The sequence below is a fragment of the Stylophora pistillata genome, chromosome 2, assembly GCF_964205215.1.
Source record: "Stylophora pistillata chromosome 2, jaStyPist1.2, whole genome shotgun sequence".
NCBI lineage: Eukaryota > Metazoa > Cnidaria > Anthozoa > Scleractinia > Pocilloporidae > Stylophora > Stylophora pistillata.
In genome coordinates, this window is record NC_142520.1 from 11,788,137 (window position 1) to 11,911,999 (window position 123,863).

At 38.9% G+C, this 123,863-nt stretch overlaps 3 protein-coding genes, 1 long non-coding RNA gene and 2 pseudogenes across 9 annotated transcripts; 3 read left to right on the top strand and 3 right to left on the bottom strand.

Moving 5' to 3' along the window:
- Positions 1 to 10,897: 10,897 nt before the first annotated feature.
- Positions 10,898 to 14,019, bottom strand: LOC148737140 (uncharacterized). The gene is made up of 2 exons (XM_088747293.1): positions 13,384 to 14,019; positions 10,898 to 12,847 (listed from the first exon to the last, which is right to left on the bottom strand). The coding sequence occupies exons 1-2, from the start codon at positions 13,708 to 13,710 to the stop codon at positions 12,839 to 12,841; spliced, it is 336 nt and encodes a 111-aa protein (XP_088603419.1). The 5' UTR covers positions 13,711 to 14,019; the 3' UTR covers positions 10,898 to 12,838.
- A 1,898-nt stretch (positions 14,020 to 15,917) lies between these two features.
- Positions 15,918 to 20,337, top strand: LOC148737141 (uncharacterized). Of its 4 annotated transcripts, none has more exons than XR_015996131.1 (4): positions 15,918 to 16,482; positions 16,650 to 16,938; positions 17,443 to 17,617; positions 18,030 to 20,337. It is a non-coding gene; the product is annotated as an uncharacterized LOC148737141 (long non-coding RNA). The 4 variants fall into 4 exon arrangements; XR_015996130.1 differs by having other exon boundaries at positions 15,920 to 16,434; XR_015996133.1 differs by having other exon boundaries at positions 15,924 to 16,482; positions 16,650 to 16,701.
- Positions 20,338 to 25,369: 5,032 nt separating this feature from the next.
- On the top strand, positions 25,370 to 37,378 carry LOC148737142 (uncharacterized; annotated as a pseudogene). The gene is made up of 9 exons (XR_015996124.1): positions 25,370 to 25,918; positions 26,493 to 27,105; positions 27,219 to 27,309; positions 28,083 to 28,188; positions 28,923 to 29,117; positions 30,120 to 30,435; positions 36,009 to 36,094; positions 36,573 to 36,710; positions 37,283 to 37,378. The product of XR_015996124.1 is annotated as an uncharacterized LOC148737142 (transcript).
- Positions 37,379 to 38,732: 1,354 nt separating this feature from the next.
- On the top strand, positions 38,733 to 42,776 carry LOC148737143 (replication factor C subunit 1-like). 2 transcript variants are annotated; one of them, XM_088747289.1, is made up of 5 exons: positions 38,733 to 38,871; positions 40,621 to 40,766; positions 41,242 to 41,323; positions 41,938 to 42,081; positions 42,334 to 42,776. In XM_088747289.1, exons 2-5 carry the CDS (start codon positions 40,624 to 40,626, stop codon positions 42,643 to 42,645), a joined length of 681 nt encoding a protein of 226 aa, XP_088603415.1. In that variant the 5' UTR covers positions 38,733 to 38,871; positions 40,621 to 40,623; the 3' UTR covers positions 42,646 to 42,776. The 2 variants fall into 2 exon arrangements, with proteins under 2 accessions (XP_088603415.1, XP_088603416.1); XM_088747290.1 differs by lacking the exon at positions 38,733 to 38,871 and having other exon boundaries at positions 40,607 to 40,766.
- Positions 42,777 to 43,697: 921 nt separating this feature from the next.
- Positions 43,698 to 51,790, bottom strand: LOC148737144 (uncharacterized). The gene is made up of 11 exons (XM_088749269.1): positions 51,544 to 51,790; positions 50,898 to 51,034; positions 50,107 to 50,599; positions 49,947 to 49,994; positions 49,351 to 49,530; positions 48,412 to 48,676; positions 46,760 to 46,935; positions 46,215 to 46,344; positions 45,387 to 45,558; positions 44,726 to 44,873; positions 43,698 to 44,181 (listed from the first exon to the last, which is right to left on the bottom strand). The coding sequence occupies exons 1-11, from the start codon at positions 51,788 to 51,790 to the stop codon at positions 44,162 to 44,164; spliced, it is 2,016 nt and encodes a 671-aa protein (XP_088605395.1). The 3' UTR covers positions 43,698 to 44,161.
- Positions 51,791 to 56,321: 4,531 nt separating this feature from the next.
- LOC148737145 (uncharacterized) lies at positions 56,322 to 106,348 on the bottom strand (annotated as a pseudogene).
- Between the last annotated feature and the right edge of the window lie 17,515 nt (positions 106,349 to 123,863).

Genomic DNA, 123,863 nt, shown 5'->3' on the forward strand with positions numbered 1-123,863 from the left:
AAACTAATCGAAAATCATAAATACTCAATGTTTTTCCATCGACATTACTGTGAAATGTTATGAGTTGGGTTTTTTCTCTATGAAAAACATAAGAGTCTCTGCAAAAAAAATTAACTTGATGAGATTCTTGCAATTCTTGTGATGGAATCGCGTGGACTTACGTGAAATACTGACGTAAAATTCCTGCCACAGAGAGTGTTTTAGTAGCAAGAGAGAAACTGTTTTGTTGAAATTAATTGTAACCTGGTGTCGACGACATTTTTTTTTTCTTTCTTCAGAAGATCTCTATTTAAATTCCGCACATCTTGTGTTCTTGGCTTTCTAGATCTGGTTAGTTATTTTCAAAGGAGAAATTGTATGCTGAGTTAGTTAGGCAATTCTTTGTTTCTAAACGCTGCAGGAGTTTTTTTTAGTTTCCTTACCCACGCTAAGTAGTAATAGCATTTCAATAAAGTGCGTCTAAGTTTTCGCAATAACATCCTGGAGACAAAATACTGAGACACACGTCTCTACAATACAATTGATGAAGTTTTTGTTTGCTATATTCAATTTTTCGCTGTGGACTAAATCCATTTTTAATATTTTCAAATTTTTCAATTTTCAGATTGTTTAAAACAGCTTCCTGGAGTTTTAACAAGCAGAGATATTGCTTAGGTGTAGGGTAACGGAAATAAAGAATTCTCAAACCCGCTTAATGCTGACTTCGTTCTCTTACAAGTTGAAGGCTCAACTGTGTTAATGAAGGTGTTTCCATATAAAGTTTATGCGGTAACGGAAATAAAGAATTTGCATACCCGCTTGATGATGACTTCGTTCTCTTGAAGGTTGAAGACTCAGCGTAAATAAAGATGTTTCTATGTAAAAACTATAATAATCGAGACTTTTTTCCTTAAGTTCCGTATTTTTAGAGATACATTTGTTTCTTCCGTTATAAAATAATTTGAATGAATACTCGGTTATTTTAATACATGGAGACAGAACTAAAGTCAAACAGTCTTGAATCACCTGTAGTTAAACGCTACGACGATATGAAGTGCTTCTCAGAGTTTTCAGACTCACTGCGTTTGCTATAGCTAACGTAATGAGTATTTTTACTAGTGTACTGGCTTTAGAGACTAAACTAAATTCCCCCCTTTGGTTTTTTTCTCCTTAAGTTACAAAGGTCTGAGTGTCTCTTATTCATTGCCATCCGAATTGTTAATCATCCCGATTAATCTTCTTGTTCCTGTTTTGTTCTTCTTGTCATGTAAAAAAAAAACTTGCGCGTTTTTATGAACCACAATTCTGCCGGGTTTCACTGAACATTTCACGTTCAGAATTTGTGTTAAGACAAAAGCTTCATGCAATAGTGTTTCTCTGGAAACTCAGTTTGCTAGGTAACAACAAACAGCAAAAATATTTCTTTCCCTACCGAACAATAGCTTTTATTACGTATTTATGATTTTTTAATGATGAAATTGATCTGAATAAATTTTATAAAAATTTAAAACTTAGAAAACGTTGCCGAAAAGTTAAAACCAAAATACCCCGAATGAAGTTCCCGTACACGATCGATTTTGTTGCAATTCGTTTAGAAAGTTTCTACATTTGTTAGTGCTTTGTAAAATCGTAGTTTCCTTCTTCATCATTTTCAATTAGTTATCATTATTGATAAAATAGCAAATTTCTTTGCACTCAAGTTTCGGACCCTTGCTTTTCTTGAACTCTAGACTTTTATTACTTTAGGAGTTGCCATAGTCTACATTTTCATCCGATCCACACAAAAGAATGTCAAAGTTAACTTACCATGGTTTGCAACTGTTAAGGTGTAGAACCAGCCTCCAAACAAAAAAAGAAGAAATATGAAAGAGAGCCTCAGGCGGGCCATCTTCATGTAATATGTCAAAAAAGGAAGTTTGTAACCCACTATCACGGCAGTTTACTTTTTAAAAATATTTTTAGTAAAGTGAGACAAAAGCAGGAACCGTCAATTTCCCATCTCTAGCGCTTTTAGGTTCTTGTAGAGCCAAAACTGCGAAGTTTTACAGTTAATGTCATTCATTATTAATCAAAATTGGGCAAGACAATAAGTTTCTTAACTGTTCCTCTGCACTATTTTATTCAAACATCACTTGTGCATAAAAAATGCTAATCACCAGGCCTCTTGTTTTGTGGAATTTTAAAAGAAAAATTTCTTTGAAACATTAATCAAAACGAATCGAACGAACGATGAAAAAGAAAACCAAAATAAAAGAGGAGAAGATAAATCTAGAGATACTAATTGTTATGATGATTTTTAGTAGTATCACTCATTGACTTCCGTTGGGATACGTAAATTCCTAACTCTGCGAGCCAATTTTGACAGACCTAAGTCTTTTGTATTCTTGACTATGTTGGAATCAAAACAATTCCACAGTTTCATTAACTCCTTGAATAAAAAGAAATCAAATAACCACTGGGTTTGGTGTTTTCCATTCAATTGGGTAAGTAAGAGTGAAGACTGTCAATCAAAATGATTATACAGTCAATAAAGGAGTCCTGACACGTCACACAACGTGAACCGATTTGCCAAAAGTTTTCTTCTTGCAACTTTTCCCATATATGTTTTTAACACCAAAAAAAAGAAATTGAAAGGAATGAAAAATGCTATAAATTTGAGCGTGCGAAAGTAAGTCTGTTTACATGACAGGTGTGAATATTAAACATTTTAATCAACAAATAGACAAGCCTCCTTTGTGCTCTGTTCTATTTCAAGGCACAGCGGAAGCAGATAGAGCACGAAAGAAGTGTGGGGGGAAACACGAGATGTAGTCTAGCGTTTCTATCCACTTCGTGAGTGGTCTAGCCGCTTTCCGAGTGCCTAACAATAGAACAGAGTACAGTCATGGCTCTTCTATTTGTTTTATAATGAAGAATCCGTTAACTTCCCCACGCATTACTTTCAATTTTCAAAACAAGCTTTATTTCCATTCCGGACAACAGTGTCGTCAACATGTTGTATACTCTCATAAAGCAGGCTACAATAAGCCATTCAGAATCACTACTAGAATGGTTCAAGTAATCTGATTGGTTAAACAAGACTAAAGCTGTCAAAAACGTCAAGCCATCAAAGTTCATTCATCATCGAAGTTCGTTCACGATCTACAATAGTTCACAAAAAAAAAAGGAAATAGTTCGGCGGGCTGAATTTAACACTATTGCATGAAGTTCTAACTTGTCTTACACAAATTCTGAAAGTGAAATGTTCCGTGAAACTCGCTTGCACTATTGTCATTATTGTAAGAGATAGACAACTTTTTTGAGAGACATGTTTCGGCATGCTTATGCCATCTTCAATCAATGAGTAACTGAACGTGAGTAATTATATAGCATACAAGAAGATGAATAAAATATTTACAGTATGATGTAATATAAAAGCGGGTACTAGTTACAAGGTGACAACAAACCTCATAGGTGTGAACTAAAACGCTAGAAAAGCGTTATAATGCTGTAATTGTTTGTTAAGTTTAGGTGTGGTCTTATTTATATAAAAAGCTTCTTTGAGTTTTAAATCAATTGAGTTGTTAGCAGAATCCAGAATACTAACGCATGAAAGGGAGTATTTGTTCTTACGAGAAGGAGATGTGTTGAAATGCTTAAAAATGTCGGGAACCGTGAACAATGCCTTATTTCGTTTAGTTGTTATTGTTCTTTGTTGGGTATGATCGGAGATGAGTTCACTCAATTTCCCAGAATGTACTTTGTACTCTTAGGTATCACGTAGCTACTTAGTTAAATATAGCGATCCTACATGCGTTCGTGTCGGTTGATGCTGTAGGTAAGCCTGGAGTTTAAACGGAGTGATTCTTAGAATAAAGGAGCTGAATAATTAGGAAACGTGTTGGTTAGTTTTCGACAAACTGGAGACCCAGAAGGGGCGGCTGAACGAGTATGCAAAAGGAAGAGGCAGAGTAAAACGCGAAAACTAAAACGTTAAGGTTTAGAGTCAAGAAGACAGGCGAAATCCTCCAAAAGGATGATCGAGCGGCGTTGGAGAGACAGAACTTCTCTTGAGAGTGTGGTGACCGCAGTTACGACGACCCTGAAAGAGTCTATAGAGGAAAAAAAGTTTGCTGAAGGTGAAGACGAACAAGCCGTTCAAGAGGGGGCGGAAGCATTTGAAGAATCGGTTGACGAGGCGAATAAATGCATGCGATAGTTGGCAAGCAAAATAGAGCTAATCCATCGGAAATATAAACATGAAGCCGCCGTCTTTGAGCACAGGCAAGCCATTCGTACATTTCATCGACCGCAATTGAGTTAATAAAGGTACGCCCTGAGTCTACGGGGTTACGACAAGTCGCGATGCTGACAGGAATCACAACAAGAGCCATGCAAGTATTTGATGTGGTCATAAGTTCCGTCGCCGGTGATTTTGAGCTCGACGTGGACATTAGGAAAGTAAACAAGAGAGAGTTATTCGTCCTGGAGAATCCTAGCTCCAAGCACTTAATTGAAGCAAATCCACACCTCAAGGGAGTACGAATGGATGATGAAGACACGAAGCAAACGTTACCCGTTCACATCATATTGGAAGCCAATGACTTTGTCAAAATACACACTGGGGAGCGGCTGCGAGTAGGACGCCGGGGAGATCCTGTTGCTGAGTCCACCAGATTTGGATGGACAATTATGTCGCCTGGGGTTGATAGTGGTCTATCGCCTCCGCTGTTGGTTGTAAACTCTAATGCTGACTATGAGAAGTTGTGCGCTCTTGACGTATTAGGACTGGCGAACTCTGCAACCGGAGATCAGAGTGCTGTTTATGATGAGTTCAAGGAACAGTTAGTTCGTTCTCTGGAAGGATGGTACGAAACTGGGCTACCTTGGAAGGGAAACTACCCTCCTTTACCAAATAACCGGGAAGGAAGTTTGCGCAGATTAAACACTCTTGCACGGAAGCTGAGGAAGACTGACCTGCTAGATGAGTACGACGCTGTGATCAGAGAACAGCTGAAATAAGGCATAGTGGAGCGAGCACCAGTTGAAGTTACTGGAAGAGAGTTATTTCTATCTCATCGTGCAGTTGTGAGAAGAAATGCTGAGACAACGAAACTGCGAGTGGTGCACGACGCTTCTGCGCGTGCAGAAGAGAAAGCCCCGTCGTTGAACGATTGCCTCCATGCTGGACCTCGATTACAAAACAAGCTGTGGAGTGTCATTGTTTGAAAACGATTCCATCCTAAGGTAGTGGCTGTCGACGTTCGTCGTCGTGCATTCCTGCAAGTGCGAATCCGAGAAACCGAGAGATACCCTACGATTTCACTGAATCGCGGACTGGACAGCCAAGCAAGTTGAAACGCTGGGTTTCACTAGAGTGGTATTTGGTCTCGCCCCTTCGCCATTCCTTCTCAATGGAGTGATCCAGCAACATCTGGCGAATTAGTTGTCCACATATCCTGGTGCTGTGAAAGAGATCCTTAAGAGCCTCTACGTGGACGACCGGTTCTGTGGAGGGCCTACAATCGAAAAGGCGAAACAGCTAAAACGAGAAGTCACCGAGATCTTCGCTGATGCCAAGTTTGAACTGCACAAGTGGTATTCGAACAGAAAAGAGCTTGAGACAACCTGTGAAGACTACGAGCCATCATTCACCAAGGAGCAGTTTGAGAACATACCGGCAAAGGGAGAATGTAAACTCCTAGGCGTTGGTTGAGACAAGGTCGAATATACTCTGTATGTGTGTTTTCGGCCACACCAGCCAAGTAAACGAGGTGTGGTATCCTGACCAACTTGGCTAAAGTGTACGACCCACTTGGAGTGGTGTCACCTGTCATGCTTGAGGGGAAACTTCTGTTTAGAGAGTCCTGTATCGAGAAGAACGCTTGGGACGCCCCCTTGTCAGAGGAGACCATGAAGAAATGGAAAAAGAGGGAGAGAGGTCTACTTGAGGCAGTATCGGTGAGACGCAGTATTCCTCTCTACCAAAAAGAAATTGACGAGATTTAACTTCATGCATTTGGTGATGCCAGCGGTCGTGGGGTGTGTCCAGCAGTTTCTGCCTTGGTCAAGCAAGCTTCAGGTACATCACAAGGGCTAGTTACTGCAAAGTCCCGTCTAGTGAAACAAGGTCTTACGATTCCTAGGTTGGAGCTCTTGTCAGGTCACATGATCGTAAATCTAATCACCAATGTACGCCAAGCGCTAGAGGGACTAACTTGCGACTAAAGACCGTTGCTGGTTGGACAGTTCTGTTGCCCTACACTGCATTGCCGATAAAGGGGAGTACCGTCAGTTTGTGCAGAATCGTGTTAGTAGAATCCAGTCTCATCCAAACGTGCTGTGGCGTCATGTTCCGTCAACTGAAAACCCCGCCGATCTAGGAAGCCTTGGTGGTAGTGTGGTAGGCGCAGACCTGTGGTGGGATGGACCTGCTTGGCTCTCAGAACCTGCTAAGTGGCCAGACGACAACATACCAGAACCAGGCCGTGAAAGTATGGCAGAACGAAAGCTCCAGCAAGAAGTGTTCGCGGTTGGATTCGAGACCCGTGATACCTTGGATTTGGTCCTATGGAAGTTCGAACTGCGTAAGGCCATGAGGATTGGTGCTTGGCTCATGCGATTCCTGCATAATTCACGTAGCTTCTCCAGCAAGACGAAGGGACCACTGACTACAGCTGAGGTTGAGAAATGTCAGATGTTTCTAGTCAAGAGAGCACAGCTACAGGGGATGATACACGCCAAATTTGACCAAGACCAAGAACAACTGAGCCTGCAGCCTAGTGAAGGTATGTTGGAATGTCGAGGACGGATCCAGGGTGAGTACTCAATACACCTGCCTGACTCAGCTCTACTAGTAGCGAAGATAGTGCAACGGGCTCACGTCACTACACTCCATGGGGGAGTTGGTCTAACCATGGCGAGGGTGAGAGAGAAGTTCTGGATACCACGTCTTCGGAAATTGACGAAGAGAATAGTGAAAAAATGCAACGGGAGCAAACGCTTTCAAGCCGTGGCCTTTGCAAAATTTACCACCAGCACCCTTGCCAATAGAAAGAACGGAAGGTAACACGCCTTTCAACGTGATAGTTGTGGACTTTTCCGGGCCTGTGAAATACCGTGACAAGCGCAAGGAAGAGAAAAAGGCCTATGTGGTGTTGTACTCCTGCAGTCTAACACGAGGAGTGTTTCTGGATGTGCTGCCCAGTTTGGAGACTACAGAGGTAATCAAGAGCCTGAAACGGTTAATTGCCAGAAGAGGACGACCATCCAAGATCTATTCGGACAACGGCCAGACGTTTGTCGCTGCAGCCAAGTGGCTAAAGAAAGTATAGAAAGATGAAAGATTCCACTCGTATCTAAGTGATCAGTCCATCATTTAGCATTTCAACCTCAGCCGAGCACCCTGGTGGGGCGGGAAATTCGAGTGACTGATCGGGTTAATGAGTCAGCGTTCTATAAGACAGTTGGTCAAGGACAACTCAGCTGGGAGGAGTTAGGCGAAGTAATCCTGGACGTCGCAGTGACTCTTAATAATCGTCCGCTGTGCTACCAAGAGGAAGATGTCCAACTTATTACATTGACACTAAACACGTTACTCTTCCTCAATGCCTATATCCTGCCTGAATTACAGCCACACCAGCTGGATGACAAAGATTTACTTAAGCGTGCCAAGTTCTTGTTGAGAACTAAAGATGCAATGTGGCTTTGGTGGACGGCCGAATACTTGCGGTCGTTACGTGAGCGCCATCGCCTTAAACACGGTGACAAGAAGTGTACCCTTGTTATTGGAGATGTAGTCGTCATCCAGTACGCTCGGTAAATAAGATATATATATACTGTATATCTTCCATCGTTCATTGCGAGTTAATACTGTTCGCCACTCTTCTTTCTCCGGTCAGAATCGAAATGTTGGAGTGTACTTCCTGTGACGTTACTTCTGCCGTAAAAGGGAGTAATTATTTCATTTGTACTTTTTTTCTTTTCTTGTTTAATGATATATCAATATGTGGTTAATGATTGCAGATCGATTAGATACTTGATTAATTCCGATTAGTACTTCGGACTCGTAGTGGGCTAGGCCGTTTAGCTAGGTCTATGCATACTACTAGTATACGAATGTCGAAAGGACTGACTGCTTCTGGACAATGATGGTATAAATGAAATAGCAAAGGTTAAGCGCGGTGATATATTTTTATAAGTATAATAAAGGTGTTTTTCGTCTTGTCACGAGCGCTGGACAACGAAAACATTCAATTCTGAGTCCCTAGGAAGATCTTTTGGATTCCGCGTTCCAATGCTCCCTCACTGAGCCATAGGGGCAATGGTGGGCTAGCCATTTCGAAGTGATACGAGCCCTGCATACTGCTACGAGCAGCAATGTCATAGCGTCATGTTTCTAAGTAGAATAGGAAAGATGGCTAATATTTTAGCTCAATAAGGAAGTGAGAAAGATGTTGTTGTGTATGAAGACGTTTTGTACAATTTTTCTTTGCTCCACGCGAGGGACTAGACGAAATACATCTTTCTTTATGTCTTCACGGAGCTCAAAACTCATCATATTTCTTATTCCATAATCATTTATTGACAAGTTTTACTTTTCCTAGACAAAAGATGTTTAATGGAAAGGGCTGGACCATAAGGTTTTAAGTCCATCTCCTACCAAGGGCAAGGGCAAGGTAAGGGGGATAACTCGCGAGAATACTTTTTCAAGACAGACTTAATATAAATGATGATAGTGATTTGAAAAGAACTCAGTTAAACGTAGTGAAAGCTAACCATACCCTGACGATTCCATGACGCAATTAGGGTGCAATTCAAATGCAATCCTGCTGAACTGACTGAAAGAGGAATCACGGTGAGAACATAGAATGCAATCTGCCGTCAACACAAAGCTATGTGCATAATACGTAATATGTGATATGTGATAAACCTAATTATATAGTCTTTTGAATAGCTCACCACCCCGTTTGTTGTTCTCTTTATCCTTGATGGTCAGATGCTGTAATGATCCAGAGGGAAACTTTACCCTCTCATGAAATGGTATGAACGGAATCTCTGTGGCAAGTATGGTCGAATCACTGTCCCTGGCTGATATCCACTCCTCCTCTGTTATTCCGTATATGAGTCTATTCTGCAGAGGACGAACCTAATTCTTGAGATCCAGCGGACTCTAGACATAAGCTTGCCTATTAGTCCCAACTCCATAAACCGTAATTGTACTTTAGTCATAGCCCAGAATGCTTAGCATTTTTGCACCAAGACCTTTTAAGAACAAAAAGCAGACCAACTAAGGGTTTGGTTCGAGGTGTTTGAGGGGAAATATTGAGGGAAATAAGTTGGGAGGAAGAATGAGAAGTTTTGGATTTTTTTGTAGCTTTTTGAATAATCATTTTTCTCCACCCATGTTAAAACTGATTTCTATGAATTCCTAACTATTATGAAAATTGGAATATTCGCACCTAAAACATTGTTATTTTAATGGCTATTTTTTTCTATTTGTTCTTTTCAGTGAATGGTTTCTTTGGGGCAAACTTTGGCATAAGACCTGTCCTCCTCCTCCCCCCACTCCCTTCCACATCATTCTAAACTCCAAAGTGGAACATCTTTTCGCTTTTAGCTTTTGTTTTTACCATAATTAGAAGTAATGTCGCAATCTGATTGGCTACGCCTCGTGAGTCCGCAACATTTTGACCTCTGTGACAACGAATAGCATTGTTGATAGGAGTACAGACCACGCTGAGTCACTGTGGATTTGTGAATTTGTTTTTGTTTGTCTTTTTGTTTGAATTTTGTGACAATGTTTTGGAATATTTACCTCCCTAGTAATTCATCGATGATAGTTTTTCTTCTTGTCTCCTTTTATACCTCGTCTCTCCTTCCCCTCTCCCGCATCCTCCCCTCGCTCATCGCGTTTCTGGTTTCTGCCACTCACTGGAGTGGCAGAAACCAGTAAGTCTACTGAGGTCCCCTAGTAGGCAAAATGCGAAAACGGCCAATAGTGGAAAAAATGCTAAAGCGGTTCCTAGTAGGCAAAATGCGAAAACGGCCAATAGTGGAAAAAATGCTAAAGCGGTTCCTAGTGGGCAAAATGCGAAAACGGCCAATAGTGGAAAAAATGCTAAAGCGGTTCCTAGTGGGCAAAATGCCAAAACGGCCAATAGTGGAAAAAATGCTAAAGCGGTTCCTAGTAGGCAAAATGCCAAAATGGTCAATAGTGGAAAAAATGCTAAAGCGGTTCCTAGTGGGCAAAATGCCAAAACGGCCAATAGTGGAAAAAATGCTAAAGCGGTTCCTAGTAGGCAAAATGCGAAAACGGCCAATAGTGGAAAAAATGCTAAAGCGGTTCCTAGTGGGCAAAATGCCAAAACGGCCACTAGTGGACAAAACGCTAAACGGCCACTAGTGGACAAAATTCTAATAACGGCCACTAGTGAACAAAATGCCAAGATGACCAACTAGTGGAAAAAATACCAAAACGACCAGTACTAGACAAAATGCTAAAACAGCCACTACTGGCGAAAATGCCAAAAGGCCCACTAGTGGACAAAATACCAAAACGGCCATTAGTGGACAACATGCCAAAACGGTCACTAGTGGAGAAAATGCCAAAACGGTCACTAGTGTACAAAGTACCAAAACGGCCAGTAGTGGACAAAATCCCACAACGCCCACTCGAGGCCAAAATGCAAAAAAGCCACTAGTAGACAAAATGTCAAAATGGCCACTTGTGCACAAACTACCAAAACGGCCACAAGTAGACAAAATGCCAAAGCGGCCCCTAGTCTACAAAGTACCCAAACGGCCAGTAGTGGACAAAATGCCAAAACAGCCACTTGTGGCCAAAATGCCAAAACGGCCACTGGTGGACAAAATGCCAAAATAGCAAGTAGGGGACAAAATGCCAAAACGGCCACTAGTGGACAAAACGCCAGAAACACGTAATTTTTTAAGTACAGATTTTCTGAAGTAAGAAATTTGGAAAAAAATCAAACTTTGCCATGGTATAGTTACTGAGGTTAAAGCAAAGAATCGCCAACATCACCGAGCGGCTGTCTATGAACTAAGACTTACGGCTCAATCAAAAATTTCAGTGACTCAATCGGCCATCACAATTTATATTTGTTTCAGTTAATTTCAAAACATTTTAATCGGTTTCTTTCAACTTATTACTAAACAGTAAAAAATGAGCATGTTGGCGTCTACTTTTCCAGTTATCAGTGGTGAACGGTACCCTAATATTATGATAACTCGCCCAAACAGCAGCACATATATCCCTCGAATGGTTAAGTAAACCATTTAAAAGTCGATTTATTTTTCAGAGAAGAAAACTTGTCAGACGGTATTTATGATTTCAATACAACTGTGCCACACAAAAAGGCAATGGAAATTTCCATGTAATACTCATTCACGTATACGTAACATTATCAATCATTGTTAAACAAAATTGAACGGGTACATGGAAATTTCCATGTAATACCCATTTACGCGTAAAAAAATAATTTCAAACACCTTTGGCCATTAAACGGGTCCATGGAATTTTCCATGTACATGTAATACTTACTCGCGTATACAAAACAGTATCAAACATTCTTAATCAAAACAGGTACATAGAAATTTCCATGTAATACTCATTTACGTATACAAACAGTATCAATCATTCAGAACCAATTTAAACAGGTACAAGGAAATTTTCATGTAATACTTATACGATTTCATTGTGTCGGATAGTGCCTCACCAAAATGATCTATGGAAATTTCCATGAAATATTTATCCTCGTATACAAACAGTATCAAACAGTCCTGACCAAAGCGGTACCGCTACGTGGAAATATCCATGTAATACCCTTTCACACGCAAAAAATAATAATAATTTCAAACTTTCTTGGCCCAAAATGGGTGTATGGAGTTTTATAGTGACAAGTTTATAGTGTCCAAAATTCCTTTTCAAAACAACTTTATGGAAATTTTCATGTAATACTCATTCGAATATTCAAAATAGTATCTGTTTCATGTTTTGCTAAACAAATTTTCCACTCGTCGTTATCTTTGGACCCTGATCCCGGCTTGCATGCTGGACGGCTCAGCATGACAGCTTCTTTCCTAAAACCAGAAACAGGCTTCTCGTCCTTATATACGGATAATAAGTTCACGTTCCTCTGAACCGACATTTTGAGGCAGAAACTCACTGAAACACATAAATATAAGGATAAACAAGTTATTACTTTTTGCAGGTATTGGCATTGTTTACAGATGTTTTGACTGCAGGTTACTGCCAGTCAGCAATTTTGTCTCACTTCTTTTAGCAATTTAGTAACTGTATTATGGCATAGAAAATAAAGGAGTCAATGCCTGTAAAATGTGCAGCTTAAGTACATTTTATTTGTATAATTGTGTCTTACCTAGAGTATACGAGTCTCCAAACAATAATACAATCCCTCTTAGAGGCACGAAAAGCTTTATGATGTGCTGCATGAGGTCCACCTCATTCTCAGCCACAAACCAATTTGTGGCACTTTTCGATATGTGCCAACTATAATGACACTGGCTCTTACGTTTACGTTTGTCGACGTAAACGTCGTAATCGACAAGGTCTCAGCATCAAAAGAAAATGGTTCACTTGGTTGTACGGAAATAGTGTTTGACTCATTCTCACCTCACCGTTTTTTTGGCTTGATTTTCCTCGCAGCCACTGGTAGAGGAACTATTTGCAGGTCGTTTGTCAGAACTTGACGTGGGGAACAATTCTACTTCTAGTAATTTTCTGACTTGTTTTCCAAATCTTGAAATGTCAGAAATTTCTCGGTACAACAGTTTATTGAGGTCGTTGGTGGGATTTAAGAACAACTTGAAACGTCCAGGAGAAGACTTTTTCCGAGGTTTATTTTACCTAAGAAACAATGAATGCCGTTTGAAATATCATAAAACCATTTTACCGTATCTTTTACGAATTACATTGGTGTGAAAAGTAAATTCGATTGAAAATGCGGCATCGCCGGCTCCGTCCAAACACGTTTAGCGGAAACGGAGACCAGCAGCGGAACTTTCTTGCGGCATTTTTGAAAAGTGTTACAGATTGATTGCTATTGTGCTCGCATTGCGAAATGCTTTAAATTTGTGTGGGAAATTTCATGTAAAAGGTAGTAAAAATTGAGAGTGAATGGTTAGAGTAAGCTAAACGCCGAAAGGAGGGAAATCCATTGCCATAGACAGGCCAAGTTTACTCAGTGCGGACCTTTTTGGAAGCCAAATCAAATGCAGCTAATCTAAGACACAAGAACATTTTTTCCTCCAAACTTATTTTTCTATTGCACGATAGAAAATGATCCTTATCTCGTACAAACTCAAAATGATCTTTCTTAGAGCAAATTCTCTTTTCTTCTGACTGAAGCTTAAATTTTTCAGAATTCTCGAAACGAAACGTACCTTGAGTTTCCTTCGATCTTCACTCGCAGGCTTCATGTGAACAACAGACCCAGGATCAGTGCCATCCCGCGCTAGAATGGATGATTTATTGTAATGATGCAGTGTGCCGGCGCACCTCTCCGTTTTCTGTTTTCGCGAACTACCACTTTCTGTCGGAATAGTGCCGCTTTTCCCTTTTTCCTTCTTTCGAGTAAGGTAGCGAGGACCCTCTACCACGTGTTGTTCCCTCATCTTTTCACTAAATGAGTTTTTTGAGCCTGGCTTGTCAAATAGCTGACCTGCATGAACCCTGAAGAATGTGCGACCACCATTTTGAATTGAGATCATTTAAGCCGTATCGTTTGTTTATTGGTTAATATGCACACCCCATAAGAAATTCTTTTGTATGCCCGATGACGTAGGAGTTTTCAAATTTCCGACAGCCGCATCACGCTGTTGAGGAAACTGTTAGTTTTTTCAAACTGAAATAGGAATACATGAACGGCTATGGATATTATGGATTACTCTAGTTCGGTTGCAGAAGAGCCACTGTCACTCTCGATTCCTTCAAGTCTCGCCGAGGAGCCTTTGGTAGAGACATCAGTTACTGAAGAAAGCTTTGAGAGCCGAGCTACGAGAACAGAAGAGTCAGCCGTGGAGGTATTTCAACCTCTCTTAGCAAGCACGCCTGCTAAACGGAAAAGGGAAGCCTCGATCGAGTACCGAATCGTTAGACTCTTCAAGAGCTGAAACACCACTCTCGCCTGAGCACAGAGCTTCCAAAGAGTAAGAAGTAGAAACTTCTAGCGCTGCAGGTTGTGAGGACGATCACAATGTAGTCATTTCTGAAAATGAAAGCTTCAGCGGTAACAAGGCGCAAAGCGGCAACCTTGAAGGTAAATTTCTAATCAGCTCTTCCCTAACTTCAAAAACAGAACGTTTTTCTTTCTGTTTGAGGATAATAATTCTCAATTCAGAAACACTGCAGTTGATATAGGGGGAAAAGTAGAGGAATTCTTTGATGTTCTCAAAGTAACAGATCTCGTTATGAATAGTCGGAAAACTGTTTGCCAGCTTATACCGTCCGTACAATTCAATACCTATTCACGCAGCCAAAGAGCAATTAAGAGCTCCTCCAAGTGTTTTTCCTCCAGTGTTTAAAATGATGCTAAAATCGTGGACATGGCTGAAAAAAAAAAAAGGATATCAGTGTATTCCAAAAGTTAATTTTTCCGACTTATCCAAAGTAAAAAACGAGATAGGAACGAACTGACCTCAAAAACCCAACGCCGGAAACGCGCAAAAATGAGAGAACTAAAACTTCATTTCATCAAAGTTGAAGATCAGTCCAGGAGGTTTTGCCCCGTTTTGAAAGAATTTGACAAGTTTCCGACTTTAGACGTAGAGGAAGACCGGGAATTCAATCGGGCTTTGGGCGGCGCGTCCAAAGCAAGTAAAAAAGGCTTATTGTGAACATTGTGAAGAACACGTATTAGTGAGCTGGATTTGCACTGCAAAGTGGAGCGTCATAAATCCATAATACAGCAACTAGGATAGTGGAACAATCTTGACGCCCTAATCTATAAGCTACCGTCTCTTGGGAAATTAGAGGATCAATAAAAAAGGCAGTTTTCATTTCGATGTATTTTGATAAATTTTTTGATGTAAACAAGAATTGTAACAGAAGGGCCGAGTTTACGTAATTTTTGTCATTAAGTCATTTATTTTAAGCCTGTATTATGTACGCGCAAGGTCGAAGGAATGCCTGACCTTATAATGTTAGATATTTGAAGTTTTGATTTGAAAATATCTGACAAAGACACATTGTCTGCAATTTAGAAAGTTTCATCATACTCTTTAGTTGTCATCTTAGCCAAATTAAAAAAGGATAAGTTGATATTTCTAACCTAGTAAACAAAGAGAGACGTATCTGTCGTAGGAAAAGTTTACAAAGTGAAAAGACCTGGAGGTTGCGATGGCGAGAAGTGTCATGCTGCTTCTTTGAAAGAAGGAAAGGCTCTAAAATCCAAAGCGATAATTGTGGTAATTGGATAGGAAGTATCACGAACGCCTGCAGTGACATATCGTAACGCATTCCGTAGGCCTAGTTTATACGTCGCGTTACGGTCGAATTTAATTCAGACGAATTCGTCGTTCCGTCGACGTAAATCGTGGCTTGGTTTTATGCGTCGAAATCAGTTTGAACCGAATTTATTTCTCTTCCCAAATGCAGTGCCTCTGGTCAGAGGTGTCATTTTGGAAAAATTGAAATACACCAAGAAAATGCATGCATTTCATTATACGCGAATCTCTGTGCGACGTTAAAACTGAAGACGCGTTATCGATATTTTATCCGTCTTACCAAGACGGATAAAACGTCAAGGACGAATTTAATTTACCAGACGAATTTAATTTACCAGACGAATTTAATTCGTTTTAGACGTCGCGCTCTCGTCGAATTTAATTGCTTGTGCGACCTTGAATTAAATTCGTCTGAATTAAATTCGACTGTAGCGCAACGTATAAACTATTAATGTCGTTTATTAGAGAGACTGAGTTCGAAATAGCCATTACAGAGTGGACGTAAACACCAAAACAGCCAACAGCGTAACGACTTAAAAAAAAAAAAAAACAATCAATCGATATTATTTTGTTGCTGGCTATGCCATATAGAGCAGAAGTGGGGAAGAGTAAACGTTTTGGTCGGTTTTTTGTAGAGAGAGGAAAAAAGGCTGCTTGGGTGATTTGTTTCCGCCGTTCGCTGTTTTGTTGTTTACGAGTTACAGTCCTTTACCTCAAGATGAAGGCACGAAGGCGATTATTTAGCCTGGTTCTCTGACGATACAAGGCGCCCTCGTGATTTTGACGGATATTTGAGAAACTGGATTCAGACCGTCTGAGATTTAGGCTAATATCGACTCAAAGTTACGAAATATTCATCACTTCTGTGGGTTTCTGTATATTTAAGGCAACAAAATCTGGATGTGCTGAGAAATGCTTAGAAGCCGTGGATCTCGCAGAGATGTGCATGATACGTAGGAATCTTCAGGGCAATAACTCGCTGCAAACAAGGTAAATCGCACTTGATTGGCTATGGATGCACGCCAAACTAAATGAAAGGTATAGTACATCTTATGTTGTCCTTTAGTTGCACCAACAAGTTTCTTCTCGTATATAGTCTAAATCATAAATCAGAGTAAATTAAATAAAACGAATCTATAACCGTTCCTTTTATAACGTGATTCATGAACAAAAAATTTCTTCAAATCTAACTTTTGTCTTTATAGGTAAAACTAAATTTGGACACACTCATGAAGCTGCTGACCAGATGTTTAACAAGTAAGAATCAGAGTTTCATTTTCATTGAATTCAGTTGAGAGGAAAACTCTCTTTGAGAATAGTTACATTGCAGAACCATCTTATACCTGCTGCCGATTTTAGTCAAAGTTTCACTGCTGGGATGCTTAATTGGCAGCTTCAAAATACTAAATGTTGTTGTTAATTGATAGTCATATTAAATTGTGTCTTACCGGCTTTCTGAATTTTTGGTAAAGAAGGACACAAGAACCTCTATAGGTACTGTTAGGAGGAATGCAATCAGTAAACTTCTACCTTGGAAAATGAGTAGTAGTAGTAGTAGTAGTAGTAGTAGTAGTAGTAGTAGTAGTAGTAGTAGTAGTAGTAGTAGCAGCAGCCTCAGTAGCTGCAGTAGTAGCAGCAGCAGTAGTAATAGTGGTAGTAGTAGTAAAACTTTATTGAAATTGTCATTGCATGAAGAGCCATCCTAAGCTAGGGAAAAATCCCTTACTAATTTGGGGACACTAAAAAAGAAAAAAGACTAGGAGCTATTTACAGTAGTATATATATTAATTAGTTAACTAAGAGAAAATCTATAGTTAACTAATTACGGATTAGTAATAAAAAATATATATAAAATTCAAGAGGAGCAGAGTAGATTTGTAAAACTATTGCGACGGTCATGTAGTTATATTTTAAGCCTTCAATTGATTGATGTTTATCCTCTCCTGACAATATGGATGGATACAATATCTTAAAATGTTTTCTCTTGTTAATTGATAGAGCTTGTGACCTCCTTTGAGAGTTGTTACACCCCAACTCCAAAGGCTGCCGAGGTTGAGCATGTTTTTTCTGTGAAGGAGGGGATGTCACCCATTTCACTGGGGGAGTGGCAAAAAGGAAAACTGGAAACCGGTAAACCCTCATCCACTGAGAACAGTGGTTAACTGTAGTGAAAGTAAGTGGAAATATCTGCTGTACAATGGAGAATAAATAGAAACAAAAAATCTCAACAATACTTTCCATTAACAATTATACTCTGTTCATACACTGAAGATATCTCTTTTGCTCAGATGGAGTGTGATGATCTTACATTTTAATTCTTAGCATTATACAAGACCAATAATGATAATAATAATTGTAAATAACAATAATATTAGTAACAATGACAAGTACTATTAGAAAAATCACAAACTGATCTCTGTTACAGCTTGATGGTATACAGCTGTAAGTTACTTAAATTAGAAGCTTATTTATTGTTGAGGTCATTTCATTCTCTACTGTCTGGTTCATGTCTTTCAAATATTAAATTTCTGGAATAAGTGTTTTTGCTACAGTTTTTTAAGCTTGCTTTTCTTTATTTATGTCAGGCTGATGCAGAAATAAATGTTGATGTCCCCCCAGATTATACAGAGAAGCTTGAGCATCAACGGTTCAGGTCAGAATTTGGAAAGTAGATCGTCAAAATATAAGATTTTCAGTTATAATCGATTCACACTTGTGAATGAAAATTTCCATAGATCTTCCAGCAGAATGGTAAAATATAAGATTTTCAGTTATAATCAATTCACACTTGTGCATGGAAATTTCCATAGATCTTCCATTGACATGGCAAGATTTAAGATGTTAAGCTATGATCAATTCACACAATGTGCATGGAAATTTCCATGGATATTCCAGCAACATGGCTCAAACGAAAGAATTTTTGAGTCATGATCGATCCAAACAATGTGCATGGAAATTTCCATAGATCTTCTGTATGATAAAATGACGTATCTTAGATATTCAGTTGCAATCGACTCACACGTGCATGAAAATTTTCATAGACCTTCTACTAACATGGTAAAATGTAAGATGTTCAGCTCTAATCGATCTAGGCATGTGCATGGAACTTTCCATAGACCTTCCATTAACATGATCTAATGTAAGATATTCAGCTATAAATAGATCTACACATGTGCATGGAAATTTACATAGACCTTCCATTAAGATGGTACAATGTGAGATGTTCAAATCTAATCGATCTAGACATGTGCATGGAAATTTCCATAGACCTTCCATTAACATGGTATAATGTAAGATATTCAGCTGTAATTGATCTACACGTGTGCATGGAAATTTCCATAAAACCTTCCATTAACATGGTATAATGTAAGATATTCAGCTGTAATCGATCGAGACATGTGCATGGAAATTTTCATAGACCTTCCATTAAGATGGTATAATATGTAAGGATGTTCAGCTCTCATCAATCTAGACATGTGCATGGAAATTTCCATAGACCTTCCATTAACACAGAAAAATTTAAGATGTACGGTTATAATTGATCCTGACATGGTGGAAATTTCCGTAGACCTTCCATTAACATGCTATAATGTAAGATGTTCAGCTCTAATCGATCTACACATGTGCATGGAAATTCCCATAGACCTTCCATTAACACAGCAAAATTTAAGATGTACGGTTATAATTGATCCTGACATGGTGGAAATTTCCATAGACCTTAATTCCATTAACATGGTATAATGTAAGATGTTCAGCTCCAATCGATCTACACCTGTGCATGGAAATTTCCATAGACCTTCCATTAAGATGGTACAATGTGAGATGTTCAGCTCTAATCGATCTAGACATGTGCATGGAAATTTCCATAGACCTTGCATTAACATGGTAAGATGTAAGATATTTATCTGTAATCGATCTAGACATGTGCATGGAAATTTCCATAGACCTTGCATTAACATGGTATGATGTAAGATATTTATCTGTAATCGATCTAGACATGTGCATGAAAATTTCCATAGACCTTCTACTAACATGGTAAAATGTAACATGTTCAGCTCTAATCGATCTTGACATGTACATGGAAATTTCCATAGACCTTCCGTTAAGATGGTATAATGTAAGATGATCAGCTCTAATCGATCTAGACATGTGCATGGAAATTTCCATAGACCTTCCATTAACATGGTATAATGTAAGATATTCAGCTGTAATCTATCAAGACATGTGCATGGAAATTTTCATAGACCTTCCATTAAGATGGTATAATGTAAGGATGTTCAGCTCTAATCAATCTACACATGTGCATGGAAATTTCCATAGACCTTCCATTAACAAGCAAAATTAAAGATGTACGGTTATAATTGATCCTGACGTGGTGGAAATTTCCATAGACCTTCTATTAACATGGTATAATGTAAGATGTTCAGCTCTAGTCGATCTACACATGTGCATGGAAATTTCCTTAGACCTTCCATAACACAGCAAAATTTAAGATGTACGGTTATAATTGATCCTGACATGTATATGGAAATTTCCATAGATCTTCTATGGACATGGTAAAATGTAAATGTTCAGTAACATTCTAATCGATCCAGAAATGTCCATGGAAATTTCCAAAGATTTGCTTAAGTGACATGGTATAATGTAACATGATTTTTTTTAATCCTTTTGGATTATCATCTCTATGGTAATGTCTGCATATACATTTGTAAAAAAGATTCTCAGAAAAATCGCTGTCAGATACGCCATATCCTATTTTGAATATTTAAAGCACGGATGTATAAATTTCAGTAAATAGTTCTCAAAAGAAATTCTGTCTTTGTTGTAAAAGTTGTTGTAATCAATTCAACTGTGGAGTGGCTTTTATAGACTATTAAACTTTTTTTTCTTCAATGTAGTTGAGTGTCCTGGTTAGAATGATACATTGTAGAGCACATGTTACCCGACATATACTGAAATGGCAAGAAAGCATCTCTTTCATTGTGGTTTTTACCAAATTTTCTTTACTTCAGAAAATCTGCACTTAAAAAACTATGTGTTCAGAACGGCCACTAGTGGACAAAATGCCAAAAACGGCCACTAGTGGCCAAAATGCCAAACGGCAACTTGTGCACAAAATACCAAAACCGCCAAGGGTGGACAAAATGCCAAAACGGCTATTAGTGATCAAAATCACTAACTATCTGAATTATTATACATCGTAGTCACCATCTGTCTTCTCATTGGTTAAACACTTACAGTTAATTCTGGGAAACAGCGCAACCTAAAGATTATTCACTAATCTGTACGTACAGATTAGTGAATAATCTGCAGTTTAAGCGCAATGCATGATTTCCAGTGAAGCAATGTCAAGTTCACGGACAGCGAAGTAAGAATGGCTTCTCGATTCGCTTCATCGACCCAGCGAGAAATTGAGAGATTACTTGAAGATAAAGATTCGTAAAATGCTAAAAGATCGACAAAAGTGGCGAAGGAACTTTTCTACGAATCATCGCCCTTAAAGAGAAAAATATTCAGGAGCCACGCTACAAAAAGGAAAGAAAATTTGACACAAAGAAAATTTGTTCACCACACAGTTGTACATTTTTAAGTGTTCGAAAATAAACTGTGTTCGCTGCGATAATGCGTTTAACGTTATTTTCATTAAAGCAATGTATAATAAAACAATTATTAGATTCGGTTTTTGTGATATCCGGAATAATCAAGGTCTCGGTTAGTGTTATCAGCCTCAGCCTTGGGCATCGGCTGATAACACTTACCTCGACCTTGATTATTCTGGACATCACAAAAACCTCATCCAATAATTGTTTATAATCCGAAATCGGAATAATCGAGGTCTGGTTAATCGAGACTCGACAGTATTATCTGGTGTCTCCAACATAACGAAAAATATTTACAATTAACCTACCAAGATGGCTTTTTGTTGTGGCATTATCAATTATACATCCATACAGGTCAAACTTCATATTTTTCTGATTTATCCAAGCATTTGGGTTTATCCAGACAAAGCGAGTTGTGATCGGTGGATCGATGGGAAGGATATAAATCTTGTCATAGTCGTAATGTACTGGAAATGTCTGATGATTAAAATAAATTCAATTTGATATTTTCTTATCACCACCATCGTAAATATACGTATAGGTAAAGAACGAAACGGCTCAACTGAATGGGTAGCAGTCGACTGGGTAGAAAACGCTCGGGGGTTCTAAACGACTGGTAACCAGTCAAAATGAAGCACACATATAATTGATGCTTTCCAAATTAATTCCTTTGTAAGGATGTATATAGTTTCCAACGAATTTCGTCATTGCTAGTCTAGAAACGAAGATATATAGCTCTTTCCGGTTCAGATCCCTTTACAGCCAGCTTTTGAAGCAGAAAAAATATTAAAAGTTATATTTAATCGTACTCGATGAATAATGATACATTAAAACAAGGGCACTATTCGAATTTCTTTCGCTTAGGTGTAGGATTTCACATGATTTAAATTTTACGCTTATATCATTCATCGATTGGATGGTTTGTCGAGTGTTTTATATATAAAGGCTGATAGTTTCGAAAGAAACTGTTTGGGGCTGCGTCGGTGGGAGTAACGAAATAATTTGGATATATCAACAAAGTTGAAGTGGTAAATTGGCCACCGTAACGATTACAAAAGCTGACGTTTCGAGCGTTAGCCCTTCGTTTTATATATAGACTGAGAAGGACGTTGCAGAAATGAAAAGATTAAAAAAAATTAAAGAGATAAGGAAAGAAAAATTATAAACCTGTAGATTTCTTTTCTTTCTATGCAACATGCAACCTTCAACAAACACGAAGTGTTTGTTCTGAATAAATACGATTTGTCATCCAAATGAAAAAAAGAACAGGCCCGGTTGTCTCAGAAAGGTAGAAACATGCAACCTTCAACAAACACGAAGTGTTTGTTCTGAATAAATACGATGTGTCATCCAAATGACAAAAAAGAACAGGCCCGGTTGTCTCAGAAAGGTAGATAACGTGGATAAATCTCCATCCGGTCGATAGCGTGGTACTTTCCTGTCAACCGTTATCCTCTGCATAGCGATTTATCCTTTGGAGTGAGTTATACGCCCTTTGAACATCTGGACCCCGGACTTTAATCGCCTCTCCCCCTCTGTAGTTTGTTGTATTAAAAATGTCTCCATGGCTAAAACTGTCTGTGCTTTTGGATTAAGAATGAAGTCCATGACCTCACTCACCATTTCAAAGCAAACTTTCTTCACAATTCCACTGCAATATTGGGAGCCTAACGATGCCTGAATAGCGCTTTATACTATTACTAAAAATAGATTTTGTTATGGGATAACCTATGAGACCCCCCGCACAGACTCAGACAAACATTGCGACCAGCTTAAGGAAATGTATGAACGAGAGCTGTAAAGTTAAAACAAAACAACGGAAAATTTCGTCAAAAAATGACTTGGCGTTCTGAAAGGAAGGGGCATGGTTGGTACCAAACACTGTTGTTGGGGTGAGTGTAAGACAGACTCAAGATATGCAGATAAATGGCCAAAATCACTCAAAGAGTGAAAGGAATTAGGGAAGAAAGTATTCATTCCTTTCCCAAAACCTTCGCGAGACATGGCAAAGTAGAAGCGTTGGCTGGTGGGTTGTTCGCATGAGTTTTTTACGGAGAAAAACATAACAAGAAACACTTAAGTTATAGTTGTGCTCTTCACTGGCCCGGCGGAAAAGTTCCAACAGCCGAATTTCCCGATCCACTAAAGGCAAATCTAAGACCAGCGCAAGTAAGTTCAGCACATGCTCCTTAGAGGAAAGCACCGAAAGAAAGAGAAAATTCAGCGTCAAAGAAACAGAAATTATTCGATGACAACTTCCTGAACATTAACTACATAAACTACATGAACTGGCATTTAATAGAAACACAATCAGTATTGAGCGAAATATACAAAAATCCGCCGCTTGTATCTTACAAAAGAGGGCGATCGCTCAAAAACATGCTCGTGAGGGCCAAACTTTGAATAGGCTATTCTAAACACGCGCTGGGGAGTCGTGTAGGCCTGTCAACCCCCTTTTTACATTGTTTACATCAGAATTTTCTTGAAAAACTTTGGCAGCAAACCATTTTCCATGATCGATTGCCGGATCAAGGGTGTGATAATTCCCGCATCTCACACAGTCTGTACAAGATCTCCTCGTTTACCGCTTAATTTTAAGCCCCTACATTTTAACCACCATTTTAGCTGGTCTAAAGTGTATTCTTCCGGTTCTCTTTCAAATTTGGAGCCAGGAACGCCGTCCTCTTCGGTCAGAACTGTAAGGGAATAAGCGAACTACTCGCCATTTCCCTTGTAGCTCTCAAAGAAGTGGAGTTTGTTTGTCTGAGTCACGCGGGGGGTCTAAAATTTCATGACGTCATTAGTATGAAGCGCAATTGTTAGAGTCAAATTTAGGCCTCACGGAACAGCGTACGCACGTGAGTTAAGGAAATTTCAGACATGCGCAGATGACGTCCCTTGTTGTTTTTACTTCTCCCCTGTACGCTTTTAAAACTTTACCGTTGAATATCTTATCAAAACACAAAGTCTCTGGTAGTTTAATACTTAAACTGCGAAGACTGCAACGGAGTTAAGGATTCCACCGTTTTATTTTTTTTCTTTTCATCGACTTAGTGGTAGAAATGCTATTTTTTCGTACTGTTTTGTCATTCATTGCGCGTGGTGTTTATTTATTATTTGGAATTTCGAAACGGTCAAGTTGAAGAATTGGCATCGTAGTTTCAAGGCAAATTGAGGTTTGGAGTCCACTGTTGTTCGTATTAAAGTTATTTTCATGTTTTTAACGCGCGCTCGAGATGTAATGGAGGATTGAAATATATCGACTGAGTAAAGCAAGCACTCGATGCTCGAGGTAAGATTATAAACTAGGTTATCTTGACCCTATCTTGGGGGTGTTGGTGGTAATGGGGTCGATTAGCTTACATTAATTATATCGCCCACCCAAGATCGAGAGTGAACTCCGCTTTATTCGTCAACAGGAACCAAGAGCAGTTAATTACCAATCACTTCTTGAGTTCTCGGTGGTACTATTGATGATGTTTCACTGATATCGATTGTTAAATCAATGCTTATTTCTTTTGGGCGCTTTGAATGTGGAGGATCGACCAATACACTGATTCTTTTTCGACCACACTGCATATTCATATTTGTGTTGGTCCAGATTTAGAGGCTCTGACAAGTTGCCTGTATGTGAAAAAAAATTCCATCGGTGTAGATATTTAATAGGGGCGAAGAAAAACGTTAAAAGAGGAGAGAGGATTCATTACGGGTCAGATTTGTACTACTTATCTTTTACACGGAATAAGGAAAAACAGGATAATGCACTTGGCACATTTTTAACAGTTTCAGTGTTTAAATCTAATTTATTACTGTTATGCATTGTACACTAACTGTATGTAACAACATTGGCTGCATCACTTAGCTTTGCCCTTCATGTACAAAATGATTCACTTAATGTACAAGAACACCTATACACAAGTCATGTACTTGTCACATTAAAAGTTACCTACTGCTAATGATATGTTTAATTATACATGTGCAACATTAAAATGATATAATCTACATGTAGTTAAATATTACATTTATTATGGTCTTAAACTGCTGTAGTGAAGTGACAGTATTTCAATGTTTGTTTAATATTCTACTAAGCTACAGTCATGCATAACAATTTAAAATCAGATATATTACAGCTTCATTTACCTACTGTTCATTTTGAATGTAATGTTCAATTCATTTAATTCAAGATCCAATACAACATGATTAAATACATGCATGTCTCAGCTTTGGCTCCATGCACTGTACTTATACCCTGCAAAACCAGTTACAATGTTGCAAAGCTAACATACTACGTACACTAAAAGTGATATTGAGCTCTGTTCATTTAGCTAAAGTGGCATATACAACATGCTTTTATCAGGTGAGTTCTAACACGTTGCATTGAAACATTTATTAATTTTTAGATGTGTCTCTTTGTGTAAAAATGCATTCATGTTGAGGTACATTTACTTCATGCAGTGTGGGTCAGTGAAATCAGTTCTTATGTACAAATCTAAAATGTTTAAAAATTACTGAGCCACCCCCATGACTACTTTATTCTTCATGTGTAGGCAATGGCGTAATATACACCGTCATGTTGGACCTGGAAAGACAAGTAGTTGGAGGTGGGAAGACATTAAATTTTGGAAGGTTTTGTAAACACAACTGGCATTCTCTTGGTAGATCATAAATTGGTAACTCCTCCCCATAGTTCCACACCTTTAGCGCTGCTAGCTGCATGAGTCTTGGAACTTGTCCATCAGGTGTACTGGTAACTCCCTCAATTACTGTTGGGCTGAATGACCTTTGTCCCTCCAGTGCAGATGTTCCCTTGGCAGAAGCTTTCCAGTGAAGTTTAAGTTTGTGACCATCAACTTTTAGTGACTGAATCATATCCGGTGAGTCATTGTTTACTTTCTTTTCTATCCAAGCTTTAGGGTAAACATCCTTTGCTGTAAGTGGCCCATGTGTGCTGTTTTCTCTAATCTTGTTTAAGTTCTTTCTTGCCTCTTGCAAGTCGAGGTCTGTGGTGAGCATTTGGGCATAATTATTCTTTCATTCTTTCTTCATGAACTTCACGTGCGGCTTCTGTGGTCCTGGTCTTGGTTTTTCCACTGTGCAGAATGTTCTCAACAAATGTGATTGAAGCCTGTTTTGATAACTCTGACATGTTATCACTAAGTTACAGTTGCGAAAGGTTGAACTGTCTTTCTGCAAGAACATTGTTAACTGGAAAACTGAAAATGTGCTTGGCGTAGAACTCAAACAGGTTTGGAGTGGCTTCTTTACTTATGAGTGAGCTCTGTTGTGGTAAAGCCATTTCTTTGATCTCACATAGCAACTGGGGTTCCTTTAATTTCCAATGAGTGGCCCATTTAATTAATCCAACTCTGTCCTTAAGAGACCAATGTGAGAATGTTCTGTCCATGAACATAAAGGGAATGTTCACTGACTTTTCTTTTTGATCTTCAGATCTGACTGGAATTCCAAGAAGCTTTAAAACTGAATGCCAGAAATGACCTTGGTATCTCTGATCAGCTCCCATTCCAAACAACTTAGTAAAAGTTAACCACTCTGCTCCATGATCTTTCATTACTTTAAGTGCTTCTTGTAACATTGGCCTCTGCACTTGTTTGCGAAAATGGTCAATAGCTGCTGGGTCTCTCAATGACATCTTTACCTGTTGTGATGTTACAGGAAAATGTTCAGATGGAGACTTCAACATTTCACTAATTAAAGTTTCATGGTGCTTCAAAACAGTTGCTGGCCATAACCAGGCAAGGTAACCACTGGAAAAACCAAGTTCTGTATCACTAGCTTGGGATGTGTTCAGAGAAGGAATGATGAACTTGTCAAGGAATTCAAACAAAAACTTGATTTCAACTTGAATCATAGGACTTGAGCTCATCTTAATGACATCTTGCCAAATAGTGTGGTGGCTATGTGATTTTGGCAATCTTTGAAGGAGATGCTCAGCAAGCTGTAGACAAGCTTTTCCATACTTAAGATACCACTGGAGTATCATGAATCGTGATTTTGATTTTTATTGTTTTGGGAATGGCAAGAAAGCCTTTCTGCGCCGAAGGTAGATCTCTACATTTAGGATTGAGCACACTTACCATTACACCTTTCTGCCTTTAATTAGATTTGAATAATTATTACAACACTTGGGTTATATTTTTATGTGGTATCCTACAGATGAGGAAGAAGTTGTGCCTAAGAAATTAAAACCCTCTGCCAAACAGACAGAAACAAAAGCAACTAAAGAGGTCCAGCAAGTTAAAGAGAGGTAACATTCAGTACTCTTTTTCATTAAATTTGATATATTTTGGTACCAAACCCTTGTGTTCATTTAGAACATTGGATATTAGTCTAGCTAGCAGAGCTCGACACTAACAGTAGCCCACTAGCCACAGACTATAGTAGAAATTCAGTTTTGGCCAGTTGGTTTCAATTTCCACTAGCCAGTTTGGCTGGTAAATAAACTGAAATTGTCATCAAAATCTAAGATGTCACTAGCCACTTGGCTTAAGTAAGTTGAAAATTTAGTTATGAGCCCTGGCTAGGGATTTCTCTGGATTCTTTACAGAATTCTCTAGCTAAATTTTAATTGTACAAGTTTTTTTTTTCTTTTTTCACTCTATGTCATCAGAGGTAGAGAATGTTAGACTTGCCTTTGGACACTGCTTTCGTGCTAACAGATTTCACCCTTTGATCCTTCGGAGTGACCAGTATTTAATTTTTCGTTACAACAATAATTATTATCACCCCTGAATCACACAGTGAGGTCCTGAGAATGAAGGAAGCTCTTGATTGTTAAATAAATTCTCCTTTCCAGCATCATAGGAAATGTATAGAGAATGGTATGGAGAATATGCATACTGATGTTAGGGTGAAAAAAAAAAACAACAACAACAACAGCAACATGAGGGAGACAGAGTAAAACAGTCACCAAGAGAGAATTTTAACACAACATTCTTGACATTATTGAAATACTACTTCATGGATTTTTCTAGTTATCAAATAATCATTTTTTTTTTGTTAATATTATTTCTGTTTCAGTCCAGTCAAACCTAAAGAGAAAAAAGTAACCTATGCTCTTGATTCCTTTGGTTCAACTCCAGTGGAAAGGGAATCCAGGAAAACATTTGCTAATAAAAGAAAACAGGTCAGTGACTAACTGCACTTCTGTGTCATTCCTTTCTTCTGGGGAGGGGGGGGGGGGGTAGCAAGGATTGGTGTGAGGAGCTGATCCTGGTTCACCCACAAATTTTGAGAAAAAAATCAGGCATCATGTGTAGTTTAAACATTATTTCACGCATCACAAAAAGGAACAAGGAAAACATTCAACCTCACCATACCATGTCTTTCTGTAGAATTCAGGTATCATGTATGAATTGGACATGCTCTCATAGTTGTATGTCAGCTTGGACTATAGTTAACATGTTCAGTGTGCCATCTTGCAAAACCAATGGGTAATGACCAATGCCTGAGTCACATATCGTATAATCATATTGATTTTAAGAGTTTACTCTGGGGGGTGAGGAGAGGAGATGTTGGAGAAAAGTTGTAGCCAAAAACACAACACCAGAGCCCTTATAATTACATGTACATGAGATTACACCCTCCTCTACTTTCAAGATCTGAAATTAAATTCTCGGTACTGCCTTTCACATATGTCATATGATTTGTACTCTGAGAATATGGCATTTAATCAATCAATATTTTTCTTGTTTGATGAGTTTCTTCTCATCACATAATTGCGGCTTGACGTGGAGTTGTTATTGTTATGAGAAATTAGAGGATGATTCTTAAGGGTGTTGAGCTCAGTCTAGAACCCAGTCTGCTTCATCCCTTAGTTCCATGCCGAACCATCTAGAAAATGTTTTAATACTCCTGCAGAGATCTGACGAGTCTGAGGAAAGTGAAGATATGCTGAAAAATAGAAAAGAAGAATCTAAAAACGGGAGAGATAAAGGAGGAAGAGAAAATGGGAATGTGAATGGTCAGACAACAGAGCAACCATCAAAGAAAAGAAAGGAAGACTTCTCAGGGGCAAAGCTTGATGTGAAAAAGCCCTCCCCTGAGAAGAAAAAGGTTTGTAAACTTTTTGATGATCACACTCGTTTAAAAGTTGAAAAATTAACCATTTTTATTAAACCTACTATCCTGAAGGTTACTCAAATTGTTTGCATCTGTGAAGCTGTTCTACTTTGACAATAGATGGTTTTTTTCTCAGATACAGAATACATGTACTTCACTGTCAACAATCCTATTGAGAACAGCTCTTGCCCTGCCAGGACAAATTGTTTGCATCTGTGAAGCTGTTCTACTTTGACAATAGATGGTTTTTTCTTAGATACAGAATACATGTACTTCACTGTCAACAATCCTATTGAGAACAGCTCTTGCCCTGCCAGGACAATGCTCAGCTGTTGAAATGTATGACGTACATGTATGATATACTGTAAATCCTCTATTAAGGGCCCCCCCCCCCACTAATAAGGCTCCCCTCTATAGAAGAAGAAATTCATTAAGCCCCCCTGCCCCCCCCTTCCCCTGAAAAAAACAAAAATTCAAAGTCACACTCCTTGTTAGTAAATACAATCAGTTTATTCAAGGACTGCAATTTTAATTTGTCATGTCCTATATTGTATCCTGGTAGTGAACTTCAGGCTAAATTAATAAGCCCCCACCTCTAATAACCCACTCCCCCCAAAGTATCTGAATTAAATAAGCCCCCCTCCCCCCCCCCCCAGGGGGCTTTTTAGAGGACTTATAGAACATGTATAATAGGCAGACCTGTATGATTCACATGTGTGATATTCATCTATGATATGCATGTAGCCTTCTAAACCTTGAAGAGTGACTAGCAGCTAATTCCCCTTAAGAGTAATACAGCTGAGTCATTCATTAGGATCACAAGAATAAAGGAAATGATCACCAACCTCAAAAGCTTTGATTGTTAAACAAATTCTCCCAGTCGGCACTGAAGAAAAATGTATAGAGAAGAGTATGGAGAATTTGACTGCTGATTTTAGGGTGTAAAGGGTTACCCTTTGTCCAGTTCCAAATTTTATCTAAGTATGGACTTTTCAGGAATTACCAAAGACAATTAACTCCTGCTAGCAAACTGGCCTCCAAAGCTGCTGCATCTGCATCACCAGCAAAACCAACAACCACAATTCCGGAAACTCCAGTTAGAGACTCAAAACCAAGTCCAAGGAAAACTGTTACTCCCACAAAGAATGAAAAAGATGACAGTAAGAAAACTCCAACCAAGGGAACGCCAAAGGTGTTAAGAGCAGAGGAGGCAGATGAAGTTCCTCCTTCTTTGGAAAAGAAAAAATCTGGCTACCGTAGTTTTATGGCAAGAGATGGTCCAAGGGCCCTTGGATCAAAGGAAATTCCTCAGGTGGGTTAGAAAGTCCATGATCTAATTGTTAATTCTCCTTTCTAGCTGTCACTCATTTTACTTTAACTCAGTGATAAGAATTTTGGTGTTACACTGTCATGTAGATCAAGATGACAACTTCTACTTGATTATTGAGTATTCTTATAACCAGTTTGCTGGATAATGTATGTATATTCAAGGGAGAGGTTACCTGTTAATCACATCTGGTAGTTGAACAACCATTTCTCAAAGCTCCTAATGCAGGGCTCGACACTAACTTTTCAACTTACTAGCCAAGTGGCTAGTGACATCTTAGATGTTTTTAGATATTACGACAATTTCAGTTTGTTGACTAGCCAAACTGGCTAGTGAAAATTGAAAACCACTAGCCAAAACTGAATTTCTACTAGTCTGTGGCTAGTGGGCTACCATTAGTGTCGAGCCCTGCTAATGGTTTGTTTTCCATCGTTTTGTATTCCAGTAAGAGATGTACAACAAAGGAAAAAGAAGATTATTTTAATTAAAGCTGGTTTAGAAAATCTGCCAATAAATGTCACAGAAAAATGTTTTAAACTCGTAGTTTTATTTAGGAAAAAAATTAAATGTATTTTATTCTTTTACTCTCAGTTTTTCTTTTCAAATGTTGGATCAATGTCAGTGTCTGAGAAATCATGCACTCGTTAGGGGTGGGGTACATGTAGGTGTGCTGTTACTCAGATACCAAATGTTTATGGTGCTTCCCAACAGATGGTACTATTTTTTTTTTGTCCCTTCTAACTTTTCAATTTGAAAGGTATTAAGAGGCCTTCAAGGAAAGAATTATTCATTTTGCTTTGTACATCTCCTTGAGTCATGCATACTCTTGTTGATTTCCGAATCAACTTAACGGCCTGCTCCCAGTTGGCTTGTTAGCTCAATTGGTAGAGCGCTGCACTAGTATCGCAGAGGTCAGTGGTTCGAATCCCTTACAGGCCTGATTTTTTTCAGGTCTGATTTTCGCTATTGCATAAATAGCGCTCTCTACTGCGAGGATCGTGCATCATACGTATCTTGTTGATTTAATGTTTAGGGAGAAGAAAACTGTTTGGAAGGACTGACATTTGTTATTACTGGAGTCTTAGAAAGTATTGAGAGAGATGAAGCAATTGATCTGATTCAGAGATATGGTGGGAAAGTTACCCAATCAGTGAGCAAGAAAACAAGCTATGTCGTTGTGGGACGGGATGCAGGAGAAAGTAAACTTTCTAAGGTAATGGACAGTTCAAAACAAAGAAACAAAATAATAGAGCTTTAGAAACAAAATTGAAATGTAAAGGACGTCATTTGTTATGGCGGTGGACATCTAAAGGTTGTGTGTTGAAGTTGAGTGCTACATGCAGAAAGGATTGATCAGTAGTTTGAAAAGTGTTGGTTTTACAGAAACTTATGTAGGAATTCACCATTGGGTAGCGGGTAAAATCCTCTTTTTTTATCCCAGCACTTTTACTTTCAATAATTTTTTTTCCTTAAGTCGTTGCCCTTCAATTGAACATTATATTTTGAGTTTATGTAAAATTCTGGGCCACCACCACATGAAAATTGGTGATTATAGTTTACAAGCAGATATTCAGGAATATTAAAACAGTCTTATAAGTGAAGTAGCTTGAGGAATTACTGGTAGCTTGTGACTTTGGTCTCTGGTACCTCACTCCTAGGCTAAGCAATGTGGAACATCACAAATAGATGAAGATGGTCTGTTTGAGGTTGTCAGAACAAAACCAGGTAATGTGACCTACTACGAACCACCTAGTGTGGAGAAGAAGTCTAAGAAGAAGGAGAAAGCTGAACCAATGGAGGCACTCAGCCAAGGAAAAGATCACTCTGAAGGTGATTTGTCACAACTGAGTGAAAGATCTGTGTCATCTCCAGCGACACAAACACCATCATCATCACCTGCACTGAAAGGTGGGTGCTGCAAATTCTTTCAACAATTAGAACAGGAGCATAATTTCAATGGAAATTTCCTCACCAGTAAATATCCTATTGTATGGTGTAGTTACACTTAGCAAATACTTTCTAGGCTCTTTCTTTTGCGTGTTCAGGTGTAAGTTACACTAATGACATAAGTATGTGCTGTACCAAAACAGTGGCACATAAGCCATAGGCTAGTCTACGATGACTGATACATAAATATGCTAATCATTCATTTATTCATCCTCCTGTTTATCTTTTCATTTATGTATCAGTTTGCTCATTTTTCCATCCTACCATCTATGGGTCTGTGTTTGTCTGTCTGTCTCTCTTTCTATCTGTCTGTCTTTCTATCTGTCTGTCTCTATATCTGTCTATCTCTCTATCGCTCCAACGGAGGGCTAACGCTCAAAACGTCAGCCTTTGTAATCGTTACAGTGGCCAATTTACCATTTCAACTTTGTTGATATATTCAAATCATTTCGTTACCCCCACTGATGCATCCCCAAACAGTTTCTTTAGAAACTATCAGCCTTTATTCATTTGTCTATCCGTATGTCTGTCTATCTGTCTGTCTGTCTTTCTATCTGTCTGTCTGTCTGTCTGTTTTTCTATCTGTCTGTCTCTCTGTCTGTCTATCTGTCTGTCTGTTTGTCTGTCTCTGTCTTTCTGTCTGTCTGTCTGTCTATCTGTATATCTGTCTGTCTGTTTATCTGTCTCTGTCTTTCTATCTGTCTGTCTGTCTGTATAGCTGTCTGTCTGTTTGTCTGTGTCTGTCTGTCCATCTGTCTGTCTGTTTTTCTGTCTATGTGTTGTTTCTGTCTGTCTATCTGTCTGTCTCTTTATCTGTCTCTGTCTTTCTATCTGTCTGTCTGTCTGTCTGTATAGCTGTCTGTTTGTCTGTGTCCGTCTGTCTATCTGTCTGTCTGTCTGTTTGTCTGTCTATGTGTTTCTGTCTGTCTATCTGTCTGTCTGTCTCTCTGTCTGTCTATCTGTCTGTCTGTCTGTTTGTCTGTCTCTGTCTGTGTCTGTCTGTCTGTTCTTGTGTGTGCTTGTTCATCCTTCTAATCATTGCTTATCAGTCTGTCCACTAGCCAGCATCCCCATTCATCTACTTACAGCAGCGCCAACCAATCAGTTTGACCAACTGTTTGTCAGGTCACTCACCCATTTTCTTATTAGTTCACCCACCCACCCACCCACTTTACCTATCAGTTCACTTCTTAGTCCAGCTGTCTGTCCATATAATTATCTGTCCTTCCATCTTTGCACACCTTTTTAAACAAAGTTTAGTTTGTTTTCCTGTTTGTTTGTTTGTTTTGAAATTTTTGATAGTAAAGGTCATTTGTTTCCTTTTATTGTTTGTTTACTTGTCTGTTTGCTTTTATCCAGGAGAACCAAGTTTGCTGTGGGTGGACAAGTATCGGCCTCGTGCTGTAAAGCAGATTATAGGTCAGCAGGGTGATAAGAGCAACATGAGAAAGCTGATGAACTGGCTGAGAGACTGGGAAAAGAACAGAAAGAAACCAGCCTCTAAATGTGAGTGTGCATTTAATTCTAGGTGTTCTTTGTACAACATCCTGTGTCATGTAACTTGTTCAACGAAGGATCAAAAGGTTGTACTCCAAGCCCAACCCACGTGATTGTGATGTATTCTTGGGTAAGGTGCTTCACTCTCAAAATGCCTCTCTTTCGCAAAGAATGGAAGTGGTTCAGGCAAAAACTCAGAAGAAGCAGATGAAATGTTAGGGATGGCAGGGCTTGACACTAACTTCTTTTCAACTTACTAGCCAAGTGGCCAGTGACATCTTAGATGTTTTTAGATGTTACGACAATTTCAGTTTGTTTACTTGCCAAACTGGCTAATGGAAATTGAAAACCACTAGCCAAAACTGAATTTCTACTATTGTCTGTGGCTAGTGGGCTACCTTTGGTGTCGAGCCCTGGAAGGTAACTTGATGCGGAAAGAGCAACCTTGTCTAGAGGGAAGTATAGATATACTGTAACATACCTGATGCTACTTGAACTTGGATAAGCTTCAAACAGATTGGCTTTCTGTCTCTTTACCCTTCAACTCCCATCAGTGATCAAGACTGAATTTCTCCTTACAATTTTTTTTTTTTTTTTGGCTTAACCCTTTAAGGAATAAACTTTTTAAGAGTATCAAGATTTTCCCTTGCTCACAAAGAACACGCGATTGCTTTTTGTTTTTTTGTTTGTTTTTTTCTAAGTTTCGTCTTTCCGCTCACCTTATGCGATCGATAAGATGCTGAGATCAGGCCTTAGAACTAAAAAGTGTTTCATAAACGAGAAGTTATGATATTAGAAACAGAAGCAATAGTGGAATACTAAATCCCTTGTTCAATGATGTTGCTTATCACTCGCAAAATAGGCCCGCATAATTTATGTTAAACATTCTAATAAGGGGCATTTGCTCAAATTACAAGCACACATAATAGTAAATGGATAACAGTTTTAATTCAGTTCCTTTTTTTCTTCTACAGCTTCGTTTTTCAAGAAAGATCAAGATGGATCGTCCTTTAAGGCAGCTCTTCTGTCTGGTTCTCCAGGAGTTGGTAAAACAACAACAGCAACACTGGTTTGTGAGGAGCTTGGTTTTACTTACATTGAAATGAATGCCAGTGACACACGGAACAAAAAGACTTTGGAGGAACATATATCTCAGTCATTAAGCAATAAAACCATGGATGGTTTCCTAACAGGTAGCAAAATTTCTGTAAGATTTGGAATGACGAAGGGCGAACGCTCGAAACGTCAGCTTTTAAACTCTCTACGGTGGCCAATTTACATTATTAACTAAGTTGATAAAACCAAATTACCTTTTCTTACTGAACTGACTTCACTGCATCATTTTCTTAATTTCACCTTTTTGCTGCACTGTACATGAATGAGTTATTACGGTAACCTAAAATGTATCATTCTAATAAACATGCAAACTATCTTTATTTTAGCATGCTTTGTATATGCGTGTCAATTGTTTTGTTCTCAACTGTACACTGCACTATTGTACAGTTCCTCTCAAAAGTAAGTTGACAGTCTCGACTAGAAACTCGATCTTCGATACTCGAAACTATCGAGAGTCCAGGTTCGAGAGATCGAGTGTCGAGTATCGGGTATCGAGAGTCCAGGTTCGAGATATCGAGTGTCGAGTATCGGGTATCGAGAATCCAGGTTCGAGATATCGAGTGTCGAGTATCGGGTATCGAGAATCCAGGTTCGAGATATCGAGTGTCGAGTATCGGGTATGGAGAGTCCAGGTTCGAGATATCGAGTGTCGAGTATCGGGTATCGAGAGTCCAGGTTCGAGATATCGAGTGTCGAGTATCGGGTATCGAGAGTCCAGGTTCGAGATATCGAGTGTCGAGTATCGGGTATCGAGAGTCCAGGTTCGAGATATCGAGTGTCGAGTATCGGGTATGGAGAGTCCAGGTTCGAGATATCGAGTGTTGAGTATCGGGTATGGAGAGTCCAGGTTCGAGATATCGAGTGTCGAGAGTCGAAGGTCACGAATCGAGGGTCGATCCGCAGTGTCAATAAAGCTATTTTATTATTGCACGCAGAGCAATAGTGAAGGACGAAGTGCTTAACATGCGGCTTCTTTTTTTTTTTTTTTGTTGCGTCAGGTCACAAAGCAGACCCCAGTAAACATGTTCTCCTTATGGATGAAGTTGATGGAATGGCTGGCAACGAGGATAGGGGAGGCATGCAGGTATGGGGGGAAAATATCATGATTTTTACCTGTTTTGTTTGTTTCTGTGTTTGTGCTTTTTCCTTGTTTTTGGTTTTTGTTTGTGTGTTTGTGCTTTTTCCTTGTATTTGGTTTTTGTTTGTGTGTTTGTTTTCAGATTTGTTGTTATTTGATTTTTTTTTTGTATGTTTCTCTTTGCCTTATGTTGTTGCTATTTTGCTGTTGCTGTATTATTTTTGTCCGAATTACCTTTGGCCTCATTTTCAAAACGAGGCCTGGTACTCAACTATTCATGCGGAAGTGAGTTTAATATTCATGCAAATGAAAACTTACAGGGAAAGGATGAGTACCAGGACCGCTTTGAAAAAGAGGCCAAGGGTATTTCGGAAATGGGCTATTGAAGTCATTGTTTCAAACTTTGATTTGTCTTCTTGTTCTTCACTTTGGAAAAAAGCAACCTTTGCCAAAAAAATTACTGTTAATTCCATTTATTGAACAGGAACTCATATCGCTGATAAAGAACTCAAAGATACCCGTCATCTGCATGTGTAATGAAAGGAACAGTTCAAAAATACGCAGCTTGGCAAATTACTGTTTTGATTTGAGATTTCAGAGACCTCGGGTTGAACAGATCAAGGTAATACCAAGCGTGCCGTTTTTTTTTGTCTGTTTGGTTGGTTGTTTGGTTTACGCCTGCATGCAGAATACATATTATTATATCTTCTTTCCCAGTAAAGAATTTGAAGTTAGGAATAAACAGTACTGCTCTCGTGTATTACAACACCCCCACGCGCGTGTGTAATTCGTGGGAATTACACGTGCTTCCAGTGCGTGTAGTTACGTGCGTGTAGTGGTTTACACGCCTGTATTTTGATTCGTCTTTTGTCGTTGACTGCGCGGAAATGCGTGTACTCTCACACGAATGCGATCGCTGTGGGAGTTTGTATTTAGACTTAACGATTTCAAATACATGTCTCAAAGCCTTCGTCAAAGCGAAATATGAAGCTATAATGAAACTCTGACGAAAGGCTAACGCTCTAAACGTGAGCACCAGAAGGTCTCTTCGGTGGACAATTTGCAATGTCAACTCTGTTGATAAACTAAACTACAAAGTCTCCTACTGCGGGATACATGTTCGTTTTGAAAGTGTCGGCCTTCAAGTCTGATCTTACATATAAATGGAGAATCAAAGATGTGTTTGTTTTTCAGGGAGCCATGATGAGCATAGCATTTAAGGAAGGACTCAAGATACCACCCCAGGCCATGGAGCAAATTATCGTGGGCGCAAACCAGGATGTTCGACAGGTAAATTGACAAAATTAACTCCACTGACATATGGATAGAGCTGCTTTTTTGCATTCAACTACCAAGCACAATTTAGCGAGACTCTCTCCCACTCGAGTACCGATCAAAAGTAAGTTGATACTGTGTTTCAAAGTAGTATATTTTTATGCTACATAGCGACATAGCCTAAACAAAGAACAATGGAACTTCCATTGTAGAGCTTTTGATATGGAAGCGGGTGAGAAAATAGCATATTGAAGAAGAAAGGTGTGTGTTGAAAACCTGAAGTTCTAGGCAAACAAGAGGGGGGGAGGGATTGTTTAAAAGAGGGAGATTTCTATAGTGGTTAGTATGGGGGTTCCAAAGTGTTCACCGTTGCTCAAGACTTAAAATAGTGATCTCGTGATTGTTTGCTCGCGTTTTTTGTTTTTTGTTTTTTGTTGTTGTTTTTGTTGTTGCTGTGGATGTTTTGGTGTTGTTTTGTTTTGGTTTTGTTTTTTCCTTCTGGTTTGTTTGTATGTTTGTATGTTTGCCTTTGTGCTGAGCTAAACTTTCTTCAAATGCGAGAAAATGAAAAAAAAATACTAAAGAAGTAATAACAGGGAGGGAAAAGTTAACGAATTAGGGGAGTTCAGGATATACAGGATCCAATTAGATTGAAAATGGTTTTTGCCGCAGGTTCTTCATAACTTATCAATGTGGACAGCTAAAGAAAAGTCGCTTAACTATGACCAGGCAAAGGAAGAGGCTGCCAAAGCGCAAAAAGACATCAAAATGGTAAGAAGTTTATCATCGAATGGTGATAAATTATTTATTGTATTTGTTTAAGATAACATTCTGTCCATGTCTAAACCGTTGCGACTCGTCTACGGTCGTTGACGAATCGTTACACCGGAAGTCGAGCGGCATAAGTAATATGTGAAAATGAGTACCATGGTTCGACGGAAGTTGAACCGTGTGTTAACGGAAGTCGAGGGGCGTGAGTAATGAGTGAAAATGAGTGTCATATATGAGAAAATGATAACATGAACCTTTCACGTTCTTAAGGCGTGAAACGACTGAAAGTCCATCGTTAGAAAATTATAAAAAATGCAGGGGTAGAAAATGTTGACGAATCGACACGATTCGCACGGGTCTACTCGATAAGTTGAGTCGATTCGTCTCACCGGAAGTCGATTCGCAGAAGACAATTCACGACTCAAGCCTCACGACTTACCCTGCAGATTTAGTCGCCGTTACTTTTTACCGGTGACCATTGCGGCCCAAACGGTAGCAGCTTGTTGGATTACAGGTTGGTTTAAAGTCATATATAACAGTTGCATGGTTTAGAAAAAAAGTGACAGGAGGCCTTTTGATCGTCAGGGTGCATTTGATGCCGTGAGGAGACTTCTCTCTGGAGCTGAAAGTTCGAAGATGAACTTGATTGAAAAATCGGACATGTTCTTTTGTGATTACTCCATGATGCCTCTCTTTATGCAAGAAAATTACCTCATGGTTGAACCAGGCCAGGGCCGGTGAGTTGAGATCTCAGTACTTTTGTTATTCGCTTCAAGTTATTAGAGCAAGTTTCAATTCACTTCCGAAAGTAATTCGGGATTTTTATGGTATTGCTCCACTCCGCTTTGTGATTGAATTAAGGAGGCGGCGTGGCCGAGTGGTTAGGGTATTTTGGACTTGTAATCCGGCGGCCTGGGTTCGAGTCCTCCACCCTCTACCCGCTGGATTTGTTCTCGGTTGCCCCGAGTTTAACTCCTCGGCTGCGCTCTGTAAATAGCCTACTGGTTTGCCTCCTTCCAGTGGGGATTCACACTCCTTCCAGTGGGGACACACACACACACACACACACACACACACACACACACACACACACACACACACACACACACACACACACACACACACACACACACACACACACACACACACACACACACACACACACACACACACACACACACACACACACACACACACACACACACACACACACACACACACACACACACACACACACACACACACACACACACACACACACACACACACACACACACACACACACACACACACACACACACACACACACACACACACACACACACACACACACACACACACACACACACACACACACACACACACACACACACACACACACACACACACACACACACACACACACACACACACACACACACACACACACACACACACACACACACACACACACACACACACACACACACACACACACACACACACACACACACACACACACACACACACACACACACACACACACACACACACACACACACACACACACACACACACACACACACACACACACACACACACACACACACACACACACACACACACACACACACACACACACACACACACACACACACACACACACACACACACACACACACACACACACACACACACACACACACACACACACACACACACACACACACACACACACACACACACACACACACACACACACACACACACACACACACACACACACACACACACACACACACACACACACACACACACACACACACACACACACACACACACACACACACACACACACACACACACACACACACACACACACACACACACACACACACACACACACACACACACACACACACACACACACACACACACACACACACACACACACACACACACACACACACACACACACACACACACACACACACACACACACACACACACACACACACACACACACACACACACACACACACACACACACACACACACACACACACACACACACACACACACACACACACACACACACACACACACACACACACACACACACTAGGCATAAATTCGCAACATACCGAGAAGTATAAATTCCTTGGTTCGTGTTGCCCGCTTAACCCTTTTTTCCCCTAACATTAGTAGGATATGTTCCCATACAAGGTGCTAAGGAGAATTGGTCCAGCAATCTAGAACGTTTTTAATTGGTGATCATTTCCTTTATTCTCCTGACCTTAATGTGTGATTCAGGGGCGATATTGTAATGAGAAATTAGATGTAAGTCGCTCTTAAGAGGTTAAATGGTTAAGGCAGAGAGGAATAGCGCGAACCTCTCTGTCATGCTTATACTCGCTCAATAAATGCCCATAAGAATTAAAAGTAGCAGCCAAGTAACATTCCAGTTTGACCTTAGTGTTGATTTAGCGCTGCTGGATTTTTTTCAGGCCATGTTTTCGTGTGTGATCCCGTCAACCTTTATAAGCGGGGGAATGGGTCAGAGGATCGAGTTTCCTCAGTGGCTGGGTAAAAATTCCAAATATGGCAGGCTAGACCGCATGCTTCAAGAATTGAAGGGTCACATGCGATTGAGGTAAGGGTATTTGTGGAATGTGACCAGTGTAATAAAGATCATTTCCATCGGGGTTATCGTAGTAAACTGTCAGAATAAAATAGAGTAATCAAAGGTAGCCAATGAGACGCGGAAGTAGAAACTGGAAAATTTCCTGAAGTGCGAAAAAACGCAAATAATTAAGACGCGTTTTACGTGTATTCGGTACAAAAGATTTTGGCTTTTATTGTTGTTGTCGTTGTTTTTTGTTTGTGTTGTGTGTTTGCTTTTTTAGCAGTCTGCATTAAGCATCAAAGCAAAACCAAAGCCTTTCTCACTCTTAAATTCGTATTATCATTGTTATCGTTATCAGTATCATTATTCGTTGTCATTATTATTATTAGTAGTAGTAATACGTATTGTTATTGTTATTATTACATTTGATTTTATTTATTTATTCATTTTTTTTTTCTTTTTTGTATTTTTTCGTATTTTAATGTTTATTGATATTTTTTAGCACATCCGGAAGCAAGTTGTCAATGAACATGGACTACATTCCTTATCTCAGAAAAGTCCTCACCAGTCCGCTTATGACTCAGGTATGTTCGACGGAAACTCGTTTCTGGTGTGAGCTTGCTCACTTGAAAATCAATCAATCAATCAATTTATCAAACAATCAACTAACAGGCCATTTGACAGTTGTGTACTTAGTTGCCAAGCCTTTGATTTGGAGTGAGGCCGAAGATGACCTTGTTTTGATAGAGATCAGTATCTGGCTAGCAAGATAACAAAATAATTTACATTAGAAAATCACCAACGTTTTTATTATAACCAGGTCAGCTTTGGCCTCAATCCTGTTCAAAGGCTTGGCAGCCAAGCCTTTACCTGTAAAATGGACTATTCATTAATGGATTGACCAAGCAATTAGTCTATGATTTATTGTAACACGTTCTTGGAACTGTCATCTCATTACTGTTTACTAACCATTTACATCCTAATCTATATGTATATATATATAAAATATATATATATATATATATAAAAAAAAAATATATATATATATATATATATATTTTTTTTTTTTTTTTTTTTTTTCCATACTCTCCGCATTTTCTTTGGCACTAAGAAGGAGAAGTCGTTTGACAATCGTGGAGTCTTAGTTTGGTGATCATTTCTTTCATTCTCATGGTCTTGATCCCGTTTCTACACTTAGGAATCAGACCAGATTAATTCTGGTGTGTCCAGTGTCATTCAAATCATGGAAAACTATGATTTAACCAAAGAAGACTGGGATTCTATCATTGAGGTTGGTCAATTTGAAGGACAGAGAGATCCAGTCGCGTCGATTCCTTCAAAGGTTTGTACATTCCTGTTGGCCACAAAGACATGAAAATGCGTGGTTTTTAGATTTCAGTGGTGGAGTCGTCCGTGATGTATTTGGTGCATTGACGAGTAATTGCCTTTTTTCTCTGGGTTTCCTGTGATAAATCCCAAGTTTAAAATTGCCCTGTACCTTGCTCGCAAGCTACATTACTTTATGTTCTTTATGAGTAACTTGGGAAACTGTCATTTATAATCGCTTTGAAATTTTTATGACGTTTCTCTTTAGGTGAAAGCAGCGTTCACACGAACCTACAACAAAGAAAGTTTTAAGACACCTTACGCCATTCGCGCGGCGCCAAAGAAGGGACGGAAAGGCGGAGCAGAGGAAGGACAAATGATGGAGGAAGAAGGAGAAGGAGATGTGGTTGAACAACAGGACGACGACGATGATCTGGAGAATAACCCCATGATCAAGGCGTCAAAGAAACCAGCCAAAGCAGCAGGAAGGGGTGCGGCAAAAGGCGGAAAATCAAAGGAAGGTGCTAAGAAAGAAGCGCCGACATCCAAGGGAAAAGGAAGAGGAAAAAATAGAAAATGATAGGTTTGTGCGGGAAGGAGCACCTTCACTAGGAAAATATTCGACTGGGATGGCAAGGATTAATTTTAAAATGTATAGCGATGGAATAATAGCTTTAGAGCGGATGACAAAAATGAAAAACTTGAAGGAAACCGAGGCGTGTCTTTCATTATTTTCTGCGATTTGACTGCTTGGAAAGATGTGTACATCCAGCCATCCGCGAAATTCTAACCAAGGACTATGATTCTTTAATCCAGGTCTTCCTTAGCGTTGCCTTCCTGACTGCTTGAGGTCTCTGTCATCCGAAACATACAACGCACACTATAAAACACGAGCAATGAAAAAGTAGACCCGATGCTAAAATTACAGCGACGCATCATGCCGAGAGGGAATTCCTATTCAAAACTATTCCACTTAGAAACGTACGTTTCTGTGATTTCAGATTTGAGCTGCAAGACGTTTGTGAAACGATTTCATTATCCATGGCCTAAATCTACCATCGCTTTTAACTCAAATACCTGAATTACACGTGTGATGGGGATAAAGGAGGCATACTTGTGTCTCCCAGGACTTACATAGTTGGCTGTATAATTGTTCACTAACTTTACCCTCTTTTGACTCTGTTTGCGGAGCAAAACTTTTTTTTAATTTTCTGTTTCTTTTTTTTGCCGTCTCACGCGTCCGCTTTCCTTTTTTTGTCAGCTGAATAGTTCTGAATGGATGAAATAGATGAGAGCAAAGCTGCTCGAAATGTCAAAATAAAATTAAAAAAATAACAACAAATATAAAAAAACAAGACGAAGCGATGAGGCATCAAATACTTTGTAGCACTCACGCGAAAATAACATGGCTGAATTTTATAACCGTATAACTATTGTCTTGACACCAACTTTCACCTTTGATGGTGTTATGAATTTTACATGCACCACTACCAGACATTTCTTTTCTTTTTTTGATAAAACTTTGACTCGTAAACAACGTTGTTCTGTTGGTGTAATATTTTATTTCTTAAAAAGAAAAAAAAAATTGTTCAGCCACTTTATGTACTTCACAGCCCTCCGTCGTGTCCTGTTTCAGCTTTGTGTGAACTCTAAGAGTGACTAACATCTAAGTTCTCCTTACAATTTCCCCTCTGAATCACACATTAAGGTCAGGAGAATGGAGGAAATGATCACACGAATTAAAGAAGCTCTTGATTGTTGAAGAAATTCTCCTTGTCAGCACCTTAGGAAATGTGTAGAGAACAGTATGGAGAATATGCATGCCGATAGTAGGTTGTAAAGGGTTAACTCTGTCCAAGAGATTATAAAACTCGAGCGCAAACAAGCCTGAGGGGGTGTAAGCGCTCAGGATGGAAAATTCCTTTATTATGCTTGTGACAGCCTATATTGTATTTTTGAATTCGTAACGTTTAAGCACATGAGAGAACTCCTAGAACTTGATATTATCCATGTTTTGTGTCGAGAATCATGATGGATAACCAGGAACAAAAATTCATACACTGTAGTTTCTCTGATTAAGTCCAACCCCTCGGTCTTTATAATTCGTAAGGATCAGCTGAAATTTAACGCACAAAATTAAAGTAAACAAGAGCGATAACCTGTAGTTTGTTTTGTTTTTGTTTGTTTCTGCGTTTTTCCGGTTTTTCTTTTTTTGTTTTCGCTCTGTTGATTGTTGGTTTGTTCGCTTCTCCGTTTGTTTATCTTTTTTTTTTTTTATTTTCTCCAGTTCTTTGTGTTTATTTGTTTGTTTGTTAGGTTAGAATGGAGTGAGGAGTCCATGCCACTGCCTTTTTGCTGTCATTTCCTGTCCAATTTGCTGATCACTAAGTAATGTCGTGGTATGAGGGTTGTGGGGTTTGTAGGATATCGCTGAATCTATCTTACTCATCAAAGTGAAGTTAAGCGTCCTCTGCTTTTTAACGACTATGAGGCGAATAATTATTTTAGCCTAATGCTCAGTCACTATAGGCGCTTTTTCCTTCCCCTCCTTCTTAACTGAGTTTACTCTCGCTTAAGCTATCCTATCAGCGAAAAGAACGACTACTAATCAGCAAGTCGTTTCGTCGAACAGAAATTGTCTTCAGGATAAGCGTTCTTACCATTTCGAAGTGAACATCTGTATAGCTCCACTCTAAGACAGGGCTTACCGTACCACTGAACTGGGTTGATTCGTACAAATCGAGCTGTCACAGAAGGTTCTATTGTATTGGGCTTTACAAGCAATGGGTGAGAGGACCCACTGAACACCTGAAATGTGATCAAATGAAAGAATAGAACAGAGCGTACGATTCTGTTATTTTTCATTTCTATGATGGGGATGCCTTTCCAGTTACATTTTTTATCTATAAAAAAAAAAAAAAATTGCAAAGCAACATTTCGACATAATTCATTTCATTTCAGCTGCAAAAGATCGTGTTACAATTTGAACAGCATCTCGCCTAAAGAAGGGTATTTTTCTCGGCGAACATCAAAGTAGTAGCGTGGCACAGTTCTGATAAATAGCAAACAAGACCAATCATGGTTTCGTCATGGCTAGCGTTCTCTTGCATTTCGTGAAGTCTTCTTGTTTCTACTTGGAGCTTTAACTGCCAAATGATGACATCGAGGTTCCCTCCGATTGCCTGTTTTGGTTTTGGGTTCTCGAAACGCGACTGAAAACTGCTCCATTTGAACAGAAACAAAAAACGGCAAAGGTTTGAAGCGAGGCGTTAAATACAGACACTGATCACAGAATAGTTAAGATTACATCATTCCTTCTACCTTAGTTCCCAGTCCGTTTTCGGTGTAGTTAAACCACGTGCTACCATACATGCTGAAACTCAGAGTAAATTTGCGCACGAGCCAATATTTAGTCTCCTGACCTTGAATGGCCACGCCTTTTATTTCATCAGCGTAACCCAAGTCTACTTGAAAATATGGTTCGGCATTATCGCTGAAAGATAAGGGAGTTTGCATGTTGTTGATTACGCGCATTTTTTTCCATAAGGAAAGCAGTCAGGGCATAGAGGAATTTGAACGATCTTTTAGAATATTTTTGTGTGTTATGTGCATGGATTGACAGACGAAGTGAAAGTCTGCATTGGCTTAGTGGAGATGGTTGCAAGATCGACATAAGTTAACAAAAGAGTAGTACCTGAGTACAAGGTAGTAGGGAATTTTTCGTCGAGCGTTCAACTCGGTATATACAAAGTATCTCATGGAATAGCATAGCGAATGACTGAGATATCGAGTTAAACACAAGAAGAGAAATCCTATATCTACGAGTAACCATGTATGATTTTTTTTTTTTTTTTTTTTTTATCGTATTAAAACCGTAAGCCACAATCCGAGAAATTTTCGATAATCGACCTTGGATTGAAAATTGTAAACGGTGTGCCATTCATTCGTCAACCTAACAAAGTGGCGCGAAGGGTGAGTGACGTGTTAGCAGTTGACTGGCGATATGAAACACACGTGAAAAATGCCGTCATTTTACCCTTGCGTTGTGTCGGCTTTCTCAGGGCTGGAAATCCTTTTATAATACCGAAGTTTTTCAGTATACAGTATTTGCATTTCTATGCCTTTCGGAAGAGAGAGCTTTAATCATACCCATTTGGACACCAAGCACTTGTTCTGTTTCGAAGCCTTCCGTGGGATGCCGTATAACTTTCGCCTAATGCAGAGCTGCTGTAAAGTTGAGAGTCACTCAGTAAACCGGTCTGTAAACCATAACTGCAGTCTGAAGGTTCAAGACAAAACTAAGACATGAATGATAAAGTGAATTCTTATTAACCTTGAATAGCGCCGAGCTTTTCCCATCTCTCGCAGCGTTGAAGAGAAAAAATAGTCAATGAAGAGAAAAAGTCGGAAACTTGAACAATCAGTCGCTGTAACGAAGAGCTGGAGCTCGACTGCAAGCATTAGAGACTCTTTACGGCTGCCAATTTAGATTACTGTCTTAACTCTGTTGAAAACCAAATTATCTTGCAATCAGAGTGAAAACCGACAAGTAATATTTTTTGATAGCGCTAATTTGCACACTGCCAAAAAAACCTTTCAATATTGGTGTATAAAAATTGCATAGAGGAAAGATCCGAAACCTTCTATAACAAGGCATTAAAAGATGATGCAAGAAAAAATAAACACATTTTTACCTGGATTTGGAAATGTGTAAACTCGTTTAAAAGCGTCAGATCCCTCGACACATTTCTTGCCTAATGCTACCACGTCTCCTTTCTCTGGAATATTACCACTGACAGACTGCAGGCACAATCCACCAGGGCTGTACTTGATTGCCTTCCCATAAGCCATTCCACTGGTCTTTTGAAATCTAATTCAAAATTAAAACTTAAATGATACTATTTTCTCTCGGCTCTGCGAAAACTGTTGTTTAAGCTTGCCAGTAGTTTTAGGGAAATGGAATTAGTAGTACATTTTACTAAGAGCGACTTCCAGAGGGGTGACACGGCGATAAGAAAAAGGAAATTTTCCACCCTTTCTGTTCGGTTGGGTGTATTTTCTTATAAGCTGTTTGCTGGATAATGCATTGAAATTTTGAGAAGAAACACACAAGCCTCTCCCTGGGGAGCAGTGTCAAGAAATTCTTGACCATTACGGAGGAAAAAATCGGGTCATCCTCAGTGTAAAAACCTGACGAGGTTTTCTTTGTTTCATGAGGTATTGTTTGGCTGTACGCTATTGTTTATGATGATTTGTTGTCTTTGTTTTACGTCACTCGTGAACTTCACAGGTTTTTACACCGAGGATGAGCCAAAAAATCTCAATAAAATACATGGTTAAGAAGAGAAAAAAAAAACACATCTGGTTGGCTTTTGACAGTGCACTGAAAACGCCGCTTACTGATGGTGGAATATGACCATATCTGATAAGAGTGGTAAGTTTCTGAAGAAACTGTGGTGCTGCGTCAGTGGGAGTAACACAGTAATTTTATCAACTGAGTCGGATAATGTAAATTAGCTATCGTTAAGAGTTTCGCTCTCACGAAGGGCTAACGCTCGAAATGTTAGCTTTTAAACTCTTCACGGTGGCCCACTTACATTATCAACTTAGATGATAAAACATAAATTACCTTCTTATCCCCACCGACGAGAGCAGCACCACAGTTTTTAATCAGAAACTTGCCCCCTTTATCGATATCTGATGAGGTTTTTTTTTTCCTGCTTTTTAGTTAAATGTAATTATGCATCAGTTTTTCAAACTTTAATTAAACCCTTGGAACCCTAAGAGTCAAAATCTTATTTTTCTTTACAATATCACCCCTGAATCACTCAGTAAGTTCACGAAAATAAAGGAAATGATCACCAACCAAAGAGGCTCGGATTGCTAAACTAACTCTCCTTGCCAGCACCTTAGAAAATGTATAGCGAACAGTATGGAGACTACGTATGATGCACGATCCTCGCAGTAGAGAGCGCTATTTATGCAATAGCGAAAATCAGACCTGAAAAAAATCAGGCCTGTACGGGATTCGAACCACTGACCTCTGCGATACTAATGTAGCGCTCTACCAATTGAGCTAACAAGCCAACTGGGAGCGGGCCGTTCGGTTGATTCGTAATAAACCCGTGATGATAAATCAGATACAATGAATATATGAAATTCAGGTCTTATTTTCGCTACTGCATAAATAGCGCTCTCTTCTGCGAGGATCGTGCATCATACGTATCTATAACCGCAGTTCAAAATATATGAACTTTCATATATTCATTGTACCAGTATGGAGAATATGCATACTGATGTTAGGTTGTAGAAGTTGAAGAGAAATTATGTGAGCGTCAATCTTCACCTGTGTGTTTTATCATCGCAAGCACTAAACGACAACCCGACAGGGGTCCCTTCAGTTGGTAGGCTGTCATTAATCATTGGCTTGACGCACATTTCAGAGCATGCGTGCTGAAGGGAGCCATCCTTGAGTAGAAGAAACCATGACGAGTCACTTATACAGTCTGTGTCAAATACTAGAATTTCTGATTCATTGACTACACAAGAGTGGGATTTGGGGCTGATACATAGTCCATTCGGGCTTCTTAGTGGACTGTGCTTTGGAAAACCTAAACAAAAGGAAAAAAAATATTTTCATCCATCTATTCGTCTATCCGACTAGCCTACCGCACATCGATTCCAGCCCTCCACCCCTCCACCCCTCCACCCCTCCTCCAACCTCCCATTATCCGGTCTGTGTATCGTCTGTCTGTCTTTGAGTCTATCTAAATCTATATGCCTTTTGTCACAGTTGCTGGGATCTGATTGGCTTAGCTATTGGATATCTACTCCTTTAGTAGATGGGATTCAAATAAACAGCCCGATTAATGTGCTGTTACAAAACGAAAAAAAGAGAAAAAAAAAAAAAAAAAACAAGACTAATACTGTTCAGTTTTGCTCGATTACGATTGATCATTCGTTCTCGATTTATATGCTCAAAATTTTAATTCGGGTGCCTTCCTCGTCAACTATCACATTAAATGCAAATTTCGAGCTCTTGGTATAATTTACCGAAAACCGTCACTCAGTTACGAAGCTGAACAAAATTAACTGCTTCAAGTTGCCTTTAAGTGATAACCAGGCAACGTGAGTTGTGGATGCCAGTTCAGGAGAGTCATGGGCTCTTTCATCTGCGTCACACAGAACTAGTGACAGACTGCATGCAAAGGATATGTAACCAGCGAGGGTAATTTTGATTCACGCAGAGAAAACTCGCTACTAAGACAGCGAATAATAAGCCTACCACCGCAAGGGGGCCATGGCTTGCACAAGAGAGTTTCACGCGAGGGTCCCAGCTCTGAGCAGTCTTTTCCACCGTTCGCAGGTCGTGGATTGTTGCAGTATCTCGCTCTGACTTTGTAACCGGTTGAACAGGTCTTGCTACAAACGCTCCACGCTGACCAAGAGCTGTAACCACCGTTGACTCAAGTAGTCATGATATTATCCATAAGTATTGGGTCAGAAAATAGAGAACTTTTAATAACTTACATCTGAAATAGACCGGTCAGTATCTATCACTCGGGGGTGGGGAGACAGATGTTTTCTGGTTGTGTTATAATGACCCCCCCCTCCTCTCTCCTCCCTGTATTATTCTAATGATCTCCCATCGGTAGTCAATTTTCTCTAGTCCCCCCCCTTTATACTCTGTTGACGACTGCCCCCCCCTTAGTTTCTCTGAGAACCATGTGATCCTCTAAGTCATCTCACCCCCCCTCCTTCCTTCTCCAGGGCGCTAACACTTATACATGTGTGCAGTTTGAAGCAATTTACCTCTGCAGTGAATCTTCCGAAGAGAGCAAGACACTTAAAGTGATACCCAAGTTCTTATCTTATCTTTACCTGGCAGTGGTGTCTTTATTGGGCAAATGAGGTCTGGTTCCTTGTAATCTGAGAAATATAAAATCAAAGCTTAGTTCGGCATAGAAGTAAGATATAAACTGCGTCGCTACTTGGTATACCACATCCCTAGTGCACTAAAAAACTCAAACAATAAACCTGCCTTGTCTTAGCTCCTTCAGCCAATACCATTTTCTCCTGGGAAAGGCCATTTTGCCAGAAATCCATGGAGAAGGAAGAAAGGGCCATTTTTGTTGCGCCACAAAGGTCCCCCAGGGTATATGTCCCACAGACGAATCACTCGTTGTAAGCAATGCCAATCGATTTCGCCTTGGGAACCAAGGCATTCGGTTGCTTATGGCAAACTCGCCACTCGACCAGTCGTTAAATCGTTTGACCATCATAACGTCTGTTTGATTAGGAAAGTTTCCAGTGAAGGTGTAGTGATTCGGAGCTTGCCAAACTCCACCCCAGCATCCTGGCTGATTTGCATCGAGTCGATACAGAAACGGGCTGTTATTGGTCGAATCATGCTTGATGATGTCAGCTTTTCCTAAAATGGAAAAGTCTGCCCATCTGAGCTTACCGGCCAGTGCGTACGCATTTCGCTGGAGGACTGTTCTTTCATTCCAACCCTTGTTGGTGAGTGCTTGTATCTGTGTATCGTACGTACGGTTTTAGATTAAAAAATCGTTTTGCTTTTTATCTTTCAAATTCATTCAAATAGAGTGTATTAGAGCAGTTGAAAACGTGGAGAAATGAAAGGTAATTTCTCGTCCGACTCATTTACAATTGCAATTAACTTTGTGTCGTGTTCCCCCTTAGTAAAACATTAAGTGGTCAATTTGTGAGATCTGGTAAACCAGATCAACAAAAAAGTGACCCGTAACGTTGTAAGAATCGGAGCAGCCTTTCTTTACAATCAAATGATACGGATTGGAATGGCAGATTTACCAATAAAGTCCATCCCCCGCCAAACCTTCTGGATTGATCACAAATTGTTTTGACTGGCTTTGTGCAGGGTCCATCCAAATGCAGCCGGTAAACTCCATCACGCTCAAAGCCATCCTCAAAATACTGCTTGCAGCTAACTGTAAAACAAAATCACAATTTTGAAATCTGATTTAAGATATCAAAGCTTTACATGAAAATTCAGTACAGTTACTTTTGTCGGAAATTTGATGATTGGATGCTTTTAAAAGAATAGAGAAAATTATCCGAGAAAGGCTTTGAACAAGGGGATAAAGAAACCGGATTAAAATTTAATCCTGGCTGAGTGCTAATGAGCCCTCAAACAACTGGGCCAAGGGTGAAAAGAGGAACCGTAAAAGTAGAGAGTCTAGCCCCAACAGCACGCCACAGAGTTCCAAACAGAGCCATCTTTGCGGATTCCAACACACTCCCGTTGAAGTTACTTTGTCGTTTAATGTTGGCCTCCTATGACTCAAGCATTCCAATAAGAAGTTACGGGAAGCGCAAAAGAAACGAAAACGAAACGAAGAAGTAATTCAAGAGAGGGATTCGCCACTTCCCTGAGAGTAACTCGCAGAATCAGTTTAGTTCGGTAATTCTTGCCACCGTTTTCTTTGAGAATACTTACCATAGCACTTGGTTTTATAACAAGTTGACATTTCAAGCGTCTGTCCTCGGCAGTCGCCATCACGAACACACGAACGAATACGATACCGCATTCCTCCTCGTCCGCAATACTGACTGCACGCTGACCAACGAGACCACGGGCCAAAATCCTGTTCATCACCGTCTGCAGTATAGAGAAAAAACTGGTCAGCTTCTGAGCTCTCATGAGCCTCTTTATGAAAACGAGTCCTTTTTCTGCAGTGACTCATACGTGTGCTGACATATATGTATATATATTCTTAAACAAGGTTCTTTACCTATTTTTTTTTCAAAATGATCACCGCATAGTAATGTTCACACTAACGAAGAACGAGTTCATTCTTGTAAAGAGAAAAAGGGGAAATGAAATATGCTTCGGGCTCGTTTTTTGATTAACCAGCCTTTCTTATTTCTGCAACACCTCTTTGACTTATTCTCCTTTTCTTCGGCTGGCGCAATCACGATGTGAGTAGCATGTCAGTCATGATAGATGCACGAAACTAAGCTACCACAATTTGGTAGCTATAACACAATGGTTGGATGTCAAGGGGCAAGGCATACGCGAGGGGATCAATTCTGGCCGGCTGAGCGCCAACTTCCCTAACCGCTGTGTCGCAAAATAAGCGAAAGAAATTGAAACGTCTGCAGAGATATTTAATAAGATAAAACGTAGGGAGAGGGAGATATCGACTTTTGTGGCTGTTTGTAACTCTTGTGAGACAACCTAGTTCTACATACATGTTATCACTGAAAACCTTCGCACATGCGCAGACGTCTGACGGCTTTGTTGGTAGCTATAGCTTGTCTAGTTTTTTTTCTTCTTTACGAATGGGCGAAGACGAAAACCCTCCAGATGACATATTGAATTCAAGCAATTGAATTCATGAACATCTCGTCTGTGAAAAACCATAATTCTGAACAAATTTGCCGCCTGTTTACTAATTTCGTAAACGTTTACTATTGACATCTAAAGCAGGTTTTGCAATTGATAATTTTCGGTTCACAGCCTCCTTTGTGTACCTGACCTGAAATATCATCACAATTAACCCACAATATATTCTAAAAGACGAAATTATTTCCTGATTAAGCATAAGAGTGTTTAGGGAAAAAAACAAACAAACAAACAAACATTTTGACTTACCTGTTGTCGCCAAAATTGCGAGGATCCCAAACAATAAAACAGGTAAAAAAACTCGTGACATACCGTACGCCTTACGACAAGTTGTTTCCAGTGTTTCGATGTAACGACGTGTTATCATAAAAAGAAAGGTAATGGAGAGTAAAGTAAGAAATGCTGAGGCAGTTTCGGCCAAAATTTGTGAGTAAGAAGTGATTGACTAAAAAATAGTAGAACTCAATTCACCCCTTTACGATATCATTGCAAGAAATGACTTTTTTGCGATTCACTACCCAAGTCCATGACATTGACGTGAAAATGACATAAACTTGACATTTCTTATATCGTGTCACTGGCTACCATAATTTGTTACTAAGAAAAGAAGAGAACTCTTCAAAGAAATTTGAAAATTGTTTCTTAATTGCTTAACTTCCGAAGACTAGCAGAGGGTCTGGATGGGGTTAACTGACCACTGACAAATGGCAAAATTTTAACTGACAACTGAGAAATCGCTGAAAAACTAACTGACAACTGACATTTGTGGTGGGCTTTTACTGACAACTGACAAAAGCCCGGATCGCCCTTGGTATCCTAAAAACTGGATGTAAGATAAGGACAGTTGATCTATTGTGTTCAAAGAAAGTACATTTTCCATTACATATCAGTAGGAGTACGCCAGAGTGTCCTATTTCGTTAATAATTACCGCATGTGCCATCCACATGAAGGTCATGTGTCACATATCAGTTATATGGTCTTTGATACCCGACTCGATCGTCAACTTACGCGATGGCCGTGAATGCTGGTATTTTAAGAGCTGTTGTAAGCTTTTACTGAATTGAGTCGAAAACGACATTGGAGCATCACAGAAGCCGCATTCCTATCAAAGATGTTAAAACCGCACTGGCGCTGATAAAGCACCCTACTTCGTTTCTTGGTCTAAAGGACTTGTCTAGTAAGTATGGCCTCGGAGATTTTGATGTGAATCTTTATCATATGGCTCCGAAATCAGGCGGCAAAAGCGATATAATTTTGCGCTAACTACGGACGAGCAATGGAATTTGGAGCTTCCTACCATGCTGGCTGGAACAGGAAGCGAATTAAACAGTATGTATTGGAGTGGTTTGGTATTGGTAGATTTATATCAGTTAATAGCCTACTCTTTATCATAAAACGCCCATTAGATGTCGACTTATAAGCGCCGTCAGAATTTTCTCATTCTTGAATTCATGTAAATTATGCTTATGTAGATTGTAATGACATAGCTAAAGTGACTGTGAAACAATTAATAATAATAATAATAATAATAATAATGATGATGATATTTATATAGCGCCTATCCAATGATAGATCTAGGCGCTTAACAAAGTGAGAGGAAATTAAAAATTAAAGTTAATTAAAGTAAATAAACTTAAAAACTCGTGCCTGTCTTACCTCCTAAGAGAGAACACAGATATAATCTAAGACAGTCCAGGGCTTATGCCATGCCCCGTACACATACAAATCGTTTTAAGAACACTTTTATTCCAAGTATGTGTACATAATTTTTTTCTTTTTTTTTTTTAGACGAGTTTGTACATATTTATATATAGAGTTTTTCGCATATGTGGTTTTATTATAATTTCAATTGTATCTATTCCTAGTTCTAAGTAATTGTAACGCAATTCAGTCTACGGACTGCCATGTTCGATATTCTAATAAACTATCTATCAGCTGCTGACGGTGCGAACACATGCAGACGAATATGACACGGACTCAGAAAACGACCGTTTCTGACCAAGAGGATGAAGATATTACCCCAATTACGGTTTCTACATCTGGGCGGCCAGTTCGCGCCCATTTTCACCTTGGTTTCTTAGTTACGCTTTTTCTAATAGCCTAGTTGAAAAGTACACAAAAGAACGTTCCTTTCCAATCATTTCATCGGAGCGAACCGCAACCAAAGCATTGTAAAACAAAACATAAATCCAATATATTTTGCTAGAGGACTTTTCACAAGTTTCGTTTTCTTTCTGATGATCGCAAGGGAAAACGGAAGTTTGTTTTCAGAAGAGTCGTAACTGACTTAAACAGTGACTGAAAGTCATTTGAAAGATCTTATTTCATTCCAGTACTAAGAAAAAGCAGTTCTTATTGTATCAGTTTTCGACTAAATTTTCGAGTGCACGCTATATATATGTGCTTTTCAGCTAAAATTATAGGGTCGGAAAGTAATAATTAACTTGCCAAGTTAATCATTAACAGTCATTTAACTGACAACTTACAAATGCCGGAAAGTTTAACTGACAACCGGACATTCGTACCCACCCCGTTTTCCAGACCCTCCTAGCAGTGTGGCGGTCAGGAAGTCGCGGTCAATATAATCGATAGCCTTATATCACATTATGAGACAAACGATTAAACGTTCATTTATCAACAAATCCACGATGAAGAAGAACATTTTCTGTGACATGGTTTTAGTTTATACAATATTTTTATATGGCAAGGTAGTCTAGAGGTAAATCTCTGAGCTTCGGGATCCTGCTATATAGACTGTTTCCATTGAAATGGTCATAATCTGCGTATTTTTGTTCGCGAAAACCGGCAGATTCAAAATATAAACATACACAGAACATAAAAAAGTTTGGTAACCTCGCTTGCCTGAGCCGTGCTGGGGAATATTGGCCCAAGGTCGTTTCGCTCGGCCCGTACTACCACGACCTCGGACCTCGGGCGAACAATAATTGTGGTTCTATAATTCTACGATATTAAAAAAACGACTTCTTAGTACTTTTACAATTTTATTTTACAAAAACACAGATCTTTTTCTCTGTTCTTTAAACCCAATTAGTCCCGAAGCTTCAAAAATTTACACAACTAGTAGAACTTTTTCCTAAGTTCTAGAATCTATGATCAGGTGTTCTAACGACACACTCGAAATCTACAAACGTGTACGCCTTAGCAGATCAAGTTGTACAGAAGTGGAGCATTCTACTCTTTTGTTGTCCACATCAATTATTCTAGTAAATATTTCAGTTTACCCAAAGGACGGCCGATGTTATTTCTGAGGCTTGCCATGACGTCATAATCTTTATCGTATTACTGTACATGAAACGTGATTAGTTAACAGATCAGTCGAGTTAGTAAACGCACGTGTTTGGATATCCTCTTGAGAACTAGAGCCGCAAATATTGGTAAGTCGATGTCGTCATCACAAATGCATGTTTTGATTTTATCAGTTCCTCCCCTTTTCTCACGGACAAACTTGGGTGGTAGGATGGGTGAGTTATAACTTAGAGCGGTTGCTTCAAAACATAGGTAATCCCCTTCCCCTTCCCCTTCCCCCCGCCCTCCCCCCTCTCCCCGCCCTCCCCCTCTCCCCGCCCTCCCCCCTCTCCCCGCCCTTCCCCCTCTCCCCACCCTCCCCCCGCCTTCCCCTCCCCCCGCCCTCCCCTCCCCCCTCGCCCTACCTTCTTTCCCCCCGCCCTTCCCCATCAACTTAAATCTGTCATTTTGTCAAGGTTTCGTTTCTTTGTTCGTCCCTTTGCTATTATTCTTTACTTTTTCGTGTTTTTAAATCGAAAACATCGCATTATTGGCCCGCACGTACGAGGAATTTTGAAATGTTTTCATTACAATATCATGAAATTCGCAAACAATATACTGGAGAACCTTTTTTATTAATGGCTTTGCACTAAGTTTCCAGTATTTACTACGATGTAGCAACAGCTTTGAATGAAAGTTAACTTGGTAATATGACGTAATAACCTCATGTTTGTGTATTTAACAACATATTTTTTAATAATGAACGAAAGTGGTGTCCAATCACAGATCGACATCGCTGCCATTTCATGAAACCCTTTGACACTTATCTTCCATTTCAAGATCTTTATGAGAAAATGTTTTTTGCAAATGTTATTAGCTCACTGCAAGAGCCCGTGGTCTCTTTGCAATTCGTTAGTTAGTGTCTAAAAGAAATCAGAACTCAACGGAAAGACCATAGGTGAAACAGACACCTTTTAGGCTGATGGCAACGATATCTTTCTGTTTATCACAAGCGGTACCTCTACGAAATACATAGCGTGTTTTTTTTTTCAGATCCAGAACAGACTGTCAAAGCATATGATATGGATTATTATTACAGAAACAAAGGGAATAGTATTCCGTTCTTCAAATGATTAAGAAATACCTATAACTCATACATTAAACAGGACCATTTAAAACAGAACGAGCAGTACCTTTTAACAACTGTCGTAAAATGAAATACCTGTAAATACTTCGTAATAATTCTGGTCCATACTTTACAATTTCACACGTAAATTTACAAAGTTGCAGTGGCGACTCATTTTATTTTGCTGTTGTTATACCAGTTTGTTGTTATACCGGTCTGATTCCAGACTGTTACAGTGTAACAGGCGTCTTTACTGCTTGACCTCAAATCTTCACTGATCTCATTGAGCATCGGTAAAAGAAGGTCAGTGAAGACTCTTATCGAATGATTGATATGAACGAACAGGCAATACTCAAACTGAGGCTACCAGAACATATAATTATCTGGAATTGTTTCCAAAATTTTAAGTTGCACAGTGTGATGATCGGTGTGTGCGACAGTGGGATCTTTCTACATGACTAGGGTGAAAAGGTATAACAAGTGAGAATCGATTTCTGAAAAAAAAAATCTCCGTATTTGACTTTTGAACTATAGATGAGACCCCCTTTTTTTCAAGGTTTAGAGCGCTATTCGAGCGAGTACCGTAGAACAAAAACCAAAGAAATCACAATGATCAACAAGAAATAAGAAACTATACCTTTAACACTTAATGAAAAAGTAAGTACAGCCGAGCTGCCTAAAGCGCGGGAAAACGCTGTTGACCAAGTCGTGAATGGTTTTAGCTTTGCATCTGATTGGTTGAGAGAGTGACACGAGTTTTCTGGACAGATCACAGAGCCAAGTAAGGCAAAGCTAATGCAATCCCGGAATACTTTCGACATTTAACTGACAATTTCTCTAAACATCATGGGGGCATACAGTCCCATACAGTAAGGAAACAAAACAAAAAAAGAACAACGTTCACCTTTTGAGTTTTTATATTAGACCGATCTTGATTTTAATCCACATTAAAAAGTAACAACTGAGATTCAATTTATGACAAAACGAAAAAAAAAAATTAACGCTCAATTTTTGATCAGACACAAATAAGAACCTGTTTGGCCGAGTAGGACTGATAGTGACAGTTATATCCCCTGGGAGATACTTAGTAATTGAACACTCTCTATGGTATCATCATTATCAAGTCGTATTTAAATGGAAAAGCCTTATTGGCTGGTTGTTGATCAAACATAGAAACTCTGGTCATAACAGACTTTTGAAAGATAATTTTCTAATTAAGAGATGCATTTATCGATATAAAGTACCGATTCGATTGTTGGCTATTTGCACCACTTTTCCTTCGCCCTCCCCTCCCATATCGTCGACCCCAATGAATAAATGACCTAAAGAAATAATGGCTGAAAGTAAACCAAGTGAAAAATAAAATGGGTGACATTTGTGTTTCACAAAGGGTTAAATAATTAAACAGTTACACTTTATTTGGCCTTTTAACTAAGTGCTATCAGTCAGTTAGAATGCCAATCAATGAAAGCTAAATGCTAATGCTATTTTCACCACAGTAGATAAACATTTTTTACTCCAGGAACGTAATAGTCACTTGACCATGACCAGCGTTGTTGTAACAACATTCATTGTCCTGGTTGTTACCATCGTTGTAAGAGCCTCCCCCACCCCCACATGTATCAAAACCATCATTTCCACTACTTCCCCCAGAGTACCCTCCTCCTCCTCCTCCTCCTCCTCCTACTCCTCCCAATCCATAAGCTCCACCACCTCCACCAAACCCACCATCGACATCCTTATTCAAGGCTCTTCCACCCACCCCTCCCTGAATAAACCCCTTACCACCTTCTCCACCCCATCCTTCGGTTCCATCAAAATTTTCTCCACTTCTTCCACTGGAGTAAAACCCGCCACCACCACCACCTGAAATACAATGAATATATTAAGATTTTTTTAGTAAACAAAAGCGAAATTTTGTTTTTAATAGGATGTCAATCCCTTCGATTTTTGGAATTTTTTTACTCGTATTTTAAAACGCTCCAATAAAACCGTAACCGGCTCGGCCAAACCTTAATACAATGCTTTTTAATTGAGCCGCTATTCGTGAGCTTTGATACTTGTATTTAGCTTTTGTAAGACCTAAATGTATAAACGGTTTTTTTTTTAACCTTTAACCTTTATTACTATTATTTGTTCACATCAGATGGTCATTACTACGCCTGCTTGCAAATAACAAAGAGCTAATCGCGGCAAGCCAGACAGTTGACATATTTTATAAATAAATACTCACATACAATTACAACATGTAGACATTAATCTTCGTGCTTACAAACATCTAGGTATTAGGATAATATATATGTAAAGAGGAAAACTACAGACTAAACATAATTACAGTTTGTAATTAATCTTTCATCTTATTAATTAGAGTATCTATGTCGACATAGGAGTTTTCAGTTTCAGGAATTTCGATTAATTTTCTTTTTTTCTTATCTTACTTTTCCTGTCCAAGATACTGTGAGTTGATTTAACACATTACCTAAAGTTTAATTTAGATGATGATTATTTGACCCGTACGGCCCCGCGCGCGTAATCTCATTAAAAACCATAGTGAAAGCTGACGTGTGTAGGGGCGGACGGGTGAAGGAACTATAAGTTTATTGTTCTGCCCCAAAAAACAAAGGAAAACTTTTCCTGCAGGATCTTTATCGTGATTGTTCAGCGTGCGCTCGTGCACCGCGTCCCATTTAGGTTGAACCAAATTTTGGAAGCGGTCCTATGATAAGATGCCTGTTGATTAGTTTGATCGGGCTGGACGGGAAAATATTTGACTCTCGGCCGTGAAGCACGGACCGCGCTGCAATCGGTCCGTACGCCATGAACTCGAGCCAACTATTTTCCGTTCTCCGACCAACACCGCTACCGCGACTCGTCTTTACAGTAAATATGACCTATACGGCCTTCGATCACGAGCTTGCTGGCCAAATTATGACACGTTACATTCACTGAAATTACATGGCATTCTCAAATTTCGAGGAAGCCGAGAAGGAAAAAGACGTTTTTATTTTAACAACACGAAAGCTTCTCGGATATAAATGGTCATCACTCAGAGACAACCAAACACTAAGGCTAGGCATGTACCGCGAGAACCCTGCTTGATCCCGAACACAAAACAATCGACCTCATCTGTAACAAGTCAGCAAAGCCCGAAAACTGAGTTTGCTGTCCCAAAATTTTTATTTACGAACGTTTGTAGCCTGACTAAAACAAGGAACCGGGTTAGAGTGGCCGTACACTCGAAGATCATTTAAATAAGAACGATATTGATGTCTGCGTCGTGTCCGAAACACACCTTGAGCCAGATAAACCTGGCCCAGTTGTCAGCATACCTAACTACAACATGTTCAGATGGGATAGGAACTGGTCAAGATGGGTTTTGAGGGTAAAAGGAGGAACTGCTGTTTATGTGAGCAGTAACCTAGATGTTGTCGATATTTGCAGATCAAAACTACATAGCTTAATTTTTAGATATGATCTTTTATAAACACGCAGCAAGTTCTATTTTCCATATAAGTATATTTTATCCGAGATGTATTAAAGAGCTATGTGCCTCCGATGCGTATATCGAGTTATGGATACGCGCGGGAAGTTTGGAGAGCAGAAGAGAGGAGTTGCTCGAGGGGCAGCCGGAAGCAACTCTAGCTTCCGGAGTTACATGATTAATGTGTCACGCGGGTAAAAACCCTAATACTGAAATAGCATGTGGAAAAAGCCATTTCGTGCAAATTGACAACAGGGTCAATGGAGGGGAAGAGAATTTTGGATTATTCCATGACAAAGATGATATTTGCTCTACATCTGTTATGGTGCGTAGTTGTTTGTATTTTAACTTACCCTTCGTGCTCTGAATTTGTTCTTACAAATGTCATCTTTAACGCATTTGCCCTTGTTTAGAGCAGGACAAATCATGATATTTAATTCAGATTTACACCACATTTGTCCATATTTACACCCAAAAGCAAATGCACAATTATCCTATTTATCTTTAGGACAACTGTCATATTTGTCTTCAAGTGAAATACTGACAAATATGACAAACATCACATTTGAACCACATTTGGACTGCATTTGTCTGACGTCAGATCTGATTTTTCGCTCAGTGTAATTTGAGGAAACATTACTTAGATCTAACTTCAACTGTGTATGATCCTGCAGTTCCTTAAACTTTCAAAAGTGTCTGCCTAAAATTTCATGAGCAGACCACTAACTGCATTACTAGCCAAACTGTTGTTAATTACCTGTTTCTAATCATATATCAATAAAGATTTAGAAATGCAAAGATTAGCAAAAACTAACGATAAAAACCGACGTTTCGGTGTCATCATGACGCCATTGTCAAGGAGAAATAAAAATGAAGTTTGTGGCAAGGTGTAACACTTAATTAGCATAAATATGTTACAAGCTAATTAAACAAATACTTTTGCGCGAATTGAATCGCTTTGCACGTTCAGAGTGGGTTTTAAGTCTCTGATGAAAAGCATTTCGTTCAATTTGGTGAACGAAATGCTTTTCATCAGAGACTTAAAACCCACTCTGAACGTGCAAAGCGATTCAATTCGCGCAAAAGTATTTGTTTAATTAGCTCGTAACATATTTATGCTAATTTAGTGTTACACCTTGCCACAAAGTTCATTTTTATTTCTCCTTGACAATGGCGTCATGATGACACCGAAACGTCGGTTTTTATCGTTATTTTTTGCTACTCTTTGCATTTCTAATCATATAATTCCTACTACTCGATTGCAATTTCTTTTTTTTTGCTTTTGTTTTTTTTTTTTTTTGCCTTTTTAGGAGTGTCTGCATTATTAGCCAAACTCTGTTGTTAATTACCTGTTTCCAATCATATAATTTCTACTACTCGATTGCAATTTCGGTTTTTTTTTTTTTGGCTTTTTTAGGAGTCTCTGCATTACTAGCCAAACTCTGTTGTTAATTACCTGTTTCTAATCATATAATTTCTACTACTCGATTGCAATTTTTTTTCTTTTTTTTTTTGCTTGTCTAGGAGTCTCGTTGCTGGAACATTAGTTCTGTGAGATCTCTCCAACCAAATTGTTTTTAGCGAAGTCTATAAATAAATAAATAAATAAAATAACATTCCCCCAACGTCACGAAGCCTCAGTTGAAGTAAAACAAACTCAGTTTTGTTTTCAGTCACGTTCACGCATCGCCTTTGGTAAATAAAGTATCGTCGACTCCAAAACTAATTCCGTCGCCCTAAAGAGCTACATGCTCATTGTTTTTCGAAACGATTATCATTTTAGCACATTTTCTTTTCAAATAGAGCTCTAAACGGTTAAAGGGAAAACAATCTTGAGAGTTTTGAAACTTCGCGGAACTCATGAAGTCAGCCTGAACCATCTCTATCAACCATCCATTTTTCATAAATTATAAGCCAATTAGAGCGCACGTTATAATATGATTATGATATAACATTAAATGAACAGCTGAGATGTAAGGAGTCATCACGATATACCCTTACCTGAATATCCATCATCAGCAGTCTGTGCACCATGTCCATTGCTTCCCCCTGACCATGATTTGTATCCAGGATTCCCTGTTGTGTTTGTGCTGGCGTCACATCCTTCATGTCTTGACTGAGCAGATTCTGTCCCTCCTCCGCCTCCAGCTATTATCAAAGGTGTGTCGGCTCCTCTCACCACAAACGTTCCTCCACCACCTCCAGAAGAGTCCTCGTGCGTGTTTATTCCTCCTTCTTGACCAACAAGTATCTGAATGACTTCACCCTTGTTTAAGCGGAACGTTCCAATCATTCTTGCTCCTCTTCCTCGGTACTGAATACTTTTAGCGCGTATATCGTACCCCCCTGCTGCTGCTATTGCTTCTATTCTGTAGTCACCAGTGTACGGCACAGTCCACTGTTGAACGCCGCTGGACAGTGTGACTTGCCCGTCATGATCATGTCCTGTGTAGTGACTGCCTAGCGTTGTTGGACCAATTCTTCCACTGGTGTTGAGGTTTGTAAAAACGGCCTTGAAAGCTGAAAGGGAAGAGTTAAGTTATCTACATCGTTATAACCATAATTGTTTTTAGCTTTTTTCTTTCATTAGAGGTAAATTTGCATCTACAAAAAGGACATGGAACAGTTAAAATCTTGTAGATTGATCCTTAAAACTACTCACCATTATTGCAATTATTAAGTTATTTGATATACAACTTTTTTATTTGATCAGTTATTCAATTCTTTGTCTCTCAATGGACGTGTACCCGCTAGTCACGAAAATATTTTTCCCCGAAAGTTTATCAAGCATCGCATCTGATTGGGATTGAAATGTTGTCGATCTTCTTTGTTAAAAGAGATCGCTTTTGAAATAGGCCTTCAACTAAAACTGTTCTTTCTTTTCCTCATTTCAGTCCAAAGGTTACTAGTATACTTCTTTAAACTTTCCCTTCTTAAGTTTGAATTATAGATAAAACCATCCTCTAAAAAAGCCACTCTTGGATTTCTAAGTTATTTCTTCTTTAAATCGGGAAAGCGAGATTTATCAATGCTACTGGGCTAGTTTAAGCCCTTTCTCCCCTTCCTTTGGGCTTTTCCAGGCGCTATTGCATTAATTTACATTTTCCGCTTTAGTGCTGACGAGTAACTGATGATATCCAGCCATTCTGCGTGAAAAAAGTCGAGAGTTGAGCAAACCGTAAAATTTTGACTTAGCGTCTGGGGCTATTGAACCAGGGGATTTAATTCTTGCTTTTCCCGTGACGTCATCGAATTTAGAAATTAGGAATTATCGATCCCTACGAGAATTCGGTTTAGTAAGTTAATAGAACAGTTGAATTCTTATCTTTTGAAAAATTTTCCGTTTGATTGGGCTTTTCTTCTTGTGGTAAAGCAAGGTTAAATTTCTAAGCTATTGCTTGACACGATATTAACATACTGGTACGTAGGTTAAAGAAAAGACTTGTAATATTGACGTTCTGTTGCTAAGGCTGGGCTCCCTGTGCCCTGCCCGCATTTTGCATGACCAGCGGTTTCACTTTATGGTTATTTATTATCGTGACTGCCATTTTTTATTTAGTCCTTAGTTAGGTTCTAAGTGAAGTAAGGCCTATTAAAGGTTCGAACTCAACATCAAGGACGAGACAATCTTTTGGTTCAACGGTAACCTTTTATTCTGGGTCAGGTGAACAACTGACATGACCTCTAGCGTACTCAATTTGGTAATCAACGATGTAAACGACGATACATACATACATACATACATACATACATACATTCATACATACATACATACATACATACATACATAAACTTTATTTCCATTCGGATAAATGATTAGCACTAGATGTGCTAGTATCTCCGAACATATAACTACAAAACAAATGACAATAAGTTTAAAATCGAAAGACTCATATAAAACCTCTTATAAAAATGCTAATAATTGTATACTAATCCCCACTACATATGTAACTCCTAATGGTACGTTTAAAAGCGGCTAGAGTGTCCGACATTCTTAGTTCATCTGATAAGCTATTCCATGCAGAGGCAGCGAGATACCTGAAAGAGTGAAGTCCAAAAGTTGTGATCTTCACCGTTGGTATCTGTAATTTCCTTTTACCCCTTAAATCATTCGCACTTTGACTGCGCTCTTTTAGAAGTGATGTAATATACCCAGGAGCCATGTTGTAAAAGCCTTTGTAAACCATAGTTAATATGTCCCGGAGTCTTTTATCTTTTAGTGATACCATATCAAGCCTGTTCAGTAAAGCTGAATACGAACTTTATCTGTCTCCGAGGACTAGGCGAAGCACTCGCTTATTTACTATCTCTAGCTTATTAGAATTCCGTGCTCCACAATAATGCCATACAGCACTACAGTACTGAAAGATAGATCATATACATGCCTTGTATAAACGTAACCGTGTGGATCCAGAGAGAAGCTTTCCAAAACGCCCAATGGCCCTAGACTGGTTATTGACCCTATCGCATATATGGGATACATGCTTCCAAAAACTAAGTTTTGAATCAATGTTAATTCCTAGAAGATCTATATCATCATGCTGCTCGATTCTCACCCCATCAACTATAATTATAAATGAAAAATTAAGATCAGTTTCTCCGAGTATGAGAGAATAAAATTTACTTGGATTGGCCATAAGACCGTTATTCCTAAACCAATCGACAACAATCGATAGTTCACTATTCATCCTATCATACAGGGCAAGGTGATCCGTATCCGAGCTATACGATTGCTGATCATCAGCGTATGCATTAAGCTTAACCTTTGTAATAAAATAGAAAATATCATTTAAGAATATGTTAAAAAGTAAGGGTCCTAGGACACTTCCATGTGGCGCACCTCGGTAATTATGCTCCCACGTGAAAAACTCATCGCCAATTTTTACCCTCTGTTGCCTATGCTGAAGGTAGTCATTAAATAAAGCACAACCCTGTGTATCTAAGCCGTACGCTCGCAATTTAGCAATAAGTAGATCGTGGGGGAGGCTATCAAAAGCCTTTGATAAGTCCATTATTACAACAGCTATAAGCTGCCCGCGATCTAGACATTCCTTCCACTCCTCAACAAGGCGTAACAGCGTCGTATTGCAGCTATAAAACTATCTGTAGGCTGAGAGAAAATCAGAGAGAAGGCCCTGGAAATGATGGAGTAACTGCGACGAAAGGAGCCTCTCATAGATGTTGTTTAAGGCTGGGAGAAAGGTGAAAGGTCGAAAACACTGCTTATTCATATCCTTCTCGGTATTTTTTGGTAGCGGAGTGACTTGTCGCATTTTCCATACTGACGGATACTTACACGGATACTTACACTAAAATTGTTTTGCAACAGACTGCAAAATGTCTGATCTCGCCGCATGCATTACATTTCTTGCCACGGGCAGGACAGATCGGGTCGCGTGCCATATGGTCAGTGTAATTACAGCTAAAACAGCCTCTCACTTTTGTCTCCTGAGAACCACCGGACGGTGTACAGGGCCTATATCCTCTGCCCCTACCTTGTGCTGTCCCTTTTCCTTTTCCTTTGCAATAAGATCGGCCGGAAACAGCATTTACCTGACCGGATGACTGATCAATAGCCTTGACCTGCATGTTCACCACTTCCTGCACATGGGGAAAATCTTTTAAATCTTTCAGAGTAACATCTGCTTTCTCAAGGAACTTACGGCGAAGACTTGGATCCTTTCATTTCTCAATAAGCTGATCTCTTATCGCCTCGTCGACATTTTCAAACTCGCAGGAGATCTCTTTCTGCCTCAACCGACAAACAAACTGATCCATCGACTCTCCTGACGCCTGCTTCATTTGCCTAAACTGATGCCTTTTGAATGGAACATTCAACTGTGATGCGAAATAGTTATCCAATAACTCCATACTCTCAGCGAACGGCTTGATATCCACACCGGTCAATAACATGTAATAAAGCTCCTGTAAATTCAACCCTCCAGTATGCAACAGCAATGCAGTTTTCTGTTCATCCTTCGTAATATCTTTTGCCACCAAATGCAGATTAAACGAGCGTTTCTACAACTTCCAGCGAACTTCAAGTGTTTTCGGAACTTCCTTTGGATTGAATGGAGGAAGGCTGGCCACATCAAGAAGAGGAACAAACGCTGCAGCTGGCGAAGCCTGTGAACTTGAAGTTGCACTCGAACTGGTTCCACTGTCCACCATCTTCTGAGAAAATGACAAGGCTTTCCGCACAAATGACTTCCAAAAATATCCCCTACCTCACAAAACGAATTGAATCCTCGTCGCCAATGTAACGATGTCACTTGCATGGCCGCACAGTAACCCAGATTAAACTATAAAACGAAACCAGTCTTTATTCATCCACCATGACAACCGGAAAGCATGGCGCATACAAATATCCATAATCCTTTGCAATGTCTCAGAACTTCGGCTAGGACAACTTTCGGTAGGATTACAATCAGAACATTACACTGCTTACAGTCTGTATTCTGTTTAACCATTTCATAGGAGTGGCGCAAGTCTCTTGAATTGAGTGAAACAGTCACAAAGCCACTCTCTACCTCACAAGCGTAACCACTGAGCACTCACGAATTGCTCCATTAGCGCGGAAATTGAAATCGTATCGAGTATACAAAGTTAAAGTGAGTTCCTTTAGATCTCCCTAACTTGGACGTATCGCGTTTAAAATCAATTACAAGTAAAAGAAGAGGTCTTAAAATCTGCTAGATAAATTTTTGTTATGCTTTCTGGGAAGTTAAAGAATTTCGGTAGGATTCCTACAAATGAATAGAAATGGTAGGTCACAGACTTAGATTTTCAGATAATTTACAATAACTGAAAATTTGAGTCTGTTTGTAGACCTTACGTCCTGCCATGGTAACCGATATGACATCACCACTACCCTTAAAGTATTGCCCAACAATATAGTTGCAAAGATGTTTATAATTTTCCCTCAAGCTTAAAGCTCTTTTCTTGTAACCTTTCATGGTTTCACAAACACTACGACAACGAAACCATGGAGACAATGTCCTAAGGAAAATTCCAGCCACTGATGGCCCCGTAACAAAACGTTGAGAAGTTGCAACGTCTAATGAAAAAGAAAAATGTCCCAAAACGCTCCAAATGATCCGGACAAGCTGTACGAGGCACTGGTAACGTCAACAGAGCGACGGAGTTCACACGACATACTTACATTAACAACTGCATACAAAGAATATACCGACAAAGAATCTAAAACTTCAAATTATTAGCCTGTATGTTCTGAACTTGAAGAGCTAAGGAATCATCAAGAGCCTTTCGAGAAGCTAAGTTAACGGTAAATAAAGAAAGTGAGACATCACTATTTCACTGTTCACTGTTCACTTAAGGAAATCTGTAATTTCTACAAGCTCCCATTTGAATCTAGAGATTCGAAAGCTATTCTAATATCAAAACTTAAGGACTGAAATGACCCATGAATGCCAGTGCTCAGTGGAAGGATGGTTACACCATCAAGCAGTGTTGCAATGGACTTTGTTGCTGGCTATAATAGCCACCATTTTGCTAGAAGGAAGTATATGTATATATATATATATATATATATATATATATATATATATATATATATAGCGTAGAATACACACACACACACACACACACACACACACACACACAAAAACAAAACAGTTTAGTTGTAAAAATATTTGTGCTTTTTACATTTTTACATACTTACATATAATTGTGCTCGGTAACTGAAATGAAAAAGAAAAGGTGTCCTGCATAGCAGTCTTTCAAATTTCTCTCTTTAATTTAGCCAACAGGGAGTCATGCAGAGGCGTGTGGTGAAAGCAACAAACAAATTAGAAGCAGAGAGGAGCTTATTTAGCCGGCCTTTTTCATGTCTTTGTATGAAAAAAAATGTACAGTAAAACTGAAAATGAAAAGGAAAGGGTTTAGTGATAATAGGTCAGAGCTGAAACTAACATGGCTCACTTGAAAATTGTATGTGGAGCTTATAAGTGGAAAACACTAAAAATTGCACATGGCTAGTCTTATTAACACCATACATAAATGACATTGGTTACTGTTTCGGAAAATCATATGTTAGAGTCAGCAAAGCGATGATTTTGCATACATTCTTGGGAACAGCAAAAATGATATAGAACAAACATTCTAAGTACAGTGTTCATTGCGTGAAATGGAACATAAATAAAAGGTTGTGGTAAAAAAGACGCCTTATCTTATTCCACAGAAGACAAGCAAAAGGTAATATGGGTACCCTGCTTAAAAATACATCAATAACTACTAATTAATACCAGTTCTAATTTAAAGGAAAGAGTTATGAGAATAAAATAAAGGTAGTCTGTACCACGAAGCATGCTTTCACTGTTTAGACGGAGAGTCCTAAAGTTCTTAAAGCATGTATTCGAATAACTTATGACGATAGCCCCACTCACCCCACCCCACGCCGTTCTGTTTTTACTCAGCGGCTGGTCAGCGGTCCGTTTAGATAATATCAATGGATTGTACCCATTATCATTGTTGTCTCTAGGAAGGAGGGAAGGGGAACGAGGAGCTGTGCAATGCAAAACCAGATCTACGGCTTGTTAATCAAGTCGTGTTAGTGGAAACGTTTATGTCTTAGATGTGATAGTCGGAGTACGTTATAATTAGGATTATAAAACTTGTGTTTCTACAATGTTCATTACCAGTGCAGTTATGTATATCCCCGGTGAATCCACGTTTACAAATGCACTTGAATGATCCCTCGGTGTTTTGGCAAACGACGTTTTCATTGCTGCAGTTGTGGGTATCTGTAGTACACTCGTCGACGTCTAAAATAAAGTCAATAGACCTTTGGTCAAAATACTGAATTACAGAGGTCGCAGCAGGAACTAGGGGGGGGGGGTGGGGGGAGAGGATGTATGACGTGCAATGCTATTTGTCGCCTGTGGTGTGTGAAGAAGCAAGTTAGAACAAAAAATGCGAGGCTTTGGAGAGGAACATTCTGTGCTCCACTTTTCCCGGCACGGAATGCCTGTAATAGGCTGGGGTGACACTACAGCTTGAAAACACATAATGGGGCTGGCTTGAGATCCTTTCTAAAGAAAGAGCAAGAAAATTGAAATTACGCGTCATAAGTAGAGCCGATTTTGAATTATAAACCATCCGAGGGAATAGGCTCCCATGTTGCAATGAAATACAAAATTAATTTTTATTATTTTAAGTCTTGCCTTTTTCACAATCGTGGCCAGTGAACCCAGACGCACATAAGCATCGATATCGTTTTCTTGTGAATCCCGACTGGCAGGTGCCGTGGTTTCCGCATGGAGATTTAGCACAAAAATTCTTTAAAAGAAAAAGAAAAAAAAAAAAAAAGGAAATGGGATGTCACAAGTAATTATTCAATACCTTAACAACATTCTCCTACATCTCCCCGAGAACTTGAATACAAAAAGAAAAAGAGAATCGGGAAGGGATGCCTGTAGATAGGATTTAAAGAGTATAGTGACGTCCCTAAGAACAACATCTAGGAACCCCGGTCATAGCTCAATTGTATCTTTCTACCTGTTCTTAGCATCTCCCGGGCCATGAAATTGATCTAATTATTGCGACTGTTTTTAAGCTTCGAACCAATGGAATAAAACTGCCTTTTGCAGAAATGCCTTAAAATAACCATTCCAGTTATCTTTTCTCCCGAGAATTTTCTTATTAGAAGCGTGGTTGTGCTTTCTCTAATAGAACAGCGCTCAATTGTTTACTCAAGGCAGGTGAGCATGGCTCTAAAATGAATACGGCAAAGTACTCGCTTCTGATAACGGTGTTAGGTGTCCGTCCTCAAGGCGCTCAAAGGATTTTTGTTTTTGGTCATTTCTTAAAAAATCCGTAACGACGCTAGTAGGTGGTTAAAATTATGTAAAAATAACAAATAATGGATTAAAGTATCCCTCAGCTCTCATGAATGGCTTAAAAAGAGAGAGGTGCAATTGACATTTAATTAACAGCTCGTCTATGTACCTTAGTTCCATGGTACACATAATTCGATGCTTGTACCAGATCCTCGTCATACTCTTTAGCAGTTGAGTTATTCAGTTCACAGTTGTGTGCTTCTGCCCCATTTTCTCCAAAATAAAAGTTAACACTGACGCAGTTATAGTTCAGGTAGCAACGGTATTCACAGGTGTCCCTGTCAATCACACTGATATTTGCTATGGTGTGGTTAATAAGACGTTCTCTCACGAAGAACAGGGTCGATGGAAAGGCTAATATACGGCATTGATCTAAAAGTTCAAATCATTAAAAGTCAAATAGCGTCATGGGTTCTAAAGGTCTAGGTTGCTGTTAAACTCGTTTTCCGAGCGCTTGGGTCTTGCCTTGATAATTATGACATATTCAGTAAGATACCAAGATCAAATTAAATATATATATATGTATATATCCTTTAGTTTTTTTCGAGAGAAAAGATCTTTAGAAAAGGATTGTATGGACAGAAGACATGTTATTTGGCACGTTTATCGATTATCCTTTGATTTCCAGAACATTCTTGATTAGTCCTTTAGGAAAGTTCTAGTGGTTTCGACATGAGCACGTGACTTCTATTTATAGAAACTCAAGTTGTTTACCGTAAATTCTACAAAATTCTATGATGTAATTTTACTAAAAATAGTCGTGTTGTGGACCTGTAGAATCTTCTAGAAAGATTGTAAGCAACTATATAAGAAGGTGCTGTAGGTTGTTGTGTTTTGGAGGAAAAAAAAGAAAAAGAAGAGAAAAAGATGAAGGAAATAAAGGAGTTAGCGAAGACAATTCTTTTCAAGGTTTATCCCGAAACCATTTTATGATCTCCAAGAGCGAAAAGAGTTTTTTTTTCTATCCTTTATATAAATGCAAAAAATTTTCACGATAACCTCTGCTGAACCAGCTTACATTAAACAAATTACATATCTTTTTTTTCTTTTTTTGTTTTTGTTTTTCTCATCTGGGTCACTTTCTGCGGGACACCTCACACAAATAGCTTCACAGTCGTTAAAAATAATATCGACAAAGTGTAGTTTTAATGAACCCAAACTCCGAAGAAAATTTGATCCAGATAACTTTGATAACTTCCATCAATGCTAAATAATAAGAGGCAAGAAGTTTCAGTCTTGAACTCCCAACTTGTATGCATTACGACAAATCATATTATTTTCCTCGCTCGTCTTAAATGTTATTATGCGCGCGGTAATTGCAAGTCCTGCCAACTCCTAATGGGCCACCATGGTCTACATCTCTACGTATGCATGGCCGGAACACGACGTGTGCACTTCTCTTCAGCTGGCAAGTTCCTGTTTGGCTTAGCCGAGTGGTTTCAAAGCTCTCAAGAATTTTTTCTATGTTTCATCCCGATTGAGATACATCCTTTTGAAGCTCAATTTCAAAAGTAAATATTTGCTTAAAAAAAAAAAAAACCATGATATGTTAGCTCTGTAAACGGACGAAAATAAGTTTGAAGTTAACAATATTTTATTCATAAACGCGGGACGAGTTAAGGCCGCAACGAGGAAACTAAACTTTCGTTACTCTTCCATGAAATAGTAAGAATTATTGAGTGTTGTTGAATTGATTATTTTGTCATAAAACCTTATGATAAGAGGTGCATCCATTGAACGATATACACGCGCCAAGCACGATCAAATTCTCGATTTTACGTTAAGATCTTTATTCCGTTTTAGTTTTGTTTTGTTTTTCTCATTGTCCATATCAATTAAGCCTCACTTCGATAAAACTTGTCCACGGTGGATTAATATCCAAAAAAACCCTTGGAAACCGCTATTGAAGTAAAAATCTTCCCGTTGCTTCATTGTGCATGGATTTTAATTCAATTATGAAAATGCACTAATAAAGAGTTGTGAAATATAACCAATTTCAATGTGTTCATGGTTAGACATCCACGTCGTTCATCTCTTAGTATAGCCACCTGTCAAGTGAGGATCCGGAGTTCTCATATTTCCGCCCATTTGCACTTAGTTCCGTTTGCATTATTGGAAACTTAATTGCTCTGTCTGCATTTAACAATTTTCTCTCTGTTTTTATTACCTTTGAAAAAAAAAAACTTACTCATTAGGCTTCCAAAGACTGCGTAATACATAACGCAGGAAGGTTGCTACGACGATTGAAAACCATATGCCTCGAATGCCGATTGGTATATGTTTAACACATGTCGGAAATATGTTTATGACGTGTATAAATTTTACTACAAAAGTTTTCTTCAAATAAAAACAAATGATGTCAACTAAATATGACACCAGCGACTAATTATGTACAAAAGAGAGGTCGTTATTCCACAGGAGATTGTCAAAAGAAGGGAGGCAATTTTTCGAATTGAAAAAATTTCCTTTCCAACTAGTTAATATAACAATTTCTATTTCCCTAAGTGCGAGGCTAACTATAGGCTCTTCCTTGGGTTCGTGCGAGCACCAAACAAATATATGGAATTTGCGAAAATATGTTCATTAGTTTTGGATAGCCTTGATAAAACTTAAATGGACCTTAGAGTGTCTCAAAAGAATTCGAGGGCATAAGCTGTAAAAAAGATAACCAATTTGGTATCTGCAGACATTGTTCGGTCATAACTAAAAGCTTTGCAGACTCACGTTCGCATATTGTAAAAAAAAGAATCTAGAACATTTTTGAGCGAACAGAAGGTGACAGCGCATTAAAATGGAAGATGAGTTTCAGTAGCCATCTTATACAATGTATATATGAAGTTCATATATTTTGAACTGCGGTTATAGATACGTATGATGCACGATCCTCGCAGTAGAGAGCGCTATTTATGCAATAGCGAAAATCAGACCTGAAAAAAATCAGGTATGTACGGGATTCGAACCACTGACCTCTGCGATACTAGTGCAGCGCTCTACCAATTGAGCTAACAAGCCAAGTGGGAGCAGGTCGTTAAGTTGATTCGTAATAAACCCGTGATGACAAACCAGATACAATGTATATATGAAGTTCATACATTTTGAACTGCGGTATTTGATACGTATGATGCACGATCATCGCAGTAGAGAGCGCTATTTATGCAATAGCGAAAATCAGACCTGAAAAAAATCAGGCCTGTAAGGGATTCGAACCACTGACCTCTGCGATACTAGTGCAGCGCTCTACCAATTGAGCTAACAAGCCAATTGGGAGCAGGCCGTTAAGTTGATTCGTAATAAACCCGTGATGATAAATCAGATGCAATGTATATATGAAGTTCATATACTTTGAACTGCGGTATTAGATACGTATGATGCACGATCCTAGCAGTAGAGAGCGCTATTTATGCAAAAGCGCACTCTACTGCGAGAGAGTAGTAATGTGCTCTCTACTGCGAGAGTGTACATTGTACATTATGCAATGTGCTCTCTACTGCGAGAGAGTACATTGCATAAGTAGTACTCTCTACTACTTATGGAATGTAGCCATCTTGTTAGTTAAGCCTCTATAAACGAGAATTTTAGTCCTGGAAAATGTGCGTTTCCATTTTTTTTTTTTAATAAGTTGCATAGCTGAAGAATTAAGAGCAGAAAAACAAACGTTTCTTGTAAAAAAAATGCAAGCTTTAAAATATACCATCTGGGCAGAACTGAAATTGTCCGAAGGGAAGCACCACAGAGATAAGGAACAAGTGGGGAGAAACTCTCATGTCTGCCAAAAAACAGCAGAAGAGAAATCCTTTCGATGTTTTGAAGCTGTTAAGCAAACTGAGGAGCTTAACAGCAGTTTGTTGACAGAGATGTACCACCAATATAAGGCTACGCTACCCTAGAAACGTGTTAACCAATAACATTTGGCCGTGATATATAAAAGATGTTTCACCGCCCGTCACAGAGAGGCTGTGAGATTAATTGTTAATGTCTACTGAAACAGTTACTTTGGTTAGTTTTCTCTTCAGGCAGCTATTTATATCTTTCACTCACTATCTCTAGGGAGGCTTCTTATCTTATTAGCAGCATAAATTGACAAAACTTTGTGAAAATGCAAGCGCATGAAAAGGTTTTTTTTTTTTTTTTTTTTTTTTTTTTAAGATTCAAATTGATACCTCTGTGGTATTTTGACCAGAGAGGGATTTTAAAAGACAATTTTAGAGATCATGGCTTCAATGAGGTAGACCCTTTTGTTAAGTGTCATTCGCACTGAGTTATTTTTAGCCTGATTTGCACCTGCATTTTAAGTATTCTTTCGTACAATTAAGTGAGTTTTTGATATGCAAATTAATTTCGAAGAGAAGGTTTTCCCCTGGTTCCAAGTGAAGTTTCCATATTTTGTTTGTGAAATGACTAGGTGCATCTTTTAACTTGTATCAAGAGAGAATTTCATGAGCGCGCTCGACACTTTAGATCGCTGTTCACACGGGTGGTCTTGCCAGAAATCAATTTTAGCTTGCAGAGACACGAAAAAGTAGGATTGGAGAACAACCAAACTAAAAAAGAAAACTTTCTTTCGACGGGAATTCGAGAGGATCGCCCATAGAGAGAGTGGCATACGTGTGAAGGTGTAGTCTGATCGTCCGGGTGAGTGTAGTCCTGAGAAGGACTGTTGTCGGTGGCAGTGACTGACGTTTCGACAACCTGTGCGGAAGTCATCATCAGAGTCAAGTGAGTGATTGTTGTCAGTAGAATGTTCTTATTCCAGTTGTTCATTCTACTGACAACAATCACTCACTTGACTCTGATGATGACTTCCGCACAGGTTGTCGAAACGTCAGTCACTGCCACCGACAACAGTCCTTCTCAGGACTACACTCACCCGGACGATCAGACTACACCTTCACATGTTACCCCCGGGTTCAAACCATTTACTGCAGAGTGGCATACATTGCCAAACCGAATTCTGGTTTCTAAAATAATATCTACCACAAAAACTCAACTTGTTTAAAAGATAAAAGGTTTAGATATTGCATAAATAATTTTGAAAAGACCTTTGAACGGCTATAGATATTCCTCGCTTCATTGTGCATTGAAAATTATTTAATAATGAAACTCTACGTGGAGGATTGTTTTATATCACTACGTGATGATGGTAAACAACTTTTTTTTTAACTCGTACTCATCTTATCAGATTAGCAAATTCTACAGTTAAAACTTGCTTAATTCATTTTTTGTGTGTTTGTGTTTTTTTTTGTTTGTTTTATTATTTGGTCCACATCCCAATTTCTTAATGTCTTTTAATTTTGCTGGAACATGTCAGCTGATCTGTCAGGTTACCAAGCAACAGTAAGATTGGGAGCCTCAAGCCCATATGAAGACAATTTTCGAAAGAATAGGCTACTTTTTGAGATCTCATGATTTAATATACTTTTTGCCGGATGATGCATCCTCACTTTGTAAGTTTGCTAAACATTGCTTATGTTTTTCTATGCAAATCATCTACGTCTTGAGTTTTATTTCTCCAAATTTTGCAACCGACAAAGTTTTTATCAGCAGATCGTTAATGAATCAGTCTTGTGAAAGACATAAAACGAAACTTATAATTTCACCGCAGTAAACACTTTTTTTATCATATTACAGTTGTGATAAGAACTTCGAAAAACCTACGTACAGACCTAATCGAGTGTTGCCGCTCAGAAAACCTCATAACTGAAGTTTATCTTGTTTTTTTTTAATAATGTAGTCTTTAAGTCCCGACTTTTTCACATTAATTTTTAAAATAGAAATTTCCATAATTATTCTCAAAGTTGCTTTGTATAACAATATTACCCATTCTTATTATTCATGTCAGTTAACCTTGTTCAAGATAAAACGTCTACACATCCAATAAACATTAGAAGTCCTTTGACTAAATTCGAAATCTTCTCTTGGCCTCAATGGATATGGGCGATAATCGAAATATGAGAAAGTCATTGTGAGTGTTTCCATAGTAATTGCATAGCATCTACAACGTTTATTGGCGGTCAGTATCAAAGTCATTCCAGGTAAAACACAAGATAGACTTAATTATTTATGCATGCGTTTCACAGTGCATCGATAATAGTTAGAATATTTCTCATGATTACTGTAACGAATGAAAAGGAAGAACCAGAAGGATCTAGAATTAAAGGTGAAACATCTCCTCAAAGTGATAGCAGACAGTGTACAGCAATTATTCTGACAGCCTCTAGCTTGCTAGATAGTTTGCGTCTACAAGCGCGAGACTCAGCGCTGCGAATATTCGGTCGCCATTTGAAAGCGCGGGGAAGGGAGGAAGTGGAATAAAACGCCTGCCCGAAACCCATCATTTCTCACCAACCGCTCCCTATACACTGCATGGTATCCCCGAAATGTCACGCATTCTTGAAGGAAGAATCAGATGGAATGAAATGGAACCTCGTGTCTAAAACTTACGAACGTGTCATACTGCCAAAATAAAGTATTCACGTGTCAGGGGTGATCGCGAACGGTACGGCGCAGTGACACCAAATTAAGCGGTAAAAAATTTAAAATCGACAAATAAAGTATTAAACGAGGAGTGTATAACCAGGCTATACTTCCGATAGGGAAACACCAACATTTCAACGAAAATTAATTTTTGATCCTCATAATAAAGGAGTACAGAGGCCTTGAGTTTCACGACATAGAGAACAAAACTTTGTACGAGTTATGTAGTGAACTTGGTTTTTGGTTGACGCATTTATCTAAGTTATCCTACAGAAATGTGCAGGCCATGAGGTCGCAAGTTAAGAAGCAATCATCGCTTTTTCAAAGATTGGAAGTCTGTAGCAAACGCAGCACTCAAGCTTCACCAGTGCTGTACAAACACCTACTTGTGCAAGTTGGTTGGTAATAATACAATTTAAGAGCAAATCCGTGCAAAAATCAAACATTACATTGCAAAGTTAAAAAACTACAATTCGCTGTTCTTTTGCCTACAAGTATCCTTTAGAAAGTATGCAATTGCTGAAGTTTTTTCCTTGAAAACATTATTTGTTTCAGAAAAAACGAAAACGTTTCGTTTTCAGTCCCAGGATCGATTTGGTGACACCGAACAGGTTTAAAAAGGTCATGATTCGCGTATTAAAACAATTGTGCTATAAAAAGCCATCATAGTTCCAAGTGGTTGTACAACTTGTCACAGTCTAAACACCGCGATTTCATAAAGATTGGATCAATCCCAGTATTCAAGAGAAGTCAAAAGGTTATGGCTCTCCCGTGTTGCGAAAAAGGGTAGACGAAAAACAATGACAATTTTGAGCATGTGCCTTTGTTCAGAATTTCGTAAGATTGCTTAAAATATGTAGAGTTGAGTTTGAGGAAATAAGTTTGAGATTTTTAAAATTTGTTTGAAAATCGTGAGGAAAGACATAAAATCACGCCATCCTCTTGTGTACATGTGATCATCAAGACATTGATAGAGTAAAAATTACCACGACTCCGATGCATATAGCAAAGTAAATAAAATAACCTTAGCTCAAATATTATATTCTTAGCTGTTCGCAACAGTCCAAAGTTTTTTTTCCGTTTTGTCGTTTTCTCCATTCTGGGATCTCCGTAAGTTTGACATCGGCACCGTCGCTTTATGTCGCGCCTCGATCAAAACAGCTGCTCCGGAAAACGTCTAAACTTTGCAATTTGTGTTCCATGTGCGCTTGATACGACGTGTCGGTGTTCTTAGCGACAACATTCATTAAAACACTGATCGAGCCGACTATTTAATTAAAGCTTACGTTCAGAGTTTTCTATCTTCGACCCTGCGATCTCTCCCTATAATTCGTTACTTTGGGGCAGCAGATTTCTCTTTAGATGACTAATAACTATTATAATATAACCAAAGTAAAGCGCGCGCTCTGATTGATCAATTTAGCGTCCCCCCTTTGCCCATGGGTGTACGCTGCTGACGTGAGCAAATGCAAAGACTATTTTTCCGCGCGCGCTTGTTTTTTTTCTGGTCACGTAAGATGTTAAATAAAGGGAACTCTTTAGCTACAATGTGTTAATGTTATGTTATAAAACAAATGGTAAACACCACAGCGTACACTATTGAGTTATGGATGCACTTGGGAGGTTTGCTAAGCACTCAAGAAGCTACAGTCGCTCTCGGCTATCGCCTCGAGCGACTCTTACGCTTTTTTCGTACTTAGCAACCTCCTGCGTGCATCCATAACTCAATAGTGTACGCTGTGGTGTTTACCATTTGTTAATTTTACCACGAATTTCTCGTTCTCGTTACTTACTTCTGAAGAATCGATCACGTCAATTTTATGTAATTAATTTTAATTTTAATTTAATTTAATTTATTCCATTTCACTGCAATTACATGGGAAAATAAAACAAAAGAACACACAATAATAACAAATTAGGTTACATAACAAGGCAGTGGGGAAGACTAGAAGGGAACTGACTAACCATACGTGCTAGTCAACCCATTATGAAGAAAATATACGGATATATAAAAAACTTAATCAAGGTATGTAACTGGCTAGCAGCTAACTACCTAACTGAGTAATCTAACTAACTTACTAACTAACAACCTTACTAACTAAGTGCTGGTTTAGCCCAGGTGGTACATGGGTGCTCAGGGTCGAAAACCCTATCGTTATAAAAATTAGTGCATAGTCTCTTAAAAGAAGAAACACTACAGCTAGCCGTCCTCAACGCATCAGGCAGATTGTTCCATAGATACGGAATCCTATTAAAAAATGTTCCCTTAAAAAGTTCCGTCCTGAATCTATTAATTCTTAGTTTATTACTTGCATGCGATCTTAATCTCTCATCTGAACAAAATTGAAAATACGACTTAAGTGAAGAGTTAAAATGCCCGCACTTCAGTTTATAAAAAGTTGAAAGATCCTTGACTTCTCTGCGGTAAACCAGTGGTAGCAGGTTGAGACGTTTTAGGCGTTCATTATAGCTAAAATCGGGTAACATAAGCCGAGTCGCACGTCGTTGCACCCCTTCTATTCTTTTTATCATAGAAATTGATTTTGGGCTCCAGATTTCAGAGGCGTACTCAAGGTGAGAACGTACGAGAGCCACATAAAGGGATCTCAGAGTTGGTAATAAAATTTTGCTTCCGCTGATAGTGCGACGAATAAAACCCAGCATTTTGTTAGCCTTGTTTACCTGGGCTTGGATGTGATCATTGAAGCTAGCTGTATCTGACATAAGTACCCCGAGATCGCGCTGGGCTCTCACCCTGCTAAGAGCCTTCTCTCCCATTCTGTAGTTGCAAATTATGGGGCTGCGTTTCCGTGTTACTGTGCAAAGTGAGCATTTGTCAACATTGAAGGCCAGCTTCCAGTTGTTACTCCAGTCAACCAGCTTGTCAATTTCGTCTTGTAGCAAGGCACAGTCAGCATAAGATCTTATGGTGCGGAAGCACTTAGCGTCATCAGCAAACAGAGCCAATGTGCTTGAGTGAGATAACGCACTCGGCATATCATTAATAAACAACACAAATAAAGCAGGTCCAAGTAGAGAACCCTGTGGGACTCCTGAGGTGACAGGTAACCAATTTGAGCTTTTACCATCAATTACTACTCGCTGTAGCCTATTGCCAAGGTAGCTTATGAACCAGTGCAACAATGGTCCCTTAATTCCAGACTGATCCAGCTTACTGATTAGATGTGCATGAGATACTGAATCAAATGCCTTGGAGAAATCCAAGAAGGCGACATCCGTTTGTTCGCCATGGTCGATTCTGACCATCCGGTGTACTGTGTCGAGGAGCTGAGTGATAGTAGAGCGTCCTTTGACGAAACCATGTTGCATGGGATAGATTTTATCGGCAATAAAGTTGGAGAAACGATCAAGAACAATGCGCTCAGTAATCTTGGAAATAAGGCTTAACAGTGAGATTGCTCTATAGCTACAGACATCTTCGTTGTCACCTTTCTTATAAACAGGAACAACGTTTGCACGCTTCCAATCCTGTGGGACACAGCCAACTCTTAAAGAAATATTAATTAAACGTGTTAGAGAAGGTGCAATTTCAGATGAACATTCCCGTAATATTCTGCCCGGTATCTGATCAGGGCCACACGCCTTGGATGGGTCAATGTTTTTCAGCGCTTTCAACACTTCCTGGATTGTTGCTTGAATAGAATACAATTCATTATCTTGTGCAGTAAAAGTGGTTGTTGGTCAATTGTTAGGTCAATACGTGGTTGTTACGTAATTGAATTAACCTTACTAGTGCGTGTTTATTTCCAACGAGGACTTAATAAAGATTATAAATTTAAGAAAGACAATACTTTCGGCGTTCCTGCAATTGAGGAAATGATGGAAGTTTTTTGCTCTTTCGGGAGTATAGTCGGCAGTCCATGTTCGTAGATTTATCATATTATATTGTCGTGCTATTCAAATTACGTAGGGTAGTTCTGTCGATTAAAACCATCGTGACCTCTTTCCTGTTTTGAACTCATTGATTGAAAACTTCTGGACAACGATAGTCAAAAACAAAAGAGAAGAGACATATGGCAAAAAAAACCAATCTTTTCAATCGAGGACTCAGGGACTCGGGGACTCGTTGACTCAGAGACTCGGGGACTCGGGGACTCGGGGACTCGGGGACTCGGGGACTCGGGGACTCGGGGACTCGGGGACTCGGGGACTCGGAGACTCGGGGACTCGGGGACTCGGGGACTCGGGGACTCGGGGACTCGGGGACTCGGGGACTCGGGGACTCGGGGACTCGGGGACTCGGGGACTCGGGGACTCGGGGACTCGGGGACTCGGGGACGCGCAGGGACTTAGTGACGTGATAAGCAAACAACTCCTGATTCTGTAAAGTATAATTTTCGGTGGCCTCGAGAAAGTTATTACACTTCCGAAACAGGTAAACTGCTTTTCCAGAAACGTGCGTAATGTTAACGACAAAAGTGATCCTTTTTGGTCAAGTGACTCAATATTCTTTCGCATTTCTTTGCCCGCGCTTTTGTTGGCTGTTGTAATTTATCCGCTTTCGTTTAGTAATACAACATGTTTCGTAATATTTCTTTTCCGGAAAGTCAATGCGAACTAATTACAACAGACGAAACTAAGGTGTCTACCTTCCATGATCTGATGCGAATCGTAAGGAGTAATTATAAGTGAGAGTGTTTACAATTCATTCCTGAGGAAGAATTGTGGATTCATTACAAGGACGATGAGGATACTTCCGTAACGAAGTAATCGCAACTTGCGTCCGTTGTTATAAGCTCGCATCAATCTTCCAAAAAAAAAAAAGTAAAATAAATTGCTAACACTCTAATTTATTAATTCTTCATCAAATATAAATTGTAAACGCTGGAGTTGTACTGAATCCGCAGTTCTTCATCACGAATTAATTGTAGACGCTCTAATTTATTCCCTACGATTCGCATCAGATCATCTAAGGTAGACACCTCAGTTTTGTCCTTTGATGCTAACGACAACTGTTACGCACGTCTCCAGAAGAAAGAGAGAAAAAAAAAAAAGTGTGCCTGTTTCGGTAGTATAAAACCTTTCTCGAGACCATCAAAAAATACACTTTACAAATCAATGCAAAAATCAGGTGCTGTTTGTTTATTACGTCTCTGAATCCCCGCGCGTCGCTGAGTTCCGACCTCCTCGCGCCCCACGTCCCAGAGTCCCGGCGTCCCTGAGTCTCCTAGTCTCCGAGTCTCCAAGTCTCCGAGTCTCCGAGTCCCTGATTTGCACTTCCCTGAGTTCCATGTCCCTGAGTCCCACGTCCCCGAGTCCCCGTCCTACTTTTGGTCACGGCCTGATAAAATTCCACATTCATTTCCCCAAAAGAAACTTTACATATTTTGAAAGATCGTTACCTCGGGTATTGTCACTCTTAATCTTACGAAATTTTAAACAAATGCACACCCTCAAAATTATCGTTATTTTTCGCCTACGGTTTTACGAAGCACGGGAGAGCCATGACTTCTATACTTCTCTTGATTACTCAGATATACCTAATGTTTATAAAACCGTGGTATTTAGGCCAAGGCAAGTTATCCAAAAGATTGGAGGTAGGAGAGCTTTTTCTAACGCAACAGTTTTGACAAGCGGGTGAAGTGAATCATGACTAATTTCAACCCCGTTTGCACGTGATTGCGATCGCCAAACTGTACCTAAATTGAAAACGGCTTCCACCGTTTTTCTCAGAAATGAATAGATATTTCAATTCAAGGAAAAAACAACATGGCACTCATGTTCTTACTAAAGGCTATCTATATGCAACAGACGAGTGAATTTGATTTTTTTCAGATTTGCCGAAGATTTGCGATTCTGTTTGATTCTTTCACGGATCTGCTCTTAATAACGAAATAAACGACTAGTCTGTTCATGCCTTTTCCACAGCCTGTTAAGGAAATAAATGACTAGTCTGTTCATGCTTTTTCCACAGCATGTTAAGGAAATAAATAACTAGTCTGTTCATGCTTTTTCCACAGTCTGTTAAGGAAATAAATGACTAGTCTGTTCATGCTTTCTCCACAGCCTGTTAAGGAAATAAATAACTAGTCTGTTCATGCTTTTTCCACAGCCTGTTAAGGAAATGAATAACTAGTCTGTTCATGCTTTTTCCATAGCCTGTTAAGGAAATAAATGACTAGTCTGTTCATGCTTTTTCCACAGCCTGTTAAGGAAATAAATAACTAGTCTGTTCATGCTTTTTCCACAGCCTGTTGAGGAAATTGAAAGGACATCTTCTCCCCTAGGTACACTTATCACAGCTGTTTCTTGTTCGGGTTTCAAAACCACCGTTTTCCTCTCAAATTAGAAAAGGCAACTCTCTACTTTCAACACCCTTCACTTCTTAATTTATAACGTGACGAGCTTTTGCTATCAAATTATACCTTATTTTTCTTTTGACACCTACTCAACCAATTAGGAACCCCTTTCGGTGACAGTAAATCCAGGCAAACCTTTAAATCACCCACTGTGGTCGCTGCATCATTCGTTAAAAAAAATGCGCCTTCTATCGACAGCAGCGAGTAAGAGAATCGCTCAAAACCAAAACACGTCGTTCACGGATTAGATATGAGCAATGCAAAGAGGAACTAGGTACTAATAATCATAATGATAATAATAATTATGATAACGATAACTGTATTCAGTAATAAGAACAAGATAAGAACGGACGTGCAGTATGTAGAGTTTTTGTGAGCAAGACCTTTCTCGGAACATCGGGGAGTAGGTCTTATCCTACCAATTCTCCTCTCTTTCCCTCCCCCCCCCCCACCCCTGTTCCCGAAAAATTTTGTTAACTCTCAAGTTCACTAAAGAAGTTCTCATAATATAAAATAATCTTTCGTTATTTAACAATTATTCCACGAGCGCGCGTTGGATATGAGATGATAGATAGCCAACAAGGCGCGTAGCGCCGAGTTGGCTATAATCATCTCATATCCAACAAGCGAGAGTGGAATAATTGTTTTATTAAAAAAACGCCCCCCAGAATCTTCTCGACTTTATTTTGTGAGAAGAAACCGGATTTAACAATGTACAGAAATTAGATTATGGTATATTGGCTCATATACCATAATGGCTGAGCGAATAAAAAGTCTTGAATTGCATTATCCAATGATTCAGTTTTTAATAATATGCTTTATTCATTGGAAGAGAAACGTCGACCAGTTAATTACTTACGTGGAATAGCAAAAATAGAAAGACTGAGGTATATAGACTGCCTCTGTTAATGATTCTGCGCGTCCTTGGAACGCTGAGAAGATTTTTATTGGGATTTTATTTGTTTTAATGACATTCGGATGAGCCTAGCATTAATTAACAAACATTAGATACATTATCCTGTTCATGGATATAGAAAATATATGTTTACTTTTGTTAATCATACCAATCGCACTGCAGTAATGAAAATTATCATTGGTAGCCCTAACGTTAGGTCAGAGGGAGGGGGGGAGGGAGAAGTAGCTATCGAGCGCGCCACGATCGGCGAAAGGCATCGTGACGACTAGTCTCCCTTGCAGCCCTTTCCGACGTCGTCACGCACGCGAAAACTCCCCCACCAAAAATTGTATTTCTTTCAAAACGATAATAAGTGAAAGTCAGAGGTCTTTCGAAACGGTAAAGCGATGTACAAAAATATCACCATCTGTCCCACACACCCCGGCCATGAGTGCGAGGGAATCCGAGAGAAGACGCTGCGGTCTAAATTTCGTAACAGTACCAAAACAAGTGCAGTCTTTTCCTGGAAAGAGGTAAACAACTGTATCTTCGATAGTGTTTTGCCAGATTTGTTTCAAGTTACCTTTCGACGGGACCAGATACTTCTTTGCCGCTTCCGAGTTGCAAGTGTTTTTCCGAAAGGTGATAAGTTTCTTTCAGAATGAGCTACCTTCGATCGACTCAGCCACTGTCGGATATGTTTGTGAAGACACTGTCCATGACCAGGAAAATTCGTACATACATTTTCTTTTGTGTGTGTGTGTGTGCTCATCTTACTGATCTCTCTTTTTCTAGATAATTTGGTAATGTCAACCAAGTTGAAATAGTAAATTGGCGACCATAAAGAGTTAAAAAGCTGACATGAATGAATGAATAAACTTTAATAATTACTCCTGTACAGGCTTTTCAGAAACTATTTACAATGGTAGACAATTTTACAATCACAAATCAACAACTTAAAATAGGATAATAAAAATGAAAAAAAAAAAAAATATATATATATATATATATATATATATATATATTTCCAATGGGTATCATACAAAGACTATTAATGTGCCCCTCTTAGGGAGTCCTTCACAGAATGTTTCAGTGACCTTACTGAAGAGAAGTTTACTAAGTCACTACTCAGGGAATTTAATAGTGAAACTGCTCTAAAGGAAAAGGTTCGTTAGCCGTTCGCGGACTTATAAAATGGGATGTGAAGTTTGTTGCTATGCCGCGTGGCTCGATCATGTATGCTGGTGCGTTTTTGTAACTTGTTACCTAAGTAGTCGGGTGCTAAATTATTGGCACACTTATGGGCCATAATTGTATCTCTAAGGTGAAGTGTCTGGCTCACTGACAACCAGTTAAGTTGGTGCAATAGGGGAGTGACATGTTCGTGCTTCCTGGAGCCGGTGATAATCCTACAAGCAAAGTTTTGGATCAGTTGCAGTTTATTTATATTAGTGGAGGATGTATTTGACCACACTGTTGAACAATAGAACATTTTGCTGAATACCAGGGATAAAATAACAAGCATTAGTGTTTCTTTGTCGAAACTGTTTTTAACTCTGTTGATCTGGACTAGTTTTGATAAACAAGAAGAGACGAAGTAAGAAATGTGACTATCATAGGTCAGGTGTGAGTCAGTGATCACGCTCAAGTCTCTTGCTGAGTCAACAGGGGTAAGAGATTTCCCCAGGAATAACATTTCGAGTGTTAGCCCTTCGTCAGAGCGAATGGACGAATTGTGGGTTGTGTGTGGATTCATGTTCAAAAAGTGGAGCTACGCCATTGGTGGGAACATGGCGACGAGAAAAACACGAATAAATTAGTAGAATGAAAAGCGTTCGCTGATACCTGTGGGATTAAGAGTGTGGATTTGAGAGATAAACTTTTGTTCAAGAGTTTTGCGGCTATCCGAGCTACCTAAATGCAAAGAAAGACCGCAGATTGCCATATGTTGCTTAGAATGATTAGGTAGGTTTGAGCGTCTAGCGACTGGTTTTGATGCGTCCTTGTCATTCCTTTCTACATCGCGGAGGTGTTCTCAGAATCGGTCACCTAGTTGTCTTCCTGTTTCGCCGATGTATATATCTTTGCAATACAGATAATCTGTTCAAGAAAACCAAATTCAATGATCAAATAATGTTTTGAAATAAGCCCAGCCATTCATAAATTTGTACAGGGCCATCTTCATATGAGTTGCCAAAAGTCAAACCGGAACAGCCTTCCCCATTACAATACGAGCCTCCTCCCTTTCCAGCTTGATATTCGATAGTTACCACTACTTCCCCCAGAGTATCCACCACCTCCACCTGATACGCAATTATCCTCTGATCCCCTTCCACCATCACCAAACCCTCCAATGACTTCTGGTGCAGGGCTCCCGTTATTACCGCTATTCATTTTTCCGGCTTTACCTCCGACCCAGGCTTCGGCACGTGACTTACCTCTTTCCCCATGGGAGGGGACAAGTCAGGCACAATCCTTACCAAACCAACCCGCACCTATTCCTCCATGGTAGCTAGCTCCCTCACCGTTGCATTCACCTGGCTGCGCTTCGGATGAGTTCCATCTCGAACTTGTGTCAATACTTTCCCCACACTACTGGTGCCATTTGATCCTGCCTGACCATCCATAGCATTGTATCCACCGGATGCACCTCCTCCAGCTCTGCCAGCCAATAACAGCACATCATCGGTAGTATAAACAAAACTTCCTCCCCCTCATCCAGTGCCAGCATTGTCCTTCCCAGATTTTCCAAGCTGAGCTGCGGTTTGGCTAGTGTTTTGTCCGCCCTCGACCTCCACCTAATCTCCTCCTCTTTGTCCCACCACAATATTTAGCACAGTTGCATTACTTAGTCTGAACTTCCCTTCTTTAAACACCCCTTTTCCACCGTAATATGTCCCTGGAAAGTATCCATAAGCGTATGAATGGGTTCCTCCCCGAGCGCCCCAAGCTTTGATGAGATAGCGCGCGCTCCGCGGAACAGTAAACTTCCACGTTTAAATCCATGGTACAGTGAGGGACTTGTTTTCTATCGGGAAAGCAGGTACGGCATGCGTGGCACAAACACCCTTGAAACTCGAAACAGGGGCGCGATTCTTGGTGATATCCGTCCACTTCACAGCCATTTCTTGCGTGACGTATGCGAATTCCACGCCGCCTCTCTTTTCACAACAACCACTCTAAAGATTTCAAAGAATGCGGTGGACGAGCCCCATGCCAACCACTACACGGCTCTAAGGCGATGCTATCTTCCTCCATGAATCGTTTGCACCAGTAGCGATTGCATGCTTGGGGGATGGTGACACATTTTTGGAGCGGGTGAAAGCCAGCGACCGCGCGAAATTCGGCCACAAATTTTTGACATCCGGCTTTCAATAATTTAACATCCGAACCGTAATATTCGATCAACTCACGTTTTAGATCGTACACGGCAGGCGGTTGACAACGGGCAGATTCTTCTCTGTACCACTCCTCAAACTCAGTCATTTTTTTCTCTGACATGGACGCTGGTCGAAATAAATGCGATCCGGTAAGGCACCCACATATTCCGCATTGTCGGGAGTGTGAAAAGCGTGTGGGAAAAACCCTTTCTTCAGTTCTTCGATTTCAAACGTGCTAGAAAATTGGGCGAGCGAAGATGGAATGAAACAGAAGGAATCTTTAAATTGCACTCTTCCATATGCCATATGATAGAGACAACTGTTTCGTTCCGTTAGGGATCATGAATTCAAATCTCCGGTGTTCTTTTAAGAGTTGTGCTTGTAAAAAATCACTATTGTATCCTTTGAGGTTGTGAAATATGCATATAACGTCACGGCTCTCTTCTTTAGGAATGGGGTGAGTGTCCGTGCCGTAGATCAGGGTATCTAAAAATTCCAAAAATTTCCCAGTGCATTCTGGACCGTAAGAGGTGTGGCACTCGTCCGAGTCCCCCGTTTCGGCGCGCACCAAGATGGGGACATGGGTAACGTCAGACTCGATCATCGCTTCAAAATCGGCGTAGACAAAAATGGGTGGGTATATGTAAGGGCTGACATCGGGATTTTGTCGTTTCTCCTTTTTGTACAGGTCCTTGGGTTTCTTTCACGGGCTCGTCTTCCTCTTCTTCCACGCGTTGGATGTAACACTGATGCGATGTCAAATCTACATCTTCCCTTCATGCGCGACATCGCCCGGTATAACATTCATGCGGGTCGTCAGAAGGCGTGTATTCTTTGCAACACAGCTCGCAACGCACCCAGGTAGCGCAAAAACCTTCGGTAAGATGGTAGGCCATACATCTCTCATCGTAAAAATGGCGATGTGGAAACGTGGGATTTCGTCCTGTGTGAGTTATTTCAGGCAATTTTTTGCTTCTAAAGGTGCTCTCACGGACCTACCTTACCCTGCAGGAGTTCTTTTATTTCCTTACACAGGCTGAGTATATAATGGCATATCAATAAATTGCGTCTAAGTTTTCACAATACTGCCTAGGGGGCATGATACTGAGACAAACGTCTCTACAATATAACTGATGAAGTTTTTGTTTGCTTTTTAATTTTTCGCCGTAGACTAAATCCCATTTTCAAAATTTTCAAAGTAGTCTGTTTGAAACAGCTTCCTGGAGTTTCGACAAGCAAAGATGTTGTTTAGGTATAGGATATTTCTCAAATGAAGGAAACGATAACGGAAATAGATAATTCTCATACTAGCTTGATGATGTTCGTCTGTATGGCACTTTTGTGGTGCGCGTAGTACTCATAAGATAGATACTTTAAACAAGCGAGTTCTTAGAGTTATCTTGCAGGATTATAATTCTCCCTATGACTCTCTACTTAGCAAAGTTAACTCCAAATATCTGCATAAAAGACGCCCTCAGACTTTCTTAATTATATTGTACAAGAGCTTGTTATTTAACTGCTATCCAGGCTATCTAAGGAATATGTTTAGTTTCCGGTCAGTATCCTATAATCTACGCGGAAATTATAATTTGTCTCTACCGTCTACAAAAACTACTACTTATGGTCTTCACTCCTTTTCATATATGGCTTCAAAACTAAAGAACTCTCTTCCCGACTCTTTTAGAACATCTCACTTTGCTGATTTCAAGCGGAAGATTCTAAAGTATGACTCTTTCTCATAGTTAAATTTTAGACTGTTACAATTTTACATTTTACATTTCACATTTTACATTTTAGTAGTATTTAGAATTGTAATTGTAACTCGAAGATACTAGCTTATCCTTTAGCTACTCCAAACTCGAGATTAAATAAAGTATATGTAGGTATGTATGTATGGCTTAGTTCTCTTGAAAGTTGAAGACTTTAGCGTAAATGAAGGAAAATATTACTAATGGTTTTCGTCATTGATCAAAAACATGCGAAGGTGTTTCCATGTAAAAATCATAATAATCGAGACGTTTTTCCTTGTGTTCCGCATTCTTAGGGATGCCTTTGTTTCTTCCGTTCATGAAACGATTCGAATGAATACTCTGTTATTTTAAGACATGGAGATAGAACTGAAGTCAAACACTTTTGAACCACCTGCTGTTAAAAGCTACGATGATATGAAGTGCTACTCAGAGTTTTCGTACTCATTCCATTTGCTATAGCTAACGAAATGAGTATTTTTACGAATCTAATGGTTTTAGAGACTCAAATAAAAACTGCAACAGATAAATCTTGAGCATCAAAAACCTTTAGATATAACTACATTATTTGATTTTCTCTCCTCAAGTTACAAAAGTCTGAGTGTCTCTTATTCATTGCCATCCGAATAATTCATCAGTGTTTCTCTGCAAGCTTGATTTGAATTGCTGGTTAATAACAACCAGGTAAAATATTTCTTTCCCTCCAAAAGATAGTTTTTATTGCGTATTTCTGATTGTTTAATGATGAAATTGAATAAATATTGTACAAATTCAAAACTTAGGAAATGTCGCGGAAAAGTTTCAACCAAAATACCCCAAATGAAGTTCCCGCACACGATCGAGTTCGGTCCAACTCGTTTTGAAAGTTTCTAAATTTTTCAGCGCTTTGTGAAACCTTGGTTTCCTTCTTCATCATTTCTAATTAGTTACTCTTATTGACAATAGCAAATTTTTTTCACTTAAATTTCGGGCCGTTGCTTTCCTGCAACTCCAGATTTGCAGGCTTCGGAGTTGCCAAAGTCTACGTTTTCATCTAACCCATACAAAAGAATGTCAAACTTAACTCACCATGGTTTGCAACTGTTAAAGTGTAGAACCAACCTCCAAACAAAAAAAGAAGAAATATGAAAGCGAGTATCGGGCAGCGACGGCGGACCATCTTCAAAGTATTGTTAAAAAAAAAAAAGAAAAAAAGAAAACCTTCTTAACCCACTATCACGGTAGTTTGCTTTTTAAAAATATTTTCAATAAAGTGAGTAAAATGTAGCAACCATCAGTTGCCCATCTCTGGCACTGCTAGGTTCTTGAACAGCGAAGTTTTATTCTTACCGTCATTTATTATTAATCAAAATTAAGCGGGATAATAAGATTCATAACCGTTTCATGTTTACTATCTTCTTCAAACATCAATTTTGCATGAGATGTGCCCATTACAAGCCTCTTGTTTTGTGGAATTTTAAAAGAGTAATTTCTCTGAAACATTGATCAAAACGAAATGAAAGAACGACGGAAAAAGAAAACAAAAAGAAGAAGAGAAAAATCCAGATACTAACTAGGGATGATTATTTCTAATGTTACTCATTAACTTCCCTTGGGGTACGTAGATTCTTAGCCATTGGAGCCAATTTTGACTAATGTAAGTCTTTTGTATTCTATGTCAAAACAATTCCACAATTGAAAAAACTCCTTAAATAAAAACACATAAGCGACTACCGGGTTTGGCGTTTTCCAATTCAATGACTTGGCATTTGGGGGTAGAATGATTATTTCAACATTGAATAAAGAAAAAGTTGTGAAACGTCACGGAATGTGAACTAGGTCCCAAAAATATTCTTTTTGGATCTTTTCCCAAGCTTTTTTTATCGCCAATAAAGAATAAAAGTTACATTGATTTTAACAGGCGAAAATAAGTTTGTTTAAACGACAGCGGTGCGTAACAGTTAAAAAAAAAAATTACTGTCATGTCAGCCAAGCTTTTAGAATTTTCGTCACGATTATTATCATAATGAAGTGTACACAAACTCATCAAAAAAGCGTGTTTTTTTTTTTTTTTTTTTTTTTTTTTTTTTTGCTGCTTGAAACGACTCTTTCGCACGAAGTTTCCACTTGCCATATGCTGTTGCCTTTTAATTCATAGTTTTCTATTAAGTTCTTACGCAAGTTTGCAAGTTTTGTGGACAAATAAACCATTGGCTAAGTGAAGAAAGAACCACCTTACATGCCAGAAGGCCATCAACTTAAGTTCACAAACGTTTCTTTTCTAAATTACTTCATCTCGAATCAGAGGGTGGATCACTATCCGTTTCTGGGGATGGAAAACGATGGAAAAAAAAAATTTTAGAAGAGAAGAGTTTGACAGCTGTAAAATCCCGTTAACGCCACTAGTGTTATAAAATACGATCTCATTCCGGCTGTATTATTTTGTCAGACAGTTTGACGCACTTCTTGTAAATAATCAATTTAATCTCGAGACAATTTTCATCTTTCAACGCTTGGCAAAACCAAAAGTAATAACATTTTAATCCAACATCAGATGTTATTAATGCAAACAATAAAAAACTAAGATTTAGCCCTTTTTTGCGACGCAATATCCCAAGTCTGATTCACGCTAGTGATAAGAACTTGTAGAATAAACGTTAACGACATAAGAGGGTTATTTTATTGTTAAAATGTGTGGTGTAAATCCGTGGGCATAACGACGACACAATGAAACAGGTTCTATGAATAAACAGGCTAGCGCTGAGCTGTACATGATAACATCACTGATTAGCACACTTATTTGGTTCGCCAGTTTTGGAAAGTTTCCTTCGGTTCTGGCTTCACCCGCTTGCGCTCAACAGCCGGCGGGGCTTCGCCACATGTGGTTAATTCCCCAAGAACAGCCTTCGGAACTCAAATGGTCCATTCCTTCTCTCTTTTAAGATTTTCGTCCTTGCACGTGTTATGATATTGCAAATTACGGCGTTTAGCAAGCCTCCAAACCTTTGGTTAGTTCTTCTTATACTACCTGCCTGCTCGCTTATTCCGAAATTTCACTTTAATTGATTAACGAACAAATGCCAGACACAGCACAAATTGGCAGATACCGTGACAACCTTGAATCAGCTCCATGCTCTATACTCTGTTGTAGTTCACCACTAAATTTTCTCCGATTCTTATTGGTTTAAATTGATCTCGTGACACGATAGTGTTCATCCATGGAGAGATACTATCAGCCCATAGTGCCCGACCGCGGAAAATACCCGGATGGATAGTACTCATCCGTGAACAAATTTGAATGCTTTGACGGCCGAGAATTTGGGGAAATCTGAAAAACAGTGACTTTTCAAGTCTGACATGTATAACGTATTATTTAGCCAATATACAGTTGCGAATTATGACATTTATGACAAGCTGTACGCATGAATAAATATTTGATTGATCTGTATTTAGTGGGTTTTGAATGTTTTTCAAGTGGCGCGCAGAAGAAAATTTAGAGGTGAACAATAAAGACAAAAGAGTGTTTGTCTCAGAACTATCGGTCTGATAGTACCTCGAAAGAAACACTCTATTGTTTAAATAGAGCACGTCTTTCAACCGACAATAACGCGCATTGTATCCAGTCTCTATCATAATTACGTTTTACGTTCCAATTCTTCTCGTTTTCCCGCATATTTTCATAGCACCCTATCCTCGGGTATTGATGGTATGCCCAACTTTGATTTTAAGCGTCCCTGTCTGAGAAAGTGTTCCAAGAGCCAAAAGTGGTGGTCCACCTGAAACTTGGCACAAAAGTCAGGAGTGATAAGATATTTCAAAAGCCATTTTGGCTCACTTCTTTGACTGTTTGTTCTGTAGTTTCAGAGGGGTCCCACTTGTGGCCTATCACGGAGCACCAAAAATTCATCCTCCTAAAGGGGTTAAAGTTAGGTCAGATTTGAGGTCAAAATCACTACCTAGAATTACCATTTTTCAAAAAAACACAACATTTACCTGCCTACTTGAATAAAATTCACACCAAATCCAGTATGTACTTTAGTGACCCATTTATCCAAATCAGTTGAGAAAAATTTGGCTTATTAACGTTCGTTAAGTTTTTGGCACAAACTCTCCATGCCCCTCTAAGGCCAAGAAAAATGGAATTTTGAGCATAATTCATGCTATGAACAGAAAGAAGCCTTGACATAAAGCCTTTGTTTTGTATTTGGTGAGTGAAAAAAAAACATTAAAGCCAAATCAATGTCATTGTCTAGAAATACCAGCTGGACTCATAGCTTATAATTACTCTTAGAAGGCCACTGACTAGCACTGTAAACACCCAGCGGTTTAGCAAAATAAAGGTTTTTTTTTTTTTTCTATGAAAACCTAGTACCCATCATAGAGTATAAATGATGATGTTCTGATCTAGAAGAGCTGGATGACAAAAAATATTGCCGCTGTTTAAATTAGAAATTCCACACGAGACGTGAGATGATGCCAATAGGGCCAGCCAGTTTGGACGTGAGAGTGTTAGGACTGGGCTGAGTTTCCATTCCTCCACCTATTCAAGTGTAAATGTTTGTGTTCTTATGAAGTATTAAAAGTATAGCGATGAGAAGTTTCAGGACAATTTTACGATGGCGCTTTGTTCCTTTGGAGGGCTAAATGATCAATGCGGTGCGGCGTCCTGGGCTTTGCACGAAACAGGAATGACTCCTTTGTTGTCTTGCGATAATGCCATGACTACTTCGTTAAAACACAAGTACAAGGCTGCAACCAAATATATCTGTTATCTAGCTCTCTTAACTGTGTATTGCCTGTTTTCATTTGACGTCACGCGGTATCCATAATTAGGTATCCGCCATTATGGAGCCCGTCGGCAGCGTAATTTGATGCTAGCCAGTTCACACGAGTCTCGCAGTACTTTTCGATTTGATCATGAATATTTCACAGGAAAACTGCTATGACGAACCGCATAGTCTTTCTAAACATATATCAGTGCTTTCTGAGTACGCAAAAGATTTAGAAACGCACTTTAAGAGGAGATATTTCCAAAAAAATCTCACAAGTTGGAGTCCACCCTGCTAGTATCACCAGTGATCAGTTCGATCCCGAATGCTTGCCATCTGTCGAGGCTACAGACTTGGTTAGCTACCTAGTTTGGGAAACTAGTTTTACACTAAGCAGCAGTTTAAATGCCACAAAAGCTTGGAGGCTTACAACCAGATGGTCAGCGGATTTGTTACAGACCAATGGCAGTGACTGCGGTGTGTTCAGTTGCGATTGCTTTTGCAATGTACCTTGCATTTGGTGAAAATCCTGCTCACATGATATTTGATGTACCCAAAAGGCGGCCGCATCTGGCAACATGCCTTAAACACAAAAAAACTTTTTTTTTGTTTTCCACAATTCTAGGCAATATCAGAGTTTTGGAGACTGCCGATAATGTCCATCCAACCCCCACCCCTCTTATAGAGTATATATGAAAAACTCTAGCCACTGCCCCTACGCCCCTAGAATTTCCAATCCCTTCCACGAGGTGAGGAAGGGATTTATGGATATTATTTTATGGAACCACACACATCATTTTCTTTGTAAAAGTCTGATGCACACTAGTGGCATAGCAACATAGCATACCCCTCTGTTGTTTTTTCCTTGTGCCAGTCAGAAAGTAAATGTCTAGTGCGCATCAGACACTTTATCTGATCAGAACAAAATGCAAGCATTTCAGAAAAGATTTTCACAGTGTTACTGAAAACTAAAATTATACTGTTTTTCATAATCCCCCTCAGTTTAGCACTGACTCAATCACCAACCGATAATCTTTTCTGAAATAGCTGTATGTCACAAATGCTGATATTTAGATATTGTCACAGCCAGTCAACCTGTTGGGGTTACCATTTCAGAATTGAAGTAATGTGCAGTTTGAATAAGGGACAATCAGGTATTGGCAATCCCTCAATATGATAACCAAACCACTTCTTAATGGTAGCTTCTGCAGTTAGGTTTATTCATTAGCTATATTTTATTAGGGAACTGTACGCTTTTCATTCCACTAGCTTATTCGTGTTTTTCTCGTTGCCATGTTCCCACTAATAACGTAGCTCCATTTTCTGCCTTTAAAAGCACACACAACCCACAACTCCTCTATTCGCTCTGACGAAGGGCTAACGCTCAAAACGTCAGCTTTTGTAATCGTTACGGTGGCCAATTTACCATTTCAACTTGTTGATATATCCAAATTATTTCGTTACCCCCACCGACGCAGTCCCAAGCAGTTTCTTTAGAAACTATCAGCCTTTATACAGTACAATAAAACTGCTAATTAAAATTTGATGATCATTACTTAAATTTTTATATATATGCATATGTACAAGCAAAAACATTCATAGGGATTTACTCTTGTAGGCAGAAATGCAAGAAATGGCATTTGCTTCTCTGAACATTCTCGGAACTAGAAATATTGAACAAATTTTAATTTTTCACAAACATTTCAGGATGATCAAATATTCTGAGATATATGTTTTCTCCATGCATTAAAAGCCATAAAAGGCTGCAATGTTTGCAGCAACAATATCAAAACAAAGTCATCAGAATGCCTTTACAAAAATAATGACTGAGGTATTGATACTTCATTGGGCTAAATGCAAGCATTTCAGAAAAGATTTTCACGGTGTATTGATACCTCATTGGGCTGGTTCCCTTTTCATATTTTGAGCCTGGATTCTACAGAAAAATAAAACTGCATTCCTTTCTTTTTTTAAACAGGTGAACTATTTCAAACAGTTTCACTAATATTTAACTTTTTTTCTGTGAACAATGGCTTTACAAACCAAATGCAGTGAATTCACAGGGAAACAAGTAGTTTCCCAAGATGAAATATTTTTTTGGAAAAGTGCCAGATGAATGATGAAAATAGTATCAATTGATATGCCATTAATTTACCATAGAAATTATCATTGGATAATTTATACAATGTTGATGTAAATTTATTGACAAATATTTATTAATTCCACATTTCCAATGATATAACAACTTGGTGAACCACTTGTTTCTCTGTGGAATGTTGCCAACACACTTGATCACCCCTCAAAATTCAATGTTATAAGGCAATTCTAAACATGGAAATTGCAAACAGAAAAAAACCATTCCAGTAATCAAAAGGGTGGCATAAATCCATCAGTTGATTTGCCAGTTAATGCAGACTATCTGAGAATTGAAGTATATCTCAATTTAGCATTTTGGTTTAACTAATCGGCTAAACATCATATTTCCCATTGCAACATTGATTTTCTTTGGTGCATACTGCAGAGATTAGTAAAAAGGGGTAATAAATATGAACAGTAATGACTAAATGGTATTTGATGTCGCTGGGACAGACATATTTTACCTGTTATCGTATCATTTCCACTATCTAGCCATTTTGTAAATATTTCTTGAGTGAACATTTTATAATCAGTTGGCTAAATACTCTCAAGATGTCTTTCGATTTCGTGGCGTCTAGGCTTATCTGTGAAATCCACGCGTTTCGGCGAGCTTCTGTTAGCTCTTTGTAACTTTTACCGTTCTTCTCAACAACTATAGGTACAGACTAATATCTTCCTTGTTTCCAGATTTTATTCCGCAGCCAGGTATTACAAAGAGAACCATCGCACTACAACTCACATCCATCTCTCTCTAAACGTCTCTGTTTACTTTTTGAGGGGCTCCACAATCCTGGAATGGCGGTTAACGACGGTTGTCAAGGACTGAGGTCACGTGGTGAAAACCAAGAGTTTCTTATCTACTGCCGATTGATTTCATTTATTCAGCTCTAGGGAAATCGAATGGATCACAAAAACACGAAACTACATCTACCAGACAAGTGTCAGCTGTGTTCAATGTTAATTACCATATGTAACTTTATAATCTTCCTGGGCATGAAAGCCTTCGGAACTCAAGTTGTCCATTCCGTTTTCTCTTGAAGGATTTTCGTCTTTGTACGCGTTGTAATATTAGTAGTATTGGGGGCCTGTATGGCACATCCCGCGCGGCCTGTGTCCGAGTGCCTCGGTCGAGGTTAATATATTCATGTGGCGTAGATGTACGAGGGGTTTGAATAGGGTTAAATATTCCGTGGGCGTATAAAGCGGGTTAGGGTTAGGGTTTGGCGTAGGTGTACGAGGGGTTATTGGGGTTAGGGTTAATTTTCGTATAGGTTCGAGAGTAGGGTTTTCAAAAAGTAACGGTACAAAAAAGTACAAAGATAACAAAAGAATCCAAGATGGCGGTGGGATTAACTATGTTTATTTGTTCACTCTGCACGATATATGAGATGTAAATAGGTAACATAAGCTAGAAAAGCTGTCATCATGTCTTTGTATAATTGATGACATGTAGAATGTTCTCCCACTTGTGCATCATAGGTTTCAATCTCGTCAATGTATTTAGTCACTTGTCTGCGTATTTCACAAAGATCTTGCGTGGTAGCTTTTTCTATTACAATGGCAAATAATTCGTCTAGGATGGTTCGGGCCCATTGAGGGTTCTGTTCAATCTCTTCGTCCAAACAGTTGTTTTTCAGATGATATGGTGTATGAAATGAATGTTGAAATGTAGGAAGAGGTTATACATAAACGTAAAAAAATGTCACTCTGATTGACAAGTTGTCATCATGTCTCTGTACAATTGATGGAAAGTAGATTGTTTTCCCACATTGGAATCATAGGTTTATGGCAACTTCCGCACAGTCTGGGTCCGAGTGATTCGGCCGAGTGGGTTCTAATTAAATACTCATACGGCGTAGGTGCCGAAGAGGGGGTTTTAGGGTTTATTCATGCGGCGTAGGTGTACTCAAAACCCTTGTTTTGAGTATCCACTTACTTAAAATAAGAATTCCGAAAAACATAAACTTTATAGTGGTGTGAACATCCTTGTACTTGTTTTCATCCTCGTGCTAATAATTATCTCAGGCTTCAATCGCGGTACTCAGTTGCAACACAAGCATAGGCATAAACATAACAAGCTAATGTGCAGGTAGGCACAGCTGCAACATAAACATGAGCACAAGCGCTCAGTCGATGTTATGTTAAATAGGGATATGGTTGGTATAAGCAGTATAGTGCTTGCTGATTGCCTGAAAGTCTTTCACTTATGTTAATCCTTACGCTTATGCCAACCAAGTTGTTTAGAAGACGTTAATGAACTTGTGCGCGTACGACTCGCGTGCTTGTGCTTTGGGACTACGTAGGTTAATAATGTCGTAAGCAAAACACGCGGACCTTTTAATTCTCACGTGTGCGATTTTTCAGAGGGTGTTGAAATTTTTTTAGTTGATCGAGTAGCAGTTTTAAGTTGTAGTTTACCGTGAGTCTACAGTTTACCGTGTTGGAATTAAAGTGTTTGTTTGGATTTCCCGTTTCGCTTCGGAACATAAGTCTTGACTAGACAGTATAAGCATCAAAGAAGGCAACGTTTTGATAATCTTATGCATATATGCTTATCCTTATGTCCGTGCGTTCCATCCAGCGCATAAGCTGTTACATGCCTATCCCTATGCTTGCAGCGCAAGTAAATACTGAGCTCAATATTGGAACAATAGGTTTATGATGGCAAAATAGCACCCTTTCGGAACTTTCATTCCACAAACCTTTACAGTAAAATCTGGAACAGTGATGGTCTTGCACTAAATGCTAATCAGGCCACATTTCCTGTCTTTGAGGCCTAATTTAGTTTCACATCATATTCCTCATAATGCTCATTTACAAGTCTAACGATTCAAACCCTAGTATTGAAATCAAACACCCATTTCTATTGACGACACAAATTACATTGGCTTATCCAATTCACGATTTGGCTCACAGAGCCTTTGATCTGCAAGGGTGTGTTTAAATCTGTCTTTCTTCGACTAAAAAGCTAAAGTCAGTGAGACTCTTTCCAGCTAGACATATTGGATTTAATGCGACTGTTATTCATCAAATTCCTCCGGTTTCTGATGAAAATTTACGGTAGAAATGTCCAAATTCCCCCCAAAGGATTTGCAAGAATAGGCGAAATTGTATTTAGAGAACAAGTCAAATACTTCGCTCAACGTTTCACAAACGAACAAATTGTGTTGAAGAATTCAGATCTTAACGAATGAGAGTCGCATTGATTAACGCAGTTGTTAGCTGCAACCACCTCTCGTTGTAACTTTCTGAGTTACTTTTGTTAGTGAAGGATTATTAAACAAAAACATTGTTTTTAGGCCGCGTTTCAATCGTTTTAAAGACAAGTTAATACCACCAAATTTATTTCGAAATCAATTTCTGCAGAAAAAAACATTGTGATTTGAGAGCGAGAGAGAAGAAAGAATGAATATTATTCATCGCCAAAAGGTCGTGACCGAAGTCTTTGCTCAAAAATTCTGACCGGCCGGCAGAATGAGATATATTTGTGAAAACCTGTAACGAAGCTTGAGATGTTCGGCAAAGTGACTCCAACGAAACGGATACCGCCCGCTGTGAGCGGGCCGGATGGCGAGAATACTGCCCGCTCTCGGAACTAATCAGATTGCAGGATTTGTACAAGGGCGTAGCCAGGGGGGATCCTAGGGTGCCCGTGACCCCTCCTCGGTGGGTCTTCTCTATAGAAAACAACCTACAATATTCAGGTAACGAAAACGCCATGACAATATCTTGGCCGTAAAAGCCATTGTTGAAAAGCCCACCTTTTTAAAATTTGTTGTTTTTGCAAAGTATTTTCGTCAACGGCTCTTGTATTTAGTTAATGTGGGCCTTCACGGCGCGATAATATGACTGAGCCCGCTGATACACGCGAGAGAGCAGCGGTGTAAATGGTAAGTAGACTCTGTGACCCCGCCTTTGAAAAATCCTGGCTACGCCCCTGTTGTAGAATACCGCCCGCTCACGAACTGAGAAAAAATATTCTTGTTTGTGTCGTTCTTGGTGTGTGTCAATGTTGGGTTGATTCAATCGCAACGTATCGTGGTACCCTAACTTACGGCCCTGATTAGCATTAGGGGCGGCATTCTGATTGGTGCAAGCGTACCCTGATGCTGTAATTTGATTGGTATGTGATACATACCTGATGCGGCAATCTGATTGGTTTGTGATAAATGAAAAATAGGGTAGTCTGATTGGTACGCAATATCTACGATATTGCAGCAATATGATTGGCTTGCGATACATGAGAAATGCCGCAGTCTGATTGGTACGAGTGACATACCATTTTTTTCGCTGGCATAAAGTTATTTATTTATTTATTTATTTTTTTAAATAACTCAATGATGGATAGGGCTTCCTCCAATTTAAAGGTGTAACATTTTTCGCACTTACTGCAGTTAAACTCGCTTTTGCATTCGCACGAGTAGGAGCCATCAGTGTTATTGCAAATTTGTCTTTTGTGACAACGGTGGGTGTCACTGATACACTCGTCTATATCTAGAAAACTAAAAGGGAAGCAATATGGACATATAAGTTGACTGACACCCATTTCAATAGTTTTCATATACCTTAATGCAAACCAAGACCTCAAATATCAAGCTTTTCCCAACGCCAGTTGACAACACGGCCCCTAGGTCCTTTCAGGATACCAGTGTATAAATTGCTTCTCATTCCGATCTTAATGCGCACTACATGGTAATTTCCGAAAGATTAAATGCTTCCTTGAGAGCGGAATCGAAAATTACAACGTCATCTGTAGAGTCTATGATCATGTCCTCTCTTTACTGCGAGAGCGAAATGTCGGAATGACTTATTTGGCTTGTGATTGACAGATAGAGCAAAATTGCACCAATTAGCAAAATTGCAAAACAAAGATGAGTTCGGACAGGCATAATACTCACTTCCCCACCTCAGCCCCTCTCTTTATTTTTGACTGTCACCTGCACCTTTAATCCAAATGACTTTCTCACCCCAGCCTTCCGCTGCCATTAAAGTCTGAGATGGTGGTCAGTTTTCGCTGAAAAAATACTGAGCACTCACTCGCCAAAATTACGCTCGCTCTGCAGGCTGTTTAACCATCTGTCTATAAAAATCTAGCAATTTGGATATATCAACAAAGTTAAATGGTAAATTAGCCACCGCAACGATTACAAAAGCTGACGTTTCGAGCGTTAGCCCTTCGTCGGAGCGAATAGCGCAATTGTGGGTTGTGTGTGCTTTTAAAGGCAGAAAATGGAGCTACGTTATTGGTGGGAACATGGCAACGAGAAAAACAAGAATAAATTAGTGGAATGAAAAGCGTTCGTTCATCCCTGTGGGATTTAGACTGCTGGTGTGAAAGATGAGCTTTTGTTCAAGATTTTTACGGCTTTCCGTGCTACCGTGCTACAATGTAATCTATTGCATAACTTGCACTTATTGCAAAAAGATATAGATCGGCGAAACAGGCAGAAGACTAGGTGACCGATTCCGAGAACACCTTCGAGACGTGGAAAGGAATGACAAGGACACATCGAAACCAGTCGCTAGGCATTTTGATTTACCTAATCATTCTAAGCAACATATGGCAATCTGCGGTCTTTCCTTACACTTTTAGGTAGCACGGAAAGCCCTAAAAATCTTGAACAAAAGCTCATCTTTCAAAGCGGCAGTCTAAATCCCACAGGGATCAATTTTCTGCCTTTAAAAGCACAAAAAAGAAACATATGCTTTCCGTTCAAAAGAAATAATGACAAATCATAAAAGCATATTTAAGAATTCGTCTGATCGTTTTTAACCTGTGACATGCCAAATTTTAGAATATTGAAATATTACTGAAAGCGCCACGTCAAATAATGTTTATCATTTAATTGGCATAAAAAACCAATCCAAAAGTAAACAGGCTGAGATCAAATTAATGAACAGACACATCAAGAAGGACACGGGTCTTCTAATGCAAAAGAGGACGCGAGACGTGCGTGACGTGATGCTAAGAATGATTGTAGAATGAAAATCTAACTGTGCTTAAAAACATTGTAAACTTGACTAAACTCCAGACACAAATAGTGTAATACAACCAAATCTAAACCAACACAATTTGTCTTCCACCACTTGTAAAATCGTTTGATGACAGGTGGTAGCATTCAAAACATTAAACGCGTGATAAAATGAACACTGCGATGGATGCAAAGCGTGATAAATGACACATTGGCAGCCGACTGATCCCTCTACATTGTCATACACAGCTTTCTTATGAAAATCGTCGATGTTCTTGATACGCTCGTCAAGTTTAGGCAAACTGACCTCGATGCTTGGAACAGATGGACACATTTTATTGTTACCTGTGCATTTTTTGCCATCGCCATTAAACCCAACTTTGCAGCTGCAGCTGAAAGAACCTTCGGTATTGTTGCACTTGGCATTAACGTCGCAATTGTGTGTATTGGTGGTACACTCGTCTACATCTGTAGGAACAAATTATTTCCGTTAATAATGAAATTAAAAAAGAAAATTATATGAGCTTTTACAGGTATGTTCTGATTCGACGACCTGCGATACTCAACAGGATTGAAAGCTCACTGAAAGTGCACCACGTGCAATGATGTCTTGAGGCCACTTATTTTTTATCTAAGGGGGGGGGATAGGGAGGATCGCATGGTTTTTAAAGGGAACAGCTACAAAGTGTGATACATACATCATAATTGACTTTTGTTGTGTAGTATCGCTAAGTATTTTTAAAAGTTGTGCTGTATTTTGATTGGCCCGTAAGGCGAGTCAAACTATAAACGACAACTAAAACTGTCATTCTTGGTGTGTGTCAAATATCACTGAAAGCGCCCGCGTCAAATGATCTTTATAATTTAATTTACACTGAAACGACCAATCCGCAGGTAAACAATCTTAAATCAAATTAATTAACAGGCACATACATCATCAAGAAAGGACACGCGTCTTATAAAACAAAAAAAGGGTTCGATACGTGCATGATGTGGTGCTAGCAATGGTTACAGAATGAAAATGTAGCTGTGGTTAAAAAAAAAAAAAAAAAAAAAATTGTAAACTTGACTTAACTCCACACAAAAATACTGTAATGCAACTAAAACTAAAAGAACACAATTTGTCGTCCGTCCACGACTCGTAAATCATTTGATGACAGGTAGAGTTACGGTATTTTCTCAACCGCCGGAAAGATACAACTCGTACTAACTCAACTACTTTATTGACTGACGTACTAACTAGGGAGCGATACCAATAACTAATACAATAACTATCCTCTTAACTTAAAGCCCTCTATAAATACTATAACTTCAATCTCAGTACACTACTTCACAACTCACGGTTCTCTTTAAAGATCCTTGTTGCTTATCAATATCCACAACACTTTTCCAAGGCAGCCTTCCACACGGCTGACGATTCCGGTAAATATTTCTAACAACTCTATCCGGCTCTCTCTCCTCTGGGCTCCTAGTAGCAACACTAACTCACTGGAAAAGGTCTCTAACTTTAACCTATCGCGACTCCTTATATATCTTTTTGTATGTATAGTATCAAGTATATGAATTATGTAATTGTTGACTGAAAAGCCCCAGATGGGGATGTGTTCAATAAAATGTATGTATGTATGTATGTATCTTTTACAAAAGTTCCAGAATGTTCTAGAGATCTGTAATACTGCTATTTTTAGTAACATTACACTACAATTACATCATGGCGAAAATATGCTGGCTAACTGGTCTAGAAAGTTCCATTAAAATTTCTTAATGAGTCAGCATGACGAAGTGTTCTAGAAACTTCCTCGATTCTATTTTTAGCAACTATGTAACACCATGCTATCCATAGCAGTAGTAGCCTCCTAGACACGAAACACGTAATAAAATGAACACTCCGATGGATGCAAAGCGTAACAAATGACACATTAGCAGCCGACTCTGATTCCTCAGTACATTACTATAAACAGCTTTCTTATGAAAATCGTTGATGTTCTTGATACGCTAGTCAAATTTAGGCAAATATAAACCAACTGTTTTCTATGCTTGGAGCAATTCATTTGGACAGATTTCATAGTTACCTGTGCATTTTTTGCCATCGCCATTAAACCCAACCTTGCAGTTGCAGTTAAAAGAACCTTCGGTATTGTTGCACTCGGTTGTTGACATCACAGCTGTGGGTTTTGGTGGAACACTCGTTTACATCTGTACAAACAAATTCTTTCCGTAAATTATTAAATTTTAAAAGAGTTGAGAAAAGCTTTCGCAGGTATGTTCTGATTGGATGAGCTGTGATATTCGACAGGACTGAAAGCTCACTGAAAGTGCATCACGTGGAATGATGTTTGGGGAGCAGTAATTTTTTTATCGGAGGGGGGAAGGGATACAAAGTGTGATACATAGATCCTAATAAAAGTTTTGTTGTGTACTATCGTTGAGTATTTTTACGAGGTGTGCAGTATTTTGACGAAAACGTAGGGCAAGTTAAAATACAAACAACTGCGCACCAAAAAATTTAATAAGAGATTTATTATCCAACGCGCCAAATTGTGTAGTCCGTGCGGGTGAATTTCGCGGATATCTATTTACGGGGAGTGCAAAGCGGAACGCAATCAGCGCGTTGTCGTGTTGGTGTTTCTGTTTTCTTCAACTGATGATAAAATTTCAATGTCGTCTAACTGCTTTTATTCCTTTCCTTTATCTAATAAAAATTGGATCAATATTCGCCAGCCATTCCAACTCTTCATCGTTGGAGGGATAACTTGAATTTTTCATCATTTTTGTTTGTAACCTGAATCCAATTCGTCGCTTGCGCAATGCGAGAAAACCTGTCTTGAGCGTTATTTGTACTCTAAGAAGCACAGTTGGATAATAAATGACTCGTAAGTCATCAGAACACATGTCGAAGCATACGAGACCATGGTAAAATGGATGCAAAAGAGACGCATAATTGTAGTAGCTAACATGATTATTAGAGCGCAAGTGCAAAGTAACTCTTGCCTTTTTCACAGTGGTCTCCCATGTAACCAGGTGGACACACACACTTGTATCCCTTGTCCGTAAATCCAACCAAGCAAGTTGCATTGTTGTAGCACATGTTGAAACAACACTTGTTCTAGTGGGGAAAAATATTGAGCCTTTTTTTTTTTTTTTCATAAAATAACGGAGATGCTATTCATGCGAGCGATTTATACTTTTTATCTATAAGAGGCATGCATGGAGTTTTTAATTTTTTGTGTAACAAATAAAAACTCCTCGACTTTGCTCTGTTCTATTGTAAAGGACGACGTTAGCGGCTAGAGAACAAAAGAAGTGAAGGGGGAGAAACTTCTTGATACTCTGACATGCTGTGTCAGCCAATCAGAACGCTTGTTATACAGGAACTTTATTTTTAAAATTAATTCATCTGTTTTTCACTTTTAGCCGATTCAGGTGCTCTCAGGCTTCACTTAAAAAGGTTTTGAGATGAAATTGCTTCATCTGAGTTGCCGAAGACTCACAGAAGAGCGAGGAAACTCTATTAAAAGGTACACAAGGCTTACAAACAGCAGCAAACTCCTAAACAAAAATTGAAATAAGATAAAAATAAAACTCTTACCTGCGTGCCCCTATACATAAAGCCTGCCATCGGTTTCAGATCATTTGGATGTTGCAAGTGGTCCGAGTCACTCAGTTGACACAAAACTTTATCTTTTTCTCCTGAGGGTCCCATGTTGATCGATTTACATAGTACACCAATTTCTGCAGTGACTATATATATGCATTCCGACTGGTGATAAAATGTTTTTTAAGACGTGGCCCACCAATCCATCTTTCTGTTGCAAGAACTTGAGACGCCGACAGCTATCTATAAATCAGACATTACAGGAAAGTTTTTGTTAGGCCTCCAAAACGTCTCGCGTAGGTTGACGAAAAAAAAAATTTCAAAAAAGCACAGGACTAGAATAGAATATGATTAAGTAATGTTTAAAGAACCATTATTTAGAGAAAACTGTTTGGTCTTAGGGATTTGACAATCTTCATGGCTATCAATTGATGGGCTAAAACTTTTATTAACTCGGATTTTGAAATCCATCTCCTCAAAAAATTAGATAGTTTATCGTGTCGTCTTCCTATTGTTTATCTTCGGTCGAAATATACTGAGCCACTTAGGGGCCAGACTATTTATTTTGTAACCCTTCTGCAGCAAGCTGAAAAAATAGTGGAAAAGAAAAAGCTTTCGACAAGCTAAGCTAAGGGAGCTTTCTAAAAATATGTTAGTACCCCGAAATGTTATCTTCATTTCTGTGAATATTTAACCATGCACTTTAATTAATTATTAGATGGTCAAAATTTGAAATTTTGCTATAAAGATAGTGAATAATGTATGATGTTATGCCCCAAAATGTGCTTACTTTGATGATCTCTGAAACTTTATCCCAAGTTGAAAATCAAAACAATAAATGTAAAGAATAATGTCAAGGTACGTAGAAGTTTAGAAAATCATCTCTTTTTGCGCTACTTATGACCTCATACCTTCATTGTAACCTTCCTCAACTAGATTTGAACAAAGGAAAAATTTGTAAGAAACTCTTTCCCAATTTGAATCTTCCTTTACAGTTTTTTTTTTTCAAACCAAATTTAAACAGCCACAGAAAACAGCCTGTATTTGCTGAATAGAACTATTTGTGACAAACGTAACCCTAGTCATTTTTCTGACTTGAGCTAAAGTACTGGTGACAAGCTTACGGAAAAAAAAAAAAAAAAAGACAAAAAAAACAAAACAAAAAAAACAAGGAATATTAATTCTCATTTTCTTGATATCGAACGATTTTTCCAACTTCAAACATACCCAAGTCGAAAGATGTTAGCCCTTGAAGAGAAAGATAAATTCATAGGAATATTAGGTGTAGCACCAGCTTCCAAACAAAAAAAAGAAGAAATATGAAAGAGAGCATCGGGCAGCGACGGCGGGCCATCTTCAGATTCTTGTCAAAAAAGAAAGCGTTTTTAAACCAACCATCAGAGTGTTTCATTTTACAAAAATCGTTTCAGTAAAGTGAGATAAATACAGCAACCATCAGTTGCCCATCTCTGGCACTGCTAGGTTCTTGTAGAGCCAAAACGGCGAAGTTTCATTCCTACCGTCATTTATTATTAATTAAAATTGGGCGGGATAATAAGCTTCTTAGCTGTTCCTGATTACTACTTTCTTCAAACGTCATTTTTGCACGAAAAATGCCCATTACAAGCCTCTTGTTTTGTGGATTTTTGAAAGAGAAATTTCTCAGAAACATTGATCGAAACGAAATGAAAGAACGACGAAAAAAGAAGAGAAAAAAAATCTAGAGATACTAATTGCTATGATGACTGTTTTTACTATCACTCATTAACTTCCCTTGGGGTCGTTGAAGACTCACAGAGGAGCGAGGAAACTCTATCAAACGGTACACAAGGCTTACGACCAGTAGCAAACTCAAAAACAAAACAAAAAACTAAGTAAAAATAAAACTCTTACCTCCGTGCCCCTATACATAAAGCGTGCCATCAATTTCATATCATTTTGGTGTTGTATGTGGTCCGAGTTACTCAATTGACAAAAATATTTGTCTTTTTCTCCTGAAGTTCCTTTGCTGATCGATTTACACCTGTCTTCCATTGTACACCAAACTATACATGCTATACAAAACACGCTAGGCAAAATATTGATAAGGATTTCGAGAAAATCCTTGCTAAAAAAGCGTACAACGAAATGGCGATGGCTGACCGACCTCTTTTTAGTGCAAAATCGTTACCAATCCCTACAAAAGAAAGCTCGTTTTGCATAGCGTGTATAAATATGCATTCCGATTGGTAATGAAATGTTTTTAATGACGTGGCCTACCAATCCATATCCATCTTCCTGTTGCAAGAACTTTAGACGCCGACAGCTATCTATAAATCAGACATTAGAGGATAGCTTTTGTTAGGAAGGAAAACGTCTCGCGTAGGTTGGCGGAAAAAAAGTCTTAAAAAAACACACGAATAGAATAGAATATAATTGAGTAATGTTGAATAAAACCATTTCTTACAGCAAACCGTGAAGTCTGAGGGATTTGACAGTTTTCTGTAAATATCTTACAATATACTTTAATTAGTTATTAAATGGTCAAAAATTGAATTTTTGTTGTATACAGAACTATGAGCAAACTGTGGTGTTTACCTTTTGTTTTATTAACATAACATTGAAACATCTTAACAAGAGTTCCCTTTTATTTAACAAATCTTAAAAACAAGCGCGCGCGGAAAAACAGTCTTAGCATTTGCTCAAGTCAGCAGCATACACCCATGAGCAAATAGTAGTTGCTGAATTAACCAATCAGAGCACGCGCTTTGCTTTAGTTATGTTATAATTAATTATTATTTTTGGATCATATATTCAATTCGTTGTCTCTCGATTGACGTGTACCCAAATATCAACAAATATTTCCCCTGCCTCGCATCTGATTGTGGTTGTAAATGTTGTGTCAGTCTTGTTTGTTAAAACTGATAGGTTTTGAAATCGGCCTTTGACTGAACCTGTCAGTTCCTTCGTCATTTTCAAAGGTTAAGCGTCCTAATACTTCCTCAATCTCTCTCTTTTTAAGCTATAAACCCTTCTTCTTTAAAAGCCGTTTTTGGGTTTGTTACTTATTGTTTAGTTGTAAACGAGTCATTTTAATATCTGCCATCACGTGTCACATCAACTTACTGTTTTTTTACAAACGTTAGTCCCTTAAGTTTAAACGCTCCAACTAGGCTACTACTAAACGATCCCTACTGTTACACATATTCCTTCTGGAAATCGGGAAAGCGAGTTTTATCAACGCTGCTGTGCTAGTTCGGCCTTTTTTTCTCTTATTTTGGGCTGAGTTTCGATGCGGTTCCAGTCGAGGCCCACAAATTGACCCTTGCTCAGCATAGAGTCTCCAGTAGCTCAGTGGTTAGAGCATCCGACTAGATCACAGAGGGTCGTGGGTTCAAGTCCCATCTGGGCCTCAGATTTTCTATTATACTAAAAATTGTTTCATCTTCACATGCTCACTTTGGAGGTTGGTTGGCCGCATCTTGATATGCTTCAATGTGACAGCGTGAAACAATCAAGAAGTTCCTCTGCAATGACGAACTTTGGTCTTCCAGGTTGCGATGTATGTGAAACGCTATGCGATCCTAAATCGACAAGACTGACTGTTCTCCTACCTATTTCAGTCATCCTCTTAAACCAGAACTGGTGTAACTTAGAAAAACACTCACAGAGCTGCATTAAACTGTTTCTACAACATAGATCCTCACTCTGATCAAGGACACTTCGCAGAACGGAGAGTACCCGGTCAAGACAATTGAAACGCCGCGCCGCTGGGAAGAGCTCTAAGTTTATAATTCTGGCGCTGTGTTCGCACCTATCAAGTAGATTTTCAGAAAATATAAAACAATCATTCTAAGTAGTTGCATCTACTATTGCATCTGGGTCTAGATTTGTCGCCATTTTCAGACAGAACGTAATGATTTTGGATAATGGCGGAAAGCTTTGTGACCGTTTCATGCTTTGTGGCCATGCCTCCTTGGGTCACGTGACTTTATGGAAAATATTTTTTTATCAAATAAAAAAACGTCAAATAAATATATCTTTTATCGAATGATAAAAGAGCACGGAAACAGTTTTAGCACAGAAATAAATTTTGAAAGGAAAATTATCGAATGAATATTATCGAACGAGAATATTTTAACAAATGAAAATATGTCATTTATCGAATGAAAATATTTTAGCAAATAAAAATATGTCAATTATCGAATGAAAATTTTTTAACAATTAAAAATATGTCATTTATCGAATGAAAATATTTTAACGAATAAAAATATGTCATTTATTGTATGAAAACATTTTTAAGCGCCTGTGAAACTCACTAACAGCCTCACGCTGTCACACTGAAGCATATCAAGATGCACATTGAAGCATATCAAGATGCATATCACAAATTGTCAATGAAACTCTTTCCAGCTAGACGCAAGGGGATCAAATGCGACTTTTATTCATCGAATTCCTTCGGTTTCTGTTATGAAATTTAGCGGAGAAATGTCTAAATTCAAGGGACTTGCAAAGAAAAGGCAAAAGTATATTTATAGAAAAACTGAACACTTTGCTCAACGTTTCACAAAAGAACAAATTTTGTTGAAGAATTCTGATATTAACGGAAGAGAGTCACTTTCATTAACGTTATTTTTAACTGCAACTACCTCTCGTTTTAACTTTTTGAGTTACTTTTTGTGAAGGGTTACTAGATAACAAATTGTTTTTAGGCCGTGTTTCAAAAACAAATTTAGTAGCACAAAATTTATCTGGAAATCAATTTTTGCGGATGTTTTATGATGGAGTTGATATTGATTAATTGATGTAAGAAATTTGAACTGCTGCATGATGGTGGCCCTGCCTGTTTTTATTATAACTCGTCTAGAAAGTTTCAAAACGAGTAAACTTCTTCTAAGAATAGGGTTCGCTTTATTTCAAATTTCAATTTTTACTTGCCGAAAAAAAATCAAATTTCGTCCTAGTTAAGCTCGCGTTAAATGTTCACGTAGAGTTTAATTCTAAACTCTACTGATGAGCTGAGATGTGATATTTAAAATGTTGAATGACCTTTCCTCATTGGCCGATTGGGGCATCTTCAGATACTGCGTGAAACGAGTTGTCCTTAAGAATTGATTTGAAAGCGGAAAGTCTTCAACTTTTCTGTAGATATATGAATAAAAATCATAACACAAGAACCAACTGAATTCAGATTGATCGTGCCAGCGCCTATTTTAAATCCTGGATAGAGAAAGACTGAGCTTTCGATCTGAAAACGAAAAAAATTACCAAAGTGCAGCCGCATCTCCCGCCAAAAGAAACCAAAGAGGCAACCAAGAAACTTTTAACCATGTTAGATTAAAACTGCCATGAAGAACTAATAAAATCCTTCACCTAACTAACACTGTAAAATGTTAAAGTAAACTCACCATGGTTTGCAAATGTAAAGGTATAAAACCAGCCTCCGAACAAAAGAAAAAGAAATAGGAAAGAAAACATCGCGCAACGACGACGCCTCATCTTCAGAGTCTTGTGGGAATGGAAGTTTCACCATTATTCAAATATCTCTTATCATGGTTAATTATTAAAAGGAGTTCCAGTCAATCTTTCTGTTTACAGAGTGCCTCCCACGCCCTTTAGGCATGGAACTGTTCACTAATTGGCTTCTCTTTTTGGCTTAACTCACGACATGGGCTCATTTCGTATAAGTTGAGTCTTTTGCATTCTAGGCTTAAGTCTAAACAGTTCCATATTTTTATAAACCGAATTGATAGAAACGCATTAAATGAGTAACATGTTTTGTTTTTCGTGCCCACACTTGGTATTTGGGAGTCACGACTATCATTTCATTAGCATCTAGTGTGGAATGACTAAACAGTCAATCCTTGGAAGTTCGAAAGAAATCATGTACCAGATATATTTGTTCATTAGGAACAGATAATCATGTACCAGATATATTTGTTTATTAGGAATTGGGGGGAGGGAGCATCTGTAAAATTTCTTCTTTATTAATTGTAAACTGCCGCTGGCAGTCTGGAAAAAGTCCCCCGCACTGTATGGAAAGCACATTAGAACATTGCATGGAAATGCGCTATAGAAATTGATATTATTGAAATGAATATTGAATTGATTAGGAGCTTTCCAATGTCGAAAGTAATCATTTATGTACGAGTCAGCTGAAGCGCTTGAGAATGTTTCTCAAGCAAGAATGGGAAGAACTTCTGCTATCTCCATTTGGAAACTTCCTCTCTGGCTGTACATCAATTTATACGTGATCTCAGATACACTTCCACTTTGTCACCTCACGCAAAGCATTTCCACTGCAAGGTGGAACACGGAATTAACTCTGAAGCGTAAATTAAAGCACTTTCATTTACGCTTCAGAGTTAATTCTCTGTTCCACCATCTGTGTTTATAGTGCTACGCAGCACAACATTTATATGTACCCTTACTTTCTCTTCGCCGTGATTCACGACTTTAATCGACCCCGACTTTCTTTTTCCGACCTCGTAGCTTAGTCGGTAGAGCAACGGTAAATCTAATCCGGAGGTCGTGGGTTCGATTTCCACCGAGATCATAAGAATTTGAATTTCTCTTTACCTCTTGTGGTTCCCTTATACCCTTTACTAGGGAAAACGTCCAGTGAGTTTTCATGGGTTTCACTTAGCACTTTATTTTACGCCTCAGAGCTAATTCTCTGTTCCATCATTTGTGTTCAAAGTGCTACGCGGAACAACATTTGTATGTACCCTTTCCATTCCACAGCAGTATTTCATTTTTGATGCACAGAAGTTCTGCCTACCGTCGTTGTCCTTTATATTTACGTTTTGGGGTCATGAACCATCAATATTTCTGTCTTAAGCGCCCTGTTCTGTAACAGTTTCTAGAGCTTTTAGTCGCTTTTTTACTTGATTGCAACTAAAACTTCTAATCTAGCTTGCATCGGACAATTGAATAACACATTTGGGCCCCTCCCCCCTCTACCTCTCTCCCCCCTCTACCCCCTCCCCACTTTACACCCTGGTCTGTCGCTATCCTTTAATTTCGGTTCCCATAACATTCCCACTTGGACGTATATTATTCATTACCATTCTATCAGACCTCACTAGGTGAAATATTTTGCAGTGTCCTTGAAAACAGACTACATGAATCATTTCGAGAATTCAGGTGATGCAAAGGCAGCTATTTTAACATACCTTCAGAACTTAAATAATTCTATAACCACACTCTCTCTTTTTTATGCCATTTTCATTCTGAATGTAAAGAGTGTTTCTCTGAATTTTGATTTTGTTATCATTCATTCCCAGTGGTGCCTAGCTATTACAATTATCAACCGTAATGCTACCTGCGCTTAATAATCTAAGTCAGGTTCATTTTCACACCTCGAAGAAAGTATTCCGTTCTCCTTTGAAAAATTTCATCAAGAAATTGGAGGGACGCACAAAAAACTGAGAGGACCAAAAAGCAGTAGTTACGTGATGGATTCGAAATGAAAACATTCATTGCTTCTTCAGCTTCAGTTGGCCTGGCCTGGAAACAAGCCTGTAATGATATATCTCATATTTAATTTATTTAAATCAAAAGAAGGAGATTTTAGACCCTCCACTGGTTTTGAAATCATGTCACAGCACCCGCCTAAATTGCTGTGTAGTCACTGCATCAGAAATAGTGACTTGAATAGTTATACAGTTTGGTGCTTTTTTTTATTTTCCTTGTTTTGTCGAAAAGCGTCGGAGAATGAAGAAGTTTTACAATTACTGTCCGCGAAAGTGCTGCGCACTAGTTTTGATTTCATCGCTAGATAAAAAAAATGTGGCTTGTCCTCTATGGGCCACCGTATTAATCTCTTTGAACATAGAAATTTCTTGTTATGTAGTTACGTATAAGCTTGAATAGAGACCCGTTGAACTATAGTATTTCACTTTTTTTTCGCAGAGGTAAAATAAAGGTCAACCTCAGAGGCCCATGAAGAGGTCTGTCATATTTATTTCCAAATCCTAATAAACACCACCTTAAAGCTTTATCCTTGTATTTAAATTCCTCCAGTTCTCTACCTTTGCCCGCTTTAAGCAGCGCGTCCAGCTTGAAGAGAGTTCGCGTTAAAATGACAAAAATGCAATGCGAACCGTTCAATGGTTGTCACGACTTATTTTAAGGGCTATGCAAAGATCCGCCATACAAATTTACGAATCATAATGAACACCACTTTTAAGCTTTAAATGTTTTTCTTTTAATTCCTCAAAGTTTCTCGCTTGGCCCGCCATAAGCGGTGCGCCCATGTTGAAAAGAGTTCGGATCATCTTCACAACAAATATCATACGTTACGGTGGCCAATTTACCATTTCAACTTTGTTGATATATCCAAAATATCATACGAACTGTTGAACGGTTGTCACGCAAGAGGTGATGCATTTAGTACATTCCTGGCCAAGCTGAAACTGATTGGACATGATCTCTTACGTAACAGCCATTCATTCATTTAAGCTCGAACTCTCTTCAAGCTGGACGCACCGACCTACGCATGCGCTTACATTTCACGCTTGTGCTGTAGTGGAACTGCGTTTTGTCACTCAATGTAAAAATACTGACCTCGGTCGTTTCCTTCTGAAAACTGAAAGATGACGTCAACCGGATCAGCTGAGAATATTAATTTTTATTCGGATTCTCTACGATCTGCCGAGAAAGTCACTCTTGTATTGTATCGTCTACCTTTGGTTCGGCGTGGGTCGGCATATCGGAGTTTTTCGACTTAGCTCTTTGCAGTATTTATACATTTCCGAACAAAGATGCATTAATTTCAATGGAAAGAGATCATTCAGAAGCCGGTAATATTCGGGATCTGCGAGCGTCTGAGGCAGGCAGTGACATCGTATCTCACTAGATAATATCGCAAAGATGAAAAAAAAAAGAAAAAGATAAAGGAACGTTTAATCGTTCGTCTCATGAAGACAGAATATATTAAGCAGTCCGTATAAAAATAGAATTTTGAAATTCTACGCAAAGCCATAAATATATTCTATGATTTGCTACTAAGGGCAGACAAGAAATCTCTTGACTTTCATTTCGATCACCGCCCTGACCGTTCACCATTTCGCCGACTTGGACTTGTAACACACTTGAAAGATCAAACTCAAACAAGATTAATTTTCAATCGCCTGATATTAGCCATATTTTTTCTAGCTTATACAACGATAATACTCGAGTCAGAGAAGGTAAGCATTTACATTGAAAGTGATTATTTTCGGTTACTAAGTTCTAGAAATTTGTATACTATTCAGGGATTCAGGGGCGTAGCCAGGATTTTTCAAAGGGGGGGGGGGGGGGTCACAGACGCTAATCACCAGATTGTCATGTTGACCTCCACGCCCTGCATGTTTTACTTAATGTTCCAGTTCTGGGATGAGCAACGAGAGTGCAGTGGGCAGGCAAAGATATTGTCATGGCGTTTCCACCACCTGTATATTGTAGGTTGTTTGCTCAAAAGAAGGCCTACCAAGGGCACCCCAGGACCCCCCCCCCCCCCCATTGTTCTCTCACATTTAGGCTAGTTGATGGAAAGAGCATTTTAGGTACTCGCAGTAATGATCCATTGATCAAAACCCCTTTATTTTACTTAACGGCTATGAGAGAAATAGCGATCCGACCTTCACTCCTTGATTCCCCAGACCAATTTTCTTTTTTCAAAAGACATCTTTGCTCTTTTTACCGCTTTTATCAATTAAGTTAATTCTAAGATTGCTCGTACATGAGCTAACAATGCAGTAAAGGATGCCAAAGGAAAATAAGAGGACAAACTGTTTTTCGCTGACCCTCAATTTTCTTGGTTGCTCGCGGGTTCTTTTTTGTAAATTACATTAATTTTAAAACAGAAAAAAAAATGGAATCTATCTTCTATTGTTTAGGAATTAAAACATGTGAAGGTGTCTTCTTAGAACTAATCAGAAAGCATAAATAATCGATGTATTTTTCCCTTGGCGTTCTTTAGATTTTAGCAAAACTTCAATGACTTTTTTCTCCCTCTGTAACATACAATAGCTAAATAACAATTTTTGCTTTTACTCTTGATATCTAATGCTTCTCAATAGTTTTTGGTAGCATTCTCCTTGCTTGGATTCTACTTGACTTCTTTTCCCCTTGCTTTGACACTAGAATTGTCAATGCTGCTTTGTTCGATCAAGCTGCCTCTTCTAATCAAAATTCAGCAAAAAAAGGTAGTTATTGGACACTTTAACTCTATGTAACTTTTATTTGTCAGAGAATATGGCAAAACGAATTCTCACAATAGAGGCGTCTTTGCTTAATCTTTAGTTGGAATTTTATTTAGGACTAAATATTCCACTTATTTTCAAAAGATTCCCGTCTTTGTTCTTTAAAATGTGATGGAGGGAAAACTCTTTTATTTTTGATACGTGATCATGAAGACCGAGTTTGAGTCAGAACTCGTGAAACTCATGTCGATAAAATATACAACATATGCACCCACTGCTTGGACTAACACTAGAAAACTTCTGTTTCAAATAAGATTTTACGATAATTTTAGTTCTGTTATTATCTTGTTGACATTTTTTAGACAGATCAGAGTGTCTCTCGCTCGTTCTGATCAGTTATTAATTGGTGTTTATCTATAAGCTCGATCTGTCCAAGGACAAACTTTTGGACTGCTAATAATAACCACCGAAATTGAATTTTTAACATGTTTTTTATTGATTGTTTCAGGACGAAATTGATCTAGATGAATTCTTCTCAAAATCTGAGCTGCTGTATGCTGGTGGCCCTGCCCATTTTTATTAGAACTCGCCTACAAAATCTCAAAACGAGTTAACTTCTTCCTACATTTTGGTTCGCTTTCAAATTTCAATGAGCTATACTTGCCGGAAAAAAAATTTTCGTCCTTATTAAGCCTAGGTTAAATGTTCACGTTAGAGTTTTGTTCTGAGCCCCATTGATGAACTGAAATAGGATATTCAAAGTGTTGAATAACCTTTCCTAATTTACTTGTGGCATCATCACATATCGCGGGGAACGAGTTGTCCTTAAGTGTTGATTTGAGAGCTAAAAGTCTTCAACTCTTTTGTAGATGTATGAATAAAAAAACAGAGAGCTCTCGATCTGAAATGGAAAGCAATGACCAAAGTGCAACGGCATCTCCCGCCTAAGGAAACCAAAGAAGCAACCAAGAAAATTTTAACCATGTCAGATTAAACCTACTGTAAATAATTAATAAAATCCTTCATCTAACTCACACTTTAAAATGTTAAAGTAAACTCACCATGGTTTGCAAATGTAAAGGCATAAAACCAGCCTCCCAACAAAAGAAACAAAAATAGGAGAGAAAGCATTGGACAGCGACGACGCTTCATCTTCAGAGTCTTACGGAAAAGGAAGTTTCGCAATTATTCGAATATTTCTCATCATGATTAATTATTAACAAGGAGTTTTCTCAATCTTTCTGTTTACAATTCCTCTCACGCCCTTTAGGCATGGAACTGTTCACTAATTGGTTTCTCTTTTTGCCTTAACTCTCGACAGAGGCTCATTTTGCATAAGTTGAGTCTTTTGTATTTTAGGTTGAAGTCAAAATAATTCAACATTTTTGTAACTTGTGGTGAATTGATAAAAACACATTAAATTTAAGTTTAAGCTTAAGTTAATAATACTTTGTCAGGCTAATAAAAGTAAATAAAATTACATAAAATACAAAAAATGCATGACTGGAGAACAATTGGGGGAAACTGAATTCCCATACAGTGAATATTCTCCAACGTTAAAAATGAAGAAATAAAATTTAAATGCAGCCCAAAACTAACCTAATTGAATTGCACACTAAAATTGACGCTAAAAATTAAGAAGTAAAATTTGAATAATGCCCAAAGCTAACCTAATCAAATTGCATACTTGTCACTCGCGAGTTGCACCTGATTTAAAACTGACAAAGATGATCCAATAGATAGGACTCTAAAATACTCAATGAAGGTGCATGCATAATGTTCGATGGAATACTATTCAAATTTAAAGTAATTTGCACGTGTCTTTTTTTAGGTATAATTTGAATATATCAACAAATTTGAAATGGTGAATTGGCTACCGTTACGATTATAAAAGCTGACTTTCGAGCATTAGCCCTTCGTCGGAGTGAATAGAAGAATTGTGGGTTAACGTTGTGTGTGCTCTTAAAGGCAGAAAATGGAGCTAAGTTATTGGTGGGAACATTGCAACGAGAAAAACATGAATAAATTCATGGGATGAAAAGCGTTCGTTAATACCTGTGGGATTTAGACTGCCGCTTTGAAAGATGAGCTTCTGTTCATCTGAAACATCTGTATCATAACAAGGTCACCCTTAGCCTCAATCCTGTTCAAAGGCTTGGCCACCAAGCCCACAACTGTAAAAAGGACTATTGTTCAGTGCCTGACAAAGAACATAACACGAGCGGCTAATCTAATTGCACTACCGAGAAAACACGTTAGTATCTTGATACGCATTTTTGCTATCGTCTTGAACTTCTTCTCATCTTTGATCCCCGGAACATGTAAACTGGAATTATACAAATTCACAGGGAAATATCATTATGCCCACCATTTTCATGAATTAGTGGGAGTGTTGGAGGATATATTGTTTCTTAAATTGGGCCTAATGTACAATCGGGCCTACAATGATGCATCTCTTAATTCATTTGTTTTACTTCAAACAAAGTACAATACAGTACAAAAACCTAAAGAGGGTTTTTCGGTGACAATGATCTAAAAATTACAAAATTACAGTACTACAATGTATAATAGAAAAATTAAGGAAGCTAAAATTTTGATTAATGTTCGCCAAAGTTACAACTAAGAGCGATGAGAAAAGAAAGCAGCAAGTAATTTGGCTCTATGTTTACGCTTAAAATCACGAAAAGAATTACAGAATTTGAGGGTATTATTTAATCTGTTCCATAAACTAACTGCACGACAAAAGAAAGTCCTTCGTACAGATTTAGTTCTATGTAAGGGTATATGCAGAAGTTGGGAGCTTCTGGTCGTGCGACCATTTATCTCACCACGTGTTACAAACTTCGAGGAGAAATAAGTAGGAATGGAGCCGGTCATACATTTAAAAACAAGTACGGCGTCACGGAGATATAGCTGAGATTCAATAGGTAGCCAGTGCAGTTTTCTCAGAAGCGGAGTCACGTGGTCAAACTTTCTGAGACCACAGATAATCCGGGCTGTAAAATTCTCGACCGCTTGTAGCTTGAGAAGGTTAGTGTCCGCTGCATTGGACCAGACGGAGGAACAATAAAACAACTTACTAAACACTAAAGTCTTAATTATTATCAATAAGGTCGATCTGTCAAACACGTGCTTAACACGATTCATTTGAGCTAAACTTGAGAAGCAAGGGGAAACTGTTTTAACAATATGCTCGTGAAAAGTAAGGCTTGAGTCAAGAGTCACGTCTAGGTCTTTAACGACGTGCACCGGTATTAGTTCCTTTCCTAAGAGGGAGAGACGAATAACCGGATATTATTTAAATTTTGTCGACTTCCATAAATAATCAGTTTAGTTTTATCAGGATTCAAGAGAAGACGATTTACGAAGCACCAGTTGGGAATCTGTAGAAGGTCAGCGTTGAGATGAGCAACAGCCTTAGCCCAGACATGGACTGGGAAAGAAATGTCAAGTTTTGTGCCATCGACCTAACTTTCAGTAAGACAGGACCGGGGAGCGAGAAGTAAATGGTTTACATTAGTATTAAACAAATTGGGTCCGAGAACGCTTCCTTGTGGCACCTTTGATACAACGGAGTGACGTTAGATCCTCCACTGTTCTTTAAACCATGTTACGGTATCGCCTCACTTTCAGTCAATTGATTGCTTTCATCAAAGTAAAACAATTCCTTCGAGAATCATGAGTTTATAGAACCCTTTTCATCAATTATTTTTGTTATTGTTAATGCTCTTGTTGTTCTCCGAAGATCTCATATTGTTTTCTCTGGTTCAGCTCAAAAAAGGAAAGTTAATGAACAGTGTAATATGTAAACAGCAAAAGAAAGGAAAGGATGGGAAGGGGAGTGGGCTTGAGAACTGAGAAGGGAAATAACCTATCATCATGATGGTCCTTTAAGACCAGTGGTTTAGTGTTAATGATGTTAAAAAACAAAATTCGATTAAAAAAAATGAATAATTGCGCTCTAACCAATGTTTTTTATTTGTATGTCCTGATGATTAAAAATTACATGTTCTTTTATTTGACCTCTATCAGCTTAGACTAGCACTGAACTGGCAGTATTCGTTTTATTGATTTCTACCAGCATTGTCAGATCGTCCACCGCCTCCACAAGACTCAAGAATATGAATTTCACTGCTTCCTACAGAGTACCCTCCTCCTTCTCCGCCTCCTCCAGCCCCATTAACACCTCCAACTCCTCCAAATCCACCAAGAACTTTGTAAACCCAAGATCTGCCTCCCAGCCCGCCCTAGAGAAATCCTTATCCACCTTTTTCACCTAGTCCCATGGTGCCAACAAACTGCTTTGAACTACTGCCGCTGGAGTAGAAACCTCCCCCGCCGCGAACCGTTCGATAACAGTAACAAGAAAATAGCCGTTTACGTTTGCTTTATATCAAGATTATCTAACGAAGGTCGATAATTATAATTATTGCTCAAGCAGCTTTGATGACTAAATATAGATCTCTCTTGGAGTAATGAACAGCTCTACGTTAAGGATTTTAGATGATGGGATGTTCATGGGCTAATACCCAATCCTAATTACACATCTCCAACTACAGGCTTCGCAGCTAGGACTTCTTAATAAGATAGAAGCGTTCCAGTAATATTTGTTCGCTTTTCAAGTTCCTTCAGTAGCATTTTAAGATCAAAATCAAATAAAGAAATAAACGACAAGTACAAAAAAAAAAAAAGAGAAAAAAAAAATGACAATCAGGAAAGAGAGTTTTATCAATGCTACTTGTTAATTTTTGCCCTTTCTTCGCTCATTTTTATTCTGCGCTTTTGCATTTACATTCCCGCTTCAACACTCATGAATAACTAATGATGTACAGGCATAGATTACAAATAAAAGAGGGCTAAGGATCGTTCCTTGTGACACCATATTTAAGAGTGGTAAAGTCAGAGAGACAACCGTTAACTGAGAACCGTTGTGCATGTGCGATTCGTCAAATACGATTTAAACCAATCAAGAGTTTACCTTCAATTCCACACCGATTCATTTTAGTTAGAAATAGCTCTTCATCAACAGTGCCGAATACCTTTTTTAAGTCGCGAAAGACTACGGCATTGACGTAGCCACGATCGATATTAAACGCCCAACTTTCAGTGGCTTCTAGAGGTGTAGAAACAGTAACTGATCGTACACAATCCTCTCGCGGAAGACTTTGGCGACTTCGGGAATGACTGAGATAGGTCGGTAGCTGTTTAAATCAGATGACTAACCCTGTTTAAACAAAGGAGCTACTCTGGCACATTTCCAGTCGTCAGGAAATATGTCAGACATCAGAGATTTATTAAACAGATCGCATAACGGGCCTGAGATAATATCAGCACACTCACGAAGCAACCTAGCTTTAGTTTTAGACAATCTATTTAGATGGGAAAAGCCATCACTGGTAGTTGTTGGACGAAAGCAAGATTTGTTGTAATTTTCAGTAACATTATTTTGTAAATTAATAGACTCCTCGTCCGAAGCTAATGGTATTTCACGGGCTAGTCTATGCCCTATAGTTAAAAAGTATTCGTTAAAGGCGTTCGAAATCTCGTTACATATAGAGATTTCATTTACTTTCGCATCCATTCTAATTTTGACCCTCAGCTTTTTTAACAGGGCATAGAGCCATTTTAGGTCTCACTTGTTCCCGCCTGAAATCATTGTATCTTTTGCCCTTCATACCAGTCAGTTTTGCGTTTTTCCCTTACTCTTTTACTTCGACTTCAATTGGAAGTAGTGTGGTTGTATCACAAACTTAACGACCCATAGCCAATATTTTTGTTTACATTTTGGCTACATATGGCGCTAAATCCAGCTTCCCCCGGTGAAAGGGGAGAATATGGCGCTATATCACGAAGCCTGAAATATTACCGATGGACAAACTGAATGGGGGAGCTTTTATGAAAGAAAGATAAACGAAAAAGCCAATAAAGACAGAATGTTCACAATTTCTTCCAAATTTCCAACTTAAAAAAAAAATTTCCTCCATTTCGAAGGTTCTTTAAGCTAGCATGGTAAAATGTAGGGTTGTGGGGATCTTTTCTAGAAAGTTTTAATTCTTTACTGAGATTTTACACGAATTTGGCACGTTATACCACAATAATGCGAATTGCGAAGTCTTTTGCACACCCTACTGGCAAACTTAACAAAATATCCCTGATGTTAATGTAGGTGGATTACAACCTGAATATATTTTGTATCTATTTGTAAAGCTTATCTAAAAATTTTTTCCAACTTACCTTCTTTTATATCAGATTTGATCTAGCTTTGGTTCATAAATTCCTAAATCACGCTCACCTTTCTTCATAATTTATGATTCACATATCAAATGCGGTCTTAATTACGCGTCAATTATAAAGCCTTTGCCATCCATTTGAGTGTGTACATGGAATCTCTCGGTACATTTGATATATAGGTTAAACTAAAGTAAGCCTGGAAGGAGAGCAGCTAGTATATTTTACAGCCCTTTCTTTTTATCAGAACTCCTCAACGGTTGTTGAAGAGTTCACTCAAGGGAATTTTAGGACCCGTCGTTAATCATGTGGAGGGAGGTATGAAGCCAAGGGGGGGTTTTCTAGTGGTATTGGAACGATGGAGGTGAATAGCAGGTATTAGTATATACTAAAACAGAGGATAGCGTTGAAGGCGCACTCTGATTGGCTAGTCAAACTCCGAATATCCTTTGCTATTTACCTCCGAGCAACTCGAGAAAAAGTGGCGTGCCGGTTTGCATCCGTGACAAGCGAAGAAATCACTCAAATAACAACGAAGCAGTCCCTGAAAACACAGAGAAAGCTACTAAACTTGGTTTGGCTGTGTTTAAAGGTAATGGTAACCGGAAGTTTATCAATAAAAACCAATGAAAAAGGTTTTGTTTACAAATGCAAATTAATCTTGCGTAACCTCACTCGTTTACTTGAAAATCAAAGTTGAATGGTATTTTTTACAGAATGGTTTCAAATACAGAAAGAGTTTGCAACAGCATTTGAAGAAATGTCACCACCAGAGCTAAACAAAATGTCTTCAGAAACTTTATCTGTCAGCGAAAAAACGAGACGGCAGTTTTTACAACAAAAAATCACTTACCGCTATCCGAGCCGCGTTGGATCATTACGCACGGGAAAATGTTGAAATGTTGGAATCGTATGAATTAAAATCAATTTTTGGTGGTGTATATTATCTCACTGTTTTAGTATATACTAAAACAACTATTCACCACAGTGTCGGTGGTTAGCGGTGGATATTTACCTCGCCGCTTCGCGGCTCGGTAAATATCCATCACTAACCACCGACACTGAGGTGAATAGTTGTTAACTATTGTAACGGATACCGTTCATTGTCGTGATTGCGTGACCGTCAATACCTCCTTATTTTATGTGACATATCGATTAGCTGTCGGCATTACCTTTCATTCGACACACGTGTAAGTTACAAGCGCATGTAGTGGAAATTGATGGAAGGATCGTCGAAAATATCATTGTAATAGAACTGAGAAAGAGGTATGTTATATTGTTTGTTCCTTTTATCTAGACTCCGAAATGTACACCATTTAATCGAAAGCAGATTCGTTATGTTTAAGAATACTTGCGCCCTTTAGAATTATATGTATGCGCGCTCCGCGTGCTCGAGTTAAAACATTTCAATTAGCATATATTTATAGTAATAGCTCTATTGGTCTCGTTTTATTTCAGTTTTTACGAGCTCTCAAGTCAAATGAATCCATTGAGAAAGATAGATGCCTGAATATTCCGTCACTTATAAAACATTAGGGACTTTAAGAAACCGCGACGGCGACGTCAAGGAAGACTTCGATGAAAAAATGAATTTCTACTCTTAGTTAGAATTTCAAAATGGCTGCAGGAGCTTACTGTCTCATACATCGCCACAGCTCAACTTCAGCATGACGTATAAAGTAGCCGTTGAGTTCCAAGTGGAAATTAAAATAATTCGCGGTTTCGGTTCGCAGACGACGCAAATTTTGGCGATTTCACGTTGTTGTTTTGCATAGGACAGCTAAGAAATGTACAAAGTTTCAAAACGCACGCGCTGAGCTATTGTTCTGCCAATTAGATCTCTTGTTTCTCCACGTCCTCGTTGCCGTCGCCGTCGTGGTTTCTTAAGGTCCCTATTCTCCGATGCGGTGCTGTTAAGAAATTCAGAGACCGAAAGAATCGATTGAAGTCAGCGTCCGCCCCGTTACAACTATTCACCTCCGAGCAGCCAATGGGACAGATTCGCGCGTAAAGAGTTTAATTTTCGACCGTTTTTCAG

Bases quoted from the DNA above. Each gene is read 5' to 3' on its own strand.
- LOC148737140 (XM_088747293.1), bottom strand. From the start codon at position 13,710: ATGATCTCAATTCAAAATGGTGGTCGCACATTCTTCAGGGTTCATGCA.
- LOC148737143 (XM_088747289.1), top strand. From the start codon at position 40,624: ATGTTTTCGTGTGTGATCCCGTCAACCTTTATAAGCGGGGGAATGGGT. The intron at 41,324-41,937 runs GTATGTTCGACG...TTCTACACTTAG, and splicing joins CCAGTCCGCTTATGACTCAG to GAATCAGACCAGATTAATTC. The intron at 42,082-42,333 runs GTTTGTACATTC...GTTTCTCTTTAG, and splicing joins TCGCGTCGATTCCTTCAAAG to GTGAAAGCAGCGTTCACACG.
- LOC148737144 (XM_088749269.1), bottom strand. From the start codon at position 51,790: ATGAGTCACTGCAGAAAAAGGACTCGTTTTCATAAAGAGGCTCATGAG. The intron at 51,035-51,543 runs GTAAGTATTCTC...TTTGTTTTACAG, and splicing joins TTATAAAACCAAGTGCTATG to TTAGCTGCAAGCAGTATTTT. The intron at 44,874-45,386 runs GTAGAAGGAATG...ATCACATTTCAG, and splicing joins AAAACGGACTGGGAACTAAG to GTGTTCAGTGGGTCCTCTCA.